We start from the raw sequence: 121,896 nt of genomic DNA on the forward strand, positions 1-121,896 counted from the left end.
TAGCATACACCTCAGTAACATAAAGGATAAACATCTGGGACTATATCAAATTAAAGAGCTTCTGTACAGCAAAAGAGACATTAACCAAAACAAAGAGACACCCCAGGCCTCCCTGGTGGCACAAGGGGTTAAACATAGCACTATGAATCAATCCACAGCCCCTACAGCACGAGTTTGATCCCCAGCCAGGGAGCTACCAACATGGCACAGCAGACCTCTCCTGACTTGCCCACTGCTGCCCTCAGCAGTGTGTTTCAGTCAGCCTACCTCTTCTGTTCCCCTCCTCTGTCTCTGGTGAATCTTCTCATCCCCCACACCTCTGGACTGTACGCCAGCTCTTGTATGCATAAATAAATAAATCTTTTAAAAATAAATAATAAAGGATTTATTTTAAAAAAACAAAGAGACACCCCACTGATTGGGAGAAAATTTTTGCACACAATACTAATGATAAGGGACTGATCACAAAGATCAAATAGCTGGTGAGACTCAACAAAGTAAACAACCCAGTCAAAAAATGTGGTATATAGGGCCTCCCTGGTGGCGCAAGGGGTTAAGATGCAACCTATGAACCTATCCACAGCCACTGCAGCACAAGTTCGATCCCCAACTACCCAGGGAGCTACCAATATGGCGCAGCAGACCCCTCCTGGCTCGCCCACTGTTCCCCTCAGCAGTGTGTTTCAGTCAGTCTGCCTGTTTTGTTCCCCACTCTGTCTTTGGTGAATCCTCTCACCCTCCATACCGCTGGCCTGCACCCCAGTTCTTATATGTGTAAATAATCTTTTTTAAAAAATTGTGGTATATATACACAATGGCATACTATTCAGTATGCCATTGTGTATATATACTCATGCCTTAGTTCATACTAAACTCATGCCTTCTGCAGCAACATGGATGGAGTTGGAAGGAATTATGCTAAGTGAAATGAGTTTTACTTATATGTGGAATATAGAAAGACCAAATAAATGGTTATACAAAGACAGACCTTGAAAGCTGACCATAGATATGAGGCAGTGAGGAGTAAAAGAGAAGGGGAGTAAAAGCAGGGTGGGGGAAGAGCACAAAGGAACATGGTGATGGCCTATGGGTGCTTTAGCGGTGGGAGAATGATGGTGACCACAACTGAGGGGAGAAATCATACATAATCCAAATCATACATAGTCCAAAAATTAATGATGTAAAAAAGAAAGTACATTTAAAAATTTTCTTAAAAACCTACAATTATAAAAACTGAAGGAAAAAAAATCTCAATTTTTTCTTTTGTTACCATAGCAACAATTATTTCAACTTATCAGCATCAGTCTCTACTGACATTTTTATTGTTATCTCTGTCTTTACATAGTTCAAAGTTCTTTTCTTTCATCATTCACTGCTTTCTGGTTCAGGTTTTAGTGATTTATTTTACAATTCTGAGCAATTTTTGTAGAAAAGGGAATTAATGGTTACAGCATAGTCAGAAACCTGTGGTTTCAAGTGACAGAAACCTATCTCAAATTGATTTCAGTAAAATAGAGAAGATATTGGTTCATGAAACTGTAAAGTTCAGTTTCAAACTATTTCAAATACAGTTTCAAACTATGTCAACAGGAAATTGTCTCCATCTTTGGATTCTGCTTTTCTTGTCTCATCTTCATTTTCAGGAGACATTTTTCACTTCATGGCATGTTTGGCCCTTGAATCCAGTGAAAAGAGAAGACCCTTTTCCCTATTATTTCTGCAAAAGTCTGGACTGAGTGTCATTGGCACTGATGCGGTCACATGCCCAAACTCTGAGCCAATGTCAAAGACTCTGGTTGGGGAGACCTGGGTCACATGGCTACTACTGACTTGAGTTTGGGACCAGCCCTCCAAATTCTGTGAAAATGTAGAAGGAATCATTCTGTATTTAAAGATTGGGTTATTACTACCTAAAGGAGGAGTTGATGATTGGGGAGAAAATAGCAGATGTTAATTCTAAGAGTCACAAGTCTGTGAATTGTTACCGCTTAGATAAGCATCCAAGGTAGTCAACTTGCCATTCAAGCCTGGCTTTATGCTTAAATATTGACTTAATATGGTCTCACAGGGTTCCAGATCCTAGTTCTCAGCTTTGTGCTTCCAAAGATTTGTTGTTGTCAGTATAGCCAGATGACTTTTCCCTCTGGACATAGCTCATGCTAACCTGACTCAGCAGAGAATGATATATAATTAAAACCCCATTTTACAATGAACAATAGCCACAGGACCTGAAAAGGGCTATCCTCTGATCAGTGCACTTTTCCTGTAAGGAGTTTTCCTTACAGTGAAATCAAATTCTAACCAAAAGGTTGCTTAGAACCCATGGAACCAGGCAAGAGAAGTTCTCTGGAGAAAATTAGTGGTCTGATGCATGATGCCATGGTGGTTTTGAAATGCCCACAAACACAGGAAGAGTGGAAACAAATCCATAGGTGCTGAGAAAGAGAGAACTGATCTAATCTGGCTGGAGCATGGAAGGACAGAGTAAGAGGAGTTGGGGTGGAAAGTGGTTAGCAAGGAACTCAAGAGTGCAATGGGAAACCACTGAATGTGTAGTAACATGGTTAAATTTGCTATGGAAAGATTAATCTGAATATAAGAAGCAATTGGAGATGAGCAACATTGAAAGAAAGGAGTTAAGGCTATTGTGACAGTGGCCTAGGTACAAAAATTTATGCAGTTGGGCCTCCCCTGATGGTGCAGTGGTTGAGAGCTGGGCTGCAAGGCTGCCTGCAGCCTCTGCAGCGCCAGTTCGTTCCTGGGCCGCCAGCGAGGGTCCCACAAAAAAAAAAAAAAAAAGCAGCAAAAATTTATGCAGCAGTTTTAACCAGCAGCACGGCAGTGGGGATGAAGTGGATACATTTAAAACAGGACTTTTCAAAGTTTAATATACATGTGAATCAATCACCTAGGGATGTTGTTAAAATGCAGATCCTGGTTCATTAGGTATGAGGTGGGCCCTAAGATGCCGCATATCTAACAGGTTCCCAGACAGTCTGTCATGCCAATCTTGTCAGTGGGCGACCACACTTTGAGTAGCAAAAATTTCAGAAATCGGGCCTCCCTGGTGGCACAGCGGTTGAGTGCTGGGCTGCGAAGCTGCCCGCAGCGTCTGCAGTGCCGGTTCCATGCCCGGTTGAGGGGCGAGGGTCCCATATGGCACGCAGACCTCTCCTGCCACCCGCTGCTCCCCTCAGCAGTGTGCTTCGGTCCTTCTGCCTGCTCTGCTCCCCGCTCTGGCTCTGGTGAATCTCTCACCCTCCCGCGCTTCTGACTGTACCCAGTGCTTGTATAAATAAATAAATAAATCTTTTAAAAAAAATCAGAAATCCTTAAATACAATTTAAGAGTTTGTGATTGGTTCAAGAGGAGGGTTTGGGTGTAAGGTAAAATGAGTATATAGGTGAAGGTGATGCTATCTACAGTTACAACATGAGAAACAGGTTTGGGGTGGGTAGAAAATAACAGAACATATTTATTAGATACTTTCCATCTGCCAGGCTCTTTACATATGTTGTCATATTTACTCTGTACAACAATCTTTTGAAATAGGTACTATTGTGATCTCTTCTTTTTTAAGAGGAAAATAAGGTTAAGGTCATACAGGTGGTAAGTGGAGCAGCCAAGAATCAAATCTTCCAGCAGTCTGAATGCAGAACTCATTCCATTAACCACTGGCACCTGTGGAAGTCATGTGGCTCTGTCCACGTAGACACCATTACCTGGAGTTCATTTTGACCAACAGTTAAATGTCTGGAAGGAATTAGGGCATTGGAGGGAATGCAATCACACAAGAGTGACAATCTAACCCCTCAGAATACTATCAGTCTTGTTCCATTTTTCTCCAACATTTAATTATTACAAAGGAGGAATACGAAAAAAACAGGTTTTAGCTTTTTATAATTTTTTTTTCATTAAGTGCCATTAGTGCTTATTCTTTGTTCCTGAAATTTAAGACTTTTTCCAGACAATGTCTTGAAGTTTATTTTTGCTTATTAACTTTGCTGGATCCCACTGAATTCATTCCATTTTCTACCTCCAACTCAGATCTTTTCAACCTAAAGAAAGTTTTCATTATTATAATCTGAATTAATTGTCTCTAATTGATTTGTTGTCTTCTCTTTCAAAAAAAATAGAGAGGATCTAAGAAAACAAACTATTAGACTCCACTTGCATTAAAACAGATGTGGTACGTTTGTAACATTTCCTCCAAGGCTGTCTTGTGCAAGAAAGAAGAGCTAGAGATATCAATCATTCTACTGCGCAAGTTTGAGAGGCAGTGCTAGCTATTCCAGAGCTCAAGCTCCCTAATAGTACTTGTGTGTTTTTTGTTTTAAAGATTTATTCATTTTTTACAAGAACTGGGGTACAAGCCAGAGGTGCGGGAGGGTGAGAAGATTCACCAGAGACAGTGGGGAGCAGAACAGGCAGACGGACTGAAATACACTGCTGAGGGGAGCAGCGGGCGAGGCAGCAGAGGTCTGCCACCATGTGGCGCCATGTGGGCATCTCCCCAGCCAGCTGGGAATCGAACTCATGCCGCAGAGGAAGCGGACAGCTCCACATGCTGCGCTCAACCCACTGCGCCACCGGGGAAGCCCTCTTTTTTTTAGTTCTTTTTAAAAGATTTATTTATTTACACATACAAGAGCTGGGGTACAGGCCAGAAGTGCGAGGGGTGAGAGGATTCACCAGAGACAGAGTTACAGAGCAGGGAACAGAACAGGCAGACTGACTGAAACACACTGCTGAGGGGAGCAGGGGGCCAGTTAGGAGAGGTCTGCTGTGCCATGTGGGTAGCTCCCTGGCCGGGGAGCGAACTCATGTTGCAGTGGCTGTGGATAGCTTCATAGGATGCATGGGTTGCGTCTTAACCACTTGCGCCACCAGGGAGTTCCCAGTACTTGTGTGTGTTATTTAAAATATTTATGTTTCAAATGTACAGCATTACAATTCGTGATCTGGATATACAACATCATGATCTGTGCTATTTTCTTTCAGGATTTGCTTTAGTCTTTAAGATGTTCTCCTATCCACGTTCTTCTCTTTTAAAGAATTCTCTCACTCCTGAATTTTTCTTATGTTTATTTTCTATATTGCTTCTGCATTGTCAAATCTGCTTTTTTACTCCTTTGACCATTGTTTGTTTGGCTACTGTGAAATTAAATTCATATTACTGTTCATTCACTGGCCTTTCCTTTAAAAGACTCAATGTACTTTTTTAAATTTAGAGTTAAGAATTATGTGTTTTTGGGTCTTCCTGGTGCGCAAGGGGTTAAGACGCAATCTATGATGCTGGTCGCAGCCACTGCAGCATGAATTCAATCCCTGGCCACATGGCTCAGCAGACCTCTCCTGTCTTGCCCACTGCTCCCCTCAGCAGTGTATTTCAGTCAATCTGCCTGCTCTGTTCCCCACTGTCTCTGGTGAATCCTTTCACTCCCTACACCTCTGGCCTGTACCCCAGTTCTTGTATACATAAATAAATAAATCTTTAAAAAAATTATGTGTTTTCTCACACTGGGCTCTGTTCATGAACTAAACATATTTCAAAGGAACAATTTTTTAAGATAATAAAGTTGCTGCTTTTATTGAAAATTTATATATAAATATATAAACAAATACATAAACATACATAAATATAAACATACATAAATTATATATATACATAATAACCACTTTCACCCCCCCCAAAAAAAAAGACAGCTATGCTAGAGAAAATATTAATTGGGGATTTACTCAGTGTGGCAAGACAGATTTTCATCAATACAGAATAAATAGTAACAGCATTCTTGAGCCAATGCTGATACCCAGCAAACTGTAGGAACCAAACTGAATATAACGAAGAATTATCCTGAGTAAAAGATGGTGTATTCTTAGATAAGATCATCTTTATAAACTGAAAGCTCACATTCAGATCATAGGACTGTCTACAGTAAAGAGCCATCCTCTGAAGAAAGCAGGGGAGATGAACTCTAGTGTTACATACGGCAGAGTAGGAGTAAAAGTCATTCGTGACTATTATCTCCCTCTTAACATCTCACCCAAATTTCATTATGCTATAAGTAACAAAAATGTTTCCAAAATTTCCTCCCATCAAAAACTGAAGGGAAAATGAGGGAAGGGTTTTCTTCTTTCTTCATAAAGGGCTGATTTTTCTTTATTTTCTTTATTTTCTTTATGTTCGTTCCACTTGTTTCAAAAATCATTTGCTTATTTCCTTTTGAGACTGACCATTTGATATTTACTGATACTTGGAAGTCTAGAAGGTTTTCAAGACCACAGTGTTAGACAATCAGGAAGCAGGGCTTTCCGCCATCTTTCCTCTCCCTCCAGAGATGGCATGTGAAATGGTTCAGAAGTTCTGGCTGGATCATTATCTGTCTCAGAGTCTTAACTACGCACCTACTTCAGGATTCCGGTTGGGTTGTTATTTTTCAACTTTTTGTTTGTCACTATTTCTGAGCCTCAGTGTATTTGTCTCATTTTCTCTAGATCTTGATGTTTTGATTATAGCATTTCTACCTCTGCATTTATATTTTCAGTATGCATTATATTTAAATTTCAATCATCTGTTTAATCTGGGTTTAATGTATTCCTACACCCACTCTCGAACCCCTTACTCCCCTTTACATTTCTTCAGAGTGCACATACATACCTACATACACATGCACACAAGCATACTTTGTCTATCTTTTCCCCCTAGAATGTAATTTCTGTTAGGAAACACTTGTTGAACCAACCTCTTTCAGGTTCCTGGCTCTTATCAGACTCTCTACTTTTTGGTCTGAACCTTTGTGTTCACACTCTCAGGACGCAAATCTTCCTCGGTCTCAGTCGTGCCTTTCAGTTTCTGACCTAGTCCCGGGGCTCTGAGGTTGTGTGTGGGCCACGGACTCACACAGGTCGTCAATCTCCACTCGCTGCGCCGCGTCGCTCTCTGGCTGAGTAAGGAAGCGGCTGCTGGGCTCTCCGTGCCCCCGGCCGTTTCTCAGGCTCAGTCTTGTGGGTTGTCCTGACACCTCGACGTCCTTCAGCATCTTAAGAGCCGCCTCTCACGCCGCCTCCCCAGCGAGCGCACGTGACCGCGCCGGACTGCGCCTCGCCTGCCGGGGGGGCGGCGCCTCGAGGCCACCGCAGCCGCCTCCTTGAGCTCACCGCTTCCGCTGGCCCGCGCGGCCCCGCCCCCAGGCCGCAGGGAGCCAATCCGTGTGTACGCTTGCTGGCCCCGCCCCGGCGCCCTCCTCGGAGCGCGCCCCGCCCTCCGCCCGCCGGCCCGCCCGTCAGTCAGGCAGGCAGGCAGGCAGGCGTCTGTCCGGGCGGCCGAGGGTGCTTCAGCTCTCTTGCTCCTAGCGGTCCGGCTTCCTTCCCGGCCAGCGGCGGCGGCTGCATCCGCGGCGGCGCGGTCCCTCCGGGAAGCGCGGCGTGGGCCGAGCGGCGGCCGCGGAGGGGAGAGGCCGGCGCGGCGGCGGCGGCGGCGGTCTGGCAGCCAACATGGCGGCAGCGGCGGCGGCGGGCGCGGGCCCGGAGATGGTCCGCGGGCAGGTGTTCGACGTGGGGCCGCGCTACACCAACCTTTCGTACATCGGCGAGGGCGCCTACGGCATGGTGTGGTGAGTGTCCGCGCCACGCTCGGCTGGGCGGCGCCCGCCCGCCGGCCCACCGCCCGGGGCCGCAGCGACCGTAACCGCGGCCTCGTCGGCGCCTCAGCCTGCCCCGCTGCTGCGACTCGGACCCGGGACCCGGCAGCAGAAGGGGCCACGGGCGGGACCGCGGGCGGGTCGCGGTTTGGGTATTCGCAGTGCTTCCTAGGCCCGCCCTCTCCTGCCCCTGGAAGATGCGGGGCGGGGTGTGCAGAGGCTGGGACTCCCACCCCGGGCGAACCCTAGATCCCCCCAAATGGGCTGCGCGGATTTTACTTTCTGGGTCCCTGAGAAGGGACCAGACGGCCCCCGCCTCCCCAGTTCACTAGGGTCCTGGCCTTTTTGTCTGCCGATTGTAAAACCGGGAATTCCTTCCGAAGGTTGTTGGTGGTGGTAGTGATGGAGAATGTAGTCTTGAAAGCGGTTCTCCTTGGCATGGGAACACCAAAATAATAAATTTTTCTTCCGTCTTCCTTGTTTTCCTCCAACGAGGCTTCCATTAAATATCAATCGTGGTGCTAATGTTGCTCTTCTGCGCAGGCTTTTTAAACAGTGTTAGTGACACACCAGTGTTGGTTGTGGAATATCCCAATCTTCAAGTTTTTAAAATGGATTTAATATCGTACTGTTAGCTTTTCAAGAAGACAAGTCAGCATCGTTCTCTTGGTTTAGTTGAGTCGTTCGGAGTTGGAACTAAATTTGACTTTTTCTTTGTTGAATTCTCTTACCAACATAAATGCATCCAGACATTTTAGCACAATTCCTATGTCCTTTTCTTGTTAATGTTAGTGGTCAGTATGTGTGCAGCCTTGATGGAGTTCTTGAAGAATCACAAGATCGCTCATCTTGATCCAGATCCCTCAGAAATGTTCGTGGAATGAGGGTGATGGTATTGTTTTTGTTTGAACAAACTAGCCTGGAGTGTTTTATGCCGATAAAGTCTTGTGGATGTGTACACTCCCTTACACCTAAATCTTGTGTCTTTTGTGTAGAATGAAGGAAGCAAACTACTATTTATTGAACACTTGTGGCAGTTACTGCGCTAGGTTCACTATTTTATTTGAACAACCATCTTAAAGGAGGTAAGGTGGTATCTTTTTTTCAGGTGAGAGTATCTTGAAGTGAAGCCAATTCCTAAGGTCAGATTTAAGATTGTAGAGTTAGATCTTATTTCAAATGCTGCAGCACTTCTCCATTACACTCTTTTTCTTGAGTAAGATTATCAACAATCTTAGAATTTTACCATGTTACTGTGTTAGAAGCAAGTCTATTTCAGAAACATTTTCAAATTTGAATGATCATAATTTTAGAAATGCCATAGAGGGCGTATTTTACCAAGTGTCTTAGCGTGGTGAAGGACTAGTTAGTTCATGTTCTTATTTAAAAAAGACAAGTTGAATCTTGAATATTTTCATTATCTTTTGGAGCAAAAGGCTTCCCATTATATAACTATGAAAATTAACATGAGTTCAGAGGCTAAGGAACCAAAAGAGAAGTTAAATTAGGTCAGAATTAAAAGAAATAAGACCCTAGTAAGTAACTGAAAGTACTGGCCCCCAGCATCATTACTGTTATACATCTTGTGATTGCACCAGCTGGTAGGTAAACATATCTCATTATGAGAGGCTCAGAATTTTCCCTCACATTTTCTTACCTTAAAAAAAAAAAATTAACTTCTAAAATATGGACTGAAAAATTCTTTCGGCTTAGGACATTGCAACCAAAAGATCTTTTTTTTCCTATCTGGTAAAATTTTTACTAGTCTGAAGGTCATTTAGATCTCGTAATTTATTTCTATCGTTGCTACAGACTTATTTCACCTAAGTTTCCACCAGATGAAATGCTAAGTTCTCTTACAGTGATTTTCCTTTCTAAGTAAAATGTAAATATAATTGAATTAGAATTCTGGTGTATCCTAGTAAGAAATTAATCTTTATTGCACATTATTGTCATTTAACAAATGTTGACATTGTTGGGTTTATAGAGATCATCTTAGTTGAAATGCTACTATTTGAATAATGATATTTTTAAAGACAATGCTTCCAGAGGGTTGAAGATTTTCTGTTGCTTTCATTTCGTGAATCAGTTCATTAGGAATTTTGCCTTCTCTTTTCTAGTCATTATGTGGAGGATATAAAGATGAAGAGTGGGGTTTGTGTTGCACCTTTAAGAGTGGATGTGCATTTGGTAGACAGATAATAGGTGCAAGTGACAGTTTGTGTTGTGGAATCTAGTTCTGGAAGAATACTTGAGTGGCAAACTAGTGAATTTTAAAATGACTGAGTTTATTGTAGGGAGGTAAGAGAAAATGGGGTTGGTGTAAGTAAAGAGGGAGATGCACTGGATAAGGGTTTTATTCTGGGCCTCCTATTCACAGGTCTGTACAGCCAGGCCATGGATCTGCCCTATTCTTTCAAATCAAGAAGTTGATCTTATAAGCTTATTTCCATATTGTAGGTAGCCAACGGGTTTTATAGCTTTCCCTCTGTCTCTGGTGGCAGTGCTTCTCATAGTACCACTGTCAATAAATGTCCTAAGTGAGTTCATCTATGAGGAGGAGGCTCTTCAGGGTCCTGCAAGCACCTTCAGTGTTCCCTTCCTGCACCATCACAGTATTAGCAATGAACTTCAGCTGTTTTCCATGACCTTGGATTTAAATCTTCACTCTGTAGTACCATGTGCTCATGGGATCCAACTGACTCCCAACCCCAGATGATGAGATCTTAAAGGCAGATGCTGAAAGTGGTAGGTTGAATTTGGATTTGAGAGTGACTTATGAAACAGGGTTTGGTGATTGATTTGGTATTGGTATAGTTAATCCCAGGACTTTAAGCCGGGGAGTCTGGGATGATGGTGGTGCCATTACCTTAGAGAAGGAATACTGTAGACAAAGCAGGTTGATTAGGGAAAAGTAGTGAGCTCTGGTTTGGACTTTAAATTTTTGATGCCTGTAGGCCATTAAGATATATCCAGAAAGCATCTTGAAATTTATAAGAGCAGTAGAAGCTGGAGATAAAACTTTGTGTAAGTAGTTGTCTTGCTTTGAAGAACAAAGATTCTTACTTGAGGTAATTACTGGCTAGGTGAAACTGCTATTACCTTCTCTTAGGTAATAATAGCACCACTGTCCTCCCAGACTCCCCATCTGAAAATCTTGGGATTAACTATACAAATACCAGTGTTGGTATTGGAATGCCAATGTTGTATATCTTCATCTTTTTAGTGAATAATCCATGGCATTCAGTAGATTTTCAGAGGAATTCATTATTCCAGAGAAATTAAGAACCACTGAAGTAGACCATAAAGACCAAAGAAGTTATTGGCAAATAGTTTTAAGAGGTGGGCAAAATAAGAGGAAGCTGAGGATTGAGAATATATAAATCAAGAAAAAAGAATAAAAGATAATATAAGGAGAAATCAAAGTTGTATTCTTGAGTCTTAGTTTATTAACTAAGACAAGAATGATCTATCAATATTTTGGATACATTGATTTTTTTTTTTTTTTAAGATAGATTGATTGATTGATTTATACAAGTCTGGGGTACAGACCAGATGAGCAGGAGGATGAGAGGATTCACCAGAGACAGAGCGGGGAACAGAACAGGCAGACTGACTGAAACACACTGCTGAGGGGAGCAGCGGGCAAGACAGGAGAGGTCTGCCGCGCCATGTGTGACCCTCGCTGGCTGGCTGGGATTGAACTGGTGCTGCAGAGGCTTCGGACAGCTTCACAGCATGGCGCTCAACCGCCTGCGCCATTAGGGGAGGCTCTACATTGAGGTTTTTTTTTTTTTTTTTTTTTAAAGATTTATTTATTTATTTATACAAGCATTGGGTACAGTCAGACGTACGGGAGGGTGAGAGAATTCACCAGAGCCAGAGCGGGGAGCAGAGCAGGTAGAAGGATCGAAGTACCCTGCTGAGGGGAGCAGCGGGCAGCAGGAGAGGTCTGCGCGCCATGCGGGACCCTCCTCCGGTGGCCGGGGAGCAGCCAGGGATTGAACAGGCGCTGCAGAAGCTGCTGGCAGCTTTGCAACCCAGCGCTCAACTGCTGCGCCACTGGGGAGGCCCCCTACATTGAGTTTTCAACACTCTGAATGTGACTGAGAGGCTATAGGATCATCTCCACAGATAAACTAACCGAAGTCCCCAGAGTGAACAAAATGAGAAAAATTTGAGAATTGAGCCAAAAGAATGTCAGCAGACATTCATGTTACAGAAGAGGAGAGAGGAAGCATGGTCCGGGAGATCAGATGGTGGGAGTGTGCATTATTTAAGGAACCAAGGGAGAGAGGTAGTCATTAAGGAATTGCTGTTGAATGCTATGGAGGGCAAACAATATGGTTTGAAGATGACCTATTGGACTTGACTTTAAATTCTCTTAAAAAGGCAGATTGTTCCAACCAAAATTTTATTGTGATCACTTCCCTCATGGTACAAATCCTGTCCCACCTAGATTTTTGTGATTATGACAGACTAGTAGAACAACCATCTGTTTAGCATTTTGTTTTTGTTTTGCATACATCAATTAATGCTCATAACCAAAAGTGATTCGTTACCTTATAAATTAGTGAGGAAACTTGAGGCAGGTTAGTTAACTTGCCCAAGGACACATGGCTAGGAAGTGATAAAGCTTCCCGGTTTGTCTGGTAGAGTTTTAATAGCAGAAAATACGTGTTATCTGCTTTTGTGTCTATCCCTTTTTTGGCCTTTTTAAAACCTTTCATGCAAGGTCATTTTCTCAGAAGTCATTTGGTGAACATCTATTACATGCCAGGATGTACATAGTCCTTGCCCTTTAGCAGCACTTAGTCCAAATAGTGAGATGGAGTTGGGCATTGATAATTAATACAAACACGCTCCCAAAGCTATGCAGGAGCTGTCTTGTGGGGCTATCTTCGTATGGCTTTACAATCTTTTATACTGGGTGTTGATGATTAGACATTTGCCTTGAGAAGTGCATTCTAGGTAGAAGAAAGTGAACATGCAAAGGCACAGGGTATGAAGATCACCTTATGGCAGATCATAAGGTGCCTTAGGCAGGTAGCTGGAATTGAGCGTATTATTTACTAAGGCGATTGGACTTGATTTTGTAGGTGAAAGTCATTAAAGAATGGCCCTCTTTTGCTAGTTCCTCATCAAATTTTATGAGTTGGTTCACCATCTTTTTTTCTATTTTCTGCCTAATCTCCTTTCTGCTTATCTAGAGGTACTCCATAGATAATATTTTTTAAATCCCCTCTCCAGGGGTATTTTTAAATATATGTAGGTTGTTTTGTTTTGTTTTGTTTTCTGGTTGTTAACATTGATTGGAGAGTACTACTGACCTGTGTGTATGTGGGGGCAAAACCTGCACTGCTGGGATCATCCTCCAGTGGAGAATTGTTCTGTTAAGATACCAGTTATATGCTCCTCCAGCTCAAGAAACACTGAAACCTGGTCAACTCTTACCTTCCTCTAAGGCTTATTTCCATAAACTTTCCCTTATTATGCTCTGTTAATAGCACTCCCTCTTTCCTTGAAATTCTGCTGGGTATTTGTACCAACTGTGTATATACTACTGTCAACCTCTGTACCTGAATTCAAATTCTAAGTTTTGCTTGTTAACAATTTAACATTAATAAAGAAATCTTGTGTGTTTTGAGCTTAGAGATGTGAGGAAGCTAGCTTTTATGAGCAATAGAAAATCCACTGTTTCTGAACAGAGTATTAAGTGCAAGTAAAATATAGATCAAAATAATTTTTATATAAATAACCACTCTAATAATGTACTCCTGGTGGTTAGTTACAACTGATATGCCATTCCCATGTATTTAACTTGTATGTTCTCAAATTCAAATATTTATAAAGATACTTACTAGAAGCTTCTGTAAGCTGAGTTTTCCCAGGAACCACCTGTAACTATTTCTCATCTTGCTCCCATTGATGTATCTACTTATTAAAAAACCTCTCTGATTCCCCAACAAATATCCTGCCTCCAACCTACTCCACCCACTCATCCACCTCACTAATAACCCTGAGATGCTTTTTCTCCCCTTTATTTCACTTTGCTGTTTTACTTCTTGGAACTGAAAGGAGAGATGTTCTCCAAAGTCCTGCTCAGATTTTCAGCCTTAAGGTATGCTCTGGGTTCTGAACCCATAGCAAATAGGAATTGGAAAGTGGGTATAGGGGTGTTGGGGGTGTCTGGATAGGTTATGCCATTACCAACTGACTAACGGTAGATGCAGGCCTGCCTTGCTTTATGTGCTGTGGTTTCTAAATCATTTTCAACCTGATATTAGAGACATTATCTTTTCACTTTACAAATAAGAAAACCAGGTCTCAGGCATCTTGTACAGCCAATAAATATATAGCAGAACTGAGATTTATCTGAATACCAAAACTTATGACTTTTTGTTTAAATTGCTGTTACAACCAAGCTACCTGGAAACATGTTTCATGTAGCCTGGATTCTTGAATTCATCTGCATCAAGTATAAAATATGATTTCCATAGCTGACTTGTGCCAAGTGAGAAAGTGGCAGAGAAAACAATGGATACCTGGAAGAGGTGAAGGAAGGTTAGGGTCAAAGCTCTTAGGTTTTGTCAAGATTATAGTTTTGATTTCTATATTCCAATAGTTGTTGATTTTCATTCATTCAGTAATATTACTAAGGGTTTACCTGACCTATGTTCTACATAGGAGGATCAGAGTGGTGCAATCCAAAAAGATAAACTCATGCAATTCACAGCAGTATGAATGGAGTTAGAAGGGATCATACTCAGAGAAATAAGCCAGAAAGAAAAAGAAAAATATTGGACAGTTTCACTTATAGGAGAAATATAGGGGAACCAAATATGGGATCAGGGAAAAATAACTAACTAATAAAAAAAAAAAAACAGCAAAATTTGCAGGCAACCATAAATCATAGCCATTTTGCAAGAGAGGGGGAGGAAAAGGGATCAGAACAAGAGAGAAGAGAACAAGGGACTCTTGTGATGGTTCACAGGTGAATTGGTGGTGGGAATTTTATGGGGAATACACAATGATATAAAAGATATAAATTTAAAAAATAATAAGAAAAAAATGGTGAACAGATGTGGATTTTACTCTTTGATGTTTATAGTCCAACAGGAAAATAATGACATTTACTGAGTATGATGAGGCACAGAGTGCTACCAGAGATTATAAAAGGTGGACGTGAGATATTTTGAGAGGTAGTTCTTGGAGGATTACTTAGAGTGGTGGTTAGGCAGGTACCCAAAGAATAACTTGGAACTAAGAGAAAGGTAGGGTAAGGTGGTGGAATGTTTCAGGCACTATCTTGTTGAAAATGGATTGTAAAAATCGAGGAATTTGTGATTAAGATCCAGGCATCTTTCTCATTATACTACAGAGGTAGGGAGTGCAGTTAGAGTTTCAGGTATGGTTGGAATCAGGAAATAGAAAATAGACCAGAACTAAAGAGAGATATTAGCAACAACCCGATAACTGGGGGATTTTAATATTCCACAATAATGAATAGATGAACAAGTGAATAAATAAGGAAAATATAACTTTGGATGAGGAGATAGAGCTAATAGACTTAATAGATAATTACAGAACACTCCACCCAAAAAAACATTGCATGCACAATTCTTTTTAAGTGCACATGGAACATTTTCAAGAAAAAACATATGTTGGGATACAAGACAGTTGTCAATAACACTGCAAAGATTGGAATCATACCAAGTATTCTTTTTGAAAATGCCATGAAGCCAGATTTCAGCTATATTAAAAAAAAACACACTGGAAAAACATCACATGGCAAGTAAACAATATGTTGTTTATTACCTTTTGGATTGAAGAGAAGATCAAGAGAAATAAAAATATCTCAAGGATAATACAAATGAGCCAACAAGCTATCAAAATTTATGGGATACTGGAAAAATGATCTTAAGAGGGAAGATAATTGCAATACAGGTCTACCTTAGGAAGCAAGAAAAATCCCAAATAAACAACTTAATATTACACCTAGAGCAACTTGAAAAAAGAGGAACAAACAAGACCCAAAGTTAGTACAAGGAAGGAAATAATAAAAATAAGAGTGGGAAATAAATAGAAATCATAAGGACCATACAAAAGATCAGTGAAACTAAGAGGTGGTTCTTCAAGAAGATAAAATTGATAAACCTCTAGTGAGGCTCACAGACTGGGAAGGGAGGGAGAATATTAATAAAAAGAATTTGAAGTGAAAGGGGAAATTTCCACAATGGCATATAAATACAAAGAATCAAAAGAGATTACTCTGAACAACTATAGCAATAAATTTGATAATCTCGAAGAGATGGACAGGTTTTTAGACCAATACAGTTTTCCAGGGTTAAACTAGGAAGAAATAGAATTGTTGAATAAATTGATCATAATCATAGATATTGAAATAGCAATAAAAAAAACTCCCCCCAAAACAGAAGCCCAGGGCCAGATGGCATTTCAAGGAAATTCTATTAAATCTTTAAAGAAAATACCCATCTTGCTCAAATTATTTCTAAAAATCCAAGAAGCAGGGAATCCTCCTTCATACATTTTATGATGCCAGCACTACCCTAATACCAAAGTCAGACAAAAACAGCGCAAGAAAATTAGACTTCATCCTTGATGAATACTGATTAGGGATTCTGAGTATTTATAAAATTCTAGTAAATTAAATTCAACAATGTATCACAAAGATTATATGTTATGATCAAGTAGGTTTTATTTACAAGGATGGTTTGATATCCGTAAATCAAGGCAATATGTTATATCAACAAAAGAAAAGATAAAAATCATGTATCAATAGGTGCAGAGAAAACTTTTGACAGGATTTGGCACTCATTTATTGCCGCGGACCAGCACAGCAGTGAGCGATGAGGCCGTCTCAGGGTTGAGAGACTGCGCAGGGTGGTCAGGGATTCGGTTAAAGAAATGACAAACAGACACACTTCAAGAGTGAAAATCTGAATGTAATTTTATTTGAGTTGGTGACCAGTATATATATGTTTTCTAAAAGCATAGGAATGGCGAACATCAGTGAAGAAATCAGCTTGCTTATAGGTTTAGCTTATCATTGACAGGGCAGTGATTTACATCTGGACCCAGGCGCATTCCTAAGTAGTTAGGCTATTAATTTTTCTTTTTGTTTTATATGATTACTTTTTGTTTTAACTACTCACTATTACTAATAATTAACACGGGTGAATTTTACTTTTCACAATGTAATATTTTTATCATTTAGATTAATACAAACAAGGCTAAGTATACAACGGAGAAATTATTAAGCTAGCAGTTCAATTAATACACAGAGTTTAGTAACGTTTCATTTGAATCAGCCTAGTTATTAGATTTCGTATGTTCTTTTTTAATCGGCAAACCAATGACCTTTTAAACAGAGAAAGAGAAAAGATTTTAGAGAGACAGTTGTATTAGAATAAAGTTTGTGGGTCTAGAGAAGGTGAGATAAGTTTCCGTGCGGACAGCATTCCTGTAGTGGCTCCTGGTGGTCGTTATCTTTCAACAAGCTTCCGTCTTATCTATGTCTTCAGGCGGTTTTTGCTGTTCTCCTCCTGCGCGCTGGTTGTCCAGCCGGACCTAGGGATTCCTAGAGGTCACTGCAGGAGGAGGTGCAGCAAGTATATCTTCAGGGGGTTTTGCTGTTCTCCGCCTGCGCGCTGGTTGCCCAGCCGGACCTAGGGACCGTGGCGCAAGCCATTAGCCCTAAGGGTCACTGCAGGGGGAGGTGCAGCAGGTCCTCCTTTGTTTTTTTTTAGAACGGAGTTGGTAGGCGTACATGTCACGTTGAAGGCGGTAGATTGACCTGTGAAGTGAGCGGACACAGAGGGGAGTTAAAAGACAAAGGAGAAGGACAAGTAGGGAAAGAGCAATGAAGGAAAGAACAAGATGATACCAGTGAGTAGGAGTCAAAGATTGGAGAGTAGAAGCTAGAGAATGGGCAAAGGAAGAGACTGAAGTATCCAGATGAGATTTACTAACAGCAGAAATTTCAGATTGGAGAGACGAGAGGTCATGAGAAAGGTCATTGTTACGCCAGATACCCAATAGGTGATGTTTGGTAAGATTCCAATGTAAGGAAGAGTTATAACGCAGAGGCGTAACGCAAATGAAACGAAACTGAGCATGGCATCGAGTAGACAGTTGTTGTTTGAGGAGTTGAACCTCATCGCCAATAGCAATAACAATTTCTTCCAGAGCATTTAACTTTCTTTCCAACTTGTAGTCAATGTCCCGCTGTGTAGAGAGCGCCATGGACACATTTTTGGTAAGGTCATTCACAAAAGAAGCTGTCTTAGCTTCCTGAATTAAAGCAACAGAGGAAGCAGCTAAAGAGGTAACTAAGGAAATTAATGCAGCAATACCAAGAATAAGAGCAACAATAAAACGTTTAGGACGAAGAAGAGCATGCACCTCATCCAAGATTTGCATGGCAGTATTATCATACCAAGGCATATCATGTAAATCAACAGGTAACATAACATAGGGGGGTCTTTTGAGCAAGACCACCACAGGATATAGACGAGCAAGAGAGGGGGTAATACAATTAGTAACCACACAACCGGAACATTGGACAGAATAAGAGTTCCCATGGGATTGGATACGTGTGGATGAAGCATTTCCCAGGAGCAGAGCAAAGGGGTATCCAACGCAGGCACGCACTGGGATCTTAGCGGTGTCCTGTCCAGGTTGTTTGAAGTGTACATCATCAAAGGCAGTGAAAAGACGAAAGAGTTCAGGCTTCATGACAGAGCTTTCTGTCCAGGGAAACGGGTTATTTAGTCCTGCCAATGAAGGCAAGCTTCCTCATCATTTTCAGAGGTCTCTTGGAACCCTATGAACAAAGCAGTAGTTTCTCCACATTTTAGTTTAGCTCTATGTTAACTCCCTGGAAGAATTGTACTCAAAGCCACACAAAAGGTTAGCTCTGCTAGAAAAAGAAAAAAAAAAAAAAATATATATATATATATATATATAACATTGCTGTAGAGTCTGGTCAGTCAAAACAAGAAAATTTTGTTGAATCAAGGCAAAACGTAAAAACATTTTCAATGTTATGCCAAACAAAACAGTAAAAATAAGGTGTATTTTCAACAGTTTATACAGTCCTTTGTAGAAAAATTTTTACTCTCAAAAGTTTATCATTTTGAATTAATTGAGGCCTTTTCTTCTTATTTTGTGTAGAAACAAGTCCTGCAGACATTAAACCATTGAAGTATATAATATTGCAAGGCAACAATAATTATTGACAATTTACATATATATTAGGTATTGAAAGATTTTGTTTTAGAAAACCAATGTTAACATTTTTGTACATGCCAAAGTTTTACCATTTTCCCAAGTGACAATGCTTCCCTTCCAGTTTTACTTTACTAGGTAAACCAAATCGAACAAATTTATCTAACAGCTTTTCCCAGAGGAAAGGGAGAAAACTTGTGGAGTGTCTCAGGAGCTCTACTGAGGTTCCACAAAATTTCCTTGCATCAGCCAAATGACAGGCTACCAAATTTGTACTTGAATTTAGATTTCCGGGAAGCTTTGCCATAAATATTAGAAAAACAACAGAAACAACAATATTAAATTTCTATGAAGATACTGGCTTAGTTTAGTATTACAGTGTTGACAATTTTACTGAAATGGCCTGTGTGGCCACATGAAAGCAAGCTTTAGTATTAATTAATCTTTTTTATTATGTGAATAAATTGATTAAATAATGCAATACAGTTAAATTTCCAACACATATCATTGTTTCTTTTCAAACCCATTATTTGCAGGTTTTATAAATCAAGGCAAATAAAATTCACTTCCCCTCAAACCTTCTACAACTTACTACATACCCTCAATTTTAGCTTTTTCTCTATTCTTCCACATTCTGGCACAACCAGATATTTTAATTTTAAGACAAAACAATCTCCCACCTCCCATCTCTCTCAAGTTGAATAGCAACTGGGGACACCAGAAAACACCTTTGAGCAGTTATATAGTAAGCAGATTATATTTCTTTTTTCTTAAATATGTCCGCTAAAATAATTTTAGTGATCTTGAAACCATAATTCTCTCTCCTTTATAAGAATCATATTCTGTTGTAAGAAATAAAACTTTTGATTGACATAAAAAGATGGTGGAACATTATAACCAAGAAAATTAATCTTTTTTCTTAGCCAGTCAGGATTCTCTACATAAATGTAAATTTTGTTCTCTACTTTGCATCTTTTTTTAAAAAAAGATTTATTTATGCATGCAAGAACTGGGGTATAAGTCAGAGGTATGGGGGGGGTCAGAGGATTCACCAGAGAGAGTGGGGAGCAGAACAGGCAGATCTACTGAAATACACTACTGAGGGGAGCGGTGGGCGAGGCAGGAGAGGTCTGCTGTGCCAAGTGGGGTAGCTTTCTGGCTGGCTGGGGATAGAACTTGTGCTTCAGTGGCTGGCAGTGGTTGGAGATAGCTTGATAGCACTGTCTTTAACCTCTGCGCTCCTGCATCATTATTTTAATTACTAGTATTGATGGGTTTCTGCTACTATGCCCAGGTGCTGATGTATGAGTTCAATGCAAATTTTGAGAATTCCTTTTAAGGCCAACTTGAGGGGGGCAGGCAAATTGACAGAATATGAAGACTGCAGCTCCTACCACTTACGAAGTTCTCCCATTTTGTTGCCTGGACCTTAATTTGAGTTAATAAGCTCTTTTAAAATGCTCATCTTCCCTGTGTGGAGTGAAGCCTTGCTCGCCCCTCTATAGATGCTGATTTTTTAAAAAAAACTTGAGAGTAAATGGCTATACAATTTCTTACACCCACCTCCACCCGCAGGCAGTAAGGAAAAGGAGCTTGTTTCTGTTTTTCTCTCTTTAAATAGCTATATAGACATAAAATTCATAAAATTTAAAGTTTTCAATTCAGTGATATTTTTAGTAAATTTTACAAAGTTGCCCAACCATTTTCCACAACCCAGTTTGAGAACATTTCTGTCATTCCAAAAAGTTCCCTCTTGTTTAATTTCTTACTCCCACCCCCACCTACAGGCAACCCTGATCTGCTTTCTGTTTTATTGTTTATAGAATTTTCATAAAAATGGCATCATTGCAAGATGAAGTTTTTTATATCTGGTCATTTCTTCACTTATAATGAATGTTTAAAGATTCATCCATATTGTTGCCAGGATTAGTACCTTGTTGCTTTAATTGGATTGACATTTCAGATTGTGAACATTTAGAGTATTTCCAGTTTTTGTCTGTGATGAACAATGCGGCTATGAATATTCATCGATAAGTCTGTGTGTACTTTGTTTTCATTGTCTTTTGGGTATCTAAGAATGAAGTTCCTGGCTTAATAGGTGAGTAATGTATGTGTGTTTTGTTGGCAGGAGATTGCTGAAATGATTTTATTTAAACCTTAGTAAGACTACAAATTTATTCACTGCATAAATAAGAATACTATGTACTTACCGCTAGTCTAGGCACTGAGATAGAGTGAGAAAAACTTAGTTCTTGCTCTTGAGCTTACTTTTCAGTGGAGAAGATCGACTATCACATGTATATAAATTTTACTGACAATTGCTATGAAGAAAAGTAAAATTGGATAGAGTGGAAAGGGGGAGGCATGCTTTTGTTTTTCTGTAATACATTTGAGGCATTTTTAATACTACACATTAGAAAAATTGTTTTAAATCTTAAATGTAGAGAAGTCTGTTTCAGAGGTTTTTCCTTAAGCCATTGAGAGTAAATTGGTATACAGTGACCCATTTCACTAAAACACATCACTGTATTTTCACCAAACAAGGACATTCACCTATACAATCTTAACATAACTGTCACCATCAGGAAATTAATACTGATACATTACTACTATGTACTGTTCAAACTCCCATACAGTAACCACATACTGTGTTTAGTTGTCCTGTCTCTTTAGTCTCCTTCAGTCTGGAGTGGTTCCTTGGACTTCTTCAGCTTTAATGCTTTTTTGACGATTGTGATTCTGACTTTCAAAGAGATCACCAAACTAGTTTGTGAAGTAGCTGTTCTATACATTTTACATGTATGAGGCAGTCCAGCTCTTTACCTCTTTACAAACACTTAGTTTTATCAGTCTTTTTCATTGTGTGATAACTCTTTATAGTTTCACTTTGTGCTTCCCACATGACAGATGATGATGTGTGTTTTTGTTTTTTGTTTTTTTTTTTAAGATTTATTTATTTATATAAGCACTGGGTACAGTCAGAAGCGCGGGAGGGTGAGAGAATTCACCAGAGCCAGAGCGGGGAGCAGAGCAGGCAGAAGGACTGAAGTACACTGCTGAGGGGAGCAGCGGGCGTCAGGAGAGGTCTGCGCGCCATGCGGGACCCTCCTCCGGTGGCCAGGGAGCAGCCGGGGATCTAACCGGCGCTGCAGAGGCTGCGGGCAGCTTCGCAACCCAGCGCTCAACCGCTGCGCCACCAGGGAGGCCCGATGATGTGTTTTTTAATGTGCTTATTAACCACTGAAGAGTCTAGTAATATTTTCTGCCCGTTATAAAGAACCCTTGTTCCATTTGATATTGGTATAAATAGTTTAGCACTCTCCGGATTTCCCTTCAGAGTAGATGGCAAAAAAAATTGAAGCATAACCCAAATATAATCACGAGGCAACACCACACAAACCCTAGTTTGGGGATATTCTACAAAATAACCTGTAATCTTCAAAAGTGTCAAGGTCATGAAGTTCAAGGAAAGACTGAAAAATTGTTTCAGACTAAAGAAGTCTAAATGATGTGACAACTAAGTGTGATACATGATTCTGATTCAGCTCTGTAGAAAAGGACCTGAAGATTAGATGATCAAAGTGTATCAAGTTAACAATTTTGTTTGCAGGAAATACTAAACTATTAGTGGGTAATGAACTTTGTTACTCACAAACTTTCAGATATTTCAGAGACTAAAAGTTTGATGAACTATTTTACAACTTTTTTAAAAAAGATTTATTTAGGGTCTCCCCTGGTGGTGCAGGTGGTTGAGCGCAGCGCTGTGAAGCTTTCCATAGCCTCTGCAGCGTGGGTTCCATCCCGGCCAGCTGGTGAGAATCCCACATGGCGTGGCAGACCTCTCCTATCTCGCCTGCTGTGCCCCTCAGCAGTGTATTTCAGTAGCTCTGCCTGTTCTGTCCCCCGCTCTGTCTCTGGTGAATCCTCTCACCATCCCGCGCATCTGGCATGTACCCCGGTTCTTGTATGCATAAATAAATTTAAAAAAAAAAGATGTATTTATTTATGCATTCAAGAACTGGGGCGCAGGCCAGAGGTGCAGGGGTGAGAGGATTCACCAGTGATAGGATTCACCAGGAAGCAGAGCAGGTAGATTGACTGAAATACACTGCTGAGGGAAGCAGTGGTCAAGACGGGAGAGGTCTGCTGTGCCATGTGGGTCAGCTCCCTGGCAGGGGATGTAACTCTTGCTGCAGTGGCTGTGGATAGCTTCATAGTGCTGAGACTTAACCCTTTGTGCCACCAGGGCGGCCCTTACAACTTTTCTGTAATTTAAGATTTACTTTCATATCACTAAAAGTTGGGAAGTATTTGCTTGAGGGAATGGTGAAATTGGTGAAATTCAAGGCATTTTCAGCCAGGTAAGAGGGACTAGCCTTGAGAGTAGTGAGGGGAGCTGAACCTGGGAACCTGAATTTTCATCCTTGCCGTCATTGTCACATTGCATGGGCTTGTGGTAACCACTGGGCTTCTGCAGGCTTTAGTTTTCTTCATCTGTAAAATTAAGAGATTAGATAAGGGGCCTCCCCTGGTGGCTCAGCAGTTGAGCGCTGGCCTGCGAAGCTGCCCGCAGCCTCTGCAGCGCCGGTTCGATCTGGTTCGATCCCCTGCCACAGGCAAGGGTCCCACATGGCCCGCAGACCTCTCCTGCTGCCCGCTGCTCCCCTCAGCAGTACCTTCTGCCTGTTCTGCTCCCTGCTCTGGCTCTGGTGAATTCTCTCAACCTCCTGCACTTGACTGTACCCAGTGCTTGTATAAATAAATATTTTTTTTAAAAAAAAAGATTAGATAATCTGAGGATCTCCCCAACTCCAGTGTTGTCACTGCCCTCAAGGAGATTGCATATACATATACAGAGGATTCATGTATGGATTATATAGTTCACTATTACTGGACAACTGTATTTTATCAGAGAAACCTTGTATTTTATCAGAGAAACCTCTGAGATTGAACAAAATGGGGGAAAAAAGTTCTATTAAACTTGATTTGCTTAAAACACCCAAATTAAACCCTTGAGGAAAATGACTATATTTTGTTTTCAAAAGGTATAAAATTCCTAATACTGTACCAGAATACTAGCTTATCTCAAGTGATTAGATGATTATTGTGGTTTTTTTTTTTAATAGTCTAGTGCTTTTATTTATTTATTTATTTATTTACTTACTTATCCCATTTATTTATTCATACAAGTACCGGGCACAGTCAGAAGCGTGGGAGGGTGAGAGAATTCACCAGAGCCAGAGCAGGGAACAGAACAGGCAGAGTGACGAAGCACACTGCTGAGGGGAGCAGCGGGCGGCAGGAGAGGTCCACGCGCCATGTGGGACCCTCGTCCGGCAGCCGGGGATCGAACTGGTGCTGCAGAGGCTGCGGGCAGCCCCACAACCTGGCGCTCAACTGCTGCGCCACCGGGGAGGCCCTGATTATTGTGTTATTTAACTGAAGAGCTTTTGCCTAATGGCTGGAATGAATATTAATGCTGCCATTTTGACTTTGTAAACAATTATAGGCATAATGAAACAGCAGAGTTTCAGAGAAAGGGAAATATATAGTATTCAGTAGAGCTGATTAAAAATAATTCTGAAAAATATTTGATTTATTACAATCATATTTATAAAAGAAATACATTTAGTTGCACTGCTTAATAACACAAGAGCAATACATTTCTCCAGTTAATATCAAAACTGCCATTGAACACACTTGAAGCTTGCAAAGTAGAGGTTAAAACCTATAGAACTTACCTTGACCAGAAAGATTAATCTTGATTCAGTGACTAAGTTGAGTCTACAGCTATTTTTTGCTTCAATAGAAATGGGAAAATGTTCAGTTTGGGGTTTATTTGAAACTTTTTTTGTTTTGTTTTGTTTGTTTTATTTATACAAGCACTGGGTACAGTCAGAAGCGTGAGTGAGAGAATTCACCAGAGGCAGAGCGGAGAGCAAAGCAGAGCAGGCAGACTGATGAAGTACACTGCTGAGGGGAGCAGCCGGCGGCAGGAGAGGTCTGCGCGCCATGTGGGACCTTCGCCTGGTGGCTGGGGATCGAACCGGCGTTGCAGAAGCTGCGGGGAGCTTTGCAACCCAGAGCTCAACCACTGCGCCACCAGGGAGGCCCTTTATTTGAAACTTCACTTTTTAAATCTAGCAGTGCTAAACCTATCCTCAAGTAAAGTTATGCTTCCTCCCAGTAAGATCACCTTTGGTTCTGTTCCATACTTGAAGCATATGTTTTTTGTTTTTTAGGATAATGTAATCCTTTTCACAAGTTATTTGATGTTATGTTTTACGCTAGTGAAAAATCAGTTGATAGTAATATTAGATTGATTCATGATTGTTGCCAAGAACATTTATCTCTTTATTGAGCCATTCTGCTTGTGTTAAATATTGCCAGTCTTTTCAAGCATCTTTTCAGGCCAACTCTGGTTATTTAACCATTCGTGTGTTGATAAACGTGACATTCTTTAGGAGTGTTATAAATTTGTTTCTCTCTTTAGTCCAGAGGGAACAGGGAAGAAAACTCATTTGTGGTTCTTTGTCCATTCTAACGTGACAGCTAGGTAGAGCCATATGTTTATTGCCTACAAAAAGTATAAGACAGAATCAGTCATAAGAAGGGCAATGTTTTATGGAAACTAAGAATGCAGGCAAAATAGAGTCATCAAAAACTGGTGAATTGTTTGTCTAACACCTTAGAACTTAATGTTTACCTATAAAAATGTAAATTGAGAAGTCCAGCAAATGGTGACAAAGTGAAGAAGTTAGGCTCACCTTCTGTGTGTACTTACAACTAAATTGCAACAAAACGAAGTCAATAACCCCTGAAAGATAAACAGAGGACTGCAGCATACTCCAGGAGCATTGTGTGGCAGAATGGGGTTGGAAAATTTATTTTATTTTTTAAAGATTTATTTATGCATACAAGAGCTGGGGTACAGGCCAGAGGTGTGGGGGGTGGGAGGATTCACGAGAGACAGAATAGGGAACAGAACAGGCAGGCTGACTGAAATACACTGCTGAGGGGAGGGGTTTCTCCCTGGCCGGCCGGGGATCGAACTTGTGCTACAGAGGCTGCGGATTGCTTCATAGTGTGTAGCTTAACCCCTTGCACCCACCAGGGAGGCCCTGAAAAAACTTTAATTGAACTGTATTTGTAATGATAACGGACAATACAGTTATGAAAGGCTACTGCTATTTTTTGCTTCAGTAGAAATGTGAAAATGTTCTGTTTGGGGTTTATTAGAAATTGCGCTATTGGAGAACTGTAGAGATGGGAGTGCAAAATGATTACTGGCTTAAACCAGAGACTCTGAATATAGAACAGCTGGGGCCCAAACCAGGCAGAAGAACCAAGTTGGATCACTTGTATTTCCTCATAGAATAGGCTTTTATTTGTCGCCTGAGACTGATACTCAAAATATCTGCCATTACAACCACCTCAGGGGCTAGACTGAGACAACAGATGAACACTTCCACTAACCAGAATTTAAGCACTTGGATCTTAATAGGAGCAAGAACCTCAAGTCTCTGTACAGGAGAAACAAAGAGAATGATTCTTATTTTGTTTTTTTTGTTTTGTTTTGTTTTTAAGATTTATTTATTTATACAAGCACTGGGTACAGTCAGAAGCGCAGGAGGGTGAGAGGATTCACCAGAGCCAGCAGGGAGAGCAGAGCAGGCAGACTGCTGAGGGAGCAGCGGGCAGAAGGAGAGGTCTGCACGCCATGTGGGACCCTTGCCCGGTGGCCGGGTATTGAACTGGCACTGCAGAGGCTGCGGGTAGCTTCACAACCCAGCCCTCAACCACTGCGCCACTGGGGAGGCCCTGATTCTTATTTTGTGGCCCTGTCTCTACTACCCAGCATTGCATCTAGGGTTCAGACATAACCTAGAGATTTGACTGGCATGAGATACTTAACTGAGGAGTTGACCACAAGGATGGGATCACTGTGGATTACAATCCTAACCCCTTTCTGTTATCCCTTGCCTGTACTAGTTCTTCTGCCTCCGGAAAAGGTGCAGAGGCAGCAGTCTGAAAGTTTATCCCTGTTACAACTTACAAAAACTAAAAATGAAGAGACAAAAGAAGAAATCACAAATGGTGGAGCAAAAAATCCCTGAATGTCTCCTTTCAGCAGACCTATGAAGTATGACTCATGAGGTTTTTTGTTTTTTTGTTTTTTTTTTAAAGATTTATTTAATTATTTATACAAGCACTGGGTATAGTCAGAAGCGCCGGTTGGGAGGGTGAGAGAATTCACCAGAGCCAGAGGGGAGAGCAGAGCAGGCAGAGTGATGAAGTACACTGCTGAGGGGAGCAGCAGGTGGCAGGAGAGGTCTGCGCGCCATGTGGGACCCTCACCTGGCAGTGGGGGATCGAACCGGCACTGCAGAGCTTCTCAGCCCAGCACGCAACCACTGCACCGGGGAGGCCCTGACTCATGAGTTTTAGCAGTTACAATAGTGTTTGCAAATTTAAGAAAGTGGATGATGTAAAAACAAGAACAGAATAAAGACTTAGAAAATGTGAGGATTTTGCAGTTAGAACCAATGGATCTAAAACATAGTCTAACCAAATTTAAAAATACAGTAAAGATCTTAATGGCAGACAAATACAAGCAAGCAACAGAGAATTAGTAAACTTGGAATCACAGGGTTGGAAAAAGCACAAATATAACATTGAGAAATACAATTAAAAAATGAAAGTAGTGCAAAATTCCTTGGAGACAAGCTAAGGAAAAATAACATCTGTATCATGGAGAAAGAAAAAGGCACAGAAAATTTATTTTAATAAAATAAACCAGGTGTCATGATGTAAGAGGCACATAGAGTTTCAAACAAAATAATATCAGATAGACACACTCTAAGACACGTTGCAGGAAAACTGTTGCAAGCCAATGACAAGGAAAGAATATTAAAAACCTCGCAAGATAAAAGGGTGACCGCTGAGGGAACACCCATTAAATGATCTGCTGACTTATCTGTAGAAATCTTATAGACAACAAGGGAATTTCAGGAGATATTTAAAGTACTCAAATAAAAGATGTCCACCTAGAATCTGTTACCCTGCAGCATTAATATACAAGACAGAGGGAAGGGTAAGGAGCTTCAAAGAAAAGCAAAAACTCATAAACTTATTAACAAAGAACTGCCCATATAAGAAATGCTAATTGAGTTATTATATGACAACGGAACAACCAAAATAGAGGTAACAGTCTTGTTAATTATATAACATAGAGAGGGGGGAGAGTAACATTGTGACCTGTGAGAAGGAGCTTGAGACCAGACCTTCCATTGTGTGACATGAATAGTTAGTCCATCATATTACTAACTTTAGCAAAACCTTCAAAAAAATATCAATAGAAGATAATAGCCTTAAATGAGGAGCTATACTAAATAGGCTGAATGGAACTCATAACTTCCAAGTGGAATAGAGTTAGATAGGACCTGCAACAATAAAATATATAGAAGAAAACATCAGTGATATGGTTCCTTGACGTCAATGATAAAAGATTTTTTTGAGACTCGATCCCTGTATTGGCCCCCTCTCCCAAAAAAAAAAGTAAGCAAAAGCAAACAATTGGAATTAAAAAGCTTTACACATTAAGAGAAAGTATAAGTATATTAAAAACGCATTTGTACTGAATGTGAAAAAATATTTACACATTACATAAATCACAAAACGTTAATAGCCATATGTGGAAGTAGAATCTAAAGAAAACATAAAAGGAAGATGTTAATGAAAAGACAAACTTAAAATTGTTTTTAAAAATTTCAAAATGTCATTATGCATTTAGGTCTGAACAGTTATCTTAAATATAAGTCTTAAATTCACCATTAAAAGGTAGAGTGACTGAGTGAATACATGAACAAATTCCATCCTTCTGGTATTTATAGGAAGCCCATCTTAATAAAAACAAACAGTGTTAAAAGTTGGATGACAATTCTACAAGAAAATGGTAATCTATGGTAGAAGAATCAGTAACAGCTCTGCTTATATCAGATAAAATAGATGTCCAATTTAAAAAGGTAATAAGAGATAGGAATGGACTTTACATTATGATTAAGGGTCTAGCACAAGAAGGAGAAATAACACTCAAATATGTAGACAACAAATAATGGTGCACCAAGATAGACAGTTATCAACAGAATAAAGAGAACTCTACTGAAGACATGATAATACTGGAGGATTTTCATACTCACAACTTTGGACAGATGAACGAGACAGAATAAATAAGGAAAACAGAGCCTTAGATGAAGCAGTAGACATAATAGACTTAATATCTATATTATACTTCACCCCAAAACACTATATGCACAGTTGTTTTAAGTGCACATCTAAACTGAGCCTTAGATGAGGCAATAGACCTAATAGACAATATCTATATTATACTTAACCCAAAAACACTACATGCACAGTTATTTTAAGTTATTTCAAGAATAAAATTACCTTATGTTGGGACACAATTCAATTGTCAATAATACAAAGATTGAAATCATACCAAGTACTCTTTCTGAAAATAATACAATGAAGCAAGAAATAATAGGAAATACTATAAATACACGGAGAGTAAGCAATGTTATTTAATAGCTGCTTGAAGAAGAAATTAAAACAAATCAAAAAACATCTCAAGGCTAATAAAATAAGGAAACAAGGGCTTCCCTGGTGGCGCAGCGATTGAGCACTGGGTTGCGAAGCTGCCCGCGGCCTCTGCAGCGCCGGTTCGATCCCCGGCTGCTCCCCGGCCACTGGAGGAGGGTCCCACATGGCGCGCGGACCTCTCCTGCTGCCCGCTGCTCCCCTCAGCAGTGTACTTTGGTCCTTCTGCCTGCTCTGCTGCCTGCTCTGGCTCTGGTGAATTCTCTCACCCTCCCGTGCTTCTGACTGTACCCAGTGCGTGTATAAATAAGTAAATAAATCTTTAAAAAATAATAATAATAAGGAAACAAACAGAATTTATGGGATGCAAGAAAAGTGGTCTAAAGAGGGAAGATAATTATAATACAGATTCATATTAGGAAGCAAGAAAAATCCCAAGCAGTCCAAGGAATTTGAAAAAGAGAAACAAGATCCAAAATTAGTAGAAGGAAGGAAATAATAAAGAGTGGGAAAAATTAAATAGAAATTAAAAAGACTGTACAAAAGAGGAATAAAAATAAGAGGCACTTTGAGGAGATAAACACAATCAGTAAACCTCTTGCTAAGTAACAAAAGAAAGAGAGAAGACATTAATAAGCATAATGAGAAATGAAGGAGAAATTACCATAGATGGCATATAAATACAAAGGATCATAAGTGATTGCTGTGAACAGCTTTATATGCCAATAAATTTGGTAACTTTGAAGAAATGGACAAATTTATAGATCAATATAGTTTACCAGGACTAAATCAGGAAGAAATAGAAGAGTTGAATAAACTGTTCAGTCATGGAAATTGAAACTAATAAAAAATAAATCTCTTCCCAAACAAACTCCATGGCCAGTTGTCTACAGCTGCCATTTTTATCAGACCTTTTAAAAAGAACCTATGCCCATCTTGTTCAAATTATTTCTAAAAATCCAAGAGGATGGAACTTTCCCTAATAGTTTATTGATGTCAGGATTACTTTAATACTGAGCGAGATAAAAGACAGCACAAGAAAAGTGTAGACCGATATCCCTGATGAATGTTGATACAAAAATCTTAAAGTACTAGCAGATCAACTACACATTATAAGGATTATACATTATAATCAAGTGGGATTTATCCCAGGAATGCAAGGATGGTTTCAGTCAATGTAATACATTGTGTCAACAGAAGTAAAGAGAAAAACCATATGATAATGTGAATAAATTCAGAGAAAGCTTTTGATAAGAGTCGGCACCCATTTATGATAAAAACCCTTAATCAAGTAGAAGGACCTACCCCCACTTGATAAAGGACATATATCACAAACTGACAGCCAGTATAATACTTAATGGTGACAAACTGAAAGCTTTGCCCTTGAAGATCAGGAACAAGACAAAGAAGCCCACTATAACAACTTCTGTTTAGTTTTAGAGATTTTATCTAGACCATTCAGACAACAGAAAATAAGAAATGAAACTATCATTCACAGGTGTTTATACCTAAAGACTCCACCAAAAAGCTACTCAGTAAATGAGAACAGTAAAGTGCCAGGCTACAAAACTTACAACCTAATTAATAAATAGACTTCCGATTTGACGGTTCTTCAGAGAGCCAATAGATACATGTTCATTATTTCTTCCAATAAGAGGATGCATGTTAAAACCACCTGAGATAATCAGCTCACACCTGTGAGAACCAACAAGTGCTGGAGATGCAGAGAAAGGAAAACACATATTTCATGGGAATGTAAACTAATGCAGCAGTTTGGGAAAGTAGGATTTAACTTAACTAAAAAATGGATTTACCATATTACCTAGCAGTCCTGCTCTGGAGTACCTATGCAAAAGAGAGGTGAAACCATCAATTCAAAAAACTATGTACTCTACAGTTTATTGTAGCACTGCTTATAATAGCTAGGACATGAAAGCAACCCAGATACCCATCAGTAAAAGATTGGGTTAAACAGATGTTGTACAATGTATTCATAATATGAAATACTCTTTATCTGCAGTAAAAGACAAAATCCAGTCATCTACAGCAAAATAGAAGATACTTGAAGCAAATTATGTGCAGTAAAGCAAGTCAAAATGACAAAGACATATGGGATATTTATATAGCAGACAATTCAAACTAAAATGCTTATTAACTGGCACAGATTATTAAATGAGGTGAGGTTTCTCAGGTTAAGGAGGAGGAGATAAGGATAACAAGTTCAAGGGGATATAAGGAATGATGGTGGGAAATAATTTCAAAATGTGAAATTCTTCAAAATGGGGAAAGATGTAAATGTGAACATATTTTGGCCCTGCATAGTTTCTTTTTCAGCAGGTAAGTTTCTAGTATTTTCCTCTTAGCTGACAGTAGGAAGAAGAGTATTTTATTTACTTAAGGAAGTTCCAAACCATCGCTTCCTATTTTGGTTGTGTTTAACACAAATGAGTGAATTTTTTTCTGTATCTTTTCCGTCTCTGTGGAGATGGTTATATGATTTTTCTCACTTTAACTCTATTAATAATGAGGATTATATTAACTATTAATAATGAGGATTATATTAATGGATTTCTTTATATTGAGTCTCCCATATATTTTTGAAATAAATTCTGCCTCATTAATGGTATTGTTTGTAGCTGACTAGTTGATTGTTACCTGTTAATAAGACATTGCTTTGATATTAATATGTGATATTATTCTCTAGTATATTTTTTGTGCAGTATTTGTCATGTTTGGGATTTACCGTTACACTTGCTTATAAAATGACTTTGAGGGCTTCCCCGGTGGCGCAGCGGTTGAGCACTGGGTTACGAAGCTGCCCACAGCCACTGCGGCGCTGGTTCAATCCCCGGCTGCTGGCGAGGGTCCCACATGGCGCAGACCTCTCCTGCCGCCCGTTGCTCCCCTCAGCAGTGTATTTCATCAGTCTGTCTGTTCTGCTCCCTGCTCTGGCTCTGGTGAATTCTCTCACCCTCCCACGCTTCTGACTGTACCCAGTGCTTAGATAAATAAATTAATTAAAAAAATAAAATAAATTGAATTTGAGGGCCTCCCTGGTGGTGCAGGCAGTTGAGCACAGCGCAGTGAAGCTGTCTGCAGCCTCTGCAGTGCCGGTTCGATCCCCGCCGGCTGCGGAGATACCTACATGGCGCTACAGACCTCTCCTTTCTCGCCCGCTGCTCCCCTCAGCAGTGTGTTTCCGTCGGTCTGCCTGTTCTGTTCCCCACTCTGTCTCTGGTGAATCCTCTCACCCTTCCGCACATCTGGCTTGTACCCTGGTTCTTGTATAAAAATAAATAAATCTTTTTTAAAAAATGAATTTGAAAGTTTTCTTCTTTTCATGTATTCTGAGATAGCTTTGAAACTACCTTATCAAATAGGAGAATTTCCTTACAAAACCATCAGTCCAGTACTTTTTTGTGTTACCATACATAGACTTTTGTTTCTGCCACCAGTTTATTTTCCCTTTAGGTAATTCTCAGCAATCACTACCACGACTACTATTTCTTTGCCAGAATGTATTCATATGTATAAGTATTACACTTATGTGATTGTCCTTAAACATTAAACAATATACCACTAAGTTTGTATTTTTTTCCTTTCTTATGTTCTCTGGTCTATTTGTGTAAAATTGGAGTGATCTATACCTTTAAGGTTTGGCAGAACTTGCTTGTAAAGCAACCCTAACCTTGGGTGGTTTTTCATTTTACTTTGTTTTGGTATTTCTTTGTTTTTGGTGGAAATGTGTTAAACTACTGATTCAAAATTCTTCAAAAAAAATTAACATGACGTTCCCTTTTTTTTTTTTTAAGACTTAAGGATCAGATTTTTTTTTTTTAAGATTTATTTTTATTTATACAAGCACTGGGTACAGTCAGAAGCGCAGGAGGGTGAGGGTGAGAGAATTCACCAGAGCCAGAGCAGGGAGCAGAGCAGGCAGACTGAAGTACACTGCTGAGGGGAGCAGCGGGCGGCAGGAGAAATCTGCATGCCACGTGGGACCCTCCTCTGGTGGCCAGGGAGCAGCTGGGGATTGAACTGGCGCTGCAAAGGCTGTGGGCAGCTTTGCAACCCAGCGCTCAACTGCTGCCCCACCGGGGAGGCCCCCCTTTTTGTTTTTTAAAGATTTATTTATGCGTATAAGAGCTGGGGTACAGGCCAGAGGTGTGGGGGGTGAGAGGATTCACCAGAGACAGAGTGGGGAACAGTACAGGCAGACTGACTGAAATACTGCTGAGGGGAGCAGTGGGCGAGACAGGAGAGGTCTGCTGCACCATGTGGGTAGCTCCCTGGCTAGCCGGGGGATCGAACTCATGCTGCAGAGGCTGCGGATTGCTTAATAGTGCTGTGCTTAACCCCTTGTGCCACCCGGGAGGCCATGACTTTGCTTTTGTTTCTTCTTGGTAATGTTTATTTTAAAGGAATTCAGACTGTTTTTACGTTTATTGGACTATCTCATTAACTATATTTTGAACTATTTAAAATATAAAAAATATGTACTATTTAAAGAAAAAGTTAAATACATATAATCATTATGTCAATTACAAAAAAGAACATTGTTACTAGCTTATTAAATTAAATCCCCTTCTAGAGTTAATTGCTGTCCTCAATTTTGTGAGTTATTTTCAGCTTAATAAATTTTCACATACTAGCCACACCCATGTAGTGTCAAGATCAATGATCAGAACCCCAGCACCACAGAAGTGCCACTTGCACTCTTTTTCCAGTCATCATCCTTTTGAGTTCACCTCTATTTTCATGTTTGATAGCATGAATTTCATTTGGACTTCATGTGAATAAAATCATAAATAAGTTTGTTCTCTGTTGTATCTGTCTTCTTTAATTCAGCATTATGTTTGGATTGTTCATTATCATTGCCAGTATTATATTGCATGGTGTGGCTAGACCATAATTTATCCATCCTACTTTTAACATGAGCTTGGCTTGTTCCTAGTTTCTGACCCTTTTTTTTTTAAAGATTAATTTATTTATGCATACAAGAACTGGGGTACAGGCCAGAAGTGTGGGGAGTGAGAGGATTCACTAGAGACAGAGTTGGGGACAGAATAGGCGGATTGATTGAATTACACAGCTGAGGGGTGCAGCAGGCAAGTCAAGAGAAGTCTGCTGCGCCATGCGGATAGCTCCCTGGCTGGGGATCGAACTCATGTTGCAGTGGCTGCCTATAGCTTCATAGGTTGCGTCTTAACCCCTTGTGCCACCAGGAAGACCCGTTTCTGACCATTTTTAAGATTACTACCATGATCACTCTACTTTAAGTGTTTTAGTCAACAGGTATGCACATTTCAGTTGGGTACGTACCTACAAACAGAATGTATCACAGGATATGCACAGGGTTCTACTTTAGTGGATGTTGCCAGTTTTCCAAAGTTGTTAATGATATGTATGATTAAATCATTTATCTGCTGGCAGTATATTAAATTTCAGGCTGTTCCTTAACTACACTTGGTATTTTCTACTTTAGTTTTAGCTATTCTGGTGGGTATGAAATGGTATGCATTGTGGATTTTGTTTGTATATCCCTGCTAATTTTAGGTCTTTTGTATATTAGCCTTTTGGCTCTTTTGTGAAGTGTTCAGGTTTTTTGCAAGTTTTTCTATGGTGATTTGACTTATTAAGTAATAGTTCTTTATAGCTCATGACAGGATTTTTTTTTTTTTCAGATTTATGTATTACAAGTATATACTCCACTTTGAGAATTGCCTTTTCATCCTCTTAATGGAGTCTCTGATTCTGCTTTATAGATTTCACTTCTTTAGTGAAGTTCCTCTTGTATCATAATTTCTCTTGGCTAGATTGGCAGTATTAGAAAAAGGATATGTTCATGAGGGAAAGACCCTAGGGTAGTGTGCAATTTGATGTTTTGTTTTGGTTTTGAATATTCACAGATCTATGCAGTCATTGTCAAAGTCAATTTTAGAATATTTTTACCATCTCAAAAAGAATTTTTTTTTTTTACTCAAAAAGAAATCTTTTAACACTCACCTCTATAATGCCCTCCTTGCCCCTAAAGCTAGTGACCCACTAGTCTTCTTGCTATCTCTATAGAGTTGCTTATTCCAAACATTTCATATAAATGGTATAATATGTTCTCTTTTCTGAATGGCTTCTTTCACTTAGCATATTTTCAAAATTCATGTTGTAGCATTTAATGAGTATTCATTCCATTTTAGATTGTATAATACTCCACTATATGAATATAACACTTTTTTTTGAAATCCATCAGTTGATGAATAATTGGGGTCTGTCCACCTTTTGCTATTATAAATAATGCTGCTGTGAGCATTTGTGTATAAGTTTTTGTATAGATAGCATTTTCATTGACTGGGTCTTACGGTAACTCCACCTTAAACATCTGGCAGGGTATATGAACTGCCAGACTGTTCTCCAAAATGACTACATCATTTTGCATTTTCACCAGCAGTGTGTATGGTTCCAGTTTCTCCATGTCCTCACTAGCACTTGTTTTCCTTAAACAAACAAACAAACAAAAAAACCCATCCTAGTGGGCATGAGGTGATACCCTGCTGTGGTTTCAGTTTACCTTTCTCTAATAACTAATGCTGTTGAACATATTTTCATGTGTTTGTTGACCATTCATTTCCCTTTTCATTTTATTTCATTTTTTTAAGATTTATTTTATATTCCCCATACAGTTGCACCCCCCTTAATTTCACCCCAATTCCTCCTCTCCCCCCCTTTTCATTTTAAAGAAATAGCTGTGTAAATCCTTTGTCCATTTTTAAATTAATTGTTTTATTATTGAGTTGCAAGGGTAACTTAACATATTCTACAAATTCCTTATCCAGATGTATGATTTGAAGGTATTTTTTCCCTATCTGAGCTGACCTTGCACTTTCTTAATAGTGTCCTTTGAAGCTTTTCATTTTGACTGAGTTTAGTTTTTTTCTTTTGTTGCTTGTGCAAATAGACTAAAACACGCTATGTATTTTAAGAGTTTTGGTCTTGAATTTAGGTTTTTGGTTCATTTTGAGTTAATTTTTGCTTCTGGTGTGAGATAAGGGTCTAACTCTGAGTTCTTTTGCTTATGCCCATCCAGTTGTCACAGTATCATTTGTTGAAGACTGTCCTTCCCTGTTAGTGCTCTTGGCATCCTTGTGAAAAATTAGTTGACCATAAACAAATGGTTTTATTTCAAGACACACCATTCTGTTCCATTGATCTATACCACTATCCTTGTGCCATTACTACAAATCTTAATTACTTTCTTAATTACTTGCTTTGGAACACATTTTATAATTGGGCAGTGAGAGTTCTGTAACATTTTTCTTTTGCAAGATTATTTTGGTTAGTCCCGTTTCCTTGAGTTTCCACATGAATTTTAGGATCAGTGTTTCAACTTCTAAAAGGAAATCAGCTGGATTTCAATTGTAATTGTGTTGAATCTGTAGATTAACTTTGAGTACAACCATAAGACATTGTTATGTTTCCTGATCCATGAATATGAGATGCTTTCCCTTTATTTAAGTCTTTGGTTTCTTTCAACAGTGTTTTATAGTTTTCAGAGTGTAAGTTTTATATTAAATTTTATTAAGACTATTCTGGAACCTTGCTGAACTTGCTTACTAATTCTAAATTTTTCTACAATTGGATTTTGTAGGGTTTTCTTTATATAAGATTGTGTCATCTATAGGTAGAGATAATTTTTCTTCTTCCTTTCCATTGTGGATGCATTTTATTTCTTTTTCTTGCCTAATTGCCCTGACTAGAACCTCAGGTATAATGTTGAGGAAAAGTCTTGTTACGTTAGAGGGGCAACATTCAGACATTAACCAATAAATGTTAGATTTTTTTGTTTGCTTGCTTTGGTTTTTGTATAATAGATGCCCTTTTCCTCTTATTCCTAGTTTGTTGAACTTTGATTTTTTGATTTCTAATTGTGGAAGAGTTTTCGTAAAATGCTTTTTCTGTTTTTCAGATGATCTGGGCTTAATTTTAATATGATTTCCTCAGTGACTAGGGATATTGTACAGTGTTTCCTTTTATTGAAAATAATATTTAAAAATCATTCTTATTTGGAAGATTTAGCCAGTTTTATAGTGATTTTTTTTAAAACTCAACAGAAGCAGGTCTTTTGCTATAAAACATTTATTGAAGACATCAGTTTTTCTTTATCTCATACTTACTCATTGTTTAATCAAGTCTTGAACTTTCCTGCACTTTGCCCACAAATTAAGAAGAGGGAGAAATAGAACTTTTTGCTCTTTCCCTGATAGCATTATCTCAGTTGTAACCTATAATACTACTACTTTTATAGTCTTGAATTTGCCTCTTTTGCTCACTGTAACCATACTACTCAAACCCAGTATTTCACTCAGAACTGATGCTGTGCACATTTCTTAATGTGTACAATCTTTTTTAATTTTGATCTTTCTGTATTGGTGACTTTTTCCTGAAGGTCCCTAACTTCTCCTCTCTCCTGCCGTTAAAATTTTTCATCTTTCTGGAGAATTTGATGTTATAAACTATTTCCTTTTTAAAACATTACCTCTACTTTGCTGAAACATACCTGTTTTACCCATTTCTGTCCATATGAGTCTTCAGCTCTCTCTGCTCTGCTGGACCCTTTCTCAGCAAGGTATTTTTTTTTAACCTACTTAATGCATGTAGTATTTTTTACTGTGTCCTATTTGTACCCCTTTTCATGTATTGAATCCAACATGGAATGTCAATGTAACATTAAAAGTAGGTAGTTTATGTAGGTCTTCCATTTGTTGGATTTTTGGAATCCTTCAGCTTTTCACTATTATTTGAGTGATTTTCTCAGAATTTATTTCTCTAAAATGTCAATACCAGGTCAAAATAATGACTTTTGTAGTCCTGCCAGATTACTCACTAAAAACAGTATTTGAGGGCCTCCCCGGTGGCGCAGCGGTTGAGCGCTGGATTGCGAAGCTGCCCGCAGCCTCTACGGTGCCGGTTCCATCCCCGGCTGCTCCCCGGCCACCAGAGGAGGGTCCCACATGGCGCGCAGACCTCTCCTGCTGCCCGCTGCTCCCCTCAGCAGTGTATTTCGGTCCTTCTGCCTGCTCTGCTCCCCGCTCTGGCTCTGGTGAATTCTCTCACCCTCCCGGGCTTCTGACTGTACCCAGTGCATGTATAAACAAAACAAACAAACAAACAAATAAATAAAATAAAAAACATGCCTCTAAAAAAAAAAAAACAGTATTTGAATTTATGTTGCTACTGTACTTGTGTTCTCCATTCCCTCTTGCTGTCACAACATTATTTTACTTCTAATTAAATAGGGGTAGGTTAGGAGCTTATAGTTGCTGTCGGAACCTTATAGGTGTCCTGATTTTGGTTTGTTTAACGCTAAACTTTCTTTTAAGTTTTGTATAGGACATCCATAGGTGAAAATAGCATGACCTGGGTGAGTACTTACTGTGAATTTAAGTGACAAGATCCAAAAGCAGACACATAGAAAAAAATGAAATAAAATAAAAGCTTTTTTTATTGGGGGAGGGGGGGCTTGCATGGGAGGGGAAAAAAACTTGATTGATTGACATGTCCTACCAGTAATGCCATCTGAGTTGAGAAACCAGGGTACAAGTTGAAAGCTGGGAAAGTCAGAGAGCTAGAGAATGTGTTCATAAAGGTAAGCATAGTTGTTTAACTGTATGCTAATTCCCAGGGAACTCCCATTCAGGAAGAGAGATTCATGGCATGCGGGGAGCTGTAGTCCTCTGTATCTGAAACTCCTTTAGCATGGAGACAAGGGTGGAGCTCATTCAGGATGTCATTCACAGACTCAGAGTTTGCTCCTTTAAAAAAAAAATAAAAAGGGGCCTCCCCGGTGGCGCAGCGGTTAAGCGCTGGGTTGCGAAGCTGCCCACAGCCACTGTAGTGCCCCCTCGATCCCCGGCTGCTCCCCGGCCACCAGAGGAGGGTCCCACCTGGCGCTCAGACCTTTCCTGCCGCCCGCTGCTCCCCTCAGCAGTGTATTTATTTCGGTCTTTATGCCTGTTCTGCTCCCCGCTCTGGCTCTGGTGAATTCTCTTACCCTCCCGCGCTTCTGACTGTACCCAGTGCTGTATAAATAATAAATAAATAATTCTTTAAAAAAAAAGTATTTATGCATACCAGAACTGGGGTACAGGCCAAAGGTGTGGGGGTTGAGAGGATTCACCAGAGACAGAGTGGGGAATAGAACAGGCGGATTGACTGACATACACTGCTGAGGGGAGCAGTGGGTGAGTCAGGAGAGGTCTGCTGCATCAGGTGGGTAGCTCCCTGGCCAGGGATTGAACTCATTCTGCAGTGGCTGTGGATAGCTTCATAGGTTGCGTCAAAACTGCTTGCGCCACCAGAGAGACCCCAGAGTTTGCTCCTTATTCCTGCAGTTTTACTCATTTAACTGGCTTGGTTTGGTTTTAACCTGTAACACTTCACGAATTTACATGTCATCCTTGAGCAGGGGCCATGCCAATTTTCTCTGTATCAAAGGTGGGGAACAGATCATAGTGCATTCACACCATGTACACTGTTGCAGTACATCACCCAGGCTCATGGTGTAACAGTGGGGTTTATTAACAAAGGGGAGAATGGGAAGAAGGAAAGAATTTCTAAAGCCACAAATGTATGGCTGTCCTTCCTTAGATAGTGTCCACAATGTCTAGTAGTCCAAAACAGATTATTTGTGCAAGATGGTGTTGTTCCTTGAATAAGAACCTGGAGCTGGTTGCCTACTGGTAAGTGGTGGACCAAGATCCAGCTTATAGTGGCACCTGGAGGTGATCATAGCTGGGGCTGCTAAGGTGATTTCACAGCAGCAGTCCAAAGGTCAGGCTGGACTGCACCAGATGCCAGACTGGATAGTGCTGGCTGCAACAGCACCAGGAGGTGGTACCAGAGGAGCAAAAGTGGTGGATAGCTCTCAGGTGATTGGACACAGGTCAGCAGTGCCAGTCAACACTGGTCAGCAGGTGATGGGGCAAGAGAACAGGCACCACTGTTAGTTCTTAGAGATGCTGGCTATAAACCAACAACAAAGAGCTCTTTCAGAGACACCAGCACAGGCCAATGGTGCTTTTTGCAAGTTATGTCAGAGCCAGGGCTGGAGTTAGGTCTTCAGAAGTCCCAAAGTCTGTTGCAGTCTCAGAGGTCTCTGTAAAGGTCTTTCCAGGAGTCCTGACTAATCTAATCTGAAGCAATCTGATGAATCGCTCAAGTTGGCAACTCTCCTTATAAATCTTCAGGGTTTCCACCTTTTAAACCTGATTGGTCTGTTTGCAATTCCAACTGTTTGATGGGTGCTGGATGAGCTCCAGTCAGATTGGACCATTTATAATCCCGAATGGGCTCAAAAAGCCTTAAATGGCACATGGTTCTGACCTGCGCTGAAGTTGGACTGTCTAGTTGATGGTGGGCTTGGGAGCCAGAGCCAGAGCCAGCTCCGGCAGGACTGAATGCTCATCTATATCCTGCATGCTCCAGTGAGGGCCAGAGGCTCACCTGAGCAGTCAGTTCTAGGGCTGGCCTGCAGGTCGCACCTGAGGTGGGCCCTCGTGAGGACACCAAGCCTGGTCATACCCCATGGCTTTAAAGCTAAGGGGTCTCTGGGTCTCTTTTTCAGTTCCAATTTTAGTATATGTGCAACAGAAACAAGTACTTATCTGGTGTTAGAACTGTATTTGAAATAAATTATCAAACTGTATTTGAATTGTATGGAAATTCTTATGCATTGTGCTACATTTTGATGCTTTTATGTTGATTTATGTTAATAGCTTATGTTTTTGTCACTATTAATTGCTTTCATTTTGTTTAAATTCCTAAGTGTTCCTATTAATTAAACTTATAGATACTTGTCTTTCTAGAAGAGTTCCACATTTAGGTGCTTTATTTTATGACATTAGCTTATTTTTTCAGTATTAACTGCTTTCTGCTTCGTCTAGTTTGACATGAGTTTTCATATTAAATTTACAGATATTTACTTATGTTTTTCTGGAATCTGTTCCACTGGTCTAGTTTTCCTAGCAGAATTTCTACCTTGAGTCCTTGTCAATTTCCTGACTCTGGTGAAGTGGATTGGGCAAGATAAAGTGTCGGGATGCTCTTTCTTTCCCTCTTCACTTCTTCACTGCCCAGGAAACTACTCACAGTTTATCTCCTTGCTCTAGGCTCTTGTGTCCTGTTTTGGTTGACTCTAGCTCTCAAGAATGAAGGGATCTCTCACTTTGAACTCTTAAGTGTTAGTACCTGAAGCCTTTTTGCATTCTTGCCTCTATCTTTCCACTTTCTTTTTATTACTTGTTAAATTGCCAGGATTTACTTTTTAGAGTCATTAGTTAGAATTTGGCATTCACACCATTAAATCAATTGGAGAATAAACATCTTTATTTTAAATTGGTTGGGCCCAGGAATGTGTTTTCTCATTCTCTTTCTACATTCTCAGATCTTTTTTCCCTCCCTGCTGTTTGGACTTTTTCTTCCCTTTGCTGTACTTCTTCCTAGGCAAATAGCTTCTTTCATTCTTACCACAAAATCCTTCGTTTTCTTTGCAGTTTTGAAAAATATTGAAGTATTTTCTTTGTGATTTTAAAACAATAACGCTCTTTCTGTGGGTCTCTGTTATTGTAGACTAATTCTTTTTTACCTGTTTTCCAGTTCTGATAGCTTTACCTGTGTTGTCTTCTGTTTGTTTTAAGTGCCTGGCTTTTGACATTAATTTCCTAAAAATTATCTTATAATTTATATTCTGCTTGCCTCATTTAAAAAATCATGTTTCTGGGCCTCCCCGGTGGCAGAGCGGTTGAGTGCTGGGTTGCGAAGCTGCCCGCGGCCTCTGCGGTGCCAGTTCGATCCCTGCTGCTCCCAGGCTGCTCCCGGGCTGCTCCCTGGCCACCGGGGGAGGGTCCCACATGGCGCGCAGACCTCTCCTGCCGCCCGCTGCTCCACTCAGCAGTGTACTTCGGTCCTTCTGCCTGCTCTGCTCCCCGCTTTGGCTCTGGTGAATTCTCTCACCCTCCCGCACTTCTGGCTGTGCCCAGTGCTTGTATAAATAAATAAAAATAAATCTTAAAAAAAAAAAAATCATGTTTCTGGGCCTCCCCGGTGGCGCAGCGGTTGAGCGCTGGGTTGCCCGCAGCCTCTGCAGTGCAGGTTCGATTCCCGGCTGCTCCCCGGCCCCCGGAGGAGGGTCCCACATGGCGCGCAGACCTCTCCTGCCGCCCGCTGCTCCCTCAGCAGTGTACTTTGCTCCTTCTGCCTGCTGTGCTTCCCACTCTGGCTCTGGTGAGTTCTCTCACCCTCCCGCCTTCTGACTGTGCCCAGTGCTTGTATGTATGTATGTATGTATGTATGCATAAATAAATAAATAAATAAATAAATAAATAAATAAAATCATGTTTCTGCTATTTGCTGCTTCGGAGGTGTTTTAAATTATTTTGTAATATGTCATACTAATGCAGTATTCTAGTCTGTTCTTAGGTGACAGTCGTCATACACACACACACACACACACACACACAACTTTAAATAGTGTAAGTGGGTCCTATTTATTTTTATTTATCTCTGTTCTTGTACACTTAACTCTGCCAGACCATTTCTTCTGTCCTTTATGGTTTGTTCTTAGTTACTGCTCCAGTTCCTGGGTTGCCCTTTAAAATTTGTTTTTATTCTTTAAGTTGCACCTGTGTTTATTTCATTGGGTTTTGGAGGAGGTATTCTGTACCATTTCTCACATAGCTCTTCCCAAAGTTCTGTTGTGTAAGACTTTCTGGGCAAATTCTTTTTTTTTTTTTTAAGATTTTTTTATTAATGCATACAAAAACTGGGGTACAAGCCAGAGATGTGGAGGGTGAGAGGATTCACCAGTGACAGAGCTGGGAACAGAACAGGCAGATTGACTGAAATACACTGCTGAGGGGAGCAGTGGGCAAGACAGGAGACGTCTGCCTGTGCCATGTGGGTTAGTTCCCTGGCCAGAGATTGAACTCGTGCTGTAGTGGCTGCTATAGCTTCATAGTGCTGCGACTTAACCCCTTGCACCACCAGGGAGGTCCCTTGGCAAATTCTTACATTATGGAAAGAACATAAAATTCAGAGGAAAGATCAAAGGCTGGTCTCAGCCCTCATTGGGTGATTTTGACTTAAGTCACTTCAACTCTATGGTAGGACTTTAATTCTTTTAATGTTTTATATAGTTGTCATGTTCTAAACCAGAATAATTTTTGTATTTAATTCAAATGTAAGGTAAATTAAAATATTGCAGCATTTTCAGTAACAAAATATATTAGTAAGTGATGTAGTCATTATTTTTTTTCTTCCTATTATTTTTTTTATTAAACTTATTTTCTTACATCATTGTTCAATATTTGTGCAGTGTTTGATTTATCCCCTCAGTTGTATTCCTCATACCACCACATCACCTGTGAACCATCACCATAGGCCCTTGTGCTCTTCCCTCTTCTTCCACCTCCCCTCCTGTATGCCTCAGTCTCTATTTTGCCAGCAAGTTTTGTCTTTTTTTTTCCTTTGACACTTCGTTCAGTTTCCCTATATTCCTCCTGTAAGTGAAACCATAGGATACTTTTCTTTTTCCTTTGGACTTATTTCACTGAGCATATTCCCTTCCATCTCTATCCATGTTGCTGCAAATGGCATGAGTTTATCTTTTTTGATTGCTGAGTATTCCATTGCATATATAAACCACATCTTCTTGATCCAGTCATCTATTTGGGGGCATTTAGGTTGATTCCATGTCTTAGCTGTTGTAAATAGGCTGAAATGAGCATAGGAGTGCAGGTTCCTTTCAGATTAATATTTTCATGCCCATTGGGTAGATTCCTAGGAGTGGAATTGCTAGGTCATATGATAGCTCCATTTTTAGTAATTTGAAGTTCTTCTACACAGCTTTCCATAGTGATTGGACCAGTTTGCATTGCCACCAGCATTCTAAAAGTGTTCATTTTCCTCCACATCCTCGCCAGCATTTGTTGTTACAGGTTTTTGTTTTTTTTTTTATTTTTTTTTTAATATGGGCCATTCTCACCGGTGTGAGGTGGTATCTTGTGGAATCATTATTTTTAAATGATAAAATAATAAGAAAATAAGATTGTTGATTTTAGAAGTCTGATAAAATTCTCTTCTGAATGACAGCTGTATTGTATTTGTATTTCCAAGTATTTCCACGATTTTACAAGCACACAATTGTGTCAGTGCAAGAATTCAAGTTCAAATTCAGATTGCAGGATTTCTAAGACTAGAGCTTTGTAACTTGACCCTGAATAAAACTTGAAAACTCTTACTGTTGTTTCTTCAAATATATGACCCTCTATTGCTTCAGTAGGTTTCATGGAGTGAGTAAAGGCAGGAGTTTCGGCACTTGTCCTGGAGGTCACCTGTTACTCTGAATGTACTATTACTGAATTTGCAATTCTTTTCCTTCTTTGAGAAAGAATTCAACAATAAGGCAAGGATCATGTATCCAGAGATGGTTTATTAGACTATGCGTAAGCACCAGGGAGGTAGCACTGAAGGAGAGGTTTCAGACTGGCTTTTTGAAAGGAGCTAGAAAAGGGAGTAATTCTCCAGAACTTGCTATGTCGGATGAATCCTCCAATCATGGGCAGTCCTGGGTGGGCAGCAAGGGCTGTGACAGCTATTCTTTTTCTGCCTATGTGCTTTTTGGACAATGTTGGTAGCACATGAATTTTTCCCTTTAAGGGGAAGGTCATACCCAGCTGCACATGAAGGTCATACCCTGCTGCACATGCAGGGCTCTTGGCCACCCCTTCCAGGGAATTGTACTGTAAAGGGATATGGAGGGTGGAACTAATTGCTTATCAAGCTGTTTAGGCCACTCCTCTTAACCAATTCATGTGCTATCACACTACCAGGAATCAAAATTGTGAGTTATCTGGGAACAACCACCATCTCCGAAACTATTTCTCTCTGTCTCTATTTGAGAATAGATGTATTGCTCAAGGATAAAAGTGAGGATATAATATGGAGTGAAAAGAAAAGAACTTATTTCAGAAATGATTTCCACAATACTTTCCCTCCCCCACCATGTTTTCTTTTTTGTTGAATAATTGATTCACACCATTTCTTCACTTCCTCACTTGATTGCTACTTAGGTAACAGGTAGTTTCCCACCTCTCGAGAACATGACATCTGAACAAGCGGAAACAGGCAGTGTGAAAACAGGCTTTAGAGTAACAAGAACAACAAAAGCTAGCCTTTCTCTTCACTTAGGAAGAGATTATGAACCAGAGTCCAAAGCTCTGCCTTGCAAATGCAGAAGACCTGGAACTTAGTGCAAAAATGAAACCAAAGTGCATCAGAAATGAACTGTATTAGGGCCTCCCTGGTGGCATAAGGGGTTAAGACGAAACCTATGAACCCTTGAAGCTATCTGCAGCCACTGCAGCACGAGTTCGATACCTGGTCGGGGAGCTACCCACATGGCGCAGCAGACCTCTCCTGACTCGCCCACTGCTCCCCTCAACAGTGTATTTCAGTCAATCCACCTGTTCTGTTCCCCACTCTGTCTCTGGTGAATCCTCTCACCCCCCGCACCTCTGGCCTGTACCCCAGTTCTTGTATGCCTAAATAGATAAATCTTTACCCAAAAAAAAGAAATGAACTATATTACCTCCTCATATATTCAAGGTTAAGATGGTTTTTGAAAAAATAATTACATCTCATTTCCAAAAAGGGTATAAACTCTATCAGTGATGTAATTAAACAGAATAAATCAGCCCACTTATAAGATACTCTTCTAGATAATAATATTCACTTGCTGAGGTTACTCAACATGTTATTTCAAAGTGTCAAAATTCAGAGTAGTCTGAAAAGAAAAGTCAAAAGTGGCAGCTATACTCACTGATAGTTTTATGTAAGATACTCATACATTCAACCATTTTTTCAGTATATTTATCAAGGGGACAGGACCCCTGAAGATGAAAATGTTATTTTGTAAATTACAGTATACAGAATAATAGAAAGAAACTTTTTTTGAGAGTGATCACAAAGCATTTTGCAAAATCCTCATACCACTTTTGAGGTGAAAGGACTGGAGCCTAGTACCTCATATGGCCTTCATTAGTTTGATCCCTCCTCTTTGGTTGCAGGGGCATCAGTGGGAATTGTTTGCTCAAAATCTGCTGGCTTCTTCCTCCCTTCCCTCCTCCTGCGGGTAGAGGGTGAAATATTTCTGCGTACATTCCTGCATGACCCAGAACTGATCTACACAGTCAAGCCCTTGTCATCCTCCATGCTATAGTAGAATCAAGAAAAGACCCACTTGAAATGTTCCCCCTGGGGGCCACTGGTCAATCTCCCAAAGCATGGACAATTTCAAGTAACTCCTCAATAGAATGTAGGGGTCACCAGCCACCAGCCCTGCATTGCTTATAGTTTCATGGTCTTCTTTGTTCCTAAGTATGATTTGACCCTTCCCTTCTGGCCATATAGACTATCGCATGCAGACCTCAAAATAGTGGCCCAGAGTAACTTTTAAGCCAGGAAAATTTGAGTAATTTTTCAAAAATTCAGAATTCTGCTGACCAGTATCTTGTGGGATTCTTGTAATCATTAGGGATTTTTGTGTACACTTAGAAACTCAGGCCAGGAATTCTGAGTTAGAGGATGAAATTGAGGAATTGGGAAGGCATCAAGATCAAGGCAGTGCCCTTGTCATTCTCTCTGAAGCAGCAGACCTTGTTTCTGTAATTCTGCTTGCTACAGGGCAAACTGGAGAAAAAGGGATGACCAAATTTACGAACCCTCACCCATGTGCTTATGATGACAGGACAAGATCCAACAGCAGATTTTAAATCAGGAACAAGGAAAGGGAGAGCTAAGAGAGAAGAAGATTTATTGGCAGGATGCCACTGCTCTACAGTAGATAGCCTTTGCTGAGCGGAGACAATAGTGCAAGCAGAAGCCAGAAAGAGAGAATGGCCTACCTAGGTTTAATCTTTCAAGCTTAAGCTGGCAGTGCTGATCAGTCCCTAATCTGCAGCAGCTGTGGTTCAGAGAGTTGGGGTGAGGAAAGCTCCACCTTTTCCATCAGTTTGGCTATGAGTACCATCCACTGGCTCAGTGGCTTCTCACTGTTCCTGTTACAGCTTTCTGCTTCTTTGTACAGAATAAAATCTGACTGTGTGCAGCCTATCTTAACATTCTTGGCTTTACAACTAGCCATTTCTCTACCAGCCTGGCCTCTCTGGTGTCTCTGTAGCCCAGCTCTGCCTTTGGGCAGGTTCTTTTCTGTGCTGGGGCGTAGTACAGTACTTTTCCCACTTATGATGGGCTTACATCTCAATAGATAAATTGATATCAACCCGTCATAAATTGAAAGTTGAAAATATCTAAGTAAAAGGCATTTAACACTGTATCCTAAAAATACCAGCAGTACAGTACACTATAAAATAAGGTTTGTTTAACCTTATGGTCTAGTGGCAGGCTAGGAACTGCAGTTCCCTCATGCTACCCAGCATCACAAGAGTATCATACCACACACCATACACTCAGAAAAAGATCAGAATTCAAAGTATAGTTTCTAGTGAATGCCTGTTGCTTTTACAGAATTGTAAAGTCAAAAAATCTTTTGTCAAACCATCATAAATAGGGGACTATCTGTATTCTCAAGGGGCACAGATAAGACATTGGCACACATCTCTGAGTAAGGGTGATCTAGGCTGGGCAGCTACCTTAAAAGGTGTTTGTTACAGAAAGTCACCTAGAAGATCTTTGTAAAGAGAATAGCAGGTTCTGTTTCCTAGAGGTTTATTTAGATTTATTTATTTATGCATACGGAAACTGGGGTATAAGCCAGAGGTGGGGAAGGGGGCCAGGGAGGGTGAGAGGATTCACCAGAGAGAGTGGAGAGCAGAACAGGTGCATCCACTAAAATACACTGCTGTGGAGAGCAGCAGGCAAGGCAGGAAAGGTCTGCTGCACCATGAAGGTTTCTCCTTGGCCTGCTGGGGATCGAACTTGTGCTATAGTGACTGGCGATAGCTTGATAGCACTGTCTTTAACCCCTGCGCCACCAGGGAGGCCCTACTTCCTAGAGGTTTTGTGGACATTTTTAAAAACTGCTTGGATGATTCTGATGCCTCATAAACTTTGGTAATTACTCTGTGTAAATAAATCAGTACATATTTATATTTGCATGAAGGATAAACAAGAAACTAATAAAGTGGCTATATAGGGTGTGGGTGGTTGATGGCAGGGATGGAAACACAGTATCTTTTTTAAAAAACTTCAACCCACTTAGAAGTTTAATAAAATTCTTAAGCTTAACAATTTAAGACCTTCATTCAAAAAATTGTACTAAGGACCAGAAGATGTCACCCTGTTTCTTTGGCCAGGTTTTTCAGCTGCAAAAGTGAATTTATATGAGTTATTATTTATATGAATTATTTAAATGGAATTCATTTTTCTCTTTAGCATAATCTCATAGAAATTAATAATGGTAGGCAGAAGAAGGGAATAGATCCCAAAGAGAAAATGAAAATTTTAACTTTTCTCTGTTTTGTAAGGATGACTCTTCCAAAGTAGAACTAAAAGAGATACCAGCCCAGGACAAAACAAACTGAAAAGAAAAGCATTGGAGCAATGGTTTTCAATCTAGGTTAAATATTAGAATTGCATGGGGTTCTTTTTTGTTTTGTTTTTAATTTTCTTATATCACTGTTCATTTTTGTACAGTACTTGATTTCTTCCCTCAGGTATAGTCCCCATAATTATCCCACCATCACGACACCTGTGAACCATCACCATAGTCCCTTGTGCTCTTCCCTCCCATTTTGACTTATCTCCCTGCCCCTTCCCTGGTGTTACATGGGCTTCTCAAAAATAAATAAATAAATAAAATAAATCCCAACGCCTAGAGTGTACCCTAGACTAATTCAGTCAACTTCTGGGTGTGAAAACAGGCTTTTTTTTTTAAGCTACAAGGGTGATTTCAAGGTTGAGAGTCACTGTGCTAGAACAACAGGAAACAGCATCAGGGCTGTGCCCATTTCCATTTTTTTTTTAATGTTTGAATCAAGACATTTATTGAAAATTTACTGAACTGGGTACTATTCTGAATATTTCATGTTCTTTATTTCTCCACTACCTCTTTTCATTTCTAGTTAATTTGATTCCTTTTACATTTTATCTAATTTCTTTTTTCATATCCGTCCTTCTCATTCCCTGTTCCTTTTTATTTTTATTTTTTAATTTTTGTATAGTGCTTTAGATTTTATGAAGAATTTTTTTAAAGATTTACCCATTTATGCATACAAGAACTGGGGCACAGGCCAGAGATGCAGGGGGTGAGAGGATTCACCAGAGACAGAGTGGGGAGCAGAACAGGCAGACTGACTGAAGTTCACTGCTGAGGGGAGCAGCGGGTGGAGCCAGGAGAGGTCTGCTGCGCCATGTGGGTCACCTCCCTGGCCAGCCAGAGAATCGAACTCATGCTGCAGTGACTGCGCACAGCTTCATAGGTTGCATCTTAACCTCCCGCACTACCAGGGAAGCCCCTGTTCCTTCTTTTTTTTTTTCCCCCCATATAAAAATGCATTACCAACATTTTATTTTTTTTATTTATTTAATTTTACTTCATAGATTGTTACATCATTTTTCATTTTTTGTTTTTATTTTATTTTTTTATTTAAATATTTTATTTTATATAATTCTTACATCTTTTTCATCTTTGCACAATGTATGCATTTTCATTTTGGTTATATTCTCCATACAATTGCACCCCCCCACCTTATTTTGACTCCAGTCCTTCCTTTCCCCGACACTCCCCCCCACCCCCCCACTGGTAGTGTGTCTCTGGTTTATAGTTGCTTGTTGATTTAGATTTTTACTTTGTATTGATTAGTCTTTTTCCTGGTCTCTTATTTAGGTTTTCTAAATTCCTGCCATGAATGAGACCATCCGGTATTTTCTTTTTTTTTTCTGACTTATTTCACTGAGCATGATCCCTTCTAGCTCCATCCATGTTGCTACAAAACTGCATGTGTTTATCTTTTTTGATTGCTGAGTAATATTCCATTGTGTGTATATATACCACATCTTCTTGATCCAGTCATCTATTTTTGGGCATTGCTTGTGGGAGTGCAAACTGGTCCAACCACTATGGAAAGCTGTGTGGAGATTTCTTGAACTACTTAACAGAGCTTCCATATGATCCAGCAATCCCACTCCTAGGTATTTACCCAAATGACACAGAAACAGTAATTCCAAAGGGCACCTGCACCCCTATGTTTATAGCAGCACTATTTACAATAGCTAAGCTGTGGAAGCAACCCAAATGCCCAAAAACTGTTCCTTCTTTTTAAAATCTTTGTTACACAAATAGATGTGCATGTGATTTTTAACATAGGTATGTAGTTTTTTAAATAATTATTTTAAGATCATTTTAGATTTAGGAAAGTTGCAAAAATAGGTCAGTGAGTGAAAACCACACCTGTCTCTAAAACCCACTTTTCTCTAAAGTTAATAAAAATCTATAGCAATATTATCAAAACTAGAAAGTTAGGCACAGTTCTGTTAACTAGCCATGGTCTTTTCTGCATTTCCGCATATTAACATTTTTTTTCCTTCCAGGATTCCATATTAGGTTTAATTGTTGTATTTGCTTAGTTTCTGCCAATGATCATTTTGTCTTAATTCCTGGATATATTATCTTTAATCATTTGGTTAAGATGGTATTCATTTGTAACAAATAAGTTGCGGGGATGTAAGCTGAGACTATGGAGATATGTTTCTTCTCAGGTTTTCACTCAGTAAGCATCCATCCATGTATCTTAACAATGTCATTGTAGTATTTGTATAATGACACTTCTTCTCTTTTCCTTATCCCTTCTGTATTTACTCATTGTAGTGCTTCTGTAAGAAAGAGCTGTCCCTTCTCCCTCATCTGTTCAGTTATTTATATTGGTATGACACATGAATATTTGTTTTATTCTGTGGTTTATAATCCACAATGGTCATTTACTTTGTTGCTCAGATTGTTGAAGTTCAGCCTTTTTTTCTCCATCTAGTTGACTGGGAGTTTCTTTCAATAAGCTCCATCCCTTTTTTTTGAGTATCTCTTTAGGTGTAGTGTTTATTGCTACTGGGGTGTTGTTGCTTCCAGGTCTTCTCAGTGAACAGAACTAGGAAAAATAGATGTATATGTACCAACCCATGCATATCAATGTTTATTTCTATGTCTGTATATATGTTAAAAACTGAGTTTTAATGTAAAAACGCTGATCTCTCCAATTCTGCTTCAACACCATGGTTTATTTTAACCTTCCCCCTTGTGCAATTCTTTCACCAAACTTGCTCTCATTATCTCCTTTTTGTTTGCCAATTTGTTCAGTTCTGTTCTCTATCTACAATTAACTACTTTCAGAATTTCTAACCCCATCCTGTGAGAAAAAAAATTTACAAACTAGATTACAGATTTTGTATATAGTTCTTCCTGACTTTAATTTTGCAATATTTCATTAAAATAATGTTTTTCAGAGTTTCTTTTTTTTTTTTTTTAAAGATTTATTTACTTATTTATACAAGCTCTGGGTACAGTCAGAAGCACGGGAGGGTGAGAGAATTCACCAGAGTTAGAGCGGAGAGCAGAGCAGGCAGACTGACGAAGTACACTGCTGAGGGGAGCAGCTGGCGCGGCTGGAGAGGTCTGCGCACCATGTGGGACCCTCACCCGGAGCCCGGGGATGGAACCGGTGCTGCAGAGGCTGCGGGCAGCTTCACAACCCAGCGCTCAACTGCTGCGCCACCGGGGAGACCCTGTTTTTCAGTTTCTTAGGCTAATTTTTATGACATTCAGTGTGTTTGATTTTTGTTTGTAATGTGGTTTGGTTCATTTGCTGATGTTTGTGTTCTGTTTTGGCTTCTTCCCACATCCTGGTTATTTTTCATTTTTTTGAGCGTGTGATACATTATTATGGTTTTGAGAATCAGAGCTATACACAGAGGTGTATTCACAAAAGTTCACTTGCTCCTCACCCTTACCATCCCAATATCATTCTCTTCCTTTTAAAAAAAAAAAAAGATTTATTTATTTATGCATATAAGAGCTGGGGTATAGCAGGAGGTGAGAGGATCCACCAGAGACAGAGTGGGGAACAGAACAGGCAGACTGACTGAAACACACTGCTGAGGGGAGCCGCGGGCGAGACAGTAGAGGTCTGCCTCACCAGGGTTTCTCCCTGGCTGGCTGGGGATTGAACTCATGCTGCAGAGGCTGTGGACTGCTTCACAGTAAGGGGCTTAAACCCTTGCGCCACCAGGGAGGCCTATCATTTCTCTTCTTTACCTCTTCCCTATCACTCCCTATAAATAGCCAATCTCTTTAGTTTATTCTTCCTGTATTTATATTGTACAAATAAGTGGTGCTTATATTTTTTCTTATTACCCCTTTCTTATATGAAGAATCGCACAGTATAAATCTCTTCTGTACTTCTTTTTAACTTAACAGTATAGCTTAGAAATTACTGCATATCAGTTTGTGGACCTCTTTGTCATTTCATTTTACATCTGCATTGTACTCCATCATGTGGATACACTATAGTGTATCTACCCTCTCTGCAATATATGGGCATGTAAGATTGTTTCTAGTGGGCCTCCCCTGTGGTGCAGCAGTTGAGCGCTGGGTTCCGAAGCTGCCTGCAGCCTCTGCAGTGCAGGTTCTATCCCCGATCAGTCGCCGGGTGAGGGTCCCACATGTCGCCGGGTGAGGGTCCCACATGGCGCGCAGACCTCTCCTGCCACCTGCCGCTCCCCTCAGCAGTGTACTTCGTCCATCTGCCTGTTCTCCCCGCTCTGGCTCTGGTGAATTCTCTCACCCTCCCGCGCTTCTGACTGTACCCAGTGCTTGTATAAATAAATAAATAAATCTTAAAAAAAAAGATTGTTTTTAGTAATTTGAAATTACAAGTAATGCTGCAGTGAATAACCTTGTCCATATGTATTTTCTTACCATCGGAGGTATATCTTTATAGATTCTTGGGAGTGAAATTGTTGGATCAAAAGATAGCTGCAGATGCATAATTTTGTTAGGTATTGCCATACACCCTTCCAGATGGATTGTGTATTTGCATTACTATCAGCAATATGTGAGAGTTCATTGCATATTTTTAATAACTTCAAATTTTGTTTGGAGTCCTCCTTTCCTTATCTATTGATATTTTCTCTTCTACGATGATAGGTTACAAAAAAAATAAAAAACCTTTAATTGCAGAAAGTTTTTTTAATGGAAAAAAATGAAATAAGTTTTCCAGTGCTGACTGAAAATTTTCTTAGTGGCATTTAGAGTTATAATTATATGTTATATTTTTCTACTTTACCTAGTTTAGCATCTGTTATATAACATCCCACCACCTACTTAGTAGTGCAGACAGCTCTTTTCAGTTTAGATAATAATACTGTGTACTTCAAATGTAAACATTTCTCCTGTTTTAGATAGTCTTTTTTCTACATGTTTGAACCAGGTATTTAGTATCTCTACACGTGAGGCATTCATAAGAGATTTGTATCTCTTGATTCCTTTAAGTTTCAGTGATGGGGATAGTCATCTGAACCTTTCCCCCTTGGACTGACTCCTAAGTCATTGCACCAACTCACAACTTACAAAGGAGTGTGCAGGGGTTGCCTTTCTGAAATAGATAATCTTTGCAGACTGTAGCTCCCTATAGAAGTCCCTTGTGTTTTCTCCCCTGCACCTTCTGGCTCCAAGACTCTCTTCTTTATGGTTTTTCTGGTATATTGGTCCTGTCTGGTCTCTTCTGTGATCAGAGCGACATTTGTCTAGATCTCTTCACATCCATTCTCTAAGAACCCAACTGTTTATTTAGTCTGATCTTGCACACAGACAGTGATACATGCTGGAGAAAATTACTTAGTTGTCATGATTAACACCACTAAAAATCTCTGGATTCTGATTTCCCCTCGATCTTCAACATTTTTTTTTAAAGATTTATTTTATTCATGCATACAAGAACCGGGTGCAGGCCAGATGCGTGGGAGGGTGAGAGGATTCACCAGAGACAGAGTGGAGAACAGAACAGGCAGATTGATCGAAATACACTGCTAAGGGGAGCAGCAGGCAAGACAGGAGCGGTCTGCTGCGCCATGTGGGGAATCTCCACGGCTGGCTGGGATCAAACCCACGCTGCAGAGTATCAGCTTCACAGCGCTGCACTCAATCGCCTGCGCCACCAGGGGAGGCCCTTCAACATTTTTTTTTTTTTACTTGTCCCATTCAGTCCTCTTTTCCACTTCCCTTTTTTTTTTTAATAGAGGCATGTTTTTTATTTATTTATTTATTTGTTTGTTTGTTTGTTTCATTTATACATGCACTGGGTACAGTCAGAAGCGCGGGAGGGTGAGAGGATTCACCAGAGCCAGAGCGGGGAGCAGAGCAGGCAGAAGGACTGAAGTACACTGCTGAGGGGAGCAGAGGGCGGCAGGAGAGATCTGCGCGCCATGTGGAACCCTCCTCTGGTGGCCGGGGAGCAGCCGGGGATCGAACCTGCGCCGCAGAGGCCGCAGGCAGCTTCGCAACCCAGCGCTCAACCACTGCGCCACCGGGGAGGCCTCCACTTCCCTTTTGACTGGCTTGCCTTTATATCTTCTGCCTTCAGACTTTCCTACTCTTTCACCTCATTTATAACACATATTTGCCTCTTGTTGTGAGGAAGACAGATTTTGGTTCATTATGACAAAGAAGATCTGAAAAACCAGAACCTTTGATATTGGTAGGCTGCTTGGGAAGGGAAAGCATTTTCTGTATCATGAGCATTTGATTGGTTTTTTGTTTTTTGGTCCTAATTGTCTCCCCTTTTCAACTTCTTTTTCAATTTATTGCCAAAATCTGGCTCAGTTATGAGTCTAATCTTATAATATCACCAAGAGACACTTGACCTTCAGATGATGTGGTGGCTGAGAGTATCAGCATTGGAAGCCAATATACTGGAATTTAAATCCCGGTTCTTTTGGCTACTAAAAGAACATCTGTGTAGGGCCTCCCCTGGTGGCGCAGCGGTTTAGCGCTGGGCTGCGAGGCTGCCCGTAGCCTGTGCAGCGCCAGTTTGTTACCCGACCGCTGGCGAGGGTCCCACAAAAAAAAAAAAAAAAAGAACATCTCTGTAATCACGGATGAGTGAATTGACTTTCCTTGCCTCAATTTCTTCATCTCTAAAACAGGGGTTATACTTCACGGGGTTGCGGTGAAGGCAAAATGTAAGGATTTTCTAAAGCTCTTAGCACTGTGTTACGTACTCAGTAAACTGTATTCATTATGGTTAATGAGACTGGTTCTCTTTTTCTTGCAAGTCCAGAGGTAATGAAACTGCCTGTGTTGCTTCTCTTGGCTGCTTGGCATTGGAGGAGACTTGACTCATTTAGTCTTTGTTGATTACTTCTAGCTGTTACCATAGCTTTTTGGTAGTCAGCCCAACCTGGACCATTCTGTGTAGAATTCCTACACAGTGAAAGTGGGAAAGTATAATTGAGGAGAAAAAAAATGTAAGGGAATGATAAAAAATGAGTAATCACATCTGATTCATCCAAGTCTTTCATGACAGGCTCACAACAGTTTGATTACAAAGATCACTTCTAAATAGTATTGCTTGGGATTAGCACTGTTTTGGATTAGAGTATCTGTTGCAAAGAATACTCACCCTGACTTTATGCTACTCTGGCTTGCTTCAGATAAAACAGTTTCTTTTCTTTAATTGTATTTATTTTGTTGAGGTAGCAGTAGTTTACAGCACTGTGTATGATGTGGGAGCGTAGATTCACACCTCTTCAGGTATATGTTGTCATACCATGCCCATTGGGTCCCTCACCCCTTTTACCCCAATCCTGTCCCACCTCAGATAGCATCAGTTTTACAGTTAGATTTCTAGGGTTTGTTTTGGTTTTGTTTTTCTGTGTATTCCACATATGAGTGAAAGTGAAACAGTACTGACACAGTGCAAAAGACTCTTAAAAGAGTGTTTGATGGTGCTCAGACAGTAGTGAACAAAGAGTGTTTAAGGGATGGTGACCACGATGGAGGACAGGTCTTTATCACTGGTTTCTCACCCGTGTGCACAATTGCAAGACCTCTCTCTGGCTCAGGGTCCAACAATAGGGTTTATTTAACAAACAGGAGATTGGGGGAAAGGAAAGAGTTTTTAAGCTACAAGTGGCCAGCTATCTCACCCCAGATAGTGTCCAGAAGTCCCAAACAAAGGCCTCTCCTGGAAGATGAGCTGACATTGCAGCTACCCACAACAGCAGTCTGAAGTCTGGGCCAGATGCCAAACCAGACAGCAACAGACTCAACAGCACAGGAGATGGTGCAGGAGAACTGCAATTTGTGATCAGCCATTTGAGACTCTAAGCCAAGCCATACAGTGCTTCTCGCAGACATTGTCAGAGGCAAGTTCGGTAGCCAGGTCTCTATGAAGGTCTACGGAGGTGTACGGAAGTTTATGGCGTCTGGTGAAATCCCAGAGTCAACTGCTTGATGCAGCTCTCTGCAGAGACAGGGAGCAGAATCCTTCTACTTGAAGGTCTTCTGATAAATGCTTCCTTTTCAAGGCTTGGCAGGAGAATTAATCCCTTTTCTGTCTTTGGAGGCTAAGAGCAGGATGCTTCTTTCAAGGTGATCCAACGAATCCATCTTCCCTCTTTGGAGACTGGGAACAGAATGAAACAAGCTGGCTCTTACTCTGCCTTCTATTCCTTTCAGCCCCTCTTCCTCACATACCCCCCCCCCGACCCCTCTACACCCCCCTGCCCAAGCCTGATTGGACCATTTTTAATCCTAAGCATCTTATTGAACCATTTAGCACCTGTCAGCTAATTTTCCATTTTCAATCCGAATAATTAACAAATGAAGTGGACTCAGATTGTTCCATTTAGCTCACACCTTGTTGGTCCATTTTTGAATCCTAGCACCAGATATAAAAGAGGGAGAAAACCTAGTCCTGCCCTGCCTTAGGTCAGGGCAGGCTGATGGGTCTGTTGGCTCCAGAGACCACTGAGGTCGGGGCAGGGGAGAATGTCCACAGGCTTCTGGGTGCTGCGGGGATCTGGTTACAAAATCATCCAGTTTTTGTCTTTCTCCTTCTGACTTACTTTGCTTAGCATAACCCCCTTTAGTTCTATCCATGTTGTTGCAAATGGCAAAACTTCTTTTTTTTTTTTTTTAAATAGCTGACTGGTATCCCATTGTGTGTATATACCACATCATCTTAATCCACTCATCTGTCATTGGGTACTTTGTTTCTGTAACTTGACTCTTGTCAATACTGATGCAGTGAACATAAGAGTGCATATATTCCTTCAGATCAGTACTATTGCATCCTTAGGGTAGATACTTAGGAGTGGGATTGCTGGGTTGTACAGTACAGTAGATCTATTTTTAATATTTTGAGAAACTTCCATACTGTTTCCATAGGGCTGGATCAGTTTACATTCTTTTTTTTTTTTTCTTAAAGATTTATTGATTGATTGATTGATTGATTGATTGATTTATACATACATTCATACAAGCACTGGGAACAGTCAGAAGCGCGGGAGGGTGAGAGAATTCACCAGGGCCAGAGCAGGGAGCAGAGCAGGCAGAAGGACCGAAGTACACTGCTGAGGGGAGCAGCGGGCGGCAGGAGAGGTCTGCGCGCCATGTGGGACCCTCCTCCGGTGGCCGGGGAGCAGCTGGGGATCAAACCGGCGTCGCAGAGGCTGCAGGCAGCTTCGCAACCCAGCGCTCAACCGCTGCGCCACTGGGGAGGCCCCTCAGTTTACATTCTTGCCAACACTTGTTTTTTCCGATCTTCTTTACATGGGCCATTCTTGCAAGAGTGAAGTGGTATCATATTTACTGTGGTTTTGATTTGCATTTCCCTGTGTTAATGAGGATTTTTTCATGTGCCTGTTGACCATCTGTATGTCTTTGGAAAAGTTTCTGTATTTAGCTCTTCTGCCCATTTTTTAATTGTACTATTTTCTTGTTGACTTGTGTGAGTTCTTTATAGACTTTGGATATTAGCCCCTTGTCAGAAATATGATGTGCAAATATTTTCTCCCACTCAACAGGGTGTCTTTTCATCTTTATGCGTTTCTTTTGCTGTGCAGAAACTTTATTTTATTTGTATATATTTTACATCAGTCTTCCTTTTTGTACATTATATGCTTTCTCCTTTCAGGTGTAGTCCCTGTAAAATTCTACCAGTTCACCTGTGCACCATCACCATAGTCCCTTGTGCTCTGCCCTCCCCTGATTTGATCCCTCTCCTTCCCTCTCCCCTGCAGAATGTCTCTAATTTATAGTTGCCTGTTAATTTTGGTTTATTATTATTTTTTTTCCTGATCTCTTATTTGGTTCTCCTACATTCCTCCTATATGTAAAACCATCCAATATTTTTCTTTTTCTTTCTGGCTTATTTCACTGAACATAATCCTTTCCAGCCTCATCCATGTTGTTGCAAATGGCATGAGTATATCTTTTATGTTTGCTGAGCAATATTCCATTGTGTATATACACCACATCCTCTTGATCCAGTCATCTTATTTTGGGGCATTTAGGTTGTTTCCATATTTTAGCTATTGTAAATTGGCTGAAATGAACAAAGGAGTGCAGTTTCCTTTTAAATTAATGTTTTTGCGTCCTTTGGGTAAATTCCTAGGAGTGGAATTGTTAAGTCATATGGTAGCTCCATTTTTAGTATTATGAAGATCTTCAACATAGTTTTGCATGGTGGTTGGGCCAGTTTGCATTCCCACCAGCAGTGTAGGAGAGTTCCTTTTTTGTGCAGAAGCTTTTTAGTTTGATGTAGTTCCATTTGTTAATTTTTGCTTTTGTTTTGCTTGCTACTGGAGTTGAGTCTCCAAAGACATTTCTGAAGTTAGTGTCATGTTGTTTTGCTGTGTTTTCTTTTACGTATTTTAGGGTTTCGAGTCTTACCACCAAGTATTTAATCCACTTTTGAGTTAATTTTTTGTATATAGCATGAGATAATGTTCTAGTTTCATTCTATGCGTGTGGATGTCCAGTTTTCCCACCACTGTTTGTTGAAAAGCCTTTTCCTTTCTCCATGTTGTACTCTTGGCTCCTTAAAACCAAATTTCTTGGTTGTGGGTTTTTAGAATGATAGTCACAGTACTAAATCCTAATAAGAATGTTTACATCTCATTAATATTCTCATTTTTCTTTTTTTTTTTTTTACCTTTTCCCTTAATGTACTTTGGGCCACCAAAAATTTGTGGAACCTCTACTGACTATGTCACTACAAATCTTCCTCCCTGTATCTTTATGTCTATACATAAATACCTATGTACATTCAACCACTCAACTGGGTGTGGGTTTTTTCCCCATTCTCTTATATACATATTAATTTTTAATGTTGCACTTCTTGTGGTTATAATGCCTGATCACAGAATAAGAAAATATTTTTGTAATTTAGTCAACACTATCAGAGCAGACATGTAAGCTGAATTAGGACTAATCGTCAGGCCTCCTGATTTGAAGTCTGATGTTCTTTGATATTACTACTACCTTTCTAGGGTACCATGTGATAAATAAAGCAATAAAAGAACGGTCATACCCTGTTTTTGTTTTTTGAAGGCCCTAATATCTTTCAGGCTTTGCATCTGCTATTTTGCCATCTTAACAACCTTTGCACTTCATTTTTCAGCCAAACAAATGGTTGCTTGGAGATGCTCAGTCTCTTAAGTTAATGAGGGATAGAGTCAGTATTAGAACTTGTCTGGCTCTTTCACCCCTGTTTTATTATTAAAGAGATTTTGAAGTACTTATGTAGACAACCAGATTTGTTCAAGAGCATCTTTTCTAGAGAGATTGCATTTGTGTTAGTGATATCATATTTTGAGCTACAATACCTATTGAACAGTGATACTAAAATAACTGCAGGCTAGCTATTACTTGCTCACTTAATGGCTGCACTCTAAAAAAACCTTTTCATAGGCTTTCTTAGTTGGTAAATTATGAGATAATTAAACTAAAGTAAGGAATACATTTTCTTTTGAAGCAGTCATTTGTATTATCTACCTATTTATTTTTGGAACATTAATTTGGATCAGTCTAACTTAGCATCTGAAGACAAGTTAATTTTTATCTGTGAAGCAAAGTACTGTAGTTTTGTGTTCAGATAATTAAAGTTCACCAAAATGAGTAGCTTAGAGAACAGCTTAATAGCTTTCTCTAAAAATAACCCATTCACAGTTGATAGGTAGCATTTTAGTTGCTTAACAACGTGTACAGTATTTGGTGCATGTGCATGATAAGATATCTGTTTAGACAAACTTTATGATCCACAAATATTATTGAGCTTCTGCTGTGAAATCATTATAATGACAAGGGGCTGGGAGGGTGTAAAGAAAACCTGATTATACTAGAAATTTCATATTTTTATATAGCCCTAGAAATTACTGTGAAAGGCTAGGCATTTATTCTAATAATACTGCCATTGCATAAACCTGTTTAGAACATTTACCTTTGAATTGCCTTCATTATGAGCATATGAGCCATGAAATAAAATCAACCCCAAATTTTACAACATAGCTCAGTTTTTGAAAATCACCTTTCGAGGTATAATTGGTATCTAATAAAACACCTTTTCTGTGTGTACAGTTCTGTGAATCTTGGCAAATGTATATATTCATGTAACCACTACCACAGTAAAGACACAGAATTTTTATATAACCCAGAAAGTACTCTTACGCCTCTTTACAGCCAGTCTTCACTTCAGGCAATGACAAATCATCTTTTTATTTCTATTGATAGACTTCAACTTTTGTAGAATTTCATTTAAATGGAATTTATAAGTCTCTTTTCTTTTTTTTGTCTGGTTTCATCTCACTCAGGGTCGTATTTTCTTAGTTTCATCCTTGTTACATGTCAGTAGCTTTTTCCATTTTGTTGCTGACATTGGTTTGATTGCCCTTGTTGATGAATATATGAGTTATTTGCAGTTGGTAGGAATGAAGGTCCTGCAGACATTTGCATACAAATATCTATAGACACATTTTCATTTCACTTGAGTATATTCTTAAGAGTAGAATTGCTAAAAGAGACATTAACCAAAATAGAGAGACACCCCACTGATTGGGAAAAAATATTTGCACTCCATTCAACTGATAAGGGACTGATCACAAAGATTTACAAAGAACTCTTATGTCTCAACAAAAACAAAATAAACAATCCAGTCAAGAAATGGGCAGAAGAACTTAAAAGACATTTCTCCAGAGATGAAATGCAAATGGCCAACAGGCATATGAAAAAATGCTCAACATTCCTTAAAATCAGGGAAATGCAACTCAAAACCACACTGAGATAACAACTTACACCAGTCAGAAGGGCACATATCAAAAAAACAAGCAACAACAAATATTGGCGAGCATGTGGTGAAAAAGGAACTCTCCTACATTGCTGGTGGGAATGCAAACTGGTCCAACCACTATGGAAAGCTGTCTGGAGGTTCCTCAGTCTACTAAAAATGGAGCTACCATATGACCCAGCAATTCCACTCCTAGGGATCTACCCAAAGGACACAAAAACATTGATTCAAAAGAACACCTGTACACCTATGTTTACTGCAGTACTATTTACAGTAGGTAAAATCTGGAAACAACCCAAATGCCCAAAAATAGATGACTGGATCAAGAAGATGTGGTGTATATACACATAGGAATATTATTCAGCAATCAAAAAAGATAAACTCATGCCATTTGCAGCAACGTGGATGGAGCCAGAAGGAATTATGCTCAGTGAAATAAGCCAGAAGGAAAAAGAAAAATATCAGATGGTTTCACTTAAAACAGGAATATAGGGGAACCAAATAAGACACAGTGTAAAAAAAAATAATAACAGTACAAACCACAACAAAGCAAAAACAGACAATTATAAATTAGAGACATCCTGCAGGGGAGGAGGAGGGAGAGGAATCAGAGGGAGGGAGGAGCACAGAGGACTGTGGTGATGGTGCACAGGTGCCTTGGGGAAGGAAATTCTATGGGGACTCAATCTGAGGGGGTGGAGGGAAGCAAATATTGTTTAAAAATTTAAAAAAAATTAAAAACAGAGTAGAATTGCTAGGTTGTTTGATAAGTATATATTTAACATATTTAACTTTAGAAACCACCAAACTTTTCCATACAGGTTGTACTATTTTGTAATCCCACCTGTAGTATAGGAAAGCTTTTCTTTCATCCTCATCATTTGGTATGGTCAATCTTTTATTTTAACCATTCTAATGGGTTTATGGTTTCTTTTGTATTTCCCATGTCAGTCATCTTTTCATGTGTTTATTGTTACAAAAAACTTGTCTATTCTTACCTTTGACCTATTGTTGATATTCAGTTGCCTTATTTTGAAGTTGTAAGAGTTCTTTATTCTCAACATAAGTCCTGAATATAGTAAATTTTACCCCTTCACCTGCCTCTCTCATTCTTGACCTTCATGGTATTTGGATTATTCACCACTTCGTTTACCAGATCCCAGACAGTGCCACTTTTCTTTCCAGTCTTACCAGCTCCTTCTCTCTATACTTTTATCATTATTGTACACTTTTGGGACTTTGCATGTATGTGTACAAGTATGATTATTTTTCTTTTTCTCTTTAAAATTATTTCACTGGGCCTCCTGGTGGCGCAGTGGTTGAGCGCTGGGTTGCGAAGCTGCCAGCAGCTTCTGCAGCGCCTGTTCGATCCCCAGCTGCTCCCCGGCCACTGGAGGAGGGTCCCACATGGAGCGCAGACCTCTCCTGCCACCCGCTGCTCCCCTCAGCAGTGTACTTCGGTCCTTCTGCCTGCTCTGCTCCCTGCTCTGGCTCTGGTGAGTTCTCTCACCCTCCCGTGCTTCTGACTGTACCCAGTGCTTGTATAAATAAATAAATAAATCTTTTTAAAAAAATTTTAAAATAAAATTATTTCACTGATGAGGACCTCCCCGGTGGCGCAGTGGGTTAAGCACAGCACTGTGAAACTGCTCTTAGCCTCTGCAGAGTAGGTTTGATTCCTGGCTGGCCAGGGAAATACACACATGGCACGGCAGACCTCTCCTGTCTCACCTGCTGCTCCCCTCAGCAGTGTTTTCGATCCATCTGCCTGTTCTGCTCTCCATTCTGTCTCTGGTGAATCCTCTCACCCTCCTGCGCCTCTGGCTTATACCCCAGTCTTGTATAAATAAATACATCTTCAAAAAAAAAAAAAACCTTATTTCACTGATGAGAGTGCGCCTGGTTCATAGTGCCTTCGAGTCAGGGATGCTAAATGTCCTGTAGTGAGTGGCACTGAGTTTCATACAATGAACTTAGAAGAGTGCAAAGTTAGGGGACAGGTCTGTGGCTTCTCACCCATGTGCTCACAATTGCAAGATACCACTGAGACTCAGGGTGGAACAACAAAGAAGTTTATTAACAAAGGAAAGATTGTGAAGATGCAAAAAGTTTCTAGGCTACAAGTAGCAAGCTGTCTGAACCCAGGTAGTCCACAGTGTCCAGTAGTCCAAAACAAAGGCTGCTCATGCAAGATGGTGCTGTTCCTTCAATGAGAGCGTGGAGATGGTGGCACATTGGTAAGCAGTAGACCAGGATCCAACTCATAGTGGCAGCTGGAGGTGCTCACAGGTGGGGCTGCTGAGGTGAAACCACAGCAACTCAGCAACAGTCCAGAGGCCAGGCTGGAAAGCCCCTGATGCTGGACTAGACAGTGCAACATCACCAGGAGGTAGTGCCGGAGGACCAGAAGCACTTGACTGCTCTCAAAGGTGGTCCAACACAGGTCAGCAGAGCCAGTCAGTACTGGTCACCAGCGGTGGTGCGCACACACAGGCCCAGACTGTTGGTGCTCTTTGCAGGCGATGTCATAGAGGCAGGGCCAGAGGCAGGTGCAGCAGCCTGGTCTCTGAAGGTTCTATGGAGATCTTTGGAGGCCTCAAAGTATCAATGAATCTGGCTGCAAGGGGTCTGCAAAGCTATCTGCTCCATCTTCTGAAGCCATCTCCTGACTAAATCAAGCTGGCTCCTGCCTTGCTTTATATTCTCTTAGGGTCCCCACTTTTCCAGCCTGATTGGACCATTTTTAATCATTTGGTAGGTGCTGGTTAAGCACCAGTCAACTTGGTCCATTAAGTTCAAACCTGATTGGTCCATTTATGATCCTGGTGCTGTATTCAAAAGGGAACCCTGTTCCCCGCCCAGACCCAGCCTGAACTGAGGCCAGGGCATGCTTGTCTGCTGTGCACTCTGGGTATCCACAGCCAAAGCTGGCCTCAGGGGGACCAGAGGCTGGCTGGTACCGGCATACCTCAGCAGGGCCAGGTGTAGCCATGCTGGGGGTCCTGCTGCAGGGTTGGCTGCCACTTGGAACCCACCATGTTGGCCGAGCACACAGCCCTCAGGCTTCATTCCTGGGACTCTTGCCAGGCCAGATTAAGCCTCAGCGCTGGAGCTAGCTTGCTCTGGGGTGGGTCAAGGAAATACCAGGCGGGTGACATGGGGCTTAACCCAGCCTGCACACTGCATGCATTGGACTACGGGTAATCCAGTGGGACTGCTCGCACTGGGGTGGTGGGGCAGTAGGAAAACATTGCTGCTGCCTGTGCTGCCACTGGAGTGGCCTAGGGCCTGCCCACAGATGTAGCACCAACAGAGCTGCCATGTTCCTCAGCTTGAACCAGGGCCATAGTAAAGCCAGTCATGCCTGCAGCCTTTAGGCACCAGGGGAGAGCCTCTGTTTCAAACTGACCTGGTTAAATTGCTAGCTGTGTTGTCAGTGGCTTAGTCCAAGCCACTGTTAACCTCTCACTGGTACTGTTGGAGTGCTTCAAGTGGTTTCCTTTTTTTTTTTTTCCCTTCAGTTTTACAATTCACTTTTACTGTCACTATAAATTGGGCACTTTTTACTCCCCAGCTTTAAGTGGAAGCGCACTTAAGAAATCTTCAATCATCAGCACAACTGCCAGTTTGATGCCTATTTCTTTGGCCTCATTCTGAGCCATACTCTCTTTGTTTGGTATCCTCAAGCCACGTTGGCATTCTTGAGTCCACAAATACTTCACCCCTAACCTTTCCCTGCCCTTAGAATATTTGCTGCTTTGCCACATCTCAGCCTAATTCCAGTTCATCTTTCCAAGTTCTCTAGTTACTCATGATGACATTAATTGTATTACTTGCATTTCCCTTTTAACATTCCTCATAATTTATGTCAACTACTACTATTTAATATATGAATACATATATATATCTATAGTTTCCCCATATTGTATAAAATTTATGAGAACAGGAAACTTTCTAATGTCACTGCTGTATCCACAGTGCCTGTTACAATGCTATATGATTGATAAATATTTGATGAATAAATAAAATTGATTTTAACATTTAAATGCTTTTAAAGTAATTCAGTATGTCTCTTTCAAGATCCCAAACTGACATTTCTTTCTCTTGAACTTCTATACTAGTTTTTTGTCTTTTTCACTGTCTGTAAATTCACCCAATAACAAGAGTTCTTAATCTTTTTTTATGACCTTAAAGCAGTCAGTGAAGCCTGTGACTCATTTTCAAATTGTTTTTATTTTTTTAAGATTTTATTTATTCATACAAGAACTATGATGAAAACCTGATGGGGGGTTGGTGAGAGGAGCAGAACAGGCAGATGCACTGAAATACACTGCTGAGGGGATCAGCAGACAAGATACGAGAGGTCTGCTGCACCATGTGGGTTAGCTCCCTGGCCGGCCAGGAGCCAAACTTTAGTTTGACTTTAGTTTTACTTTAACAGACCTAGACATTTCTTAGATTTAATCACAAAAACCCTATGAATAATTTAATGTGCTATAATATATAATATATTGTATGTATAATAGAACCCTCAAGCTCCTAAGAATTCTGCAGTTGGTGGTGGCTGGTGTTTTGGATTTTTGTACATTTTTAATCTGCCTTAATTACTATTAAGTATTCATCTGCCTCATATATAATCTATACCAAAACAGAAATCTTGCCATAAGGAGAACAAGACTTGAAAGCACTACATTAACTATGTTAATTGTTGTTGCTTTTTACACTATAGTAAATATGACCTTGAAAGGAGGAGGTGTGACTTTGAAAGGGGTACATATGATGAGAAGTTTGTAATATAAGCTACTGTGTGGAGCAGCTACTCAAACCTCACAGCATAGACAGTTTGAGAATGCAGTATCTGTGTTGGATTTGTAGTTAGTTGCAGGGATCAGGTTGGCTAACTGCTTCCTGAACACATTAGTTTCAGGGCCATAGACAGACCTAAATGCAAGTATTCTTAAGATGGCAGTGAGAAATATTAATGTTATAAGAAAGAGTTAAAGAAATACTATCTCTCAGTGAAAGGACTATACCAAAAGTAAAGCTATTCAGTCGAGTGGTAAAGGTTAGTTCCTAATTTCTAATAACCAAATAACTAGAAAATTTGAAAATAATGCTTTTTAAAAATGTATAAGTGGTACAGTTTTCATGCAGTAATTTGGGGAAGACCTGTTTTTCCCTCCACATATTTTCTCCCCAAATAAGACTGCTGCTGTCCTAGTAGGCAAACAGTAATAGGTTTGAAGTAGTTATTTTTGGTTCTTGAGTCTCTTTTTGATCTGTTGCTGTGTCTTCTTGGTCATCAGGTTTTTCTTCAGTGTGTAATCTATTCCTAATTCCAACCATTGCATTTTTTTTTCATCTGTAAAGTTCATTTTGAGTCTTCTACCTTCTATTTCTCTCATTACGCTCAGTCTTTCTACTCTCTTTGAATGTATTTTTAATAGCTTTTAAAACATTCTTGTCTACTGATCATCTGTAATTTCTATAATGTCTGTTTTTACTGACTTTCTTTCATGGATCATATTTTTCTGCTAATTTGGTTATCAATACATTTTGAATCCAGTACATTGGATTCAAGGCAGTGCAGCTTTTACGTTATAAAATTGTAGGGTTCCCCCCCCCCTTTAAATTTTTTGGGCTCCCCCCCAACATGGAATTAAGTTATTTGAACAGTTTGATTCTTTCAAGGCTTGCTTGTTTTAAAGGAAGGTCAAGAATGGTCTTTAGTGGCCTCCCTGGTGGGCAAGGGGTGAAGTCTCAGCACTATGAAGCTATCACCAGCTGAGGAGCTGACCCACATGGTGCAGCAGACCTTTCCCGATCTGCACGCTGCTGCTCTCCTCAGCAGTGTATTTCAGTCATTCTGCCTGTTCTGCTCCCTACTCTGTCTCTGGTGAATTCTCTCACCCCCCTGCACCCCCCCTCCCATACTTCTGGCCTATACCCCAGCTCTTTTATGCATAAATAAATAAATCTTTTAAAAACAAAAAGACTGACCTTTAGTCAAAGTCTAATTTGGCCTCACACTGAATTAGTACTCTTCTGAGGAATCAACTTGATGCTCAAGACTGAGCTCTTTCTACTCCTGGTGATGGAACAGAAATTAGTCCCACTTTAGGATTCCATTATGCATGTGCATTTCTTAGCTGAAAACTCAAAGCCACCCTGAAGATCTCTCCAACTTTATTTGAATTTCTCTCCTCTCTAGTACTGTGCCCTACAAATTCTGACTGATTTGGTCTCTCCAAACTTCTGATTCTGTCGTCAGCTCACCGAGATTGCCAGGCTCAATTTAGGTTTCCCTTCTCTGCATTGCAGCCTTGAAATTCCAGCAAGTAAGTTGGAGCAGTCATAGGCCTCACCTTGCTGTTCTGCCATTGTTGGATGTTAAAAAAACTGTTGTTTCCTTTGTATTGTATTGTAGAATAGACAGAAATGGTTAAACAGAAGACAATTTAAATCACATCTTAAATCACTCATTATCCCATCATTCTAGCTTGTTTTATAGTTGCCTCCTGTAGGTAAATATTTTTAAGCTGCGGCCTGTGATTTTATCTTGAATCATACTTTTAGTTAGTTAATCTTATCATCATACATGATTTAATGGTTACACAATGACATATTAATATTCTACAATGAATTAATCTTTGTTTGGCAGTACAGATTTTAATCCTTTAAGAAGTGCTACAGTAAATATCTTCATATGTCATCCTTTTTTTTTTTTAAAGATTTATTTATGTATTTATACAAGCACTGGGTACAGTCAGAAGCGCGGGAGGGTGAGAGAATTCACCAGAGCGGGGAGCAGAGCAGGTAGAAGGACCGAAGTACATTGCTGAGGGGAGCAGTGGACGGCAGGAGAGGTCTGTGTGCCTTGTGGGACTCTCCTCCGGTGGCCGGGGAGCAGCCGGGGATGGAACCGGCGCTGCAGAGGCTGCGGGCAGCTTCGCAACCCAGCGCTCAACCGCTGCGCCACCGGGGAGGCCCCATCCTTATTAAGGATACCCAAAGGAAAAGCAAGTAGGATGATGTTTCATTTGTTTCAATCTGCAATGATTATTAGGGCTATATTAGACATTTAGTAAATGTTAAATGGTTGGGGTGGAATTTACTTATAAAGTTCAATTAGGTAAAGTTTTCCATTATCTATCTAGGGATTTTTTTTTATTTTTTATTTATTTATTTTTTTTTTTTGTGGGACCCTAACTGGTGGCTAGGGGTTGAACTGGCACTGCAGAGGCTGCGGGCAGCCTTGCAACCCAGTGCTCAACCGCTGCACCACCAGGGGAGGCCTTATTCAGGGATATTTTTATTCTACCTGTATTTTTTTTTTTAAGATTTATTTATTTATACACGCACCGGGTACAGCCAGAAGCACGGGAGGGTGAGGGTGAGAGGATTCACCAGAGCCAGAGCGGGGAACAGAACAGGCAGACTGACAAAATACACTGCTGAGGGGAGCAGTGGGTGCGGCAGGAGAGGTCTGTCATGCCATGTGGGACCCTCGCTGGTGGCTGGGGGTTGAACTGGCGCTGCAGAGGCTGCGGGCAGCTTCGCAGTCCAGTGCTCAACTGCTGTGCCACCAGGGGAGGCCCTCATTTACCTGTATTTTTATGGGGGATTAAAATAACTATAAAATATTTGTTTCCTTCTTACTAAATTAAGCCTATAGCTCATAGAAATTTATTTCATCAATTTTGGAGATAACATTTAGTGGAATACTTTCTCAAATAATCTTTTATTTTGGAATAATACTAGATTTACAGAAGCATGGCATCTTAAGATAGCACAAAGGGTTGCCATATGTCCATCCAGTTTCCGTTTCCCTTGATGTGAACATATTACTATAGCACATTTATCAAAACAAAAAATGAGTGATTTAAGATGTAAACAGTAATTTAAGAGGCAACTGTAAAACAAACTAGATTGATGGGGTAATGAATGGTTTAAGATGAATGAAACCAACACTGGTATGTTAGAACTAAACTCCAGACTTTATTCAGATTTTATTTTTCCACTGATTTCCTTTTTCTGTCCCAATATCCAACCCAGGATACCACTTGCAGTTAATTATCATATGACTTTTTCTCCACCAGTCTGTGACTTTCTTATCATGACCTTGACAGGGCCTCCCTGGTGGCACAGGGAGTCTCAGTGCTATCAAGCTATTGCCAGCCACTGTGGCATCAGTTCCATCCCTGGCCAGGTAGCTAACCAACGTGGCGCAGCAGACCTCTCCTGTCTTGCCTTCTGCTCCCCACTGTCTCTGGTGAATCCTCCCACCCCACTCCCACCCCCACCCCCCCCCTGCACCTCTGGCCTACACCCCAGTTCTTGTATGCATAAATAAATAAAAGGGCCTCCCCTGGTGGCGCAGTGGTTGAGCACTGGGCTGCGAAGCTGCCTGCAGCCTCTGCAGCGCCGGTTTGACCCCCGGCCACCGACATGGGTCCCACATGGTGTGCAGACCTCTCCTGCCGCCTGCTGCTCCTCCCAGCAGTGTATTTCGTCAGTCTGCCTGTTCTGTTCCCCACTCCTGCTCTGATGAATTCTCTCACCCTCCCGCGCTTCTGACTGTACCCAGTGCTTGTATAAATAAATAAATAAATGAAGATCGGGGTGGGGGGGACCTAATCATCTTTTAGGATACGGTTTCTGTAGGCTTCATCTTTTAATACCCTTATTCAGACTTAATCGGCCCTGTTTCCTTCTTTTAAAAATGCTATACTGTGATAAAGGCATTGTATGTTTTCTGTTTCTGTCTCCTTACCTCATCAAATTGCAAGCTACTTAAAAGCAGGAATATTTGTTTTTACCATCAATCCTAACATGAAGTCTTACAAATGGGCAGTGCTTGACAAGTATGTGTGTTTGAGTCCACCACAACTCTGGGGTCACTCTTAACATTACTGTTGTTGTGGTAACCCTATCAAAACAGGAAATGACGTTAGCTTGGCATGACTTCATAATTGACTCATGCTGGTTCCCTTTCCTTCCCTAAGTGATCACAAAACATCTGCTAGTTAATCTACTCCAGAATCTTATGGACATCTACTTCCACATTTACTGGTCAGATCTGCAATCTGTTTCTACCCTGGCCTTGGAATCAACTGCAAATCCCAGGAGCCGTGGGCCTTGGTTCCTTTATTTAATTGCTTTCTTGAGAAGTAATTTACACATGCATACGCACGTACACACAGAGATTTATTTATATAAAGTGTAGTTTGGCAGTTTTTGACATTATACACCCGTGAAAGTTGACACAATTAAAATAATGAACATACACATCACCTTCATAAGTTACCCTGTTTCCATTGTGTAGTTCTTTCTTCCCACTAACCTCCCTCCCACAGCCCCAGGCAACCCTGCAAATCTGTTTTCTGTCCCTGTAGAAGAGTTTGTATTTTTGTGAATAGAAGTACTTTTCTTTTGGTCTGTTATCAGCACAGTTAATTTTTTTTTTAAAGATTTATTTGTTTGTTTGTTTGTTTGTTTGTTTATACAAGAACTGGGGTACAGGCCAGATTCGCGGGAGGATGAGAGGACTCACCAGAGACAGAGTGGGGAAAAGAACATGCAGACTGACGAAATACACTGCTGAGGGGAGCAGCGGGCGACAGGAGAGGTCTGCCACGCCATGTGGGAACCCTGCCGGCCGGCCAGGATCGAACCAGCGCTGCAGAGGCTGCGGACAGCTTCACAGCGCGACACTCTGTGTCCAGCACAGTTAAATTTTAAGATGCATCTGTGTTTCTGCTCTCAGTTTCATTTCCTTTTACAAGATAAATAGTGGGAATCTCTTTTGAGAATTGAGTGTGTTCACCTCTAGCCTTGAATTCCTCCCATTCCCCAGGATTTATGGCTCTTCAGATAGAACTCATTGGGGACTTGAAGCTGCATTTATGTAAGAAGACTGGATACTGTCAATAGCTTGAACTTCTTCGGGGCAGATTATTTTTTTATAATTTTGTATACTGTTAATACTGTACTACAGAGAAGTCAACTAGCTCACAGTTTCCCCCTTTATTCAGGTGTCTTTGTATGTATGGGACTGTTGGTCAGATTTAAGTGAAATACCCAATTCCACTTATAAAGTTTATCCTCTCAGGTGGGAGCAAGGTTAAATAAGGATATTTTATACCTTACTCCCAATTTTTAAAAAAATATTTTCGTATTGGTCAGAAATTTCAGAATAATTATGCTGTCTCCTATGTAAAGAAGTATGTGTTCCAGTATTCTACTAGTATTTTTTCCATTTATTTCCCAATTAAAATTGATATTTTGAAGAGGTCACATAACTCGTAAAGTACTACAAAAAAATAACAAAAGGTTTTGTTTATTCCCCTATATATCCCACTCCTGCCTGGCATCTGCCTCCTCCCTGCAGTTACTCATGTTCTCTCTCTCTCTCTCTCTCTCTCTGTCTCTCTCTCCACCCCCCCTCTTTTTTCTCCCCCTCTCCCAAAAGATTGATTTATTTATACATAGAAGAACTAGGGTCTAGGCCAGAGGTGCAAGGAGTGCGAGGATTCACCACATACAGAGTGGGGAGCAGAACAGGCGGATTGACTGAAATACACTGCTGAGGGGAGCAGCGGGCAAGACAGGAGAGGTCTGCTGCGCCAGGTCACCTCCCTGGCTAGGGTTGGAACTCAGGCTGCGGTGGTGATAGCACTGAGACTAACCCCATGCTACCAGGGAAGGCTCCTCATTTCAGACTTTTGTAAACTTTATATAAACTAAAACAAATGTTAATATATGTCTTACATTATTTTTAAAAAGATAGTTTATCTACTGTTCGACTTTACTGTTTTTCACTTAGTAAATCTTGCAGATCTTTTCACATCATTCCTTTATTTAACTGCATAGTATTCTACTCCCCTGTTGATGGACTTTTTTTTAAATTGAACTTTTTTGTTCATTTAAACTTGTAATTGTAGAGTCACATTCAGTTGTAAGAAGAAATACAAAGATCCCATTTTAACCCAGTGGTAACAATTTGTATAATTATAGTACAATACCAGATTGGCACTGATACACTGTATAGTACCCAGTCACATCACTGGTTTTATTTGCACTCTGTATGTGTGTGTTTAGTCTGTGTAGGTTTGTTATAGGGCAGCCCTGATACAAAACGGGGTGCCTGAATGTGGGTCCTCACCCGCGCGCTTAAAAGGACTTATCAATGCTCTACTGCAGGCACACGCGAAAGGTTAATAAAAGGTTTATTTACAAGGGAAGGGCAAATGAGGAAATGTACAGCTCAGGGAGAAAAATGGGAGACAAAGTTTTAAATGAGTCCTACCCGATCCACTGATCTGGAATCCCAAATGGCACTCTGAGAACTGGCTGCAAGCCAGGAGCCGTGAAGCCAGGAGGCGAGCGACAGAGCCAGAGACCCCAAGGCCCAAGTGTCTGGTTTTTATACCAACCCTGGCTGCTTAACTCCACCCTCAGGTCCCAACCACCTTCCCTTTGGTGGTAACGGGATTTGTCTTTCCCAATGTCCTGATGGCTTTGGTCTGGAGTGGGGGCGGGGTCCACAAAGCCTGTATGGGATTAGCGCAGGACATCCTTTCCCCCTAACAATTTTGCGTAACTACTACCATTCTTTTTTGACAACTGTTGAAACAATTTTTTCCTCTTTAATATGTCTTTTTCCCATTAATGTTTAAAAATTTCAATATAATAAAAATCACATAATGTAAAAGTTTCCATTTGACTATTTTTAAGTTTGCAGTTTAGTAGGGTTAAGTATATTCACATTATGTTTAACAGGTAAGTAGAATTTTCATCTTGCAAAACTGTAACTTGAACACACTCTTCATTTCCCATTCCCTGCATACCTTGGTACCTACCACCCTACTAAAATTTAGATACCACATATGAGTGGAATTATACAGTATTCGTATTTTTGTGGCTGACTTATTTCACTTAATACAATGTTCGTGAGGTTCATCCATGATGTATTGTGTGATAGAATTTCCTTCTTTTTTTTATAGAGGCATGTTTTTATTTATTTATTTATTTGTTTGTTTATACATGCACTGGGTACAGTCAGAAGCACAGGAGGGTGAGAGATTTCACCAGAGCCAGAGCAGGGAGCAGAGCAGGCAGAAGGACTGAAGTACACTGCTGAGGGGAGCAGCGGGCAGCAGGAGAGGTCTTTGCGCCATGCTGGGCCCTCCTCCGGTGGCCGGGGATCGAACCGGCGCCGCAGAGGCCGCGGGTAGCTTCAGCGCTCAACCGCTGCGCCACCGGGGAGGCCCGAATTTCCTTCTTTTTTAAGGATAAATAACATTCCTGTGTGTGTGTGTATGACTTTTTTTTGTTGTTGTTGTTGCTATTGTATTTGCTGGAAGTTTTTTTATTTGCTATTGTTAATAATGCCATAGTGAACCAATATCTTTTTGAATTCTTTTGGATATACACCTACAAGTAGGATTTCTTCATCACAGGTTAATTCTAAATTTAATTTCTTAGGAATTCCCAATCTATTTTCAACAATTGACTGGAACTACCTACATTTCCCAAGGTGCACAAGAGTTTTAGTTTTTTGGAATTTGTTGTTTACTTTTTTTTTGGACACTGGCACTCTGGATGGGTTTGAGGTGATATCTTGAGGTTTTGATTTTTATCTCTGTAATGATTAGTGACACTAGTGATGATGAACAGCTTTTCCTTTGCTTGCTGACCATACTTTCTTTGGAAAAATGTCTGTTTGACATGCCATCTTACTCTCAATGTATTTTTTTTTTTAAAGATTTATTTATTTATTTATACAAGCACTGGGTACAGTCAGAGGCGCAGGAGGGTGAGAGAATTCATCAGAGCCAGAGCAGAGAGTAGAACAGGCAGAGTGACGAAGTGCACTGCTGGGGGAGCAGTGGGCGGCAGGAGAGGTCTGCGCTCCATGTGGGACCCTCGCCCGGCGGCCGGGATCAAACCGGCGCTGCAGAGGCTGCGGGCAGCTTCGCAAACCAGCGCTCAACCGCTGAGCCACCGGGGAGGCCCTCAATGTATTTTTTTAACCACTATTTAATTCCTAAAATTATATTACTTGGATATAATGGATTATTTCAATGTGTTGTCAAATTCTGTTTATTCTTTGTTTTTGTTGATTTATGGCCTTGTGCTTATAAGAGAGTGGCCTTTAGTTTTGGTTTTAGAATTTTTTCATCATCGGTTTACATTTATTTTTAAAGATAATCTTACAGAAATGAGCTAAGAAGCACTTCATTCACTTAACCTCAAATAGTTTGGTTAACCTTGAATTTTGCTTTTGGAAAGAGCAAGTTTATCATTTAAAAGAAAAATATGAATATCTAAACATAACCCATCCAAAAAATGTCTAGTCACAGATTGCATTAAGATCCCAAACTGCAATCATATGTTGTTTACTAGAGAGACATAAAGCAAAGGCGGTAGCCTGTCTATAGTTGCTGGAGAATGGGAGAAGAACATAGGTTGAGTTCTTAGAGAAAAAAGAAATAAACAGGATTGGTAATGCCAAAGTGATTTTAAAACAAAAACTTTAGTAAACAGCAAAAAAGTTCCATGGTAAAAGGTATACCAATAAAATATATTTGCCGAGTATTAGAACCAAAAACAAACAAACAAAAAATTATAAGAAATCCAAGGAGAAATGAGAAAATGTATTGAAAGAGTGTAAATTGTTTGTGATCAGTTCTGAGGCAAGATTGTGTGAACCAAAAAGCCAACAAATGGAAAGGTAGAACAGACAGGAACAGTCCCAAATCCATGAAGTTACACCTTCTGTTCAAGTGGGAACCAATCTCATACCTTTTCACTTGGAAGGGATTAGTTCATTATTTCATCATTGGGTATTGATCCAATTAGAGGGATACAGTGGCCTCTTCCCACCCCCAATTATCTTGTTCTCAAAAGTAAATCTGTGACTATCATGTTTTAGTAAAACTAGAAAATTAAGTTGAGTTTAAACCAGTATTTTACAGCTACCTGTATTCTTTTGTTCATGCTCTCTTGGATTTGAATTCCCCAAAATGTTCTGATTTCTAAAAATACTTATACCTAATAATAAGTTTACTTGTACAGCATATCCCTTTGCGTGCCTACCTGAAAATCAGTAGCTTAGTCCTTCATGAAGTATAAACCAAAGTAAAACAAAATATGAGTTGTGATTTTTTTTTTTTTTTAAGATTTATTTATTTATTTATACAAGCACTGGGTACAGTCAGAAGCACGGGAGGGTGAGAGAATTCACCAGAGCCAGAGCGGGGAACAGAGTAGGCAGACTGACGAAATACACTGCTGAGGGGAGCAGCGGGCGCGGCAGGAGAGGTCTGTCGCGCCATGTGGAACCCTTGCCCGGCGGCTGGGGATTGAACCGGCGCTGTAGAGGCTGTGCCAGCTTCGCAACCCAGCGCTCAACCGCTGCACCACCGGGGAGGCCTGTGATTCTTTTATATAAGAAAATATATTTCATTTCAGAGTACAGCAGTTCTTCAAATAATGTTATTTTGTTCAGGGTTATTTCGTTATAGTGTTGATAAGAGAAAAAAATTGATTTCTGGTCAGGGTGACTGTCATTGTGAAATTTGCATGTTCTTCCCATATCTGCATGGGTTTTCTCTGGGTAATCTGGTTTTCTCCCACATCCTAAAGATGTTCATGTGAAGTTTACTAGAGTGTCTTAGTAAAGTTGTCCCAGTGGTTATGGCGGGGTGCGTGTATGTGAGAGTAGGCCCTGTGGGCCCTGCAATGGAAGAATGTCCATAGTTAGATCCCACATTGCATCCTGAGTGGCCAAGATAGGCTCTAGTCACCTGCAACCCTGAGCTGGAATAAGTGGGTTGAAGAACAAATTAATACAAATGTTAATTTAATATTAGAAGTGTTTTGGGATCTTTATTTGGTAGAAGTTTGGTAATGTGTTTGTGACCAGAAATATGCTGTAGCAACTTAACTCTTGTTTATTATCAATTAGCCTATGGTAAAATTGGTTTCATTATACATCATTTCACTTAGTTTCAGTTTCTGAGAACCTGTTGATGATGGTAAGTAAGGACTTACTGTGTTGGGTGCACTATGTGCCATGTATTAATAGTGGCTTAGGAGAATAGAAGTTAAACAAGGTCCCTGCCATAGCACAGTTTGTAATAGAGTCAGACAAATTAAGGTTGTAACTCTCAGAACAAATAGGCTGATACATATCATTAAACTTATTTTTCTGTTTTATGTTTCTAGCACTTTCCCTAAGGAGATGAGAAATAATATCTTATTGCCTGTCAGTATTGTTTCATTTGTTTGGTCAATGGACCAGATATTTATCAATATTAACTTTGGTATTTATTAATATTAAGAGCTCATAGAAAAGATTCATTTAATATTGATGATAAAGGTAGTAATATTCAAGATTCAGATTCATCATAAAATTGAAAATATAATTATTACTGGTTCTGCTTGGAATTCTATTTAAAATTGAACCCTGTAGGCAACTGGGAAGAACTGGGTCCTATTTCAGATTTTAGAGACTTTATAGATTTTATTTCTAAGACTACCCAAACATTTGGGTTAAATTTCTTGAAATAGAGTCATGACATTTTGCTAGTGAGACAGAATTGTCTCTTTGTCTGCCTATTTGAGACAAAGGCATTCTCTTGGGTCCATCATTGTTAGGGATGAAAATATGGTTGATGGCAATTTGAATATTTCTGCTGAGTGAGAGGAATCTAATACAACAGTAGGACATTTTTTGGAGACAGAAATCATTTTTCACCAGAATGCAGTTGCTGTTAAAAACAATGGGAAAATATGATGGGGGGGGGCAGTGTATGTGTGTGTGTGAGAGAGAGAGAGAGAGAGAGAGAGAGAGAGAACACTGTGTAGCTTCTCATGTCGTTGAGTCAGAATAGATCTGTTACAAATCAGGATTTTGCGTGTGCTGGCAATTCGGCTTAACTATTCTTTCCTATAAACTTATATTCAAAAGGTGATCAGTTTCCTCATGTAAAGATAAACCCATGTCCCCGGGTTTCTGAAAATGGGCATCTTGGTTACTAAAGCCATGATTTCCGTTAAGTTTGAGAATCAGTATGTGCTTCATTGTGCCAGCTCTGGTCACCCTCTAGCTTGAGGGTTTTTTTGTGAATAATATACATGATGCCTTGAAGTATTTACTCAGAATACTAAATATTAATACTTTACCAACTTGAATTGTTTGTCACAAAGTAGTTTAAGAACTGTTTTTAAATGCCATCTCTCCCCTCTCCTGTTTTTCTTTTTAGCTCTGCTTATGATAATGTCAACAAAGTTCGGGTAGCTATCAAGAAAATCAGTCCTTTTGAGCACCAGACCTACTGCCAGAGAACGCTGAGGGAGATAAAAATCTTACTGCGCTTCAGACATGAGAATATCATTGGAATTAATGATATTATTCGAGCACCCACCATCGAGCAAATGAAAGATGTGTATCCTTTTCAAGCAGATAGCTGACTCTACTTCTTGTTTACCTTGTTAAATAAATGTAATCTGAAATTTCCTGGACTCACCAGAGTGAAAGAAAAGTATATAAAGCACATTTAAGGGGAAATTGTAATCTGATTGCTGTTTGTTATACTTGCATCATTTACATTTTCTCTGATTCACTTTACCAGTTGTCAGTAATTTTTATTGTCTTTTTGGCAAATCCAGTGTTTTCTCTGTCAGATTCAGAAAAGTTTCCTGTAAGTGTAGTTAGAGAAAACCTTGGTACAACACTTTCAGTCATGTTTTTTTCCATTCAAGGTATGGTTCGTTATGGGAAATGGAGAGGGAAAGAACAGTAGACTGAGAAAGAGGATGTCCTGGATATCACCCGCTCAAATCACAACTATGTCCTGTCCTTACACAATGTCATTTGACCTTTAGTTCTCAGTTTTCTCATCTTTAAAATAAAAGTAGTAGGGCCTCCCTGGTAGCCTAGGGGATAAGTCTTTGTGCTATCACTGCCGCTACGGCCTGAGTTCAATCCCTGGCTAGGGAGCTAACCCACATAAATAAATAAAGGTGATAGCCCTGATAATCTTTAAGACTGATTGGGCTCTGAAATTAACTATAACCAATCTTGAGAAATAGGGACTAAACAGATCCAGAGGATAAATTCTGAGTTAACACTACAACTGAAAAATAGAGGCATTATGTATACTGGAAGAAGATTTGTCAAAATAAAATTTTGGCTGATACAGCATTCCTACCAGTTTCCCTAATTTGCATTTTGCCCCTCTAGGAGAAGGCAGCTCACTGTCTCTAAGCAGCCCTTTCCATTTTTAAACAGCTCTGTTACTAAGTAATACTGGTATTTTAAAATGAAATGCCTCCTGCCAGCTGACACCAGTTGGGCCAGCTTTACATTTTGCCATTAAAAAAAAAAGTCTCAGTTGACAAGTTTTCAAGTCATGTTTCCTTTTAATTCCATAGTGTGCATGAATCTGTAGGAGTCATAAAATAATATTTACAAGAAATAAAATAAATGCAAAAGTGTACTGCTAATAAAATATGGTAGAGTTAAAAAAAAAACTAAAAATTAGATCCAAAAATAGGCAAGAAAGCAAGAGGAGCAAAACTTGGCACAACCCCCTTCTTAGAACAACTTCCCCCCTACTCTTAACATTTTTAGGATCTTAACATTAACTGAAGAGTCAAGCAAATAAATTGACTGAAGGTTGAATTTAGCAGCAATCTGTTCTAGACCTGTATTTCCAAATGTTTTACAGTTGATATTTGAAGGAAGGAGGGGGACAAAACGAGCGATAAAAGAACAGTGATATTACAAGTTGTTGTCCAGCCAAATGGAGGAGATAAATGATGCTTGCTGGCCACTGCCCTCTTTCTGCCTTTTCCAGCTAGACTTCCAGTGGCTTGCTGATAGTGAACTGTGGAGAACGAGGAGGTTGATACTTCAAGATTGACCAGTACTTCTGTAACAACTGGTTTCAGGTCTAAGTCTAGATCCTTAATCAGTCAAAGGTATAATACCTTGTCTCATGGAACCTAAAAAAATAGTTAACTACTTCAGATTGCTTCCATAAAATATACCAAGATTTCACCAGCTTCTCATTTCCCTCCATGATATAATAAATGGATCATTTGGGGAGAAGATTCGTTTTGTTTGCAGTGCATTGCTAAGTCTGACTATTTGGTGTGTTACCTTAACCTGTTTAAACAGATATATAGTACAGGACCTCATGGAAACAGATCTCTACAAACTCTTGAAGACACAACACCTCAGCAATGACCATATCTGCTATTTTCTTTATCAGATCCTCAGAGGGTTAAAATATATCCATTCAGCTAATGTACTGCACCGTGACCTCAAACCATCCAACTTGCTGCTCAACACCACCTGTGATCTCAAGGTCAGCCAGGTTATTGATTCTTAGGGTCATATAAATTGGAAAAAAAACTTTTGCTGGGAACCTAATGCTATTCATGTTTAAAATAACACCAGAAATACATGAAAACATTTTTATGGGAAAAAAATAGATGTAAGTAAAGAGTGCTGGTTCCCTTTTTCTTCTCTATCTCATGGCTTCTACCCCTCTGGCGGTAACGGCTGTAATAATAAATCGGTGTGTTTTCTGGGTTTTTTTCTGTGCTCTTACATACATATATACTCTTCTACTATATATGTGATTGTGTGTGTGTGTTATGTGTAAGTTAAATGATTTTTTTTTTAAAGATTTATTTATTTATACAAGCACTGGGTACAGTCAGAAGCACAGGAGGGTGAGAGAATTCACCAGAGCCAGAGCGGAGAACAGAGCAGGCAGACTGACAAAGTACACTGCTGAGGGGAGCAGCAGGCAGCAGGAGAGGTCTGCGTGCCATGTGGGACCCTCATCCGGGCTGGGGATTGAACCAGCGCTGCAGAGGCTGCGGGCAGCCTCACAACCCAGTGTTCAAATGCTGTGCCACTGGGGAGGCACATCTTTTTTTTTTTTTTTTTTTTTTTTTAAGATTTATTTATTTATACAAGCACTGGGTACAGTCAGAAGTGCGGGAGGGTGAGAGAATTCACCAGAGCCAGAGCGGGGAACAGAGCAGGCAGAAGGACCGAAGTACACTGCTGAGGGGAGAGGTCTGGAGAAACCTCCTCCAGCGGGTCGCAGGAGAGATCTGCGCCATGTGGGACCCTCCTCCGGAGCAGCCGGGAATCGAACCAGTGCTGCAGAGGCTGCAGGCAGCTTCGCAACCCAGCACTCAACCACTGCGCCACCAGGGAGGCCCAGGCCCATTTTTTTTTTTTTTTTTTTTTTTAAGATCATCTATTTGGTGACCTTTTTCTTCAATTAAGTTTATACAAAGGATACTCAGAAAATTTAACTTTAAATAATTTAAGTAAGGCATTCCCCCAAAATAGTGAAACTCTAAGTCCTTGACAGTCCTCACAGTAACAGGTAAATAAGAGGGATGTCGATATATGTCTTAGATGTGCTGCAGGTATGTAGATTTAATCTTATAAAAATGCATGTGAATTCAAGAAGACCTGTACAAATGGAAAGACATTATGTGTTCATGGATTAGAAGACTTAAGATGGACATTGGTTCCTAAATTGATCTGTAGGTTCAGTGCAATCCCTGTTAAAGCCCCAGGATTGGTCCCAAAGAACATGGGGAGATTCAGGAGACCCAGAATAATCAAAACAGTCTCAGAAAGAACAAAGTTAAAGTACTCATACTTCCTGATTTCAAAACTTTATTAGAAAACTGTAGTAATCAAAACACTGTGATATTACATAAGACTAGGAATATAGGTCAATGGGTAAAAGTGAGGATCGTTGAGTAACCCCTATATTTCCTACCAAGCAAAACTGAGGCATTGCCAGGGATTCCCAAACTTAAAGGGAAAAACTCATATTGCCTATTCTAAGGGTTCATGACCACCTGTACATAAAAGCAAGTTAATCAAATTCTAGAATGCATGGAGATTTTTAATCAGTGAGCGATTCACAGGGACTAGAGAGAAGGAGAAAAGGAGTAGGGGAAAGAAGCATTTCAAAATAAAGACTCTTGCTCAAACTTCAGAATCAAACATCCCCTTCTAGACAAATGTTCAGCCAAATAGGCAGGGCCCAGTGCCTAAGAGTGGAGCCACCAGGAAAACAAAAGCTAAGGCAATCTCCCAGCAGGAGACACAAGCAAAAGGTTGTGCAGGGCCAAAAGTTCTGGGAGAAGTAGAGAGAACCAAAGTTCAAAATGTTCCACCCAGGGCCTCCCCGGTGGCGCAGCGGTTGAGTGTGCGGCCTCTGCGGCGCCGGTTCGATCCCCGGCTGCTCCCCGGCCACTGGAGGAGGGTCCCACATGGCGCGCAGACCTCTCCTGCCGCCCGCTGTTTCCCTCAGCAGTGTACTTCGGTCCTTCTGCCTGCTCTGCTCCCCGCTCTGGCTCTGGTGAATTCTCTCACCCTTCCGCGCTTCTGACTGTACCCAGTGCATGTATAAACAAAACAAACAAACCAGCAAACAAATAAATAAAAGCATGCCTCTATAAAAAAAAAAAAAATGTTCCACCCAATCTGAATCCACCATGAGGTTAGGATGGCAACCAACATCTCTCAGAATGGGATTGTGCTTCCTGCCAAAGTCTGAGCAGGAGCAAGAGTACCCCCACCCCAAGCCAAGCCTAAGTAGAAATGGAAGACCAACATCACAATAAAGGTTCTTAAGAGGTGAAGAGTCCCTATCACACCCACTGGCTCTGTCATTTAAAAGTCTGCCCCATGCTACCACCCCCTTCAGGAAGTCAGGGGAGTAAAGCTCTGACGTTCAATACTCTCCTCCAGTTGCCCCCAGTTGTCTTCATTCAGGAAGTCAAGGAGGGTAGGGGGCCTCCCTGGTGGTGCAGGGGGTTAAGAAGCAGCGCTGTGAAGCTGTCCGCAGCCACTGCTACACGAGTTCAATCCCTAGCCAGGGAGGCAACCCACATGGTGCAGCAGACGCCTCCTGTCTCAACTGCTGCTCCTCTCAGTAGTGTATTTCAGTAAATCTACCTGTTCTGCTCCCCACTCTGTCTCTGGTGAATCTTCTCAGCCCCCGCCTCTCTGGCCTGCACCCCAGCTCTTGTATGCATAAATAAATAATTCTTTTTAAAAAAAAAGCAGGGGGGAGGGGGCCTCCCTGGTGGCTCAGGCGGTTGAGCACAGGGCAGCACTGTGAAGCTGTCTACGGCCTCTACAGTGCTGGTTCGATCCCTGCTGGCCTCGGAGCAACCCACATGGCGAGCAGACCTCTCCTGTCTCACCCACTGCTCCCCTCAGCAGTGTATTTCTTCAGTCTGCCTGTTCTGTTTCCCACTTTGTCTCTGTTGAATTCTCTCACCCTCCCGTGAATCTGGCCTGTACCCTGGTTCTTGTATAAATAAATCTTTAAAAAAAAAAAAAAAGGAAGTCAAGGGGTGAAGTGACAAGAGTCAGGGCTCTCATGTTTATGATCAACCAGTTTTCAGTAAGAGTACAAAGAGAATTCATTGGGGAAGGGAAAGAATAGTCTTTTCAACAAAATATGTTGGGACAATTGAATAGCCACATACAGAAGAATGAGCTTTGTTGGTTTATAACCTCTAGAATTCCAGAGTGAAATTCTAAACTGGTCTTCTTACAGGAGGGCATGAAGAGACTGACAAAAAGGCAGACCACTTCAGGTTGATAGGTGGAAGTTTTAATAAGCAAGGCAGCTTATATATGAGCAGAGTGGGTAAGGAGACTCAGTTTGTTAGAGTGCAGAATGAGGGCTACTCTGGGACCCCCAAACCTGTACTGCCATCTGCCAGATAAAGACAAAACATTCTTTAAGAGAACACCCGAAGTTACCCATCTCCTTGTGGGTATATGCCCAAACAGGATTGACCCAGAGTGGAGTTGCTGAGCCCTGAAAACTTGCCACAAGTCTGAGGCACCTCCTGGCAGGAACCACAGGAAAGGGTCAAAAGGTGCTAGACAAATTTGAGACAAAAGGAGCAAAATCAGAGTACAAATCAAGGTAATGGCTGCCATTGTCAGCCTCCCACAGTTCTCTCACCCATGTCTCTCCCTGGTCTCTCCATGTCTCATTGCTACATATCTCCTTCCATGTCCCTGATGTAAGTCCAAAGCTGAGAGACAAACGTGCCCTTCTTATATGTGTCTGCCACCTCCAAGTCTCTTCCAAGTCTTCTTCCCGGAGCTGTGCTCCACCCTTCATTAGATAGGGCAGGGAACATGGAACCTGTCCTTTCTCTGTAACAAATTGCCCAAGTCCAGCTCACTGGTCAACCAGCAGTCACATCCTCTTGTTGGCCTCTTTCAACAAGATTGGTTCCCTACCTCACACAGTGTACAAAAATTAACTCAAAATAGATCAAAGAACTAGAGAGCGAAAATCTGCCATCCCAAGATGTGTTTTCAGCAAGAAGATTATTTCATGGGGTGGGCTCTGAAGGCTGCATGGCAAGTTGCTTTTTATATTTATCTGTAAACTCTATAAGAGCATCTCCCAAAAAACCTTAATCTCCTTACCTTTTTCCCTTGGAGAAGACAGAACTTAAATCTTCATTTCTTTGTTTTCCCACTTTAGCCCCTATGCTTAGTCTCCCTTACTTTTGCTAAGTTATTTAAGATGGTATTTAAAGCCACGTGGACAGTTAGTTACTCAGCCATCCTTGGCCTCTCCCATATATAAAAAGGAGGTATACATGTTACTAAATTTCTATAAGACTTTTTCTCCTGCCAAAAGAAGAAAATAATAGTAGTAGTAAATCTTTGCAATCTTGTGTTAGGCAAAGTGTCTTAGACATGATATCAAAGGCACAAAAGCAAAAAAAAAAAAAAAATGGATTTCATTAGGATTAGAAATTTGTGCCACAAAGTAAATCAAGATAGTGGAAAGAGAACCCAAGAATGAAAGAAAATATTTGTAAATTGTTTCTCTTATATGAGTAATGTCTAGGATATATGAAAAACTCTTATAACTCAATAATTAAAAAATAAATGCAAAATTTAAAAATATGTAAAGAATCTACAAAGACATCTCTCTAAAAAATATATAGCCAGAAAATACATGAGCGATACCTAGAATCATTACTTAGTAGGGAACTGCAAATCAAAACCACAATGAGAATGATTATAATCAAAAAGTAAAATAAGGGCCTCCCTGGTGGCACAGGCGGTTGAACGCCTCACTATGTGAAGCTGTCCGCAGCCTCTGCAGCGCGGGTTCGATCCTGACCGGCCAGCGAGAATCCCACATGGTGAAGCAGACCTCTCCTGTCTTGCCCACTGCTCCCCTCAGCAGTGTATTTCATCAGTCTGCCTGTTCTGTTCCCCGCTCTGTCTGTGGTGAATTCTCTCACCCTCCTGCACATCTGGCCTGTACCCCAGATCTTGTATAAAAATAAATCTTCAAGAGCCTTCCTGGTGGCGCAGCAGTTGAGCGCTGGGTTACGAAGCTGCCCGCAGCCTCTGCAGCACCGGTTCGATCCCCAGCCGCCGGGCGAGGGTCCCACACGGCGCACAGACCTCGACTGCTGCCTGCTGCTCCCCTCAGCAGTGTATTTCATCACTCCCGCTCTGGCTCTGGCGAATTCTCTCACCCTCCCACGCTTCTGACTGTACCCATTGCCTGTATAAATAAATAAATAAATCTAAAAAGAAAAAAAAAAATTATTTTAAAAAAAATTAAAAATCTTTTAAAAAAGGTAAAATAAATGTTACTAGGATTCTGATCCTAGGTGTATACCTAAGTGAGGTAAAAATGTGTTCACCCAATAAATGAGCACACAAGTAATAGTAGTAGCAAAATAGCCCCCAAATGTAATCAGTTCAAATGTCCAGGTGATGATGAATGAATAAAATGTGGTAGATCCATACAATGGAATAAAAACGAATGAAGTTACAAGCTACATGTGTGAATTTTACAAATATTTAAAAGAAACCAGTCATAAAGACAACATATTGTATGGCTCCACTTACATAAAGTGTCCAGTATACACAAATCTACAGAGACACAAGATTAGTGGTCACCTAAATCTAGTGGGATTGGGTAATAGTGAGGAGAGGCTGCTAAGGAGCATAAGGTTTCTTTTTGCAGTTATTAAAATGTTCTAAAATTGGGTTGTGGTAATGATTGTATGGATCATAATACCAAAACCATTAAATTGTACATTTTAAGTGGGTGAATTATTTGATACATAAATGTCATATATCAATAAAATTGCTTAAAAAGTGCATGGAGAGATAGAACAATGATCATTTCTTGGAGTTTAGTTCAAAAGACTATGAGAAGCTCTGTAAGCCTTCTGAGAACTGATAGGTCAGAAATCTGCTGAACAGTAATTGTAATAACATCTCCTATAATTGAGATACTGGGAAGAAGGGGGTACAAATGCAAAGGAGAATGGGAGGTTAGTTCTGGCTAGGGCTATGAGAGATGTCAGGACGAAGGTGGTATCTTTATTGACCCTATTAGGATGGGCAGGCTTTCAGTCGGTGAGTAGCTGTGTTGGACATAGAATATTGTAGGCAGAAAGGAGAACAAATTAAAGTAAGAAGTGAAGTATTAGTGCACAAAAGCTGAAACCTGCTTTGTGTGCCTGCAACATTGAGAAGCAGGGAGTCGTTGACACTAAGCTGGACCAGTTGGTTGGGGAACCTTCTGGAACTATAAAAAAGCAGTGGGTTTTGTCATCAGGTGGTCAGCTTATCTTCATGGTAGAAGCAGTATGGCTGACACACCATGAGATGTTGTGGAACATAGTTTCCTACGTCTGATACAGTTGGGTTGGACTCTGTCATCTCTTAGGATCCTTCTGAATTGGAGTCATGTACTTTCCATGTGGCATGTAACCAGATCACATGCCATGGATATGTGAAACCAAACACCACATAGGTGCTAAAAAACGACTCTGCTTTTAGGAATGGCCACACTTTGGCTTTTAGTGATTTTTTTTTCCTTTTAATTACAAAATGAGTGTATTCATGTCTCCTAGTGCTTTCCTTTTTTCTTTCTTACCGCAACCCTTTATGGCAGATTGCTTTTGTTTGGTTTTAGAGAAATATTCTCAATCAATATTTTAGATATGTATTATTTATGGAAAAGTTGACTCTTACTGTTTCTTGAGAATGCATCCTTAAGAAGAAACTAAACAGAGCCAGAACATTTTTTCTGTTGTCTCTTCACTGTTTGTGGACTTCTCTGTACATAGGATAATTTTATGTACTACTCACCAATTTTTATGGCCAATTGATATGTGGGGGTTTTTTTTAGCCCTCTGCATAATCCAGACATTGTTTTCAGAACCCAGTTTAACACACAGACTCGGAAACACAATAGTATGGCTTAGATATTTACGGAAGTATGACTCACCCACATTTTTGAATGTGTATTATGTATGGGGTATGCATAAATATTCAGGAGAAAATCTCATTCCAAAGATGAATATGGTGTGTCACTAATTATTCTGGGTGTACATGTCTGAAAGGCAGTCCAGGATATGATGGCAGTTCAGTTCAGGTGCATATGTGAGGGTTGAGAGGGTACCAGGGGGAAGAAGAGTTTTCCTCCTGAGCTCTAGAATCACTGTATACCCATCATACTCTTATTACGGGGTGACCATGATGTCCATCCCCACAAGCCCCTGTGCCTGAGTTTTGTAACCTTTTGTGGTTTTACTGCCTTTTTTGTTATTTAGATCCTTTTGAATTTTCAAGTAGGCACTTATGTCACTTCTTTTTCCATTGGCTGCTGTGTTCATGAAAGTGTTTCCTACTCATAAGGCCTAGGATGTCAGCTGTTCTGTCTTAACTCATTAACTTTTTTTTTTAATAGAGGCATGTTTTTATTTATTTATTTGTTTGTTTGTTTGTTTGTTTTGTTTATACATGCACTGGGTACAGTCAGAAGCGCGGGAGGGTGAGAGAATTCACCAGAGCCAGAGCAGGGAGCAGAGCAGGCAGAAGGACCAAAGTACACTGCTGAGGGGAGCCGCGGGCAGCAGGAGAGGTCTGCGCGCCATGTGGGACCCTCCTCCGGTGGCTGGGGAGCAGCTGGGGATCGAACCGGCGTCGCAGAGGCTGCGGGCAGCTTCGCAACCCAGCGCTCAACCGCTGCAACACCGGGGAGGCCCTAATCATTAACTTTTGACTCATACCATTCAAGGCCAACAATGATAAGCTTTCTTATCAGTTTCCTTAAATTTGCTTTGAACTTTTTGTATGAAGCTCTGAGACCCAGCATGCATTGACCTCTCATAACGCTTCACTCAGTCTCTCTCATAGACTTCCTCTTTATTTCTCAGGACCACAGAACCACAGATTAGAGACCCTATTTGGAGATTCTGCTAGCATATTTTTACTGGAGCAACCAGGGAGATATGGTACCTAGCCAACTGTGGACTCGATGTTTGCTAAACCAAGCCCACAGAAATCCTAGCAGGAGCCCCAGGGTAGTAGGAGCCCAATGCGTGGGTCTGGTTGTGCCTAGGAAGAGGGTTCTGGAAAATATAAATGAAATTTGCCTTTGTAACTTCCTTTGTTTTAAGAAAATTTGAATTTACACAGCATCAGAAGTAGCAGGTGGTAGTGCTATGGGTGGTTTTATGTTATCTTAATTGTCTATCTTCCTAGACAAAAAGTAAAATTATATTGTGTTACTGCTTTTTGATTTTATAGCCTTGGGAACTTTTCTTTTTTTTTCTTTTTTCTTTGTTTTTTTAAAAGATTGATTTATTTATACAAGAACCGGGGTACAGGCCAGATGTGCAGTAGGGTGAGAGGACTCACCAGAGACAGAGCAGGGAACAGAACAGGCAAATGACCAAAATGCACTGCTGAGGGGAGCAGTGGGTGAGACAGGAGGGGTTTGCTTCACCATGTGGGATTCTCACCGGGATCAAACCCGCGCTGCAGAGGCTCGGGACAGCTTCACAGCACTGTACTCAACCACCTGCGCCACCAGGGAGGCCCAGCCTTGGGAACTTTTAGAGGGGGGAAAAAAAAAACCAGTCATCTTTCTGTTGATAATCATAAATAGAGTTGTAAAATCTTCAAGGTCTAAACCACATGTTTCCCTGTTTATTTATAACCAGTAATTTTTGAGACCTGCTGGTTCTATACCCTGTACTAAGTATGATAATACTGTATCTTTATTATAATAACTGTATCTTTATTATCTGTAACTAAGATACAGATAATAAAACATGATTCCCCCAGTATCAACTCTCTTGTGCAAACTGGTAGCTGAAGGTAAACAATTAAACATTTTTCCTCCCTTTCCAGTAGGATCAGTTCATCAGGGCAAACATAACCCATTGATGAACAAAGGCTATTCTTTAAAAAGAATGCTAGGTTATAAATGCTGAAGGAATAATAAAATTTAGAAAAGTCACCATTGTGCAACCGCCAATAAAATAATTGATTTGTGCAGTAATCCATGGATCTTGTGTATCCTGTTCCAATTTCCTGAGTGGGCTGCCCCTGCCTTCCTACATGAACTCCCTATTTACCTCATGTCTAGGTTACATTCAAACCTGGAGCCCCCTCTTAATTCCACTTGTATACTACATATCCCACTGGGCTGCTGGGACTCTTCCCAACACACAGGAAGTCTCCCCGCCTTGGGGGGAAGGACCTGACTGCCTGGAGAGAAAGGAGAAGAAAGAGCAATTGTGTGTGTGTAGGTTTAGTTTTAAAGAAATTGATGTACTGCTGCATTCAGTATGACATGTTAATTTTCCTTGCAAAGGAATGTTAGTCCAGTTTTTATTTTTTCCTTCTCAATGGTGCTACTTTGAACAATGTAATTTTATTAATATTGTTATTAATGTAAGGTTTTTACCCTGATAACTCTATATCCTAATTTTTACTTTTAAGATGCTATCGAATATTAAGGTAATTGTGTCAGTAACTAGAGTTTCTGCCAATTAATCCACCCAAGTTGTACTTCCTACAAACATTTAAAATAAGATATTTATTTACTAAATGTTAAATTCCCACTATGTATAGGACACTTAGAAATAAAAAGTTCAGTATTGCCTTTTTCCTAGGGGTTTAAATTCTAGCTGGGAAGACAGGAACATGTACCACTCTTGTGGTTTGCATACCTATATATAATACAAATCTTAACAATGTATAGGAGTTCAGAAAAGTGAGCAATTAGTTTTTGGGGGGTTGGGGACATTATTCCTGAGAAACTTCTCAGAAGAGGTAACTTTCAAACTAGGTGTTCAGGGTAAGGAAATGGCAGGGATAAGGCACACGGTTGAGGACATTATCTAGTCAGGGAAGGGGCTATTGTCTGGAGTAAGTGGGAACAGATGTGGACCAGGGGGTGATAGGGAAGAGGTGAGATTAGGAAGGTTGATGACTGTGTGAATGGTTTTGAAAGTCATGCTTAATGATGTCGGTCTTGGGCCTCCCCTGGTGGTGCAGCAGCCTCTGCAGCGCCGGTTCGATCCCCGGCTGCCGGCAAGGGTCCCACATGGCGCGACAGACCCCTCTTGCCATGCCTGCTGCTCCCCTCAGCAGTGTATTGGCGCGACAGACCCCTCTTGCCATGCCTGCTGCTCCCCTCAGCAGTGTATTTCATCAGCCTGCCTGTTCTGTTCCCCGCTCTGGCTCTGGTGAATTCTCTCACCCTCCCGCGCTTCTGACTATACCCAGTGCTTGTATAAATAAATAAATAAATCTTTTAAAAAAAAAAAAAACCTTTTAAAAAAAAAATGATGTTGGTCTTCATTCAGATGGCGTAGGGGATTGGTTGAAAGATTTTTGTACCAGCAAGTTGATTTCTATTTTTATTTTATTTTTTTTTTTAATGATTTTATTCTTCCCTGATTTTTTTTTTTTTTAAAGATTTATTTATTTATTTATTTATTTGTGCAAGCACTGGGAACAGTCAGAAGCGCAGGAGGGTGAGAGAATTCACCAGAGCCAGAGCGGGGAGCAGAGCAGGCAGAAGGACCAAAGTACACTGCTGAGGGGAGCAGCGGGTGGCAGGGGAGGTCTGCGCGCCATGTGGGACCCTCTGCCGGTGGCCAGGGAGCAGCCGGGGATCGAACCGGCGCTTCAGAGGCTGCGGGCAGCTTCGCAACCCAGCGCTCAACCACTGCGCACTGGGGAGGCCCTGATTTCTATTTTTAGAAATAACACTTAAGCAGGAATTTGTGGATTGCAGATAGGTAAAAATTAGTCTCTCTAATCCAGACAAACTACTCTTGATTCTAAACCAAGGCAGTAACAGTTGATAGGTAGAAGCTGCCAGTCCAAGAGCCATGCGGGGAGGTTTCAGCTACAGTGCCTCCTCTACCCCTTACGGTAGACTAGTTTCTTAGCGCATTGCTGACTTTCCTTAGGTTATTCTGTACCTTTCAGTGTTCTGATATCATTTCAAATGGATACTCCTTATCCATTGCCTGTCCCATCATAGGTACTTTGTACAGTACCACTACATTAGTTGTATCTTGCTCTGTAACAAATCACCTGAAAATGTAGAGACCTGAGTCAGGAATTCAGTCAAGGCATGGCAGGAATGACAGGTCTCTGCATCTCAACTGAAAGATGTGAAGGTGGATGCTGTATTCATCCTTCATTTTCCTGGCAGTTGCTGACTATCAACTAGAACACCCATGTGTGTAACCCATGTGTCCTGGGCTTCCTCACAACTTGAGCAGAGTATTCCGAGAATCATGGTAGAGAAAAAGCCTGGTGGAAGCAATACTGCAATTTATGCTGTAGCCTCAGAAGTCACATAGCAACAGTTCCACAGAGGTTTGCAGAATCACACAGAGGGAGGTTAGATCCTGCCTTGATACAAATTTAATCACAAAGGACTTTAGCCCTTTTGGGAAAGTGTAGTCTACCACATCTGTTTATTCATAGTACTTACCTCTGTCCTTATAGATATTTAAAATTCTTTTTACCCTATCTAAAATAAAACTTCCATTTCTTTGCCCATATCCCTAGAGTAGTATGGAGATATCTACCTCAGATTTGGCCTCACTGAAATGTGAATTTATGGAGTTTGTTTGTTTTTAACATGGGGTGTGTTTTGTCAGCTAACCCACAAAATACTATATATCAAGTCTGAACACATTCAGTTTGCGTAATACTGGGCAGAGAGGTAAAGAATCTGTAATCATGGTCTAGAACTTGGCTGGATTTTTCTCTCCTGATAAGATTTAGTATTTTTTCTCTATTTGCACAATTCAAAATGTGATTTTAGTTGTCCATTTACAGGAAACTGGTTGAGTGATAGGCTTTGGTTGAACTTGAATCCGAAGATGAAGTATTTGTCCTGGAAAAAAATTATAAACTATGGGTCACAGATATATTGAAAGGTTCAAGCCAGACAGAATTGAAAAGGATTTGTGATATGCTGAATGATGGCTCTGAATGACTTAGAGGATTCCCCTTCAGATTTAAGAAGAAATAAATTGTTCATTGCTCCTCTGAAAATCAAACCAAATAGAATCCTTTCACTAGTAAACCTCCTAGGCAATGTGCTAGGAAATCTTCCTGCAGTTTAACTTCACAGATATTGGTTGGAAAGACTCTGAAAAAACCAAATAGGGTGCAGGTACATTGAAAGCCTCAAGATCAGTCAAACTAAAGCTGGAGCTTACTATGATTCTGCTTAAAGGCTGATGGCCATATACTAACCAGATCATCTGACAGGCCTGTGGCCAGTGGAGATGTAATGGCATAAGCACGCAAGCCAGCTTTGAAAGGTACTTATGGTGGAGGTTATATAAACTGAGAAGACAGTGGTTGGAACTAGCTGTCAGGGCGATAGAGCAGGACCCAGAATTTCCTTATCTAGCAGCTCTAGAGAAAACACATTAAAAGTAACCTTTGGAAGAGTAACTAGAGAAACAGATGTACTATTTTCTTCTTTTGAAGATGCAGTGGCTTATATATAAACTATGAAAATCAGACAACAGATATGTATCATCAAAATATTGGATAGCCAGATGATAAAAGGTCAGCAGCTATTTTTGTGAGAAGAAAATTAGAAGCTGGATATTAAAAATGACAAATCATTTGAAAAATGATATGCCTGTAGTGTATGAAACATCTTTCAGAATTTTGGGAGTGAATTGGACTACGTAAAACGATTTGGAAAGTGGAAAGAATCTTTGGATATACCACATCAATGGAACAAGTGAAAGAAGTCTGAGAAACAGAAGGCAAGTGCAGGTTGAGGAGCTAATCTTAGCAGTGATAACCCCAGAAGCACCAGCTGGACAGGGCCTGAGAAAGAGTGGTTTTTGGTGCCTTTATTTTTACCCAGAACAGCCAAGTAACCTAAGTGATTTGCTTTGGGAGAAACAACTGATGAGAGGTAGGAATGTCTCTTGAAGTGTGTCATGTTAAAACTCATTCAGCCTGTGTCCTGACAGGCGGATTGTCATTGCCGCCTTTCAGATTTAAATAGTTTGTAGGATACCCAACAAAATATCTGCCATGTAGTAATAGAGAACTATTACCATTATTGTTGTCTTTTTAAATGTTTATGTTTTGAGATTAAATTGGTTAGAATGTCTAAGTAACCATCCTACTTTTTTTCTCTTAGATCTGTGACTTTGGATTGGCGCGTGTTGCAGATCCCGACCATGATCACACAGGGTTCCTGACAGAGTATGTAGCTACACGTTGGTATAGGGCTCCGGAAATTATGTTGAACTCCAAGGTAAGAAGCATGCTTGCATTTAACAAACAAAAAACCACAGGAAGTCAAAACTTCAAATGTGTGTTACAGTAGGTCTACTTCTCAGTAATGCTGTTTCTACCTGGGTTGAGGCATGGCTGTGTGGCCAGTCCCTGGATTTTGGCTTTTCCGCTTCAGCCAAAATAGTACTAATTTGTTACAGAGTTGCAGGGCATTCTTCTGTAGTCACTATTAGAATAAATGGTCTGTGTCCCATCCCTTGGTCAGCTCTCCTGAAGTTCTAGTATTTATGGCAGTTTTCCTTACTGCTTCTGACACTGCCAGATGCAATCTGCATTTATGTTAGAAGTTATCTGATTGTGTTTATTTCTGTGAACATGAACCAAAGCTCTTGTGTAAAGGTCAGATTTTTCTGATAATGAAGACTGCCTCTTCAGCAAAATTACTGTATAAATAGGTCTGGAAAGAATGGGAACTGCTATGGATCCTGTCAAAGTTAGATGCTTACAAATGACCTGTGTTTCTCCATATCTTGAATAACCATGGAGAGTGCATCCAAGTCACAAGCAAAATCTTCTAACAAGGTCTTTATCTTGGTCATAAGAAATGATAGAATAAGTTTTAAAAATAAAAAGTGAAGTAGAGCATCTTTGTCAGGTTTGTGGGCCAGGTTGCAAGAGTTGAGAACTGTTTATGGAGTTTAAGATTCAATATTTTTAAAATAATGAGTGAATGAGTGAAAATAATGAATAAATGAATAAAATGAAAAATGAATAAATAGGGTATCAAATCTGGGGAGTTAAGTGGGCCTGGCATCCTGGCTGTAATGTCTCAAGATTATGAGATTCTTGAACTCAGTTCCATCTACTATAATGTAACATTAAGATACATGAAAAAAAGCAATTAAAAATAGAAGCTGACTCTCATGCTCTCATGTCTTTGTTTGAGGAACCAGAAATAGTCCTAAATGGCTTGATGGGATTAAAAGAAACAAGTCTAGTTAACCCCTAGGCTGTATTCTCTTTCTTCATCCTCTAGAAGTTGAAGGACTTGAGGTGAATATTAAATTGTTCTTGAGGAAATGGAATTGGCTTAAAGCAATTGGTTATTGATAACAGATTTATTCAGTTCAGTTCTAAAAGTAAAATTCCATTAAAATAAATTCCATCTTAAAGAATTTGGTGTAACATGTTTCAAAGACAAAAATAACCGTTGATGCTCTTAAAATTCTGTATTACAAATAATCCCACACAGCAGGTACTTTCTTTGGCCACATTACAGCTATTCCAAACCAGTAGCATTTGTGTGTACTTTTTTTTTTTTTTAAAGATTTATTTTATTTATACAAGAGCCAGGTACAGGCCAGATGCACGGGAGGGTGAGAGGATTCACCAGGGACAGAGTGGGGAACAGAAGAGGCAGACCAACAGAAACACACTGCTGAGGGGAGCAGCGGGCGAGACAGGAGAGGTCTGTCGCGCTATGTAGGTATTTCTGCAACCGGCAGGGATCAAACCGGCATTGCAGAGGCTGCGGACAGCTTCACAGCACTGCGCTCAACCACCTGCGCCACCAGGGAGGCCCTTGTGTGTATTTTTATGGTACCTGCTGGTTGCAAAGATGAACTGTTGGTCTCCTTTTTGTCCTGGTGCCCTCATGGTCTTGCAGCCCCCATCTCACTGATACACTTCCAATCTTCACTTCTCAGTCACCGCCCAGAAGGAGAGTAGTCGAGGAAGGTGACCTTTGCATTCTGCAAGGTGCCCAGTACTCCCTTTGTGCAGTTACCTCTAGGTGAAAACAGTGATTTTTTTTTTTTTTTTAGTTCTAGTCTGAGAATGTTGCTTCTGTCAAGAGCAATGTGTTTATTTTTCTTATTAGACCATTTTCAAATCTATAGGCAAATTGAGGGTGCAGTGACCACCCATATACTCCTTACTCAGGTTTGTTTTCCTGAGTCCTTTGGGAATAAGTTGGAATTGTGCCTCTTCACCACTGAATGTATTGGTGTGTATTTCCATATAATAGTGACTCTTATGTTCCCCAAAGACATTTGGCAATGTTTGGAGGCATTTTTGGTGGTCATTTTGGTTGCAAAATTGGAGAGAGAAGTGCTGCTAGCACTTCTAGCATCCGGTGGGTAGACGTCAGAGATGCTGCTAAACATTCTATAATACACTGGACAGTCCCCACAGCAAAGACTTATATAGCCTAAAGTATCAGTAGTGCCAAGGTTGAACAATCCTTCCTTAAGAGAAGGATATTCTATCTTGATCATAATACAGTGATTAAGTAGGAAATTTGACAGCAGTACAATATCTAAAACACAGTTTATGTTTGTATCCCAAGATAACCTTTATAACTTTTCTTCCCCCCGTCTAGACTCCCCCATTGCATTGTATCTGTAGTCCTTTAATCTGAAAAAGTTACTCAGCCTTTCATGACCATGACATTTTTTGAAGGGTGCAGGTCAACTGTTTTATAGAATACAATCCAATTTTGTATAGTGCATTTTGAGTATGAATACCACAGAAACAATATTTTGTTTTCAGTGCATCTTATCTGGGAGTAGATCTGATTTATGTCAATATTGGTGGAGTTCATGTTGATCTTTTGGTATGTTGGTGTCCTCCAGATCTCCAGCCACAATTATGGTGATAATTATAGTAATATTGTGATAATAATAATTATGGTGGTGATTAATAGGAATTTGTTGGGGAGTACTTTAAGACTATGCAAATTACCTTCATCAGACTTTCACCCAGTAGTTTTAACCATTCACTGATGATGTTATAACCGTCATTCATTATTTATTTTAGTTTCTCTTAATTTATAATTTTTTTTTCAATGATATTATCCATAACCTACTGTATTTTGATGTTCATATGATCCCAGATTTTCCAGTGTGAGCTACTTATAACTTCTCCCCACTGCTTTTTGGCACTAGATGCTTCAGGCTTACCTTACAGTACCAGACATGGCACGGCCTTTTCTTCAGGGAGCCTTGGCATAACTCAAAAATAAACAAAACAAAAAAATTTTAAAAAACACTATTTCTGCACTGTTGTATGATTTAGGTAGATAATTCTTCCATGTCTTTTTTTTTTTTTTTTAAGATTATTTATGCACACAAGAGCTGGGGTATAGGCCAGAGGTGTGGAGGCTGAGAGGATCCACCAGAGACAGAGTGGGGAACAGAACAGGCAGATTGATTGAAGTATACTGCTGAGGGGAGCAGCGGGCAAGTCAGGAGAATTCTGCTGCGCCATGTGGGTTGCTCCCTGGCTGGCCATAAATCAAACTCATGCTGCGGTGGCTGTGGATTGCTTCATAGGTTGCATCTTAACCCTTGCGCCACCCTCTTCCATGTCTTTTCACAGAATTCCTTTAAAAGAAAAATTGTATCTGAAAAACAAATAGATAAAGAAAACAAAAATATGGATTTGGTGGAATAATAATGGAGTCAGCACTTTTTTTTTTTTTTGCCGTGATCAAGAGTTTTCAACCTGACTTTTTTTTTAAAATGACTTGCAAAATAGATGAATATATTCCTTAAGTGTAGCTGTACACTTTTTTTTTAAGTTGGTTTCCAAAATGAGTAAATAGGCCACAGATGTCCTAGCTATTACTACTATTTACCTTTTCTAGCTCCAGCTTATACAGAATCTAATTCTTTCTCTGAAATCATTTGCAAAAGTGATAATGTACACTTAGGAAATTCTAATTTAATAACAAGTTAATCAGCTTTGAAGAGAGAAATAAAATCAAGTAATAGCCTTTGTTTATTTCTGAAATACAGACCCAGAGTAGCAGTTAAAACTCATGTCAGCCATGTGTCTGTCATGTAATTCTCTCTGTGTCATGTCACACCAAATATCATCCTCAATCTTTTCTTCCTTTCTATGGCAGGGCTATACCAAGTCCATTGATATTTGGTCTGTAGGCTGCATTCTGGCAGAGATGCTCTCCAACAGGCCCATCTTCCCAGGAAAGCATTATCTTGACCAGCTGAACCACATTCTGGGTAAGGTTTCCAAGCACTCTGAGGGCTAGGTTTACTCATTTTACCTGCCTGCGTTTTACATTAGAATCACTTCAGTAAATTAAGAAGAGTTCTAATAACTCTTTAATCTCTGGTAGATAGGAGTTTCTAATCTCACTTGATTTAACATGTTAAAAACCCCTGTAAAAACTTGTTAATAAAAAGGTAAGCATTGGGAGGTGGTGAGAAGACACTGATTACCAGGGGTTAATTCTGCCCCACAGCTGGTGGTGTGCAGTTGGTTTATCTTGGTCTTAACTATTAACAACTAATTATTTTATCTGATAGGTATTCTTGGATCCCCATCACAGGAAGACCTGAATTGTATAATAAATTTAAAAGCTAGAAACTACTTGCTTTCTCTTCCACACAAAAATAAGGTGCCATGGAACAGGCTGTTCCCAAATGCTGACTCTAAAGGTAAATATTATTTCATTGATTATTTTTCTTAGGCTTAGCTTTTTGTCTGTGTGTTTTATTAGTTAAATCATTAGATCAGTAGCCTGAAAAGGTAGCCTTTGACTAGTGACTAGTGCCTTGTTTAGTGTTCATTCTTTATTGCTCTCTTTCCTTTTTATTTATATTTATTTATGCATACAAGACCTGGGGTGTAGGCCAGAGGTGCAGGGGGTGAGAGGAATCATCATAAACAGAGTGGGGAGCAGAACAGGCAGATCCACTGAAATATACTGCTGAGCAGAGTAGCGGGCGAGAGAGGAGAGGTCTCCTGTGCCATGTGGATAGCTCCCTGGCCCGGGATGTAACTGATGCTGTAGAGACTGGTGATAGCTTGATAGTGCTGAGACTTTACCCTGTACCACCAGGGAGGCCCCAGTACATATCTTTCTTATGTTTAGTGAATTTACAATATTTTCACCTAATCTATTGGAAAATTTAACTTTTAATTTTTGCTCTTTTGTGTGTGTTTTTTAAAAGCTTTAACAACTGTCTACGTAGATGTTGGATATTGGATTTGTTTTATGTATTGACCTGAGTCAAGATTCAGAAACATTTTGGCTATTTAAAATTGAATTTCCTTAAGTCAGAAGGAAAAAGAAAAAAAAATCAGATGGTTTCAGAATGTAGTAAACTAAACAAAGGGTTAGAAAAAAGACAAAACTTGCAGGCATATTATAGATCCAAGGCATATAGCAGGGTCAAAACAGGAGGGAAGAGTACAGGGTACTATGGTGACAGTTCATGGGTTACGTGATGGTGGGAGATTTATGGATATTACACTTGAAGGGAGAAATTAAATATTGTAAAAAAAAAATGAACAATGATGTAAGAAAATAAAGTTTAAAAACAAAATAATAAATAAGTAAATAAAATTGAATTTCTTTTGGAAGTAGGAGGAACAGTCTTTTAGAATTCTGATATGAAGGTAGTGTATAATTATTGTAGACAGTTTAGAGGTATAGAAAGAATAGGTAAAAGAATAAGGTACTCTTAATTACCAAAACTCCAGCATAACCTTTTTAACATTTTGTTGTACCAGTGTGTGCACATCTCCAACCTATGTAGTTATCTTATAGTTATATATTCTAACCACTGGAATTTTAAAATTAGAACATCATGTGTTTTGTGCATGTTGCTGATTAAATTCACTTACAGGGCCTCCCCGGTGGCGCAGCGGTTGAGCGCTGGGTTGCGAAGCTGCCCGCGGCCTCTGCGGCGCTGGTTCGATCCCCGGCTGCTCCCCGGCCACCGGAGGAGGGTCCCGCGTGGCGCGCAGACCTCTCCTGTGGCCCGCTGCTCCCCTCAGCAGTGTACTTCGGTCCTTCTGCCTGCTCTGCTCCCTGCTCTGGCTCTGGTGAATTCTCTCACCCTCCCGCGCTTCTGACTGTACCCAGTGCATGTATAAATGAATGAACAAACAAACAAACAAACAAATAAAATAAATAAAAAAACATGCCTCTATAAAAAAAAAAAAAATAAAAATAAATTCACTTACAAATGCTGTATCTCCCTTAAAGGTGTCAGCTAAATCTTACTTCCTGGGTTGTCTTTTTTTTTTTTTTTTTAAGAGATACGTGCATAACAAAAAAGCATAGTTAAGACTTATGATAAACAGACCTTCCGGGCTTCTCTCCTGTTTCTTTCCTCACTATTTTCTGTAGTAGTTAGTCATGACTTGCAATTATTTCAAGGCTTTTTTAGCTTATTTTTCTTTGGTTAAGATCATGAACTTTGAGATTAGTTCATTCTGATAACACCACTAAAATTCAGAAAGTTAACTTTTACATGTAGGTTTTGGATGGATATAATACAAGCAGGGAAGGACTACGTATAAGTAGAATAAAGTAGAGAAATGTGAGTTGGTAGTACTGGAATGAGTTAGGAGCACAGCCTTTGCAGCCAGACCTGTTTCATTCCACAGCCCCACCACTTACTAGCCATGTGAACTATTTAACCTCTCTGAGCTTTAGTTTTCCTGTTTATGAAAAAGGATTAGTAATAATACCTGCATCACAAGATTGTGGCATTTGTAGGTCTGGATTTTGAGATCTCAAGACTGAAATATATCTTGGAGATCTTTGTATCTCTGTAGTTACAAAGAGTAACTACAAAGTGTTCCTTTAAAGGGATCAGCCATAGTGTCTTTAACCATTCTCATATTGGACATTGAAGTTCACATCAGTTACCTGTTGCTGAATAACAAGCCACTCCATAACTCCATAACTTGGCAGCCTTTAAGCAACCACTATGTATTTGTTCATAAGTTCATTGTACTGGGCACAGCTGAGTAGGTCTGCTCTACTCACCTCAAGTTGCATGGTTCTCCTCTGTGCTGTTGTCTCTCATCATACAGTAGAGCAAACTGGGCTGCTTCTCATGATGGCAGAAATATTCCAAAAGAGCAAGAACAGAAACTGTGAGGTCTCTGAAGGCCAGGTCACAGAATAGAGACCCTTCTGCCATAGTCTATTGTTCTGAGCAAATCACAGGTCAGCCCAGATTCAGGGGGTAGAGAAATAAATGCACCCATTGATGGCGAAGCCGCAAAGAATTTGTGGCCATATTTTATCTGCCACCAGGTGGGTTTTAGTTTTTTACTATAACACACATAAATTCATTCATTTAATAAATAGATCTGAGTGGGTATTCTGTGTCATCAAGGGTACTTAGGTCCTGGACATAGAAAAGCAGTAAGACAAAGAACCTGCCTATTGTGAACTATTACTATTAGAGCTGTATGAAAATGACATAAAGAAATGAATGAAAGACCTTAGGAAACTTGAGGTTAAAACTTTCAAACTGAAACACCAGGACTTTTAACTCTGATTTTTTTTTTTTTTAAAGATTTATTTATTTATTCATACAAGCTCTGGGTACAGTCAGAAGCGCGGGTGGGTGAGAGAATTCACCAGAGCCAGAGTGGGGAACAGAACAGGCAGAATGACAAAATACACTGCTGAGGGGAGCAGCAGGTGGCAGGAGAGATCTGCCCACCATGTGGGACCCTCGCCAGTGGCCAGGGATCGAAACAGCGCTACAGAGGCTACGGGCAGCTTCGCAGCCCAACGCTCAACCACTGCGCCACCAGGGGAGGCCCTTAACTCTGATTAATGATACTGCACAGAACAGGAAATTAAATACCTCTTAAATATAAAAAAGGTACTCATTTTTATTCATTAAATAATATATGAAAATTGAAAGATCAGTACTCCCACTGCCTTTAGCCCCCCATCACAGTAGCAGGCATCAAAAAGTTTGATAACCCGCTGTGTGGTCAAGGTTGTGGGGAAATGGATGTTCTAAGAGACAGCAAGAGGCATTTTAATTTGTTTTTCCTTAATAGTGAGAGTGAATATTTTTTCACATGTTTGTTGGAAATTGCTGATTGCTGAGTCCCTGAACCAGTAGTAGTATAGATTTTTCTTCAGAAGAGTTTAACTTAGGATTCTCTCCAAAATTACTCCCCTGAAGGGGAAGAAATGATTATTATTCAGCAGATGGTACTAGGCTGGTTGAATAGCTGTTTGGAAGAAAATCAACACATCAAAATTAATTCCAAAAGAATTGATGATTAAATAATCTTTTTAATCATACTATTAAAAATTAATAATATTTAGAGTATTCAGTTTTTTTCTGGTCTCTGCATGGAGTCTATCATCCTATCCTAAGCTTTGAAAACAAACATAATGGAAACAGATTTAATCACAAAAATGTTTAAAACTTTGATTAGACAGATCAGGTTTGATAATAGATATAAAATGTTCTAAATTGAATAACATTTAAAGGATCCCTATCGTAACTGTTCTGTTAAAGGCAGTTAGGATTAGGGCCATTCACACAGATTAGTGGGTCAGCTATTTGAAGCCTTCTCAGTTCCACATAAGAAGAACCTGTTCTTGAGTGACTTAGACCTAAAGCAGGACTTTATTGGCTCCCACAACTAACACGTGCAGTCGTACTTGGACTCCAGCCACTTTGACCAGAGTCTGTACTTGTTTATTGTTCAGCGTTGCCTTTCTGTGTGTCTTGCTAGTCAGCCTCCTCTTGTTAATACGACTACCAGCAGCTCTAGGCTCACACCGACCTTCTACTGATAGTTTCAGCTTAGGTGTGGTGCTAGCCACTCATTGCCTCTTTGATGACATGCCCACCCCTGACTAGTCACTGGCCAAGGAACTCAGGTGAATGTGATCAGGTCATTGTCACCATACCCACAGCACAGTCAGAGAAATGGGCAGCCTGAGAGCTCCATTGTAGCAAACACAGCTTTGTGTGATTAGAGGGGCAGTGGACACTGGCAAACAGAACCAACAAAGATGAAGAAAGATGAGGAGTTCTGTTCTTTTATTCCCACTTTCATTTTTTAATTAAAAAATGTAGTTGACACAAGAAATCTGACTTCATTTATCAGATAACCTAATGTTTGTAGTTTCCAGATTTCAAACAACAACGGTCCCTGTAAATACACATATCTGTTGTGAATGGAATCATAAACTGAATACTTTCTATCCCATGAAGAGTTGTGTTTATTTATCTATTTATTTATTTATTTATTTATTTATTTATTTATTTTTAAAGGATTTGTTTGTTTATGCAAGCACTGGGTACAGTCAGAAGGGTGGGAGGGGGAGAGAATTCACCAGAGTCAGAGCGGAGAACAGAGCAGGCAGACTGAGGAAGTACACTGCTGAGGGGAACAGCGGGTGGCAGGAGAGGTCTGTGGGCCATGTGGGACCCTCACCCAGTGGCCAGGGATTGAACCGGTGCTGCGGACAGCTTCGCAGCCCAGCGCTCAACTGCTGCGCCACCGGGAGGCCCGAAGAGTTGTATTTATTAATCTGAAGCTTGGATGAGAGTTCCAGGCTGAAGATGTATTGGGATTTTTTTTAACACAGCATTTGAAATCATGCAAGTTGAGAAAGTAAAAGAATGAAATGTGTAATCTGGACAATAAGAACTTTGAGCATGCAATCAGATAGGAATAGGAACTCCTGAAGACTGGAAAGAAAGGACAAAGATCTAATGTCTTGTTTCACAGAAGTGGAAGATAACAAAAAAGTTGGCATGTTCAGCAGTCTTCATGCAGCAGAGAGGCTTCCAATGAAGGTGTCATTAGTGATCACATAAGTAGTTTTAGTGAAGCTAAGAGTAGTTTGAAATGGAAAATGGAGACAAAACGGATGTCTAGGTGAGGAGAGGTTGTTGTGGGTTGGACTAAACATTGGGGAGGATTGGCTTTGAGTAGAAAGAAGGTATCCTTTCTACAATAAGGATGGTGTACACCTAGGTGTAGGAACATAAGAAAGGTTACTCCTGGGGATTTCAGTTTTCTCAGGACCATCCACAGTAAGATCTGCTTGAAGGTAAGTTAGCAGAAACGACTTGATTCAAGCTGTGTTAATTGGGGAAGAATCTTAGAAGAAAGTCTAACTAGGGATTTCCTAGAGCTATCGAGGGCCTTGATGAGAGAAACAATTTAATTTTTTGTGGCACAATAGTCCTTGATAGTTCATTCCCAAGATCTCTTGAGTTTTGAAAAACTTTGTTTTTTCAGAATAAGTTTCTGAAATCAGAAAGTTTGAGAAGCACTGTTGGGTGTCACAATTTGTACACCTAGGTCTTTCTTCTCCAGACCTGCTCAGAAATTCAAATTGAGGAAGCAAGTGACAGATTGTGGCCTCAGGCAGCACCAGAGTTAGGAGATGTACCTGAAGTGGTACTAGAGTCAGTCAGATGACCTGCCCTGATGTCTGAGCTACCACAGGAAAGAAAATAGCTGATGGACCAGAAAGAGAAGGGCAAGGGTCATGTTCCTTGGCACCCCTGACGTTCAAAGACAAGAAGTGGGGCTCTGAGAGAGCACCAAGGAAAGTCATGGATTGTGGTAAGATGTAATCCCAGCCGCAAAGGGACTTCCTGTCTTAGGGATAATGAAACCTGCATCCATTTAACCTTACATTCATGCCATGCCTTACATTCAGGCCTTACATTCAGCGTGATTCATACCATCTGAGTGTGCCAGTGGATTGTTGTGTGGCATGGGAGGAGGGAGGCCAGGCACTGTGACTGGGATCAGCACCTGCCAGCTGCTTCCTATTTTTTGCCTTTTCTACTTCTGTAGCTACGAACAATGCAATAAAGGAGACCAGAGGTCCACTTACTTTCAAGTAGCAAAAAAATAACTGTTGTCCTTTGAAATTTTTGCCTAGAGGTTTAAGGGCCTAGAATTTAACTTGAAGGAACTAAAAGATCTGTTTTGGAAATACTTAAGTCATAAAAACATCCAGTAGCCTTGAAGTGCCTCCTTACTTAACGCCAAGGTTTAGAGGGAGAAATTATTTAGAAATAATGCTGTTAGAATCTGACTGTGGCCAGGCTCTCCTGGACTTTGCTGACACAAAATGTCTCATTGGGCAAAAGGCCAAATGACTTTGACTCTCCTCTCAAGTCCTTTGGGAAGTGTCTGTAAGCTCTTTTGGCAGGAGGAATGATTGAGAGCAGAAAAGGAGGTCAGTTTTATTGTCTGCATTACAGAGAATAAGACTCTGAAGCTCAGCAAAGAGTATGTCATACATTCACACATCTCCCACATTTTCTGTGGGATTGGGATTTGAGCCAGGATGCCCAAGTCTTGACCACATTGCCACCCTATTCTAATCCCTTGAGGGAGCCTCCTTTAAACCTAGCCTGCTGTGGGGCCATAACATCCTGTGTCACAGCTGCTGGAAAGACAACCTTTTCTGCTCAGACTGTGCTTCAGACTGCGATTTTTCAGACCTCCAGTAGACTCTCAGACTTGTTCATTAGAGCCCTTGGATTTCTCAAAAGTGCCTTGGTGCTGTGGTCTGTGACTTAAGGGAGGCTTTTATCTACTCCCTATCTTAAGGCACCTCTAAGGATTTATTTGAAGAAAGGGACCCATTACTTAAATTGAAAGCCACTGGTCTGAGCATCATTAAATAAAAGGAGATACAAAGATTTTTTTTAAAATAACCCTTTGTGACCTCTTTGCCAGAACACTAATGTCTTTTCTAGCATGTATTCTTTCTCATTGATTCTAAATATGGGAAGTATTTTATTATTTTACTTAATCCTTGTCCTAGCCATAATTAGCTGTGTTCTTTGGATAGCCTCATAGCTTGATCTAGTCCCTGAACACTAGCTACAGAGCAACCATGGAAGGTACTCCTTAGATGTCTTCTTTCTCCCCAATCTCTTTCCTGTTGCTACACTCTCGACATGAAACTTCCCCTGCTGACTACTGGCCAAGTCAAGAGTCTACTTTTGGTTAGGGACCTTGGAGAAAGACAGCAAACTGCAGAGCAGACCAGGAGATCTTTAGTTCACACATCACTCTCAAGAGGAAACTGAAACCAAACTGCACAAGAGTCCAAGTGACCACTCCATTTATGATCTTAGAGGCTTTCTCTGTATTTTGAAAGTTTAAATTAAGCAATGTAAAAATTCTTTGGAGTTGATTTAAGACAAGCACATATATAAAACCTTTTTTTTTTTTGAGATATAATTGACATAAAAGTTTCAAGTATACAACAGTGATGATTCACTATTTGTATAATTATAAAACAATAACAATGTATCTTATTATCATCATCTCCACAACTACAAATTTTTTTCTTGTGATGAGAATTTTTAAGCTCTGTTCTCTTAGCAACTTTCAGATTTGCAGTGCAGTGTTATATAGTCACCATGCCATGTATGTTGCATCCCCAAATTTATTTTATAACTGGAAGTTTTTTGTACCTTTTGACCACCTTCATTTTGCCCATACGTACACCTCCTGCCTCTAACAACCATCAATTTTTTGTGTGTTTATGAGTTTTGTTTTGGTTTTTGGTTTTTGGTTTTTTTTTTTTAGATTCCACATATAAGTAAATTCATGCAGTATTTCTTTCTCTGACTTATTTCACTTAGCATCAATGCCCTCAGAAACCATCTATATTGTTAAATAATATTCCACTGTGTGGTGTGTATCCGTACATATACACAGATGTGCACATACACCACTTTGTTTTATCCATTCAAGTAATGGGCACTTGGGTTGTTTTTATGTCTTGGTTATTGTAAATAGTGCTGCAAGGAACATAAGGGTGTGTGTACACACACACACACACATCTTTTCAAGTTCTTTTTTATTTTTCCTTAAGATAAATAACCTAGAAGTAGAATTGTGGGATCACATGATAGTTCTAATTTTTTTAGAAACTTCCATATCGTTTTCCATAGTGACTATGCCAATTTAGTCTCAACAACAGAACACAAAGGTAACATTCTCTCTACATCTTGCCAACACTCGGTATCTCCTGTTATTTTGATGATTATCCGTCTGAAAGGTGTAAGGTGATATGATAGTTTTGATTTGTATTCCCCTCATGAGTAGTGGTTGGTATTTTTATTGATATAATACTGCTTAATTAATTAGTGATGTTGAGCACTTTTCATATACCTGTTGCCTATATGTATGTCTTTGGGAAAATGTCCTCTTTAAGCTTTGTGCAGTAGCACAAAGTATAGTAGCCAGTGAAGTTTATCCGGGGTGTGGTTATTATTAATTGAAAACTTTTCCCAGTTCCCTACCTTTATGACTTGAATGTAGTTGGCATTGGCAATATTTGATAGTCTCTATGAAGGCTAAATTTTTTGAACATTTAAAAATATCCTTTCAGATCCTCTGATCATTTTTAATCGGAATTTTTTTCCCAGCTATTGTTTGAATTTTAAAATACATTTTGGATGCATTTTATCAGATGCATGATTTTATCAGATGCATGATTTGCAAATATTTTTTCCTGTTTGGTAGGTAGCCTTTTATCTTGTTGATAGATTCCTTTGTTGTGAAGAAGTTTTGTAGTTTGACATAGTCCCATTTGTTTACTTTTTACTTTTGTTGACTTTGGTTTCAATATCTGATCAAAAAAATCATTGCCAAGACTGGTATTAAGGAACTTAATCACCTGTTTTCTTCTAGGAGTTTTATGTTTCAGATCTTATGTTCAATTATTTAATCCACATTGAGTTTGTTTTTTTGTATGATGTTAGTGGTCCCCTTGTATTCTTACGCGTTTGGTGGTTCAGTTTTCCCAACACCATTATTGAAGAGACTGTCCTTACCCTGTTGTATATTCTTGGCTTCTTAGTAATAAATTAATTGACCATATACACATGGGTTTATTTCTTGCCTTTCTGTTCTGTTTCATTGATGTGTACGTCTGTTTTTATGCCAGAACTGTACTGTTTTAATTGCTATTAGTTTGTAATAAAAATAGTCTCCGACTTAATGATGACGACTACAATTTTTCAACTTCATGATGATATTAAAGCAATGTGATATATATTCAGTAAAAATTGTACTTGAATTTTTATCTTTCCCCAGACTAGCAATATGCTGCAACTCCCAGTCAACCATGTAATTCCTTGGGGTAAACAACAATACTTGTATTGTCTTATTTATTTTCAGTACAGTATTCAGTAAGTTACATGAAATATGCAATACTTCATTGTAAAATAGACATTGTACTAGATGGCTTGCCTAACTGCAGGCTAATGTAAGTGCTTTAAGCATTTAAGGTAGGCTAAAATAAACTATGACATGAGTATCAAATGCACTTTCCATTTAAGATATTTCCAACTTACTGGGTTTATTGGGCCATAACCCCATCGTAATTCAAAGAAGATATATATAGTTTAAAAAGCAGATGCTTCCAGCTTTGTTGTTCTTTCTCAAGATTGCTTTGACTTTTTGTGGTTCCACATAAATTTTAGCATTATTTGCTATAGTTCTGTGGGAAATGTCTGTGGGATTTTGATAGTGATTGCACTGAATCTGTAAATTGCTTGAGTAGTAAGGACATATTAACAATGTTCTTTTAATCCATGAGCACAAATATCTTTCCATTTATCTGTATCTTAATTTCTTTCATCAGTGCCTTATAGTTTTCAGTGTACAGGTCTTTCACCTCCTTAAATTTATTCTAAGGTATGTTATTATTTTTGATGCAATTTTATTTTATTTTAAAGATTTATTTATTTATGCAAGAACTGGGGTACAGGTCAGATGCGTGGGAGGGTGAGAGGATTCACCAGAGACACAGCGGGGAACAGAACAGGCATACTGACAAAATACACTACTGAGGGGAGCAGCGGGTGCAACAGAAGAGGTCTGCAGCGCCTTGTGGGACCCTCACAGCCCACCAGGATTGAACCGGCGGTGCTGAAGAGGCTGCGGACAGCTTCACAGCGCTGCGCTCAACCCCCTGCACCACCAGGGGAGGCCCTGATGCAATTTTAAAAGATTTTTTTTATTTCTTTCTGATAGCTTATTATTAATGTATTGAAACATGATGTGTTTTGGGGTTTTTTTTTTTTTTAAGTTGATTTTATATCCTGTAACTTTACTGAATTTATTTATTCTAACAGTTTTTTGTGTAGCGTCTTAAGGATTTTCTATCTATAATATGTCATTTGGAAATAGTGCCAGTTTTACTTTGACTCATTTTTTGGATGCCTTTTTTTTTTTTCTTGCCTAATTTCTTTGGCAAACATGGGCATCTTTTTCATGTTCCTGATATTCGAGGAGCAGCTTTCAGTTCTTCACTGTTGAGTGTGATGTTATCTGTGGGAGAACCTTTGCTTTTTTTAAGAACTGCAAAGCAGACCAGTGATTTAGGAAAAGTCCAGGTTTTGTAGGCAGACTTCTACTTTTAGCCTTTGGCTAATATGTCACCTTTTTGAGTCTTGGTCTGTGATTGTCAGATGGTCTTGTCTTGGGAAGCTCTAATATAAAATAAGCATTCATTTTGCTGGCCTTTATTCCCATGGCAGTGCTTAGCTCTTGTTTTTCATAAATCAGTTTACTTAAACAGGAAATGGAAGGTATTTCATTGACTCTTCCTTCTGCTTCTCACCAATGACAAACCTTTCTCTTTGTAGCTCTGGACTTACTGGACAAAATGTTGACATTCAACCCTCACAAGAGGATTGAGGTAGAACAGGCTCTGGCCCACCCATATCTGGAGCAGTATTATGATCCAAGTGATGAGGTAAGACCCCCTGCTCCTGGCTTCTTCTTCAGAAATGTCTATCAGCCAGCATCATGCCCAGCAGGGTGGGGGCGGGGGCATGGGCAGGAGTAGATATCATGTTTAAATTGTCCTGAAGTACACAATGCCATACCTGGTCTTCCCTACAAGTCCATATCTTCCACCTCAAGGGCTAATGCTGTCAGCACAGCTTGAAGCCCCATCCGCACTTCCCCAAACCCCTTCTGTCTTTGAAAACTTCTGCTAGGACACTAGCAGGAGCAGCAGCAATGGGGCCAGCAAAATGGGTGAATAAAGAGAAGCACAGATAGGGAAGGGATCCAAAACTGGAGATCATTTCATGATTTGTTGCAGTAAATCAAGGTTCTCACCTTGAGAATGGAGAGGTTGGCCGCCTGCTGGGGTAGGATAGCAATGTGCAAAGCAAGGGGGAAGAGCTTGGCTGGATAGTTCACACTATAATTTGGTGACTTCACATATGGTGTATTTCCTGAGTCCAGAGGTAGATGTCCAGTTAGCTGAATGTCCAAGTAAAACATACTACATCTCCTGTTCTTTCCAGGAAAGTTCTAATTCCTTGGCTCTTGAGTCTTCTGGGGGTTCAGTTTAACATCTTTCTCCAGAAGAGTTGTACAGTAAGAACCATAAGTTTGGATCTTTCTAGTTGAGGGTCATATGTACAAACAAACCTTAACAATCCTGTTTTTAAAAGAGGGAGAACTATGTGGAATGTGTTAAAATTAACGGGGAAAATGGAAGGAGAAGAAAAATAACTATAAAAGCTAAAAAAAAATGAAAGAGGAAGAAGAAATTAAAAAGAGGAAGTATTTATTAATCAACTTACCTTTCCATCTCTCTCCCTTGAGAAACAGTTGAGGCAGCTTCGGAAGATACCTACAGCATAGTAAATGACAGGAAAGTAGGTGAGGGTAGAAGGTTTGGGGCTCTTACGGGCCTTGTGAACTGGAGATTTCCTAGGCCCTTGTGTTGTAATCTTGAGCTGGTGATATCCAAAACTTAATGGGGGGATAGGAAAGTTAGAAGGATAGTATATATGGGTCAACTCACATGATCCTACACAAAGTTGTCCTTCTGAAAGTCTTAGGTTTTTTTTCTTACAGACATTAATCTTTTTCCCCATTTTAAGAGGCCAGGAGTTTAGTGCAGAATTTGGGATCCATGTTTCCTTTCATAAAGTCCAGGTCTGAGGATTACGTGGGTAAGATCTGGGAATGCCTGGTGAATATAAAGCATCCATTGATTGACAGTTGGTATTATCAGGTTAATTCTTTTACATTGTATTAGTTTTGGGAACATGTTAAAAAAATCAAAACAGGAGTAATATTGACTATTTTCATTTTTGTCATTAGGTATGTATAGGAGTTGACATAAATAGGCAGTTTAAAACTGTGCTTAAATAGCCTGTTTATTTTCATATATTAGGGTCTAAAGGCAGTACTCAGGCTGTCAATTTTAGCTTGACATTGCTAAAAAAACAAAAATGAAAACTTTCATAAAAGTACAAGACACGGGCCTCCCCTGGTGGCACAGCGGTTGAGCGGTGGGCTGCGAGGCTGCCCGCAACCCCTACAGCGCCGGTTCGTTCCCCGGGCGCCAGCAAGGGTCCCACAAAAAAAAAAAAAAGGTACAAGACAGGTCACTTTATAGCTTGTTAACAGTTACTAAAATTAAAAACTCAGTAATAAAAATTTTAAGTTAGTTATCAAAATCAATCTTTATATATATTAGTATATGTATGTATTAAATGAGAATTTTCCAATGATATTAATTTTCCTTGCAGCTTAATTTCTAATGACTCCATAATATTTTTCTTTTTTTAAAGATTTATTTATTTATACAAGCACTGGGTACAGTCCAAAGCGCGGGAGGGTGAGAGGATTCACCAGAGCCAGAGCAGGGAGCAGAACAGGCAGACTGACGAAGTACACTGCTGAGGGGAGCAGCGGGCGTGGCAGGAGAGGTCTGCACGCCATGTGGGACCCTCGCCAGCCAGCCTGGGATCAAACCGGTGCTACAGTGGCTGTGGGCAGCTTCGCAGCCCAGTGCTCAACTGCTACACCACCGGGGAGGCCCAACTCCATAATATTTCTTAATATAAAGATACTGTGTGATATATTTAACCAAATGCTTTTATTTGAATATCATGGGTTTGATCATATCAACCTGCCGCTATTCCTAATTCCTACAGTAGCAAATTTCTATGATTTAAGACATATTCAGTGCCTTAAAATATTTGAAAATTATTCAGGGATTTGTGGTAAGTTCAGAACACTCAGAATGGTTCAATTGCTCCCTCTCCATTTATTTAAACCTTATGAGAAGTGTGCTTTCAGGAATGTGGAGTCCAAGTGTTATAGATGTGTCAGTCCTATTGTATGATTATTGGAATGTAGCCATAGTCATTTTATGACTCAGTAAATGATTGCCTTAACCATAATAACTTTTTTATTTACTAATTGTTTTGTTTTCTCTTAAAGCCCATTGCTGAAGCACCGTTCAAATTTGACATGGAATTGGATGACTTGCCCAAGGAAAAGCTCAAAGAACTCATTTTTGAAGAGACTGCTAGATTCCAGCCAGGATACAGATCTTAAATTTGTCAGGTACTTAGAGCTTTGACCACATAGGAAACCCTAGCAAGGAAGGGGAGTATACAAATCAATTGTTACTAATAAAAAAAGAGGGTTTGAGCTTAGCGCATAAGGTGTGGTAGACAGTGCTGCGCTATTGGTAGATTTTTCAGGGACTAGTGTTGGAGCAAAAGAAAATGCAAATCTTGATTTTAAAAAATATATAGCAAGAGGAGAGACAATAGGGCTTGTGTTAAAATGAGCAGTCAAGTAAGGAATTATGAATTATGACCAAGGGCTGAAGCAGTTGCTGGGTAAATGATTTGGACTGTTCTGCAAGGAAGAGCCCTAGGTATCCTTCGGTAGACAGCATTGTCTTGTGCAAAGTGGACAGGTAGCAGAGCAGGTACCATGTTTGTATTGGAATAAGAGGCCAGCCTGGTGGAGTTATGGAAGAATGGTTCCTGCAATGGTGTTTGTTTAGGGGTTTTCTATTAGCTGGATCTCTCTTCTCTTCTCTCCTGCTGTGTCCTTTATTTTCATATGTTTGACCCTGGAGGCAATTACTCAGGCTGACTGTTGGCAGCATCCAGGCTTGAAAGCAGAAGCCACTTGAAGTCTTTCAAATAGAGAACATGTCATCAATCAGAAGGCATTAGAATGGTTCAAGAACAAAATGGGGTTGGTTTGCCTGCAGATTGGTAACAGTAAAAAACTGCCCTGGGTCACCATGCAAGGGAAAATGTTAGCCAGGGTCCTCAGTTACCACACAAGGGAGGATACTAGAAGTGTAATGTAACTGCAGCCTTTAGAGCACGACTGTCACTGAGGAGGAGTTGGGAGTCCATACAGTCACTGATGTGGAGGATCTCAGGGGTAGTAGATGCAGGCATGAGCGATTTAAGAGGGCTTCACTGGTGAGGCAGGGACAGACAGAGCAGAGCCAGGGAGTTAGACCTGCGTGTGAGCCCGGGCACAGTCATCCTGTGAGGATTCTGCAGTCCAGGTAGGGCCTAAAACATAAGACAGGTGACCCAGTAAGGATGTCAGGGAGCAGGAACCTGTGGGACAACCAGCCAGACTTCCGGGGGAAAAGGGCAGCCCAGCAGGTACAGGGGAAGTGACACTAGGAGGAGAGAGCTCCTGGTGCCACGGAGAGGTCCCTCAGAGGGCCCACCCCAGTTCTGAGAGTCCAGGACTGGGGCTAGTTACCATGTGGCAAAGACAGTTATTCTGTGTTGTGGTCACTTCCACCAGGGCCACAGGAGGCACGTGTTTCCTTATTTTTTAAGTGACAATTTTCAACTGTTCTGAAAAGTTGAAAGAGTTTTACAGTTGACAGCATATTTCCATTACCTAGATTCTATGAGTAATGTTTCCCCACACTGGTTTTCTCACATGTCTGTCCTTCTGTCTATCCATCAGTCCATCTTTTTTTCTTTTCCATTTCACAGGAAGTTGTCAACGTCTACACTGACTTACAATTTAGTCATATGGAATATAAAAGTGAATCCAGAGAAAGGTGGGACTGGGAGGACTCATTAAACTCTGAGCCCAGTTCTTTCATGAACATTTTATTTTGACCTATCACAGCATCTCTGAGGTCAGCTTCTGGGCTTAGGTCTATGATAGAGAAAACTCTGTAATATTTCCTTGCTTAAGATTATATGATTATATATAAGATCTATGGCAAAACTGCAGAGAATCCAGAAATCTTTTTTTTTTTTTTTTTAATTTTGTCTCTCCACACAGCCTGGACTAGATTTGTGTCTTGACAAGTATACAGAACACTGTTCCTGAGCTCCCAGCCTACAACATTGAAAATAGAAGCTGCAAATTAGAGAGTCTGAGAGGTATAGTTGATGTTACACATGTAGGCACTTTAGAGAAAGGTGATGGCTGACTCTCTGGTTACAGTAAGAAGAAACTAGAAAACTGCATACACAGGACCACAGAATATATAGCCATAGGCCCTTTAGGAGAGAGGATGACAGAGACTACTCTAGGGGAAGCTTCAGGTTGCCCCTGTTTAACAGGGGCACAAGCCTTCCTGATGTCTACAGTGGCAGCCCTGAGTGAGTGGCTTAAAGGGTCAAAGTATGTTCATTATATTAGGAGAGTCAATTTTAGAAATTAAAAACTTTCCATTTAAAGTTTAAAAAGTGTATCATCTGCCTGTTTTTGAATTTTCTCAGGTGGATTGATTATAGCAGAGTGTTGACTCATTTCCCTATTGCTTTGTTGAAGATAAAAGCATTTTTAAGGCAGTTTTAATTTCTTGCCAGCCAGTAGGTTTGCCTGCAGATAAAAGTAGCATGCCTGTAGATAAAGGTCATATTTCATTGCTGAGCCTCTCTCCTTGTCACATAGTTGGGCCTCGTTCTTCCTGCCCTGACAAGAGAGTGGGAAATGAAAACCACCCATCAGAAAGTGCTCTGTGAGGGCCTCCCCTGGTGGCGCAGCGGTTGAGCTCTGGTCTGTGAGGCTGCCCCACAGCCTCTGCAGCGCCAAAAAAGAAAGAAAAGAAAGTGCTCTGTGAAATACTGAAGTGACTGTCATTCTGCTAGATCATTATACTAGCAAACATTTTACACTGAGTCTCTAAAAAGAAGAGTCTAATTTGTTTTTATTTTGACACATTTCATTACTATAATGACCACCTCAACCAGGCTGCCTCATCAGAACCAAGAACTTAGAACACAATTTGAGTGGCTGTGTTTTCACTTCTCGCAAGGATGGAACAAAACTAATAGTGACCTAGGAGTGAAGTTAATTCATCACATACAGTGATGCCATAGACAGTGGTCCTCAATAGTATGTTCCATTGGTGCACTGCCCCCCAGCAGTCTATCAAGATCTCCAGGAAATTCTCAAGCTTATGTTTGAGTATTAGTAGCCTTTAATGGTCAGAATCAGCTTGACTGGGAATATTTCTCTAAGTACAAGAGAGGCATTAGGTAACAATGGGAAAATATGCTACTTGTGCTGCTTTTATAGTACAACACACTCCTGGCAGACCTCATGCCAGTAGCCCACATGCAGACACCTGGAAGGCCAGTTGTGGACCCTGTCAAGTGCAGAAAAGGAGTGAATGCGGTCAGCAGATTGCCATCTCCTGATTTCCAGGGTGCTGTCTTGGAGGCCTAAAAGGAAAGAGCTGACGGATCACCTCTGACCTGGTGATCAGACCATTTCTGGTGCACGGAGGCCATGCCATGGCTTCTGCCTTTCAGGAATCCAGGCCCACCGACCTCATGCTTCCAATTTGCACTTTGTTTTGCTTGTTCTGCTGTGTCCCAGAGAAAACTTGAACATTTTTAGTACAACACACTTTCTGTATCAATGTGGTTGATACTATCCATACCCTGGTCACTAGAGAGGGAGACTGACTTGCTGAGAATACAAGAAGGTAGAAGAGTTTTTTGCATACGTATGTGTTTTTTTATAAAACCCCTCACACTAGCTTTGACTATTGGAGTGGTAGTAGGTATCATGCAGTTGACCAAAGCTGTCATGTGAATGAAGGTAGCTGTGAGCACATTAGTGTATATGTACATACATGTGCGCATATGTGTGTGTTCCCTCTGAGTATGATGGAAACATCCTCTGAAAAGAGGTGCCTGTGAAATGAAGGCAGAAACCCACCCTTTCAAACTGCCCAGTGGTTTCCAAGTGCCGTTGGTGACCTTGCTGTCATTTTTTTTCCTTTTGCTTTTTCACATCCCCATTTTTTCCTAATTGATAGTCTCATGTGGCTCATTTTACTCTTTCCATTTCCCTAAAGCTGTTGTTGATGTTATTTTAACATAGTTCATTCTTAACTCATTGTTTGTTTTTCAATAGGACAAGGGCTCAGAGGACTGGACGTGCTCAGACATCAGTGTTCTTCCCAGTTCTTGACCCTGGTCCTGTCTACAGCCCGTCTCGGCTTACTCACCTTGACTCCTTTGAGCCATTCGGAGGGGTGGTTTCTGGTAGTTGTGGCTTTTATGCTTTCAAAGAATTCCTTCAGTCCAGAGAACTGGACTGGCACCCCTGTATGTCACCCACTGGTGACTCGTGGCAGTATGTACTTTCAGTGCACCTACTGCTTACCGTCGCTTTTGTCACTAATCGCTTTCTGGTTTGAAAGATGCAGTGATTCCTCCCTCCCCCTGAATCCTTCTTGACACCTCCTGAACCATGCTATCTGCAGCCACACCAGAGTTAGTTCTTTCTAAATTGGCTCTAGTCACTGGCATCTCACTTTACGATAGGGAAGGCTACTATCTAGGGCACTTTAAGTCAGTGACAGCCCTTATTTGCACTTCACCTTTTCATCATATCTGTTTCCCTGGAGCAGGAGCTCTGGAAACACCTGGGATGGTGTTGCAGCCTGCAGCAGGTGCTCCCATCTCGGGAATCTTGGGGGCATTTGCAGCCCATCTTTTCTCATATCACGTTAGTCACTAACATATTTAAAGTATGTGCTGTTTGCCCAACTTTTAGAAACTTAATCATTTTTCTAAATAAAAAGAAGTACTGCACCCAGCAATTACACTCTGTGCATTTACTGTGGTTACTTACACCATCATAGAGGTATAACACTTACCAAAATGTGTTATATGCAGTACTTACATTTGCAAAACATAAGCAAAAAGAGCAAAGTGACAACTTCACTTGGCAATTAGTGAGAGAGATGGAAAGGTCATAGCAGGGTGCTGAGGGAAGTACCTGGAGAAGTAGCCAGCAGGCTGACCAGATGTTACAGGATGGAGTTCCAAACATCCACAATGCTATACCCCTGTGCAACCTCACCCGGTATGCCACATTAGTGCAGCCACACTCAATGCAGAGAGGAACACTGCATCTTCAAATGAGAAAGTGTACAATTCTTTTTCCTCTTACAGCATGTCAGCATCTCAAGTTCATTTATCAACCTACAATATAACAATTTGTAATAAAGCCGTCATGAGCTCATGACATGAAGCACTATTCTGTCATCAAGTATTCTCAGATGTTTCTGATACTGCTGAGTTAAGACCATCAGAAAAAGCTAGCACTAAGTCATGTTTGGAGCTCTAGCCCATATTTTCCTGATCTCTTTAAGTATTTGTTCCTGCCACTGTACACTGTGGCGTTGACTCGCTGTTCTGTCCCAGTGCAGTGCCTCCTCCTGACTCCCCCACTGCTCTCTGTGGTGAGAAACTTGCCTTGTTCAATAATTACTGTACCCTCGCATGACTGTTACAGCTTTCTGTGCAGAGATGACTGTCCAAGTGCCACATGCCTATGACTGAAATGACAAATCTATTGTTACCTCTGAGTTGTGTTCCACGGAAAATGCTATCCAGCAGATCACTTATGAAAAATAATTCTATTTTTAGCTTTTCATTTCTCAGCTGTCCTTTTTTTCTCGTTTGATTTTGACAGCAATGGAGAATGGGTTATATAAAGACTGCCTGCTTAATATGAACAGAAATGCACTTGTAATTCATGAAAATAAATATACATCTTTTATCTTCATATTCATGTTAAGATTCAGTGTTGATTTCCTCTGGATCAGCGTGTCCATGTGGACAGTCAAGTTCAGTTTGTGGTTAGGACAGAAATGCTTATGGGCCTCACCTTCCCACCTGGGTACTGCCCCAACACTTTGTTTTACATGAGATGATTTACAAAGCATTTCTGTAAGGTCCTTTTTTTCCCTCTGACAGCAGAACATCAGCTCATATGTTCTTTTTATATAAATCATAAGTCTGAAATATTCCGTCAAACTGATGAAGAGGCCCAGATGTCTCAGTCTTGATTCTCTGGTTCGTTCCACATAGGGCCTATCTCTGTGCCCCAGAGCTGTTGCAGGGCACAACTGAGTGCTGGGAAGGGCTACCCAACATCTCGGGGCCCATAACCCAGTCCAGGGTGCTGACACTCACACCTCACAGACTTTAAAGAGGGATGACTGGCTTATCTTCAGAAATCAGAACCACTTTGAGATTCTTGTCCTAAAATACATGATTTTCACCTCCGTGCACAGAACAGCCATGTGAAGGTCCACACAGCCTTGACAGGTTACAGAGATTTGACTGTTGCTTAATAATTGATGTCAGTTTTCATTTCAAAGAAGCATTGACAGTTTTACTATTACTGTTTCTTTGTACTTTTAAAATGGAATGTTGTTGTTGCTATGAGGTTAATCTGCAGTCCTCTAAATAGAAAGCCATAGCCTTGGTTACTAATACCTGGGGATTATGGGCTCCTTTCCCACCCCGCTCACTGGTACAGTGGAGTCAGATTGACTTGAAACCACTAACTGTGTTCTAGAATCACTGTAGCCATAAGTTGTATGCTTTTTTTTTTTTTGAATCATGCCAAACTTGATTTAACAGATCAGAAAATTGTCATAACCAAGATATTTGTGCAGAGTACTAGCTGTTATGTATAATAGACTCATCATTGGATCTTTTTGCATCTCAAAAAATGTACAGATTAGGTCTTCTAAATTCATGTTGGTAATGCTGAATGCCTTTATTAGTAATGTCCTCAGATAAGCTTTCAGTCGTTTTGGTGTCTAAAATTCAAGCAAAAACAAAAAAAAATCCTGTTGAAACATTCCAGTCGTTTAATTTATTATGAGGCAAAATATACCTAACAAGCCAGTGGGCTGGATTTGAGAAAACTCATGACAACTCTGCTGATAAAGTCTTCAAAGCTGATACCGACACGCAGACCATTTTGATGCATGGGTAGAAGAATATCATTGTATTTTGTATGCAGTACATAGTGTGTGGTGTGTTCACATAATTCCTTCTGCTGTAGGCAAAGGTGATGGGCATGGCAGTGCCTGTTAGCTTTCAGGAGCCACATGCAGCTCATCAGTGGTTGTCTCTAAGGAATCACAGATCTACTCCCCATGCCGCATGCCACATAATATTCAGACCATTCAGAGGAGACTTTTACCTTTATTTGCTTATGTGTCCATACAGTTTTTAAATTGGTGACTTTTATATAGTATGGTAACAGTATGTTAATATACACACACATACATACGCACACATGCTTTGGGTCCTTCCATAATACTTTTATATTTGTAAATCAATGTTTTGGAGTAATCCCAAGTTTAAGGGACATATTTTTGTAAATGTAGTGGTTTTGAAAATCTGAGCAATCGTTTTTGCTTATACATTTTTAAAGCATTTGTGCTTTAAAATTGTTATGCTAGTATTTGAAATATGATACTCTTATAATGCAGATGAAAAGCATGTAACAGTAGAGTAAGTATGTGATTTCTCTCACTGTAATCCAGACTTGGCATAATTGATCAGAAACAACTAGGAATCCAGAAGTAATTCTCTAGGGTTGCACAGGTTTACCTAAAGCTCGTTGCCTTCTTTGTGCTGTTTACCCATGTAGAGCACTCAAGAAAGTTCTGAAATTGCTTTGTATCTACTTTGTATTGTTGGTGCCTTCTTGGTATTGTATCCCAAAACTCTGCATAGATTATTTAGAATAATGATAAGTTTAAAAAAAAATGTTAAAGGAAGATTTTATTAAGAATCTGAATGTTTATTCATTATATTGTTACAATTTAACATTTATTTGTGGTATTTGTGATTTGGTTAATCTGTATAAAAATTGTAAGTAGAAAGGTTTATATTTCATCTTAATTCTTTTGATGTTGTAAGCGTACTTTTTAAAAGATGGATTATTTGAATGTTTATGGCACCTGACTTGTAAAAAGAAAAACTACAAAAAAACCCTTAGAATCATTAAATTGTGTCCCTGTGTTACCAAAATAACATAGTACTGTGCATGTATAGTTTAACTGGAATTTCATGTGAAAATATGAAGTTACTAGTCCTTTATTACAATGTTTCCCAAATAAGTGTGTCTTCCTAATTTGATTTTGCTAACAGCAATTAGTAATAGAACCTTTAACTGGTACTCTAAATTTCAGTGGGATGTTAGTGCTCCATCACGTTTTCCAGATTATTCTTCAGACCTTTGACTTTAAAGGGAAAAAAGGCAGTGCTGGGAGTCCTAGTGCAGTTTCCATGTCCATCTCTTCTCGTCTTCCTCAACTTCAACTGAGCTGCCAGGTGTCACTGCAGCCTCTCTTTTTTTAGACCAAGAAGTAATGAATATATTAGGGAATATTGGACATTTGGTTTTTGGACATCATGCAGTTACTTACTTATAGCACTGAAATATAGGAAGTATTTCTCATGTGGTGGTATAGAAAGGACACAGGCTTTGGGCCCTCTGCCTTTGACTGCAGCTGACTTTTGGCCAGTTACTGTGCTGCTCTAAGCTTCAGTCTGTGAGCTTCATACTCTCAGCTGTAATCAGTATACTTGCCTTGCTTGTGGTAAGGATTATGAAAATACATATTTGAAGTGTTAACCATAATACCTCAAAACGGGTACTTAGTAACATTTTCCTAAATATTATCATAAGGTACTCAGTAACATCTTCCTAAATTTTGTCATAAGGTGACACTAAAATGTCTGCTAACTAAACTGCTTTCTGTTAATCTGAGAGAGAAAAAACTTCCTACTCCACGCTAAACTGGGAGTTTCTGATGGGATATTCTATGGCAGAACTGCATCTGCTTTCCATCTGAGAGAGTACCAATTAACATTCTTCGTTGTTGTCCAAATCCTATAAAAAACAATCAAAATGATTCTCTTCGTTATCTATAGAGAAGCCTAATAATAAGTATTTGCCCACTTTAATTATGAGGAGTGCTTTCCTTAGCAATAGTGCGGCCATTCTGGCTAGTGGTATAGAACATCTTGGCTAGCCTGGTTCATTTTATTTCACTAGAGAGGCCCTCTGAGAGAAGTAGGAACCAGCCCAGGTCATGGGGATAACAGAGTGGGTGGAGGTGAGGTGCAGGCCAACCCTCCTGAACCCCTAAGTGTGGAGAGAGGAAGAAGAATTGAGTATCCACAGAGGAGCTGTGGAAGAATCAAATTGTCATGGGGCACAGACATGATCATCATTTGAGTTTAAGCGATGAGGGAGAGACAGTAAAGGGTTTGGAGCTGGTCCTATGAGGCCCAGCAATGGATCACGTGGAAAGGGCCACTAAAGACAAAAGGTCACTTTCTAGGCAGAGAGGAAGAAATGAAGTGACTGTGTACCCAATAACATGTCTTTTTTTTTTAGGTTTATTTATTTATACAAGCACTGGGTACAGTCAGAAGCGCGGGAGGGTGAGAGAATTCACCAGAGCCAGAGCGGGGAGCAGAACAGGCAGACTGACGAAGTACACTGCTGAGGGGAGCAGCGGGCACGGCAGGAGAGGTCTGCACGCCATGTGGGACCCTCGCTGATGGCTGGGGATGGAACTGGCATTGCAGAGGCTGCGGGCAGCTTCGCAGCCCAGTGGGGAAGCCCAATAACATGACTTTTTCAGGTGAAGTAAACAGAAGCTTTAAGAATGAGGAAGGGCCACCAAGGGAAGTGGGAATAAGAATACCCTGCCAGGGCCTCCCCAGTGGCACAGCGGTTGAGCGCTGGGTTGCGAAGCTGCCCGTGGCCTCTGCGGCACCGGTTTGATCCCCGGCTGCTCCCCGGCCACCGGAGGAGGGTCCCACATGGCGTGCAGACCTCTCCTGCCGCCCGCCGCTCCCCTCAGCAGTGTACTTTGGTCCTTCTGCCTGCTCTGCTCCCCGCTCTGGCTCTGGTGAATTCTCTCACCCTCCCGCGCTTCTGACTGTACCCAGTGCATGTATAAACAAAAACAAACAAAATAAAACATGCCTCTAAAAAAAAAAAAAAAAAAAAGAATACCCTGCCAGCGTGAGTGCCCAAGTCTGTAGTGAGTACTGACCAATGGAGTGACAAAGTTTTTCTCTTGCAGTGATGTCACTACCTGAGTGGCAGAACAGAGCAAAGAGGAGGCACGAGGGGACTGGGGAGAAAGTGAGCTAACAGAGGAGAGCAGAATCGTGGAGGCCTCACTGCGTAATGAATGTGTGGGAGCTACAGGGCAACAGGAGCCAGCTCTGTCTTGTCACCCTTGGGGCTAGCAACATGTGTCAGGCCGTGGCAGTAGCTATACTCTCCATTGCAAATGACCCAGTTGAAGAAATCAAACATGTAGGTTTCCTTTTGCTTGATTTCCTGCTGATGCAGGAATCTTTCCCCAGATCAGTTCATCAAACTTAAGTACCCACTATATATGCCTGGTGCAAAGATAGCAGCTGCACCGTGTCAAAGGGCAGGGCTTTGCCTTCCAGGAAGTCCCAACAGTTGAAAGAAGGGAGAT

At 40.3% G+C, this 121,896-nt stretch overlaps 1 protein-coding gene, 1 non-coding gene and 1 pseudogene across 3 annotated transcripts; 2 read left to right on the forward strand and 1 right to left on the reverse strand.

Annotated features, from left to right (window-relative positions):
• Positions 1–7,254: 7,254 nt before the first annotated feature.
• On the forward strand, positions 7,255–120,767 carry MAPK1 (mitogen-activated protein kinase 1). Of its 2 annotated transcripts, none has more exons than XM_037497293.2 (9): positions 7,255–7,613; positions 78,103–78,285; positions 80,022–80,211; positions 93,397–93,513; positions 97,402–97,516; positions 97,823–97,954; positions 108,941–109,050; positions 111,549–111,674; positions 115,485–120,767. In XM_037497293.2, the coding sequence occupies exons 1-8, from the start codon at positions 7,495–7,497 to the stop codon at positions 111,663–111,665; spliced, it is 1,083 nt and encodes a 360-aa protein (XP_037353190.1). In that variant the 5' UTR covers positions 7,255–7,494; the 3' UTR covers positions 111,666–111,674; positions 115,485–120,767. The 2 variants fall into 2 exon arrangements, with proteins under 2 accessions (XP_037353190.1, XP_054546504.1); XM_054690529.1 differs by lacking the exon at positions 115,485–120,767 and adding an exon at positions 113,394–115,478 and having other exon boundaries at positions 7,495–7,613.
• On the reverse strand, positions 39,901–39,972 carry LOC119234941 (U6 spliceosomal RNA; annotated as a pseudogene).
• On the forward strand, positions 106,499–106,642 carry LOC119234994 (U4 spliceosomal RNA). The gene has a single exon (XR_005122751.1). It is a non-coding gene; the product is annotated as a U4 spliceosomal RNA (small nuclear RNA).
• Positions 120,768–121,896: the final 1,129 nt, after the last annotated feature.

The sequence above is a fragment of the Talpa occidentalis genome, unplaced genomic scaffold, assembly GCF_014898055.3.
Source record: "Talpa occidentalis isolate TD23 unplaced genomic scaffold, MPIMG_talOcc4v2.1 talOcc4.8, whole genome shotgun sequence".
NCBI classification, from domain to species: Eukaryota; Metazoa; Chordata; class Mammalia; order Eulipotyphla; family Talpidae; genus Talpa; species Talpa occidentalis.

Coding starts and splice junctions, on each gene's coding strand:
- MAPK1 (XM_037497293.2), top strand. CDS start 7,495: ATGGCGGCAGCGGCGGCGGCGGGCGCGGGCCCGGAGATGGTCCGCGGG. Junction 78,286..80,021: donor ATCGAGCAAATGAAAGATGT/GTATCCTTTTCA, acceptor CTGTTTAAACAG/ATATATAGTACAGGACCTCA. Junction 80,212..93,396: donor ACACCACCTGTGATCTCAAG/GTCAGCCAGGTT, acceptor TTTTTCTCTTAG/ATCTGTGACTTTGGATTGGC.